The sequence below is a fragment of the Corvus moneduloides genome, chromosome 8 (assembly GCF_009650955.1).
Source record: "Corvus moneduloides isolate bCorMon1 chromosome 8, bCorMon1.pri, whole genome shotgun sequence".
NCBI lineage: Eukaryota > Metazoa > Chordata > Aves > Passeriformes > Corvidae > Corvus > Corvus moneduloides.
In genome coordinates, this window is record NC_045483.1 from 24,701,898 (window position 1) to 24,842,900 (window position 141,003).

Sequence of the window (141,003 nt, forward strand, 5' to 3'; positions counted from 1 at the left end):
CTAACCCTAACCCTAGCTTGAGCCAGAAATCTGGTTGTGGGACGTGGCGAGTTCCAAGCAGAAAGAAGAAGGGGGAGCAAGGTTTTGGCTTTTCCGTACTCAACTTGGTATGCCTTTCACATTGTCAGTGTCCCTGGAGCTGCTGGCTTTGTGGTTTTCTGAACCCTAAACCTGGGCTTAGGCCTAGGCGTAACCCTAACCCTAACCCTAGCTTGAGCCACAAATCAAGCATTGGGCTGTGGTGAGTTCCAAGCAGAAAGAAGAAGAGGGGGCAAAGTTTTGGGCTGTGCTGCGCTCACCTTGGCATGCCTTTTGCATGGCCAGTGTCCCTGGAGCTCCTGGCTTCGTGGTTTTCGCAGCCTTAATCCTCGGCGTAACACTAGTGCTAACCCTAACCCTAACCCTAGCTTGAGCCAGAAATCGGGTTGTGGGCGGTGGCGAGTTCCAAGCAGGAAGAAGAAGGGGGAGCAAGGTTTTGGCTTTTCCGTACTCAACTTGGTATGCCTTTCACATGGTCAGTGTCCCTGGAGCTCCTGGCTCTGTGGTTTTCTGAACCCTAAACCTGGGCTTAGGCCTAGGCGTAACCCTAACCCTAACCCTAGCTTGAGCCAGAAATCCTGAAGTGGGCTGTGGTGAGTTCCAAGCAGGAAAAAGACGAGGGAGCAAGGTTTTGGCTTTGCTGCGCTCACCTTGGAATGCCTTTTGCATGGTCAGTGTCCCTGGAGCTGCTGGCTTTTTGTTTTCTGAAGACTAAACCTAGTCCTAGGCGTAGGTGTAACCCTAACCCTAACCCTAGCTTGAGCCAGAAATCGAGCATTGGGCCGTGGTGAGTTCCAAGCAGAAAGAAGAAAAGGGAGCAAGGTTTTGGGCTGTGCTGCGCTCACCTTGGCATGCCTTTTGCATGATGAGTATCCCTGGAGCTCCAGGCTCGGTGGTTTTCTATACCCTAACCCTAGGCGTTACCCTAACCCTGACCCTAACCCTAACCCTAGCTTGAGCCAGAAATCCTGAAGTGGGCTGTGGTGAGTTCCAAGCAGGAAAAAGACGAGGGAGCAAGGTTTTGGCTTTGCTGCGCTCGCCTTGGAATGCCTTTGGCATGGTCAGTGTCCCTGGAGCTGCTGGCTTTTTGTTTTCTGAACACTAAACCTAGGCCTAGGCGTAGGCGTAACCCTAACCCTAACCCTAGCTTGAGCCAGAAATCCAGCAGTGAGCTGTGGTGAGTTCCGAGCAGGAAGAAGAAGATGAGGGAGCAAGGTTTTGGCTTTTCTGTGCTCAACTTGGTATGCCTTTCGCATGGCCAGTGTCCCTGGAGCTCCTGGCTTTGTGGTTTTCTGAACCCTAAACCTGGGCTTAGGCCTAGGCGTAACCCTAACCCTAACCCTAGCTTGAGCCAGAAATCCTGAAGTGGGCTGTGGTGAGTTCCAAGCAGGAAAAAGACGAGGGAGCAAGGTTTTAGCTTTGCTGCGCTCACCTTGGCATGCCTTTTGCATGGTGAGTATCCCTGGAGCTCCTGGCTTGGTGGTTTTCTATACCCTAACCCTAGGCGTTACCCTAACCCCAACCCTAACCCTAGCTTGAGCCAGGAATCCGGAAGTGGGCCGTGGCGAGTTCCAAGCAGGAAGATGAAGAGGGAGCAAAGTTTTGGCTGTGCCCTGCTCAACTTTGCATGCCTTTGGCATGGCCAGTGTCCCTGGAGCTCCTGGCTCTGTGGTTTTCTGAACCTGAAACCTAGGCCTAGGCGTAGGCGTAACCCTAACCCTAACCCTAGCTTGAGCCAGAAATCGAGCATTGGGCTGTGGTGAGTTGCGAGCAGAAAGAAGAAAAGGGAGCAAGGTTTTGGGCTGTGCTGCGCTCACCTTGGCATGCCTTTCGCATGGTCACTGTCCCTGGAGCTCCTGGCTCTGTGGTTTTCTGAACCCGAAACCTAGGCCTAGGCATAGGTGTAACCCTAACCCTAACCCTAGCTTGAGCCAGAAATCCTGAAGTGGGCTGTGGTGAGTTCCAAGCAGGAAAAAGAAGGGGGAGCAAGGTTTTGGGCTGTGCTGCGCTCACCTTGGAATGCCTTTTGCATGGTCAGTGTCCCTGGAGCTGCTGGCTTTTTGTTTTCTGAACACGAAACCTAGGCCTAGGCGTAGGCATAACCCTAACCCTAACCCTAGCTTGAGCCAGAAATCGGGTTGCTGGCCGTGGCGAGTTCCAAGCAGAAAGAAGAAGATGAGGGAGCAAGGTTTTGGGCTGTGCTGCGCTCACCTTGGCATGCCTTTTGCATGGTGTGTATCTCTGGAGCTCCGGGCTCGGTGGTTTTCTATACCCTAACCCTAGGCATTACCCTAAACCTGACCCTGACCCTAACCCTAGCTTGAGCCAGAAATCCAGCAGTGGGCTGTGGTGAGTTCCAAGCAGGAAGAAGAAGAGGGAGCAAGGTGTTGGCTTTTTCGTGCTCAACTTTGTATGCCTTTTGCATATCCAGTGTCCCTGGAGCTCCTGGCTCTGTGGTTTTCTCAACCCTAATCCTTGGCATAACCCTAACCCTAGCTTGAGCCAGAAATCGGCTCAAGTGGGCTTAGTGGCTCAATGTAGTACTGATGATCACTTATTTGCTTGGAATGTTATCAAAAGTATGTATTATTTGTCACAGGACACTAAACACCCATTAAGTCAGGATTTTATTAGTGGTGTGAGACAAGTTTCAGCCATCAAGGGAAAAAGAAAATGCCCCTATATAATTATTTTCAGGCTCTAAAATAATGTTTTTCTTCAGTGACTCTCATCTTAATGGTACTCTTGAATTGCTAAGTCCTTTATCAATATAAATAAGGGTTAGTTTATCCATTTGATAGGTGTCATTAAAACAAACTCTGTAGGTATATAAACTTGGACCAAGGAACTGATTTGATGTAGAAATGTGAACCCCTAGCAGGAAGAGACAGCCAAAGCTCTCACCTCTAATTTCTAACTCCAATCACTAATCTACATAGCAGGGACTTGATGAGTGTGCTTTAACAGTGGGTATTCTTGAAATACATCCCCTTCCTTGAAAAAATGGTCTGCATTTGGCATGCAAAGTATTATCCTGCCTTTACATCTGAAATGAGAAAAGTTTCCAGTTAAAAAAAAAAATCCTAATCAGCTAGTCTGCTTCCAGAATTTTTGTGCCACTGAATTCTAGTCTTCTTTAAAGGGCTGACTAAAATCTGGACACATGAAGAATATTTCTCTTTTATTTCATCATTCTGTTTACCTTTGAACTAGTTTCTGCCTTTTCTAATGAGCTGGCTTGGCTACTAAAGCTGTTGGCATCCCCCGGGACCTGAGAGCAAGGAGGTCGTCTGAACCCTTCCTTTTAGGCTGCTTTGCCACATGAATTCCAGGGCAACGGTTTCCACTGTTTGTTGGAACTGGGATTAAGAGTGGCTGTGTTTTGAGTGACAGAAGCTACTGGGGAACTCTAAAAGCCTTCATTTAACTTATTCCTTTCTTTTCACACCACTCAGACAGTGTTGTAAAGTTGCACCGCTGTTAAGGCAAACAACTGCACTGCAAAGCAGTGGCTTTAAAGCACCCGGCTGCCTTTTGGCACCTCGGCTGGGAAAGGCTTTAAACGTCAACCCCACCCACTGCCTGTGGAATACTTGTGGAAAACAAAAATAATGTTTTTCTTGTTCTTCCCATGATCAGTAATGTCTGTTACAGACACTCCACTGCACAATGTCAGCTAATGCTGGTATCCCCTCAAGCTAAACTGATCGCCAAGAGAAGGCAATGAAACCCCAAACCTTCAACAGAGGCTTTGGATCCCTGCAGCAGTCAGGGTTTGTTTGGCCACCTGTGTGTTTGTGGCTTTTAAGTGCCTGCCCAGGCCCTGAAGTTTCAAGCATAAGCTAAGAATTTATTATGAGCTTTGCACTTTAAATATTTTTTTCACTTAAAGTTCTACTGTTACTGTTCAACTTCTGCTCATGCAGCAATGTAGGTACAGGCTAAACTGGGATATTGGTGTTTCTGGAGGACATTGTTTAGAATTAATACAAATCAAAACCCAACAAAAACCCCTAACATGCAGTGAGTATTGTTGGGGTTTTAGTTTAGTCTGTTTTTTTCTCTGTTAAAGGAATTTTCTCCCATATGCATGTTGCTAGGGGACAAATAGCTGTACTTAAGAAAGACAAAAGGGGAGTGGGGCGGACCTGGCTACTCCTTTGTCTACACCTGGGTGTGGGGGGAGTTCGCTCTGAGCGTCCGGAGAGAGAAGCTGCAGAGAAAGGAGCTGCTGCTTCTTTCTTTTTGGCCGTTCTTTCTTCCTGCTGGAAACAACGCCGGGACCCCAAAAGCCGCTTTCCCTGCCCTGCTGGAGACCGAGCTGTGGCTGCCCTGCTCCGCTGCTGCTTCGAGCTTTCGCTACGCTGTAGCCCTGCTCGCCCTGCCTGCCTGGGCCTCCGTGGGTTTTTCCCATCTGGATACATCTCGTCTGCCACCCGGGATTTGCGTTCGTCCCTGCCGTTCCAGCCTGCTGTTCCTGAGAGCCCGGGATCAACTGCCCAGCGGTTTGTGAAGCCTTTGTCCCATCCCTTCCCGGGATCCCCGGAGTACCGGTGCCGCGTGTGTCCCGAGCTCGCTCCGGAGCGCCCCCTGCAGCCGCGGGGGAACCATCGCACCTGCCCTGCTCACCGGGAGCCGCCAGCGCCCCTGCCGGCTGCGAGCGGAACTGCACCCGAGGGGAAAGGGCCTGACAGCCGAGAAGGCTGGCACTGGGTTTGTGATTGCTGTTACTGCCAGAGTTGTTGTTGTTTTGTTTGACTGGTTATATACATATATATATATATAGTAAAGAACTGTTATTCCTATTTCCCACATCTTCGCCTAAAGGCTCTTGATTTCAAAATATAATAACTTGGAGGGAAAAGGGGTTATATCTGCCACTTCAAGGGGGGCCTCTGCCTTCCTTAGCAGACACCTGTCTTTCAAAACCGAGACAGTATTTTGTTTGAAAACCACTTTTGCTACCTCTTATCTGGAATATCTCCAGCTCCCTTTTTACCCACTGGCTGGTTGTGACAGATTCTGAGAACTAATAAGCACCCCTTTCCTAACAAGAGGAAGGCTTTGGATCTGCCATAATCACTCCTCTAGCATCCTGGCTCTATGTGGAATGCTTCTACCTCCTGGAAGGAGTCCAGCATCTGCTCTGCAAACCACAGTGCATAGTTTTGAATGTTATAAATACTTTCTCGAAGATTTACTTTCTCAAATATACCTGTATAAATGTTCATGACTTAAGAGTTCTTACTGGCATATAAAGCATAGTTACTTTGTCTTGACTTTACACTTGATGCCCATTAACATTTTTCTTGAAAAACCATATTTTAAAATAATTTATTTAATAGTACTAGGCTCTGTCTTTTTGCATAATGAAATTTTAAGTATGTATAGTGTATTTCAATATAAGACAACACAGAATGTACTTTTCCTCTTGATTCCCCTTATTCCTCTATTCCTCTTAAGAAATGACTTCCTTTGCCTATTTTTTCAGAGCACCTTCATTTCCTATCTCTCTTCTGCTTTCCAATCCTTAATAAATATATCAATAATACAATTAATAAATAGAGATTGGGCTATTCCAGTACTACTTTTATACAATTCCTTCCCTAGTAGGAAGAGACATGGATGTCTCTGGTTACACACATGTGTGCTCATGGCTATTTATTTTCCTTGTTAATATTTGTGAGACAGCTCTTCACAATGCCTTGTAAAAAAGCACATAAAACTGTATTATTGGTTATTCTGTTAACGTATTAGTGTAGTCAAATTGTTGAAGGAGGGAACAGATTTTCTTTAAAGAAACCACACTGCTTTGACTGAGCAGCTATTGCTTTTTATCTCAATGGTGGACTATGCTGTCTTCAATAACTTTTTAGTAGTTTCCCAGTAAAATTTTTATGATTATTAAAAAGGAATTATTTATTATAGACTGTGGTTAGCTAGAACTTTTTAAGTATTGTACACATTAAGTCTTTTGATTTGACTGAAGCTATGGCTCTGACAAACTTTCTCCAAGTAGACTTCCTACATCTATCTCGCTTTATTTTTTTTTTTTTTTTACAACAGACAGAACATGGGGAAAGGAGTTTGGTGTGGGGTAAATATTCAATCATCACTTGATAAAAGCCAGCTTTAGTTATTCTACATTTAGCAAAATGAAACGTATAGGATTCCACCATTTATCACATGATGCTTCATGAAAAAAGTTACAAATTAAAATTTTAAAGTAGCTACTAAATTTTTAACGTGCATTGTTAGCAGAGTTTTGGGGTTTTTTAAACTGTTATTTGCTTTCTTTAAAATCTTACAGAGAACCTTCTGCTTTGAAGAACTGTATTTTGAAATATCTGAATTTACTGACTCCTACTTTAGGCTGTATCTGGCTTAAGAATAAAGTGATAGTTGCTCAGACTTTTTCCAGCAGCAGTAATTATAATTATCAATTTCTTTTTTATTATAATTATCAATTGATTTGTTTTCAGGTTTTAAAAGTGGCTATTGGAGTGGTGCTTCCCAGTTGACTATTTTAACCACTGGTTAAACAAGACCCAGTGATTCTGTTGCTCGCTCTACATGGACAGTAAGTTCATTTCCTGGAAGGCTTTTGATGATCTGTCAGCAGATAACACAGCTATTCCTTTTCAGCTTTCACCCAAAAGATGATGTGGTATCAGTGTAAAGGGCTGTGGTTCTTTTTCATCTTTTCAGTAACTTCTGATGATGTCAGAATCTGTGGGAAAATGATGTACAAATATGACTCGAAAAAAAAGTTTCTAATTTTTAAGAGAAAAATATATCCTGCCAAGGACAAATTTCTTTCATATGGTTTTTCTTCTTTGACTATCTTGTCCAACATCTGACGCCTCTTATATTTTTGAGATTTAGTTTAAGCTAGATTGTCTTGCAGAATTTGTTCGAAACCCCTATGCATTGACTGTTAACCTGGGAATCTCTAGGGATAAATAAGGGAATTCATTATTCATGTGACTGTGCATGAGCTAAATTTTTTCTCTTTGCAGGCCTTGCTCTACTGTCTTGGAAATAATCACTGGTTAAAGCTCCTCAGTACTACACAAAAGTCTGAAATTTTAGCTATAGATCTGAGATGTTGCTAAATTGCATAGCTGTTGAGATGAAGGGTGTTAGTTCAGTTTAGCCTTTCAAGTGTACATGTCAGTGGAGGCTATGTCTTGGCAGAATAGGAAACCATGTATATTTATCCTTTGGCCAAGGGTTGGCCACAATGCAGCTTATATAGACAGTGACACAGCAGATCTTTCCAATCAGTAAACCACAAACCTTAGTCTTACTCTGTAGGACCACACTTTTCCAGTCTAAAGAGAAAATCATGTAATTCTAACAGTGTTTGTCACACAGCATCTCTACAGCCTACAGTATGACTGAACCAGATGAGTGCATGGGCACTTGTCTTTTGGAGTTCTGACCACTTTTCTTAAAATCCTGTTCTTAACCTTAGCTATAGTAGATGATAGTCAACAAATTTCTACATTTAATTAGTTTGGCTGCATCTTATTCTATACACCTATTAAGCACACACTGTAAAATGTTTCTTGATGCAGTGTAACCTTCTTGTAATTACCTGTTATGACTTGCTGATGTGTCCTTTATCAAAGAAAGAAGAAATTTCTCTTACTTTTTACTTTGCTGTAGAAATACAAATTACTTATGGTCGTAAGCAAAACCAGGGCAAGTATAAATCAGTAGTTACATGTTGAGAACTGAATTTTGGTCAGTACTACTACAATGGGCCTCTGATAAACGATTGCCAGTGTTTCTAAATGGCTGCAATTAAAAAAAACCTCACAAACCCTTTGCTCCTCTGCAGGGTGTTTAAAGCATTTTGTGTTAGTAAAGCCTGCTGTTTTGAATGAGTTTCATATTAAGACCAGAAAATATGTGACCTGGCTTTATTAGTTTTGCAGCAAGTCAGACTTTGGGAATGTTACTGCTATCTTCTTTGTGCTTTGGATAACTAATCTGCAGGGAAAAGGCTACCTTGACCTATTTCAGAAGATTTTTATAACTACAGATGTGTTACTGTCTGTAAATAAATACAAGATCTTGTAGGAACACTTTTAGCAGTCTGAGTTTTCACAACTGATGTTTTGACCATTTTTCCGCTTACTATTCAGTGCCGAAACTTCTCTTCCTTGGGGAATTTATTTTCACTGCTGAACCTACCAATCTTTTCTTCACCCCCAGCTCCCTTAAAGAGCTTGACAAACTAAGAAATCTTAAACCTTTTAGCTGCTGAAGTATCTTCTTGGAAATGAAACTTTGAAAAGTATGTTACTGCTTGGATTAAGAAGGGTTGCATTGTTGGTTAGAGGGCTCCCATAAATGCTGTGTGGAAGCATCTCATAGCAAACAATGGATACTGGGAAGGAAATTAACAGTGATCCATTGATTTCTTACTACACTTCTGAACTGTTTGTCTGTTTTCAGCTTCTAAATAGTGAATCAATACACAGTAAAGTCTTGATCTCATAGAATAATCACTGGTATGCAGCAGCACATCTTGTGGTTGGGGCAATAGAGGGGACTTGGGAAAAACTGTATTCCTACTACTTGTTCAGCCACTGAACTACTCTGTGGCATTAGAAAAACCACTTCTTTCACTTTTTTCTGTTCACTTCCTTTATCCTTTTTTTTTTTTTTTGGTTAGATTTTGTGGACATTTTTCTAGAGACATTTTATCCTCTGTTCTCTTTTGCCAAGCTCAGCACCAGGCCTGCCTGGAGAGAGTGGTCACATCTACATAGCTCCATCCACTGTGTCCATTACTGTACTCCTGGGGGGGGAGTTTCTAATGACAGAAGTGATCATATCATGCAGTTTGGAGTTGATAGGATATACACGGTTCACCACTCTCTATCTTACCTTGAACTTGCAGTTATTTCTTTCTCTTGCACTCTACTTTATGAGGAAGAGTAAAGTTATTAAGTGCCTTTAAAGTTTCCTCCCTACTTTGAGGCTGGACACAGAGTTCAAATAAGGTTAGATATTTGGGAAGACTGAGCATAAAACGTGTCACTGGGAACATTCCTGTTTTAAATCAACTTTATATTTACTGTGCCTAAAAGGCAAATGCTGTTGTGCATTATTGGGTACACTGGTGACAATCCAACTGGACAGGTTTGGGGTGAAATAGGGCAGCTTTGTGGTATTCCCCTTCAAGTCAGAGTTGTTGTCAGCGAGCTCTAGCTCTGCCATATGGATTGCAAATACTTCTTTTTTTTTTTTTAAAAAAGAGCCAACTTAGCTGTGGGGATTCTTTTCATCTGCAGTAGCTGCAGCAAATTATTTCCTACTGGGATCATGATTTGGGAAAATTGTGATATGAAAAGCAGGCTAATAGGTTCTCCTCACTGTAATATTGATTGTACTGCAGAGGAATAGGAGGCAAAAATTATATGCTCTTTTAAATAGTTTCAGTTTAATTCCTTGGCTTGACAGATGTTGCTGAGTAATTTCATGGTGTTTGAAAAACAAAATCTATGGTGAAGAGCACACAAAAGTCAAAAGTTCTCCTTGGGAAAAAAAACCAAAAACAAATAAAAACCAATCCTCCAGCCAACAAACAGAAGAATAGAGGTCAGAAATAGTAACTAGAAAAATATGGTGAGTAAAAGAAAAAGGGAAATGCTATGTATTGTACCCAGAAAACACAAATGTATGTATTTTGGTAGTTAAATGTAGGTGTTTGGGAGGTGGTCTTCAGCAATATATCTTTCTTGCCTCTTACTTCTCTCTTCAGTTTCTTGGAGAAGAGCTTTTAAACCTGTAAGGAGGTTTCATGATAGAATTCTGCCTAGTTCCAATCTCAAATACATATTCTTAATTTTTTCTTTTATTTTGCTCAGTGTCTGCAGTAGTACATAGCTTTGTGCAGGCACAGAAAACCTGCTGATCAAGGGTTCAGTAGTGAGTTTCCTCACGAGTGTTTTCTGGTATATCTTATCAATGGGTGATTTATTCCCATTCAATGTACTCAATTTTTCTTGGAATGGAAGAGGAAGAAAAATCCCTGTTATATCACTGCCAGCTGTCTACAAAAAGACTTAACTAATTAGTTGACTACTAAGCCCTACAGACATGGCTGGAACATGGCTCGGTTCCCGTGAGCTTGCATTTTAGCACTGGGTTTAACAGCTTTGTTGTGTGTGCTCATATTTCTTCTCTTCTACTGCTGTGAAGTAGCAACCTTGTTAAAAATACAGTTGATGTTACTAGATACCTTAGTGGATAGCAGGAGTTTGTGTAGAACACCACTTAAGAGCCTTCACCTCAAAATATATTGAAGAAGGTCTAACGCTTCACAGAACTGAAAGCTGGAAAAGACTGTGGAAATGTTTGTTCTGAACACCCCTATTAAGCAAGATAGTAAATTTTGCCAAGAAATGTATAATCTTTCTAGTATCTTCGGCTAAAAATATCTTCATCATCTTCTTGATCTGAAAAACACCCCTGCAACAGAAAGGGCATCAGTTCCAGTGCTTAATCACTCTCCAAATTAAAATTGTCCTCAGTTGCTAGTTATCAGATTTTTGGGTGGGTTTTAATTTTTTTTTCTGCTGACACCATGCCACACTCCAGGCAAATAGGTTTGGGGTTTTTTTAATTACATGGTGCTTTATTTCTCTGAAGGCTCTTTTGTTCCATAATCATATTGCCTTTTCATTTTGTTAGATTAAATTATTTGAGGCCCTTTATTACCAAATAAAAAATGAATTCTAGATATTTTTTATTTTAATTTTTGAAGTGTTTCCTTCCTGCTATCCTGCTCTCCAAACTACATCTGGTCTTATTAAAATGTGGATGTCATCTGTACACAGTATTCTAGTACTGATACCATATATAGAGATAAATCACTTTTCCACTAAAAATCAACACATCTGCTTTTGTTTGTATATCCAAGAAATTGGATTGCCTGGAGCACATGGAAGGATCATGCTGGTTCCAAACTCCTTTTAATATGAATTGCAACTGCATTACTTGCTTTTGGATATCGTATTTTGTGTACCTTTTTGGACTTGCAGGAATGTGGTTTTTTTCTACAGGTAATTAAGGGATTTTTATCATCTGCCTTCTCAAAAAGATTCAAAACAGAACTTGAAGTTCAAGTCTCTAGAATCGGAATCCTTTAATGACTTCCATAATTACTTCCTTCTCTTTCCTGTTTCCCTGTACCTCTACTCTCAAAGCTGAGGACAGACCTTCTCCATGTTACCAGTTTAAAGCCAGGTAATAATAATATGTGTTAAGTTCCACACCTGCAAGAAGTGACTGGAACTCTAGGAAGGTGAATGACATACTGCAGTACATGCAGTTGTTAACTTTAGACATTGCTTCGTTTATAACATTGTCATGTTTATAAAAGCTGAATCGAGGCAACTCTTAGAGTATAAATTGACCAGGACTGTACATACATGGGTAGCAGGACTTGAGGTTGAAGCCAGCAGTAGGAAAGCAGTAACGAAAGGCTCCCAGGGTAGAGGAGTGATATTCTACCCCTTAGGGGAAGATCCTATCAAACATATTCTCACTTTTCAAGATGCTTCCCCCTCACCCTACCTGCTCCATTCCTCTCTTTGCCTTTGGTGCATATTACTTTTCATGGCAATTTAACTCATGAGCAGTATCATTAGCTTGGTTCTTGCTCATATTTTGAGGTGGCCTCAGTTTCCCTGTTTCTTCAATAACACATTTTTACAAACTTCTAATGGGCTACACTTTTCCAAACCTGACTGTTGTTCTGTAGGTTTCCATTTGGAAACTTCATCTATGCAATAATTACGCTGCTAAAAAACATGAAAGCAAGTCTGCAGATATCTGTGACTAATTGGAATGTTTGAATATAGAATACTGAAGACTGATTTATTTTTATTCTATTTTTTTTTAATTCCGTTTACTTGTTCCAGAAATTCCATTTTATAAGTTGAAAAAAAGCAGGAATGTCTTTTCAAGCAATGAAGTAGAAAGTGCTGGCTCATAGAGCAGTGCAGAAATATAGGCCTACACTCTTCAGAATTTGATAGAAGCGATGTTTTAGTCAGAATTGTACCTAGATGCTGTATAGCTTCCTTAAAGTAGAACTTTGGATAAGTTTTAAAGCTGCACTTTTTCAAGGCTTTTAATTCTTTCGTTATAATCTTTGATACCTTTTACACACAGAATGTAATTATTTTATGTATATGAAGAGACTACAAAGCAAAATGTATCAGGAAGCCTTCCTGCTGCAACAGCATTTGCTGCTGCTAACTGCCATAGGGAAGCTGTGGAGGTCTCTCCGTGAGGTACCTGGGTTACCACTGTACATCCTAGCAGCCTTGATAGGTGGTTTTCAGGAAGAACCCTAGTGAGAGACTAGTTCACATTTCTCTAAGCTGAGTGGATATCCATAGAAACAGGGCTTTGCCTAGCTCTTGTAACTACTGGTTCTTAATGAATTATCAGAGGTAAATTGTTTGATATTTGTGGAGTATTTAACTGGTTGGGACAGGAATACTGGAAAATGTAATGCAACGGTAAAACATGACACCACAGCTGTGCAAACAATGCTAAGATGTTCTTCATACCCTCTCCTCACTGATTTGCCCCTCCTCCCCTCATGTGGTCAGAGAACACTGAGTTTGATATACTTGATGTGCAGAAAATAGATACACTCTCATGTGGTTTATTATGGGCATAAGTTATTAATGATTGTTTAAAGAGCACACTGAGACTCATTCTGTTACAACCCCTGGGGCATCAGCAGTAGTTTGAGAGTCCAAGAGGATTCTAAACTATGATAAGCACGACACATACCAGTAGGTGTATCTTCAACAGAGGAATTGCCATGGGGCTATTTTTAGTGTAGCTATCAGATATCTTAGGGTAGAAAATTGTAGAGCTCTCTTCCAAAAGATCCTACAAAGCCAGACAGGATGACCACAAAAATATAAGTAGATTTTTAAGACTGTAGCAACCACGAATATGTTCTTAGAAAGATGCAGGGGAATTTTTGCTAGTTGCGCAGGAGAGAGGGGGACATGCCCTTCCTTAAATTGAAGTAAATAATGAGTTCTTTAAATTTGTTTCACAGATTGTTTCTTTTTCTCATGCTTCACAGGGTCAAGTCCTAATATCTTCCTAATTTACGCCTGGGTCATGTAATCCCTACCTATTTTAAGCTTTGGCTGTACAGACTGAGCTGGTACATTACTGCCACGTAGAGTACAGTGCCAGCTACTGAATGCTTTTTATTGAACTTTACAGTTTGTGGTAATCAAGAAATCCTTACACAGGACTGCTGTCACTAATCATGCAAATAAATCAGTGCCACTTTTTCTTATTATTTTATATGCACCTTCCAAACAATAAAGCAGGATTCCATTAGTCATGTGCAGCTAATGCTAAAATAATAACTCATATAGCAGGTATATATGGTAACAGCCACATTTGTTTAGAACACAGAATGCATATGCATATACAAATGCATAGACACATACTCTGTGGAACTACACTGAATTGCATACTACTGAAGAAGTCTATGCTAAAGATTGTAATGAGAGAAGTAACTATGCTGCAAAGCATGACATGTGGCTCCACGTTCTTAATTTTAGTAATATCTAATCTCTCTGTGGCAGTAATGCAGCAGCTCAGTTTCCACAGTCAGGTGTAACTTCTTGTTAAAGTCAGGCCTGATTATATGAGAACAGAAAAAGCCCTGAAGATATTCCTTTGAAATTCCTTCCCAAACTCATGTAAAAGCACACGGGAGAATGCTTGCTGGAGTGAAGAAAAATTGCAGTTTATTTGAGGACAGAACTTAAACAGTCTCTTGCTTCACCAGTACTATGTCATTGGTGGTATTTTCTGGAAATGTGCTGGTGGAGGTTTTCTGAGGTTTTCTATTTATCTTGGATATGGAGGGAAAAAGTTGGGTTTACTTTTGAAGTCATAATTGTGACAACTGAGTGGCTGCAAGACCATAGTAGTCCTCCATAGGAGGTTCAATTGCTTAGCCTTATCATTTTTATGCAACAGTTGATACAAATTTTATTCTAATCCAGGAAATGATTGAACAAAGCTCAGATGTTGCTGAATGTCAGCAAAACGTTACCTGAAAATGTCTGTAGACTGATGTGCCTGCATCCCACTTTAGCGAATGAAGTGTGCAACTATTTCCTGCAGTTTGCAGACGGTGATCCATAAGGGTTCTTGCAGGTTAGATGTTACATTTTTTACTATTCATAGCATTAAAAGGAGTTCTAGGACTGTAACCGTTTGTTTTATTGTCTATCTGGGCCCTCTCTGAAAATCAACGTTTTGAATGTTGATGATAATGTGATCTCCCCATTTCCTGTGCAAAATCTTTTACTGTGCTCCACAGCTGGAATTTCTGCTCTTTCCTGTTTCAGGGTGTTCACATACGGTGACTGTTGGTACTCGTAAGCTTGCCTTTCCCTACCCTAAAGATTTTGCTGATAAAATGCTAGCACTTTTCTGTTGCTTTATTTTCTTCCTTGTCCTTTGGCAGCTTTCCACAGCTTTTGGCAGTCCCAGCTCTTTGTCCAAGCTGTCCAGCAGGAGATATTCTCATTCTGGGTACATTTCTCAGAAAGGACAACTTTTGTTGCCTCTCATAGAAGCCTCATAGAAATCCACACAATGTTTCCTTTTAACCAACAACCTACATAAACCTGTAGGTTCTAAAGGAATCTTCCTGCTATCAAACTGTAGCAGAGGTGAAAGTCATCTCTTTCACCTTACCCTCGATCTTTCATTACGCACCACGTTAAGCAGTGAATTATCAGTTTAGTGCAATTACACTGGGGACTGAAATTTTCTTTTTTTTTTTCCTGCCAGAAGTGCTGTGCCCTAGTCTAGAACTGCAGATATTAGATGGCCTGTTGAATGGAAATCTCAGTGCTTGTGGAATTATTACACATATAAAGTGGCTTTTGTACTTAAGCAGTAATAGGGTCAGTAGTTGTGTCAGTTTAAATGATAATTTACTAAGGACAGGATTAGTAAGAGTTCACTTGACTTTGGGAGTGGAGTTAGAACCTTGCTCATAATCCCATCTAAATCTTCTGTGGCTTCCCTTTAGCCTGTCCTTGTTTCATTGTGTTCAGCTGATCATTCAGCAGAACTTAAAATTAAACACACAAAATTAGGCACTGATTTAGAGGTTTTATTTTTATTTTTCTTAAGTTAGTAGTGCTTCCTAGTCCCTTGCAACTTTTAGGCTGTCCTGCAAGCACAAGTGCATTGCAGTAATAGTAGCAGCTGCTATTTTCTCTTTTCTGAGCAGGCATTCTCTGCCACTCTATTCCTATCCCTCTGCATATTCAGTTTCCAAGGGTGCAACACGTGTATCAGACAAAGGGTTATCTTGAGAGGAGAGCTCCTCTACTTCACTGGGCCTTTCCTGACTAGAAATCCAAGTGGCTTTTGAGTGTAAACTTTCTTCAAACATATCAAGCACTGTTTAATGGAATATTCTGAAGGAAGTTCTCTTACCCATGTAATTCAACTTAGGTTTCATGTGATTTGCTCATGTCAGTCTCTTAGATACTAGTAGCTAATATGAATACTAGATTATTTTAAAAATATATCATGTCTTACTCCTAATATATCTATAAGAAGGTAATTCATTCCTGTTAATAACTTGTATCTAGTAAAGTGGTTGCACTACTAAAGTTTTCCCCACACCTTTCCCCAAATCCTAGAAAAAGGATTTTAAAAATTAAGTTGCTTATTTCTTTTTTTTTTCTGATCATAGAAGTGAGAATCTAATTTGACACAGCTGGTAAGTAAACTGTTTCTTAAACTTCCACTACTAGGACTGTAGAGTTTCAACTGATAAGCTTCAAACAAATTTTAGAAGCCTAGAGTATAATAAAATTGGAGTTAAACTCAGGGTTAGAAGCAATAGATTGCAAATGCAAGGTATAGTGGGAGATAACATGGAACAAATGCTTATTCTTTTTTTTTACTCTCATGTACATGGATGAACTACTGATTTAAATACATTAATTGAAAGTACATCATGAGCCTATTGTAAAAGAAAATAAGAGCAGCATATTAGTAAAATATTCAGATAATACCAGATATAGAGGAACTGTAAATCTTAGAATGGGCTGAGACATAACAGTCAAAATAGGATCCTTGAATAAGAAATAAACAAAATTGCTTTGCCATAGATCATGCAGCTTAAATGCTGTCATTATTTTATGGAAGAATAGCTAGAAACTAAAAAATACAGGAGGGTGGCAATAATGTCATAACATACACAAGTTTATTCAATGTTCTGGCAAGGAAATACATATGATGCAAGGCTGGGGTTGTAGGTGCAGAAGCTAGTGATCAAAACTGGCCATTGAACTGATATTCAGTACCCAGTTATTATATTTAGAAAATATGGACAGACTAGAAAATATATGCAGAGCTAGCACATCATATAGTACATTAGCAGAGACATGAATAGGGACTGTAGTTTTTTTCAAACCCTCAAAGAACCAAAGTCCCCCTGCAGAGAATTGAAGGTAAATGCCAGCAAATACTTGGTGAACTCAAACATTGGTGAGTGAAGTGAGTAATTAAAAAGTGGCATAATAGAGACTATCAGGTTGTAGTCAGGAAAGGGAAACTCCTCTACTCTGTTGATGGTGAACACTATGGGACTGCAAAGATGAAGGCAGTGGAATATTTTTTCACATACAGAGTAGTTTGGCTGGGGCATGCATAAATGCAGAGTTGAGATCAGATTTGTTTAGGCATGGAATACAGCTAGGTGAATCAATGGTATGTCTTCCCCATTTCTATCATCTATAATCTCACTCCTGCAAAAATATTTCATTATAGGAAAATAGATAGAAATCTCTCCTTTGATATACTTTTTCAGGGTACTCCAGGGGTGGAAAGTCACCATGCTGAGCTGTTGGGAGTCCTGGATCAAGCCCTTCCTTTGCTATGCACTGTGTGCAATGGCAGGCCATGACATGGGCTGCAATGGAAATTAGGTTTAATAGCATGTGTATCTTTGCCTTTTTACAATCTATTGCCAGACTGTACTATTTTAAGAGGTGAGCATGTGCCTGTTGAGGCTTGATCTGAGCTCACTAGCTGGGGTCTTGCACGCTACCAACAGCTGACAGAACACAGAATTCAGCTCCAGTCCTGTACCAAATTTCTTACAAGCAGCCCCTGCACACTGTTTATGGATCTGCCTGCACAGAGCTCACTGAGGGGTCCAAGCAAGCATCGGATTGTTCTCTATACCTTTTTTCATTGTGTGAGAAGTGAGATGGCCCATCTCTGAAGCTGGAACAGGCTACTGGCTTACTGATGAAATACTATGTTGCCAGGATCCTTGGAAATACCAGAAAGGAATGATGATGTTTCTATGTATTTTTTTTTAATTCTTCCTTTGAATTGTTTTCCCAAATGTTAAGTTTAGATACCAATATCTTGCAGTACAATGCACTGTGTCGGGCTCATCTTTGTCAATGCTTTTCTTTCTCGACTGCAGGAGCAGGCAAGCTAGGCTCCTCCTGGGCAGAGCTTCCTTTGGGGTGATAATGCAGAAATCACCATGGGAGGGAGGGAGAAAGGGAGGGGAGGGCACAGCAGCCTCTATCCCAGTCCTGGTATGCCTGGGATTCCCTGCTGGCTGAAGCTCCCAAAAACGAAGGCTGCCTTGATCCTCTCCTGCTGTTCTGTCCCACATACTGCAAGCGTTTTCTCACAGGCAAGTTTTGTAAATTATGAATAACAGTCCCAATTTTGAGGACTATCAGGTTCTATTGATTAGTCAAAAGTCTTCCTTTATGCTTGTTTCCTGTATGGAGAATGGCATTATTTCAAGATCATGTCAGGACAAACCTGACCATTTCAGACAATTTTTTTCTTATCTTTGAGATGCTCCAAAGATGCTCTGTGGCCAGACAGCAATAGAAACGTGCATGAGGGATGCAGTGTTCTGGTTTGAACTGTGATTCCAGCAGTCTTGGAAAAAGTGAGATCTGTGTCAAGTTTTCAGGTATAATTTCAGTGATATTTGGCTAATATAAACCATCTTAAAATTATAGCACTCTCCTCAGTTTCATAGATCATCACCAGGACTTTGAGATATCAATATTGCATCTCCACTTGAACTGATAAGAAAACCCCAAAACTATGTTTCTTGGTAGTCATTTCCTTTACACCTCCCTATGTAATTTCTATGCTTTTACTGTTGCAATCTCTTTTAAAAGATCCTTTTACAATACTATATATTATCAGAAAACTCTTGCAGATGTTAGTTCCTTTGAGAACACTAAATGTATCTTCAATACAGCATAGTTACTGTAAGTCACTTGACATGGTTCAACCTCTAAATAACTTGGAACTTTCAGAAAATTGTTTGGGGTAAGGAGCTGTTTTAAGCATAGGTGAAGCAGTTTGTGAAAAAGGAATAGTGATGCCAGTTTTTATCAGCTGGTTCAGGAACTGCTGCCTGATTACCTCTGGGTTTATTAGAAAGGGTGCATCTGTTCTGAGTCTCAGGTAACTTCATGTTACCAAACTTGACAAGTGCTAATGCAACTACTCTGACACAGTGAAAATTGACTTGCCTAAGTAATGGGCAGAAGACAAAATTTAAATGCTATATTGGATTACTTTACACTTAGGGATTTGAAAACCCAGTTTAAATCCTGAGGTGGTCACTCTTTAAATTCAACTTGTTTGAGCAGTGGGCTTGAATTCAGGTTCTGAAGGACTCGGTAGAAAGATGGGAAAGGTTTGAGTCAAGAGTTCTTTCCTTTGTACTGGCTCTTGTAGTAGTACAGTAGTAACTCTGCCCAGAAGCCTTATACATACAGCCTGTGTCTTTGAAAAAGCTTACTGTGTTGTCATGTGCAAAACAGGAAATGTGTAATGGTATTGATGACATGATGATTTTTTGCCTTTTCTTTTATACCCCTGTTATACCTTTTTACAACTTCTGTATTCTTAGTGCTTTTTGCCTACATTCTTAGACATGTTTGTTCAGCTAGGAGACTAAACATTTTAGAAGCTTCGTAGGTAAGAGTTAGTGTGCCCCAGACCCCAAGGTTCTCTCCAGAATACATTTTGAAAACTAAGATAGAACCATCCAGGGGACGGTTCCCTGGGGAGGGGGGCTCATTCAAGCCTCTCATTGGGGAATCTTTGATAGATATGCTAATTAGTAAGACCAATAATTTTATACCAGATCTTTCGGGGGGGGCATTTTGGCAGGGTGCATTTCGGTGCATTCAACCTGGATGTGTGCACCTAAGGATCCTTAAAATAAATACCAAGGTAAAATCCCTTTTCCCCTTCTAACCGTGTTTGACTCTTGATTTTAACACCAGGAAAGGGCATCAGTACGATCCCCAGAGGAGCTGATCTCTGAGCAAACTCTTCTGACCTTGCGGAAAACACATCCAGCTGAAACTCACAGTGAAATGGAAACATACAAGTTAACCACAGAAGTTAAGAAATATCCTCATCTGCATTGCATTTCTTTAACGTGGAAAGTTTCTACATGAGAAGCTGAGCAATGAATAACACAGCCTGCAAGCTGATGCCACTGTGCAACTCTCTTCATGCTGTTTTTCTCCTTCTTAGAAGCAATATTGGACCCCAGCTTGTTTTCATTTTGCAAGCAAAGTGGTATTTTGGAGTGAATGACATACTTTCAGATTTACATGCTATTAGATATTGTTGCTGTCCCTAAAGAGTAAGAAAAATGTAAATACAAAGGAGAGAGAGACATGATTCAAATTAATCTTAGCAGGTGAAAGCTACATTGTTATTTAAAACTGAGAAGACGTTTGATTGAGAACAGGTATTTTGGTCCAGAAAAGAGAATTTCTGGACCAGACCAGTTCTCTGCTCTATGTAGTTTTGCATGTGTTATGGTAAACTCTTGCCCTGCACAAGTACAATAATAGGATCCAAGCCCAGTTCCTAGCAATATCGGAGGCCATGTTCCTTGAAATACATAGCCAAGGATTTGTTTCATATTAAACTAGAATTAGGGGAGGAACATACTATTTGAAACCCAAAAAGCTATATTCTAGTTTTCATAGAAGCTAAAAGCTATAATAATTCTTTTCAAAGTGTCTGGGAATACGTTTAAAATTAGAAACCCTGTAAAAATTGTGGCAGTTTTATATATTCCATCTATAAAGCCTAATGCATAGAGATGTATTAAACATTTATGGACAGACTAGTATTAATACTTTCCTTTAAAATTTTGGTTATTTCAGTAGCATGTGTCTTCACCTACTGATTGAAACAATATTACTTTAGCAGTCTTTCTGTTAAATACAAAGCTGAAGTTATTCAGTGCAACATAAACATTTAGCTCTACAGTTTAGTCTGTAAACACTTAAAAGGTTGGAATGTTTATCTAAAATGGCCAGACGTCCAAAACTTGCAAAGCTGATCTGTTTGCAGTGTTAACAAGAAGTAGAAAAGAAAGAACTTTGCTCATTTGAAAATGAAGAGGAAAAAAATCTCACTCTTACTGCCATCAGTAATTAGGCTCAATTTTGTTGCAGTTCTGAGTTTTCTTGGTACTGGTCTACCTACCCTGAACTCATTTCAGAAGATAATTGGTTGAGCTTAGGACTGCTGCTGGAATCTCAGTGTAAATACGGGTCCCAGTAAAAGGAGGAGAGGGGATGGAACAGACGCAGGTAATACTGGTTTTGTATTTTTATTTTTCTAAAAGACTCAATGGGATATATCAAACTGAAAAAACCCAGAGGTTGGGATTAAAATTACATGATACTTTAAGGAAATCACTTCTTGTAGAAGAAAGTTGGTTTTTTTTCTTTTTTTAAACATTATTTTGTTTTGTCCAAACCACAGCCTAAATAGTTGCTGTTTGACAAGCTATGAGTACACCAACAGGAAAGAACTCAAAGCAGTTTTACGGTTAAACACTGATTTGCAGACATAGGGGAACTATATGTTTATCTGGCATAATTCTTCTCAATGCATTTAAGAGTAATTACTCTCATAGATATTTCATAGCTCTGCCCATAGATATAATTGCTGTAATAACACAAATGGCCACTTGAATCCTCCAGTGCACTTCTAGTGATTGGATGTCTGATATTACCCCTTGTTTTGATTTGCTAAATACCCTGAGGTGACTCTATTTTGCAAACCTTTTTCATCCTTGCTGTTAGTGTGATGATAGCTGCACAGCAGGGACACTGTCACTTCGATAAAGCTTTGGTAGACAGGAAGAGGACTCCCTCTGTTGGCAAATCTGTGGGTAACTGGGAGATAAATAAGAATTACTGTGTGCATGTATCTTCCTGCTACAGTTGAATTTTGTGAAATCTCAGCAATTTGTTAATGATGTTGTGATTAAACAAACAAACAAAACTAACTAGTTACAATCTGCAGCTGAACTGTAAACTCAGACACTTGCATAATTCTGGTCTATTTACATCTGAGCATCATTGTTAAATCTTTTCTTCTAACACATTTTTGTGTTCCTTGCTGTATAAGCAAATGAAAATTGAAGGAAGCAGGAATGTCAGTGGCTCATCTTTATGGATGTTAAATATTTCTGAGGTGAAGTAGCACAGCTATTTAAAAAAAGAAAAAATGCCTTTCCATATTTCTAGGAGAGGGGTCTGACTCATCATGGAATGTATTAAAATAGTCTGAAGTTCTGAATCTTAAATGTTAGCACTGAGCTGTCATTCCTTTGTGCTTCAAGCCTCCTCAGATAATAGGCTTTGCTGATGGCAGCTGCTTTGTAGAAAACAAAAAATTTTTTTTTCTTATTGCTTCTAAATATGAAAATGAAAGTCTAGTTCAGGATGCAATGAAGCTTCCTCCCTTAAAACTTCAATCAAAGGAGGTTTGCAGGGTTCAAAATAAGGATAAGGCATACAAAGCAAAAAAACCAAAAGCAAACCAGAAACCATTTGAGGGCGGCTGTAATCACCTAGGACTGACTGAGCTGGCAAGAAAAGGAGAGAGGATTCCTTGGCAAGGGTGGATGACCATCGCAGCTGAGCCCGTGTTTTGCAGAGCTGCAGGGAATGGAGGCTGCTGGGTGCTGGGGAGACCTGTACCACGAGGCCACCCAAGGCTGCACCGCTGTGCACTCCCATACCACCAGGAGACTCTCGCTCCCTGCAATTGGAAGGCAAGCAAAGAAGTATGTGCTGATTCAAAGTCTCAGCTAAGTAGGCAATGCTTCTTGGAAATATGCTTACTGATCCGAATTTGCCTTCTTCCTTTTACACAAATGCTGCCCCATTGCTGTCAATACCAAGAACACAAACCCGACTTTATTCAGTTTCAGTTAAATACTGTGTTGTCCAGCTCAGGATCTGAACCCTAGCCTGTGGTTAGGGTGCTTACCTGCAAGGCTGGGCTGGGACACCTATGAAAGGCAATCTTTCAGTGCTTGCTTTTCTTAATAGTTGCGAAATATTTTGAGCAATCTTGCTTAAAAGGTCATCTGTGCTAAAGATGGCTTGAATGACATGGTTTTCCCTGAATGTGGGAAAGGCTCCTGGTGAATCAGGGCTGAGTCGTGGGAAGATTATGCTACTTCTCTATATGAGACTTAGTTTATTACTTTCCAAGAGTTACGTCTCAAAGAACTGTTTTGCCACAGCAGGACGCAGCTGGAGGCATGATCTGAGGAGCTAATGATATGCATCATTAGTGAGGTGAAAAAGCCCCTCAGAGTTTGCTGTGCACAGATGACCCCCACAGGCGTTAATGATCAGAACCTCTGAAAAGTTAACACTTTTAAATACAGTTTGAACTGTGATTTTTGTAGTCTTGAGAATTTTTTATTCAGCCTTTCAATTTTGACTAATAATTACAAAGAAGTGTTGTACATGTAGGAAATTTATCTTTCTGTAGTTCTCTTGATTTTTATCATCACACTGAGGCTAGATTAATGGTATTTATTTCCAGTGTTAGGGAAGCAAATTTGAAGAATGGACATACTAAAGTCACATACTAGGCCTATAGTGAGCTAAAATTACCCAGATCTTGATGTTTACTGAGTAGTCATATTTTCAGCTCCACGTTCTTTTTGACATACTTAATATATGTATAAGCTATAGGCACTCCTTTCTCCACAGAATTACCACACAAATATGAAACACGGGCATATAGCAGGTGATGGAAAAGAAGAATAGTTCAATATGGTGTATTCTGACATAAGATTTAAAGGTGAGGAGAGCAGAACAGAAGATACAGGAGAGGGTTCAGTTCTAGTAAATAGGAGAGTAAATGTGAAAAGCTGTGGATGCATGACCTGATGGGAGGAGCTAAAAGGTGTCAAAGCCAGAATCAGCACCACCAACAAATAGGCTTGGCTGAAACCAGCCCTGCTTTGCAAACCTTGAGAAATTATGCTAAGCTATGTCTTCTCAGGGACCCAAACAATTTGGGTCTTACTGGGAGTTAACAGGACCAGCCTGAACTGAGACCAGACAAATCTAAAACTTCTATGGCTGCCACTAGAGAGGAGTTTTACTACAAGCCAACCACTTTACACTACAAATATCTGCAGACCCAGAGCCTGTTAAGCACTCCAGCCTTGCAGTGGCTGCATGGTGGTGATCTCCCCTGGAGCAGGAGTGCCTCCTGAGGCCACTCCTCAAGGTCAAGAGATCCCTTACCATCTGGGCATCTGGTATCTACAGCAAGGTAAATGACATTTTATGTTAAATCTAAAGTATACTGTACACAAGCTAGCTTAATTATTAGAAGTGTGATAAGTAGTGTAGAGTGTTTGACCCCCTTGTTGTCATTGTTTAGTAACTGTTTAATCATCATCATTAAATCACTGTTTAATAAAACCTTTTGGTTAACCCTACAATAATGGCTTCTCTTAATAGCTTGAAAAATTTTTGATACTGCTGAATACCCGAGTTGGTTTGCTCTCTACTTCCTGGAGAAGAAGAAAAAAAAAAAAAAAAAAAAAGTAGGTAGGTAGTTACTTGTGTTTACATCATATTAAGTTCCACCCGGAAACTTTGTGGGACTGGAACGTCATTTACAATAATGAAGCAAACAGTTCAGAATGGTATTACAAATTGCCACAGCTGACACATAGGGATAAATGACTCATCCAGAACGCATTCAGATGGAGTTCCCAGTCAACCAACTGAATTGCATTCAGCAGTACTTAAAAATACTAGCAGATATTTATCTATTTCTCCATACTGGGAGCTTAAACTCTGCAGGTGTAGGTGAAGTGTGTGCGTGCCAGGGCCAGCTCAGTCTGCATCTGTGAGTTCCTTTTCCTGTTGGCTAACTCTGTTACTTAGAATTAAATGTTGATTGGGGTTCAGAATTCAATTTTACACAAGATACAACCCAAAGCAGAAAATCTAGACAAATGGTAGAAGATCTGATCTGTAAAGGGGTGAACTAGTGACTTCTGTGAGTGTGTGTGGCAAAGTGTCAGCCCACCAAAGTCAGCTGGCCTGACACAGATCTGTCCAATTGTAACGCTTCAAGAGTTTAATGAGAAGTTTCTGTCAATACAAAATAGCAACTAAAGCACTTCCATCTGTTACTCCTTGATGAAGATGTTTATTTCAAGGCTATATTCTGCTGCAAGTGAAGGGTAATGGTTTACATACAAATGCATGCTCAACACACCATTTAATTTGAATGCCTTTAGTAACAATGGAAGATGCTCAGATTGACAGCCTCACAGATTAAAGCTCACAGCATGGTGGTTTGGGGGGAAAATGCAAGATACACACAAGAAAATTATTTACAAAAATCTCTTAATGCTAAAGACCTACCCAGGTCTAAGGCAGATAGCCTTTGATAACATAGTTTTTACAGTCCATCACAAGTTCTGACCCAGTTATGAAATGGCTGTAGTGTCGCCTTCCTCAGCATACAGCAAGTCAAGCCATAGGCTGTATTACCTTTATTCCAGACTGGTGGTAGTGCAGACATTAAACACTGCAGTCTCCTATTGCAACACAAATGCACAGGGGAAATGGAGCTGGACTGCAGAAGTCAGTTTAGCTAAGCCTGCCTCTGAGCAATGGATTTTAAGCAGTAAAATTTTCTCAGGAGTGTAACACAGACTGAGGATAATGCTGTTACTATCAAATGCTTGTTATCTTCAAGTCTAATATGCTGGTGGGTAAAAAGAACCTGTGGAGGAACAAGTTGGGGAAATCCAAATACATGATATTGTCTTGCAGGGATCTGTTTTAACTGGTTTAACTTGTTGTTTTCTGGTTTAACTGAAGGCCCAGTTATGAAGAAGGGAAACAGGTGCATAGAAGAGTTGTAAGCTGATGGAGTTAGAAACCACATGCAAAAAAAAGTAAGTATAAAACCTACAAAATGCTCAGGAGCAGTAAAACACCAAGGAGGGAAGATAAATGTCTCTTGTGGCTAAAGCAGAGTGAAAGCATTCAGGCAAATGTCTTTCTAAAATCTCTATCAACCAAAAGAACGGTAAAAAAGTGAACTACAACCCAGCATGACTGTGAGAGAACTCCCTTTCTCACAAGAGAGTTTAACAAATTATCTATATCAGTTCCTTAGGGCTCAAAATGAATGTAATCTGTATGTATATGTATCTTCAGAGATCTGAACCTGATCAAGTTCATGCAGGAAACCTCTGGGGTAACCTGGACCATTTGGGTTCCAGGCTAGAACTCCCACAAATGTACCACACACTGACTGGTACTCGAGGTTCCTAGACTATCTGAAAGACTGCGTGACAATACTTGCAGATTTTATTTTATGTTTTCTTTAGTACTTTCTGCTTACTTTTACTGTGTTAATACTCAGGTTTTTTCTTTTTGAGTTTTCAACAATGGAATATTTTAGTGCTAGAAATGAAATGCTGTAAAATGAATATGGAAAAATGAAGAAGACAATACCTGTGAAATCAGGAGTGTGGATGTTTTGTTGTACTAGTTTTCCCCACACAGTACTGGTTGGTGTGTTATAATGGCACAAATCTACTTGGAAAACTACAAGGCTGGAGCTTGTAACCTTGGAAGGGTCACTAGGAAAATGCAGTGCTTGCAGGAAATGCTGCTGCGATTTTTGTGGGTTGTCCCACAAAGGCTTCTCTGTTTCAATTGGATCAGTATTGGGACAGTGTCAGAAAGCAGTATGACTATGCTTGAGATGACAGGCAAACTCTCACCTATGCCAACACCAAGGATTCTAGGCCTCATTTCTACTTCATTTCTGACTGTGGCATCACTGTCTGTATGCATTTGGTTTGAAATGCCAGTACAGTGACAGTTTTTTATATGAGTAAAAGTAAACCTCTGTTCAGTTGCATAGTACATGCTGCTTGGGCATTCTACCCTTAGAATTAAATATTAAAACCCAAGAGTCTGAGAAATAAAAAGACATTAAAACATGATGGTAGGCTTCTTGGAACTTTAAGTGGATGCTGACAAGTACATGTGCTGCCCGTAGCAGGTTTTGCAGGAAAACGGTTTTGCTCTAGCCAGAGGTCCCAAAAAGCATGGGCTCAGAGGTTATCATTCCTGTGGAAAAATTTCCAGAAACAAAATATGTTAAGCAAATGTCTCAGTCTCTGACTGTCTGAAAATGGCAGGCAGTGAGGTTTCCATACAATGATTTCTTTGTCAGAAGAATATTCCATATACTGCCATAGCTAGTCCAGTTTTCTGTTTATGAATGCAGTATCAAAGGTGTGAGACTTCCAGTCACTGAGCCTGGATAAATAGAGGGATTCATACAAGTGAGCCAAATCTAGACCTTGGTTAAACCCATGGAAGATTTCAATTGACTTCAAAGTGAGCACAACCTGGTCTGGAATGAATACCAGGCTGGTTGCAGCAGTATAAGCTTCCTCATACACCCCTTCCAGTCTAGGCATTGATACTCAAAGGACTTTTCTATATGAAAAAAATATCAGTACTGAATCTGTAGAAACATGAGTTCGTTATTTTTCAAATCCTGCTGGAAGAAGAAATAATGCTTTGTAGAAGTCCCTGTGTCCCCATCTGATGGGAGTAGCAGTTCCTCTGAATGGCTCCTACCTTTTTCAGTCAAAGTTACTCTGGTCAACAGAGCTCTTGTGTTAGAGCTAATGTGGCCCCTTTGGGCCAACACAGTTGAGAGGGGTTTAGCTCCCAAGAGAAGCAATACCAGCAGACTGAGAGGAGAAAGATCCCTGGCCTTCTTTCCTCATGAGCTACTCTGGGCACATCTTCATTTCTCCATCTGCCTGTGTAGTGAACGTCAGGCTACACTCTGCATCAGAACCTGTGTTGATGTTTAGCTTTGCCTATTAGTCAGAAACATCTTTATCAGTGAAGTTTAAGATAATCTGGGTATAAATTTATAATTTGTGCTAAACCACAATAAGCTAATGTGGTGGTTTTGACCGAGATGAGTTTATCTTCTTCACAGTGGCTAATGGGGGGCTATGTTTTGGATTTGTGCTGAACACAGCAGTGATAATACAGAGATGTTTTTGTTATTGCTGAGCAGGGCTTGCACAGAGCCGACGCCCTTCTGCTTCTCACCCAACCAGAGAGGAGACTGGCGGTGCACAAAAAGTTGGGCAGGGACACAGCCAGGACAGCAGACCCCAAGGGATATTCCAGACCATATGACATTGTCCTCAGTATATGAAAGCAGGGGGGATATTTGGAGTGAAGGCATTTAACTTTCCAAGTAATGTGTGATGGAGTCTTGTCCTCCTGGAGATGGCTGAACACCTGCCTACCCATGGGAAGTGGAGAATTAATTCCTTGTATTTCTTTGTGTGTGTGCATGGCTTTTGCTTTTTCCATTAGACTGTCTGTATCTCAGCCCCTGAGTTTTTTGGCTTTTATCCTCCTCATTGTCTCCTTGATCTTGCTGGCCAGGGAGTAAGAGAGGCTGTGTGGGGCTTGGCTGCTGGCTGGGGTTAAACCACCACAGCCATTCTTATATTCAAATATACCTATTCACTGCTTTGGACTACTTTAAATGTAGCTTTACCCATGAGTGCAGCCTTGGCCTCTGCAGTGCCAATTAAAATTTTGATGATGGAAGGGAAAAAATTGGTAATTTCTTTTCTTTAGTTCAATCACAGCTGTTGTATCTCAATGATTGGCCATTGTGGTATGTGAAAGTTGTATGGAGGAGAAAAACCCAGCTCCTCCACTGAAAGCTGTTGCTGGTTGAACAGGATGCTTTAAGAAGCGTGTACACATCTATCCAAATCAGTTTCATTCTAAATGAAATTGCCTGTTACAAAGCATACATATTAGGGAAGCAAGTGTTGGAAAGGAGGTTCTGGACTCTGTTCACAAACTTCCCAGCTGCAAAGTCAAGCTCATTCCCCATCCAAGTTGTATAATGCTGTGATTCAGTTAGATAATGCTGTGTTTGCTATTTTGATTAGTGTCTTGGCAAATGAAATTTAATTGGAAAATGCTAGCCCTTTTTATTTTTCTTCTATTTTTATTGTCTTGGTTTGTCTCTCTAAATGCTTCCATGTGAGCAACTTCACTCATCTTTAAAGAATGTGTGTAGGGAAAAAAAGATGTTTACTGAAGACTTTAGCTATTACTGCTTGTTACTAGAAAAGGTCAACATGAACAATCTCCTTCCTCTCGATTTTTTGTGGATTTTTACTTGAGGAGAAGTATGTTAGATACCGAATGCGGGTTTCTGTACCACCTTGTCTGGAAAACATGTTTTCTAAAATTTCGTGGTGAGACCTAACTCACCTGGTGGGAACAGTCAGGGGTTTCAGATTTAAATCCAATGTTGTGCTGAATGCTTACAACCTTGACTTGAACCGTAGCTTCCCGTATTTGGTTTTGCCGTGCCCACGTCACCCGGTCCCTCAGGCGACGCCGTGCCCTTGGGGGATGCCCAGGCTGCCCCCGTGACGGATGGAGTTACCTTTTTCCCCGTGTGTATTGTTTTTTATAAAATGGGCCTCTCGCTGAAGCCGCCTCTTGGCCAAGCCTGTTGTGCGGTTTCCATCCGCTGCCGGCCGGCCCCGCCCCGGGCCCGCCGCACCCGGCGGGTTTTGCACCGCTTGGCCCCGGCCCTCCCTCGCACTGAGGCCGCGGCAGGGCGGGCGGAGTGAGCCGGGACAGCAGCGGCTCCTCCTCCTGCCGCTCCCCGGCACCGCCCCGCAGCGCCGGCGAGCACCTGGGACAGGCGGCAGCCGCAGCGGCTCCACAGGACCCGTGGTAGGCGCAACCCCAGCGGCGGGACGGGCCGGGGACGAGAGGTCAGGGCCACCCGCTGCGGAGGGGCCGGGCCGGGCGGTCCCGCGGGGCTGGGTGCCGGGCCCGTGGCCCCGCGGGGACGGGGACCCTGGGGCGGCAGGAGCCGGGGCGCCCGCGGGGTGACAGGCAGCGGCTCAAGGGCTGGCGGAGGGGAGGTCGGGGCCTGCGGCAGCTCCGCGCTTGGGAGGAAGAAACGCCTGTTTCCTGGGGAAATGTGGTTTTAGGGGAGAGGGCATGTTTTGCTGTTGTAGTTGCAATTGGGTCCTTTGCCTGTGCCCGTAGTTTATAATTTTGATGTGTACAGTTATCAGGAGAAAGCAGCCTAAAATGGTAGGCTGGCCATTACGCAGTGCTTTTTTTTTTTTCCCCGCCCGAAGGCTCCTTTCTCTAAACTGCTGGTAGTATACTTTACTTTTTCTTATACCATATCTACTTCAAATGTCTTTAGACTTTAAGACACCTAAGTGTCTTTAAGTGTCTTCAAGTCACTTTAGTTGTCTTAAAACCAGAACTTATGAAACTCTTGCTGTGCTGTAGCTATATGTGTGACAGAAAACAGCACAAACATTTCCCTATTCAGAAAAGCAGTTCCTTCCTGCCCCCATCTTGTTTCTGGGCAGTAAAGGAGTACTTTTTTGGAATATATTTTTCTTTTTAATATATTTATATTAGTTCCTGGAAGCTTCTTCCTGTTAAGGAGGAATAGTCCAGAGATAACATTCTGAAGGGAGTGGCAGAAGCAAAGGAAGGCAGCTCAGCCTAGAACGGAGACAGATGCACTGGGGCAGAAAGTGTGGAGGTGAAGGTGTGGAGAGAAAACAGACTGCCGAGAGAGAAGAAAAGTGCTGGTGCAGTGTGTTTTGATGAAGGAGCTGATTACGAGAGTTATGCACCTGAAAGCCCAGCTGCTGTAGGAGCTGGGAGGTTCCTTCCCTGAAACCTCCCCCAGCACGCAGTTATTTTCTGTGGAGTGAGTCAGTGCTTTACTGGAACGTCCATGGTAACGTCAGAAACAATACAAAACCAGTGTGGAGTGTATGGCTGCTGTAAAGCTTGAGTGTATAAATGCTTTCCCAACAACTTGGCTATTTCTGTAATTTCCTGGTTTTTGAGTTGCTCTAAGAGTCATGTGGATCACTCTCCTCCCACTGATGCAGCAGATAACTTGCACTAAGCATTGCTTACATGTTTGCCTGTGGCCCTGTACCCGCTGCATTTCTACTGAGTGCCTAATGATTTTATGTCAACAATATTTACGATATTATGTTCCTTTGTCTTGCCTGACCTTAGTATAAGGTCAGAGGCCAAAATGTCTGTCTGTACTTAAAATTTCTGGAGTAGCCATCACATTCATTCACATACTTTGTCACTTCTTTAGCTTATTATTTGTAGTTCCCAGAAGTTTTGAGTTGCTAGACTGAAAACTCCGTGAAATGTCAAAAGTCACAAAAGATGTCACAACAGATATAACAAAACCAGCAGTGGGATGGAGATATTTCATGGGGGTATTTATATAGTGAAAATTGTAAAGGCATAATGTTAGATAACAACTTAAAATACATAACCTGATCTGCTATAAAAAGCTCAGCTAAGTAGTCTGTCTGATTTGGAGGTTATAGGAGATGCTGTTTCCTAGATCTCTAGCAAGTTTTGGAAAATGGAGCTTCCAGAGGGTCTCTTCAATAACACTGCATTAATCAGAGCCATGATAGAGCTGACCTAATTCTAGTTCTGTGATAGCGATGTAGGCAGAAAAAGAAAAGATGCTGTAGTTAAAGCAGAGATATAATTGAAAACACCAGATGGTTTAATTGTGACTACAGAATTAGCAGGGCTTTTGAACAAATTGAAATTTTCACTTATTTTTAGCCAAGGCTTCATGTAATAATTCATATAAACTTCTCTATCAGCTTCAAATTGTGGTTGGAGGCTTCCGTTACATTAAATATACAACTGAGTAATGGCAGTAATGGCATTTCTTTTGTTTATTTCATACATTTATGTTTACTCCCTTGAACCATGTTTCTTATTGCATATATTTTAAAAGTGTGTTATGTAAACTATTGGAAATAAGGACAGAGACTTGTCAGCTTTAGGTAATGCATTTCATTTTGAGTTTATCTTGAAGGTAGCAAAAGACTTTTTTAAAAAAAGGCAAGGTAAAGGCTGCATGTTTTACCCCTCAGTGAGAGCACTTAGATCTATTTGAAACTTGAGTTGTCACGCACTGATGTTAAGGTTGTCCCTTTGCTTTTGCCAGTTTATTTGAAAGCAGGTGTGTTTGATGCAAATGCTGAATTTCCTTCAGGCCGTTCCCCAAGCTAGGAAGAATGTAAAAAGTAGATAAGCAAACCAAAGGACAACAATTAGTATTTACTGTGTATTGCTTCTATTGTTGCTCTGTGTTTGTTTCAGGTTTTGTCAGTGCTCACTAGAAAATCTTGGTAAGAGGTTAGATCCTGGATGGGGTAAAACTGGAATCAGTTATGGTCAGAGTTGGGACTCAGTGGTGTCCTTCTAAGAGACAATTCTATCACGTGCTTGTGATGACCAGGCAGCCAATCCTGCCTGTGCTTGGCGTCTAGTTTTTTGTTCGTGTGTGTGAAATTGTATCCATACTATTCAGCTGTCACAGATGCTGAGTGTGGACCAGTGCCAGTTGTTAGATTGTGGCAACTGAATAAAACAAACACAACCCTGCACTGGCCCGGTACCTGGCTGTTCCCTGTACAGTGCCGAATGTCACTGTGCTGTCTGATCGATAGCAATGTTCTTGTCTAAGATCTCCAAAGAAAGGGAAACGAGTTCTTCCCAGATGTTGTCTCTTTTTTTTCCTTATGTGTTGTCTGAGAGAGAATATACTGTCTTACTCAGTAAGGGAGGGTTAAAAGTTTTTTGGAATTTTTGTTTTGGTAGGTTTGTTTTGGTTTTTTTTTTCTTTTACTGCAAAGTGTGGGTGGTGAGGGTTTTTTTGAGGGAACTGAGAAAGTGTTCACCAGAAGGAGAAGTGGGCTTTCAGTTTGGGCTTTTAGATCTGAACTTCTGGCAGGCTTAAAAACTGTCAAATACAACAGTCCTATATTAAAGATTCAGATGAGTTCTAATGCTTCTGAGGTCTCTTGCTTGTGCTAAACTTTACTATAGCCGTATAGTCAACGTGTATGTGAAGTGATACTCACTATAATTAATTCCTGCATCCCAAAGACCTCTGGTTTGGGTATAAAAGCATGTCTGATTTTGAACTTTGGCCTAGCGAGTTGCTCTAAATTAGGTGCTTAAGTTGCCTGAAGTAGACAGGGTGAATATCCCTTTTATTATTGCTAGAGATAACTTTAAGCTTGGGAATTCGTACTCCTTCCGTAAACAGCGTACTTATCTATAGTCCAAATAACTGGTTATTGGCTATGCTTGGCAGTGTTTTAAAAATACTTGGTTTTCTATTATTCATAGGAGAATAAATGTATTTTACAAATGTTAGGATTTAGGGGGAAAAATACTTACTTTTCAGTAGTGAGCTTTAAGGACTAAAGCTTGCTGATCTCAAGTGCAGACTAGATTTGAAGGCTCTAGTCTTGCTTTCTTTTCCCATTCCTTGTTTATGGTTGTTTTGAAATACCTGTTTTTCTACTAGACTACTCTAAATTGGTCCTTTAATAATTCTGTTCCTGGAAAGAGTTAATCAGCTGAAAGTCACTTACTCTTTATAGCCCGGACTGAATGAATTGAAGGTGTGTCCATTTGCTCACTGAGGGGTAGTAATCATCCCAGTGTTGCTGGACAGCTGAATGTGTAAGCCTTCCCTGTCCAGAAAATATGAAAGCCATCACCTTTAAGAAAAAGTTGATGTATTTGCACCTCTTGTTCATCTGGGGAGTCCCAAGGCTGTTTTGTTGCAGTGTAGGGTATGTCCCAAAGGAGTTTAGCTAAGGTCCCATGTAGCTCCTGCCAGTGTGCTTGACTTTGGGAGCTGTCACTTGAACAGCTTGGTGTCATTTGGCTTCCTCTGCAGCCCAAACAGCTGCAGACCTGATGGAAACTTTTTGTCGTGCTTTTGTTCCTGCTGCTTCTGCCTTTGCAGTGGGGCCACTCCCTGGCTCTGCGCTTCAGGCTCGGGCACAGCAACCAATTAAAAACTGCTGGTGTGAAATGAACACTCAGATTTTTTTTTTTAGTAACTATCTTAGTGTACTGAATATTATTATTACACTATTGCTTTAGTTCATGGAGTAATTGGTATTTTCCTAGTCTGACTTGCACTAATGATGTAAAAATTTATTCTTTCATGGCGGAATTTAAAATAGAGGAGTATAAATCCCTGGGGCATTAGTCAGTTAAGAACATAGTTCAGACTATTTATAGTATTATTTGTTTTGCAACAAATGATTTTCTATAACAAGTTATGAGTTTGAAATAGAACAACCTCATTCCATTACTTCTTCAAACATCTCATAAACTTGATTTGGTTTTTTTCTTGCTTGTTTTGTTGTTTGGAAGGTGTCCATCTGTATTGTCATAAATGTTTTGACACTATGTATTTTATATATTTGAAAGAGGATATTGAAGGAGTGTGCTACAAAAGGAAGCACTTGGATCAGGGCAGAGTGGGGATCCAAACTGAAACTGACCTCTTGGAATTAACTCAGGCTTTTTTGCTGCACATAGATCTTGAAAGCCTGTTCAGCCCAACTAAATTCTTTGGATCTTGTTGCCCCGAGTATATATGTAAGGCTTCTGTCACTGGAAAAGTTCCATGAATGTTCTTAGTAATATTTTTACAGCTTGGTTGTGGCTTATTTGGGTGTGTCCTCCAATTCAGGTTTTCTTTGTTGGACGTAGTGTCTCTCTTTAGTTCTATTTTATTTTGACTAAAGCTTGCAAGTGCTACCTTTCTTGCTCTTCCCCCTCTCAACCCCCCCTGCCCCTTGCCCCAGCAGGTCAAAAAGTGCTAGATTATTTTCTGTAATAAAAAAGATTATGATATTGAATTAGAAGGATCATCAAAACTGACAGAGCTCCTGAGTTGTAATACTAGCAAGCATTCAAATGGATAGTTTTTAAAAAAACTCCTATTTGAGTTTGTTTCTGTTCCACCATCTATTGACAGCTGGGAGTTGGTTTGGGTTTTTTGTTAAGGAAACTTTTTTTTGTAGGAAATGGATGACGTGTTAGTCTTTAAATACACATTGTTGGATGAAGTCCAGTAAAGGTTTGTAAGGGTGAACAATGAGCGATAAGATCTGTGTAAAAGAGGTTTCCTGAGTTGTGGGTAGCGTGAACTCAGCCCTGTTGGAAGAGGAACCCATTCTACTAAATTAGTTTTATTCATAGTGAAAGGCAGGCTAGACAGGAGTCACATACACAGAAGACTTAATGAAAAACCAAAATTGCAGGACTTTTAATCTGTCAGGATGAAAAATATTACAACTGGTACAGGAGAGAACAACCTGTATGCTGCAGTGCGTGAGTCAAATCTTGCTCAGGCTGGTAAAATAGCAGTTAGCTAGCTCAATGTTGACTGTGGTTTGTCCTTGTCTTGGAAAAACACAGTGGTGGATGCCTCAGCTCATATCTGATGAAAAACGACAGCATATTGTAAGGTGATAAATTCTGTTCTGCTGGTTTCACAATCAGGGATCAGTCTCAGAGCAGGTACTGTAATTTATAGCTTCAGGCTGCTTTGTCTACTATATCCTGGTAATTAACCTTGTCGAGGAGTCAAGTCAAGGGTTTAACTTTACTAGGTGTTCCCTGTGAAATGGGCATAGTTAAACAAATTATTTTGAACAAATAAAGGGTATAGTGTTTCATCCTTTTTTGTCCTCAAATTATTATACCATGGCATAGCTGGAGCCTGAAGAGCAGCCACTAAATAAATTCCAGAAATGGGTGTGAATGCAGTGACTGAGCTTAATTGCTACTGCACCTTAAAACAGAAGTTTTCTGGCAGCCTTGGAGTTTTCTTGTTTATTTCTGCTATCATTATGTAATTTGAATTTTTGTTATAAAATTCTCGAGTTGTAGTCCTGTTCTTTCGTGCTGTATCTTCCAGAAGCGTATTTTCAAGATTCCTGTTGAAAGTCTATCACCGATTCAATCTTTTATGAGCAGGTCTGTTCCCTCTTAGCTTTGCCAAGCAGCAGGAAAATGCTCAAGAGCCTGAATGGTTCATAGTGTGCAGTGTGAAGCACGATAGTGATGTTCACCGTGGGAGTAAAACCTAAGGTCTTTATTTAGAGTTCTGAGGTGGACCTCTAGGACTGAACACTGGGAATGGGGAGAGGACTTTGACAGTATTTGGTCTGTATTTTATTCAAGGCACTCCCTCTTTCCGTGTGTGGTTTGGTTGTTTGGATTTTTCCCTCATCTTATGTTCTACATTTTTTATGACTGAGCAAACAGAGACTTCGCTGTTCCTGTGTGCTCCCATGCAATATTTGAATAGCAGGGTGGGTTTCCATATCTTCTGTTCCCTCGCCTGTGTCACCTGTTTGTTGTCAGCAGGCAAGTGCTGCTCATCAGGAACAATTTTAGTAAAATATTGTGGATGTAGCAGGAGAAAGTGTGGAAGATAAGATTAGAAGATGAAATGCAGGCAGGGCTGAGGGAATGGTTGGGAAAGTTAACTTTTTCTGTTAATATTTTTGAAGTTAGAGAACTTGCCAACAGAGGCTCAAACGAGCTACAGAAAAGATAGTGATCAGGGAGGTTTCTGAACTGGAGAAGTTGGTGTATTTGCAGATCTAGTTTGCCTGGAATCAAACCAGTCTGGGAAAATTTCCCCTTGGAAAAGCCCTGGATAAATACAGTGTTCAAAAGAAGCAAGTGGAACATTTTTACAAAGAAAGTAACATTTTTTTAAGATTGCTGAAGTTAGCTGTTTTTTCTCAACCTCAGCTTTCATTGCCAAAACGCTCTTCTAATCTTGGGGTTTTTTCTAATTTGAAATGAATGTTCTATATGGGATTAAAAGCAAGAAAACAACCTTGCTAAGAAAAACAAGACATACCCCATTGTTTCTCACCTTCTATGACAAAAAAAAAAGTACAAGGCAAAAAGCCTAAAGTTTTATTGAAAAGGCATCTTATAATTTTTTTGAGTACCCTGTCTTTATTGTATTTACATGTGAAGCTAAAAAATAAATAAAAATATAATTATAGTTGTACCTGAAGAAATAATACTAATTTCGGTGTTGTAATAATTTGTATATAAAAATGTACACATTGACATTATGCATGCTGAGACTCTAGATTGTGGGGGTTCTTTGCTTGGTTTTTGAGTGACATGGTAACAATTGTTCTTTTTTATTTTTCCATTCTTTATTATGTAAAGCCCGTTTCTAAATTAGAGAGGCTCTGAAGTGTGCCAGGCTGCCTTCTGTTGAGTTTTTTTAATGTTCTTTTTTTGTTTGCTGGCCTCTCTGCACTTCCATGCTCTCGTACCTGCCCGGAGCTGACAGCGTAGGCAGGGGCTGTGCGTCCCGGCCTGGAGCCCGGCGCCTCCCTCTGGCAATTGTGTGGCCAAGCGCCAGCAGGGAGGAAGCTGCCTGCTCGTTTTTCCAGCAGCAGAGAGGGGATAAGTGTTTCGCTTTTTGTGCTTGCCTCGTGGATTTGGGGTCAGTCTTTGCATGGGTAACAGCAGTGATTGCTTTTCTGGTGCTGAGAAGCTGCATTCACTTTTTTATTGATTCTGTTAGACACTGCATACTGGAGCAGAAGTAAGGTAGGGTTATAACTTTTGGTGTGCTCTGTTCATTGCAGTTTGTGTTAGTTCATTTCTCTCTCTTTAAATTTAAATGAGTATGTGCAACATGAAGTCCAAACAGTTTTTAAGTAAATTGAAGATTTCCTAATTGTATTTCCTTCTAAAAAAAGATCCAAAACCACAAAAAAGGTGTTTCTCCATTTCACTGTTGCTGTTCAATAGAGCCATGCAAACCAGAAAGGGAAGTTAATGTGATCATGCAAAATGAAAACAATATCACAAGAACAGCACCCCTGCCAACTCAAACCAAATCCAAAACAAAATTCCACAGCTGAAACCCAAAACACAGCAATACATGCCAGATGCAAAAGGTGGTGCTGTAGGGGAAAGAGGGGGGGGAAAAAAAGGGATAATTTACACAGCAGTTCTAAAAATAGACTGGGACTTGTCATTAAAAATAACCTTCAAAAAGTGAACACTCATTATGGATATTTTCTTCATAGTTACTTTTACCATTCTTCCTGGTAGTTGTTCTGTTTAAAATAAGGCCTTTATATTCTGTAAGCCTGTTTTCATTTTGTCCTTCATTTAGCTGTTCTTCTGTTTTGACCTCTGCTTTTGCTTTGGACAGCTAATGACTTTGTGCACTTCTGTGCTGACAGAGGCACTATCCATTTTGAGAGATCCAATTTGTTCTAGTGATCTTATCCTACCAGTAAACCCCTTCATATTTTATGGCAATGCCGTAAGCATATATCCCTTCTGCATCTTACTCTGACCTTGCACTTCTGCAGATGTTTGCATTTCGGTGCCTTCTAACAACTTCTTGTGGTTACTCGCTTGAAGACATAGCTTCTTTGTCAGATGATTTTCTACTCTTGATTGATAAGGCAGTTCTGTATAGGCTGGAAACTTCTGGAGATTTTAATAGTGCAATAAAGGAAGCATGTTCAAGTCATACATCCCTAACAACATAATAGACAAAGTAAGCAGTAAGTAGCAACTGGAACAAATAAGAAAAATAGTGTGAGAGCTAAGCAGTAGCAGTGTCAGTCATCTGAACATATTTATTAGTCCAGCAAAAGGAAATGGGAAGAGGTTTCTAAGGGAAGAGCTGGGACAAAGTGTGCAGGTTATGTCTAAATTTTGGTAACTGACTACTGCATACATGTTGCCTCTTAGTGTTATGTGGTGTAATGAGTGAAGTATTACAGAAAATAACTGTATCACACACACTTTTCAGATCTTTGCAATGAGTTACCCGGGCTATCCCCCAGCGGGTGGATATCCACCAGCCCCAGGTAAGTTGTTCAGATGAAGTAAACATTAAATACAGTGGTGTATTTATCTGGAGTGGGGAGGTGGCATGGATGAAGAACAAGACTGCAGGGTGTTTCCTTGACCCACCAAAGCTTTCTGTACTCTCTTGTTAAGTCCTGTTTTATCTGGGCTGGGGATTCTCATTTGTCTAATATGTGTGCTCTGCCATGTGCTCATATAGTAAGATCCAGTTTCATTCATCTCAAAGCACAGAGCATTAGGAGATGGTCTTAATTTGACCAAATTAAGATGGTCTTAATATTGACAAAATCCAATAAATGACAAGGATCAGTGTCTGGTCGATACTGAGTCGTCAAGGTGAGTGGTGAGACAAATGAGCATGGGAAAAAATCATTCATACAGCTTAAAACTGTATTCCCTAAAGAAATAGGAAATTATCCTTAATTCACTATTCTTAGGCAGGTGCTTGCATACAGAAGGGAGAGAGCTGTTAAAAAAGGTAGCAATTATAATAATACAAAGCTGATGGCATCCTCAACCACTGCTTGGTTATCAAGCAGAATTTCGGTTGTTAGTACTGTTGAAAGGTAGAAAGAAAGGACTGGAGTCATGTGGGTATGGTGAACTGTGGAATTGGGCAAGCTAACTCAGGAAGGTGTACAGTAAGAAGCCCAGCTAGCTAGGAGGATAAAGCCTGTTTCTCAGCAAAGTATTCTGGGTTAAGTTAGACCATACTGCTGTGTGCAGACAAGTTTTATGACTTGGGTGTCTGTGAATGTACTGTCGTGCTCTGTGGACATCTCTCAGATTGGCAGAGTAAGTGGAATTAATAATATCTTCCTACTGGAATACCCAGACAACTTTGTACTTTACGTGCTCTCAAGTCAAGGTATGGTGTTAACAGTCTTGAGTGCTAACCTTCAAACAGGTTTAGAATTGTTTTAAGTGAGAACTTACAGATTCAGTGGTAACTAACATGATTAGAAATATCCTGTGAGATTTCTCAATAGTTGCACTGCTACCCTGCACCTCTTCAGTTGATTTTCCTGGTAGTGTTGAAAATTACATTAGAAATTTAAGCAGTAAGAACTAAAAAAGCATAGTTTCTCATTTCAGTGCATCTGTGTTTGATTTCAGGTAGCAATCCTTGGGGTGGGGCTGCCTATCCACCTTCAAATCCACCTCCAATTGGTCTGGAAAATGTGGCTGGCTATGCCAACCAGTTCAATCCCAACCACATGGCTGGAATGGTGAGTTTGCTTTCATTTAATGTGTTTCACTTTGGTGTCCTCAAGTACAAAACTGTGTTTCTGGCATTGTCACCAAGAGGTTCATCACTTGAATTCTGTGCCTTTATGTCTAATCTGTTTAGGTGTTGAGCATTCAATATTGCCTATTGAAGAAAATGGTTGCTGCAAGATATTTCTTATTTTAGGAAAACAGAGCACTAGTTAAATGTTGTTAACAGTCTAACTTCAAAAGTCGTGGACATAAAACTAATAGAACATGGCATTTGCTGTGTAGAGGAATAGGGAACTACTAACACACCGTATCCACTCTTAATATATTCACATGGGCAAACACAGTCTGGATTTTGCCTATTACCTGGATTTTGACCAATCAGAGTAAGGAAAACCGCTGTGTAATTAGAGGTATCAGTGATTCGTCCTTGAAAAGAATATGGGATCAACAGTCTCTTACAAACACTGATGTTTAACAGATGGAGGTAAAAACCTTTTACATTGACTGAAGAAAATGTAGACATTTCCAATGTGATTTTTTTTCGTAGAGCAGAAGCAAGTGACACTTCTGACAACTTTAGTCTTCAGAAATCTGTTATACTGCATAACGAATACAGTTTGTAGGAAGATATTTGCATTTTAGATGTCTTTCTGAGGCAGTGATTAAATGAAGTGATTTGGCAGCCAGCAGGCAAATTGAGCAACAAACTATCTAGGGTGCACATAGCAATATCCACAGCAACTAGTTTTTGATAATGCTGCAATCATCAAATGTCACTTCTGGTTTCTCTCTAGAAGAGCGTTTCAGTGGTAAGATTTTGATGTGAAGTATCTTCACTGCAGTTTCTGCAGAGGTCTTTCCAAATGTAGTTGTAAACTCCTAACACATCATAAAAGCCAAAGGTTGCTTAGAGTAAAGTCTTTGCACCCAGGTGCACCCTTGTGTTCACACAAGGCAGCCATGGACAAAGAAGGGGTTATTTGGTGTAAAGTTTTAGGCATATTTTTCCATCCTGCTTGCTATCTTTTGCAGATAAAGTGCTATCTATCTGTGTTGGTGGGGAGGGAGGTTGTATTGTATTAAACATGTTACTGAAACTCAGCTGTTTGTACCCCTTCCTGTCTCTTGCTTTATTGTTGTCATTGCAGGCATCCAACCTGGCAGGGACCTTTGGAGGAACAAATATACCACAAGGCATGTATCCTTCCACACCTGGGGGTTTTCCACCAGTTCCTCCAGGTGGCTTTGGGCAACCTCCGCCAGGACAACAGCCCTCGTACGGAGGGTATGCTCCACCTGGAGGAAATCCACCATCCGGAATGTCGCCTTACCCAGCATACATGGGTGGCCCTGTGCCAGGCCAGCAGCCTATGAACCATCCAGGACCTCCAGCAACTCACCCAGGGCAGCAGCCCATGCCAAATTTTCCACCAGGTCCAGCTGTGAACCCATCTATGCCCTCTTACTCAGGAACTACAGGGCCTGCAGTCACTCCTGTAAGAGTAAGAGCATTCACTGCTTTTCTTTTAAGATGTGACTGTATATACGTTCCTCTACGTTTTCTTTGTGTGTATAACTGTAAACCAATCATAAAATTGAAAAGAAAGTTATAAAAAGAAGTTTGAGTGAAGGAGAGAGATGGAACGTTTTCAAATGCAACCAGTATAGGCTCATATGTCTTGAAACAATTTACGTTTTATCATGGTATCCAAGAAAAAAGATTCGACATGAATTCAGATTGATGAATCTTGCCTTTCCTAACTTTATCAAGTATTGCCAGTTGTATATACAGTATCATCGAACCTTAATTAATTGGAAAGCAGATTTAATGTCAGCAAACCTTCTTGATCTTGCATTTTCTTGTAATTTGTGTCTAGAAGTTAACAAATTGCTTAAGGCAGGGTTGGTTTGAGTTTTCTCTCTTATTTTTCTAACAAAAAGAAAACTGGTAACAGTGATCATCTTTCCTAAGAGTAAACCACAGTATTTTACTGTTTAACACTAATGTGCTGTTAACACTAATGCTATTTAACACTATTGATCTCATTTTAGCATGGAAACCGAGGTACAATCACTGATGCACCAGGTTTTGACCCTCTGAAGGATGCCGAAGTCTTAAGGAAGGCCATGAAGGGATTAGGTGAGCAGTCTGAGGATTTACATTTCAGTTAAAAGTAGAATTGCGTCTCAATTCAGCATGGATCTTTTCCTATTGCTATGTGTGTAGTGAGTGGGATAATTCACATGCGATTGTCCTTGGTTATCAGAAGTATTACTGGGAGTTCATGTAGCCATAAACAACATCATGAGTTTGGTTTAGGTTTTCTTTGTGTTCTTACTGTGTTTGTGCTTGGGAGTAGAGCTCAAAGTTCTGTGGTTGTATGCAAGAATAGATACTGTAGATGAATTCAAGGCACACATGTCCTTCTGCTGGGGTTAAAACAGGATGAAATAGAGACAGAGAACTGAATCCTCACATGAGGTGATGCTCATTCTGTGGTGTCTGTGTGCGTGTACAGGAACTGATGAGCAGGCGATTATCGATTGTCTTGGAAGTCGTTCAAACAAGCAGCGGCAGCAGATAATCCTGTCCTTCAAAACAGCTTATGGAAAGGTAAATACCTTGTGAGAACAGAAGGAAGAAGAAATAAGAGCCTACATCCCTTCAGTGGAAGTCAGAAGACTTAGTGGTGGGAAGAAAAGATTGCAAGGTGCTTTAGGGGGAAGATGGTTGTTAAGTTACAGGCAGTTGAGAGTTGTTCTACTTTTTACCTACACTTGTCTTCTTCATGCAGTGTTGCAGATGAAGCATGTAAGCAGTTTCTCTGCTAAATGGTTACTTTGACTCTTTGATCTGTGCAGTCTATTTAATTGGACCTTAATGACCTCAATGTACACATTCCATTATACTGGTTTTAGTGTTAAGTGGAATAGCTTTACTTTGAAAATACATTACTGGTGTTTATGCATAAAGAATTCTAAGTAAAATGCATGTTTTTGGTGCTTGCTTTTGTCAGGTTTGGTCTTTATGCATTTTTTCCTTGTTTTTGCTTCTCATTAGGATTTGATCAAGGATCTCAAGTCTGAGCTGTCAGGTAACTTTGAGAGGACAATCTTGGCAATGATGAAGACACCTGTCATGTTTGATGCTTACGAAATCAAGGAAGCTATAAAGGTTTGTGTAGAAGATAGAAATTTATAAGATAGAGGAAATGGTTGAGCTGATAAAACATTTGGTTGCCGTTTAAAAGTTTGGGATTACTTGCCTTGACTTCATATACAAGGTTATATTCTGAATTTTTTCCTATATAATTTGATTATATTTCTTTTATACTAGGTTGTAGAAATAATAATCTGAAATCTGTTTTTCCTGTGTGTGTTTTAGGGTGTTGGCACAGATGAAAATTGTCTCATTGAAATCTTAGCTTCCCGCAGTAATGAGCATATTCAAGAACTCAACAGGGTCTATAAAGCAGGTTTGATTTGTTCCATCAAAATTTTCTTTCTTTTCTTACTTAATCACTGACTGATAGTATGAATTTAGGAAATGAGCGGGGTTGTATGATGATTCATGACTGTGTTTCTTTTCCAGAATTTAAGAAAACTCTGGAGGAAGCAATAAAAAGTGACACGTCTGGACACTTTCAGAGGCTTTTAATTTCACTTGCTCAGGTACTTGCCTGCTGGGATTTTAGAATTTGTTTGTTGTGTGTTTGTGGGTGGTGTGGATTTTCTGTTGCTGTTGTTTGTTTTGGTTGTTGGTTTTTTTTTTTTTTTACTTTTAGAAAAAGCAGCCCATCAAAGCTCATCAGTAACACTTCTGGATCTTCTAATTCTTTCAGGGAAACAGAGATGAAAGTACAAATGTTGACATGTCCGTTGTCCAAAGAGATGTGCAGGTCAGTAGAAATGCTTCATAATTTCTGAGTATAGTCAACTTAATACACGGAAATTTGACTGTGTGGATTCTTCTTACTGTTAGTTTTGGACACCTTGTGACTTCTGATGCAGTGCTTATGTTTCAGTGGATGGAAGTGATGTGAAAAGCTGTGGCAGCATTAGAGCCATGTAGGTGCAATACAGAGATGAAGCTCTTGGGAGTACAGTCCGCAGGATATTTTACCTCTCATTCTGTCAGGTCTTTGGCTTTTGCAAGTGTTGGATTGTGCTGCTTACTAAGGAAATTGTCCAAAGAGATATGAGGTGATACGTGTGTGGATTAAATTTTAATCTATTCAACACCTGCATTAGCCTTTGCGTGTTGTTTAAGGAAGTCTGGATTTTTGCAGCAAATAATGCACTTGGACTTTGTAATGCTTGCCCCATTTCTTTTTCTATATGTTCCATTTCACCACATAGCAAAGGGAAAAAAACCCTGCATTGTTTTAGCATACTAGTGTCATTTAAATAGTAATGTAATTTACTTTCTACATAGTGTGCCTTAGCCAAAACACAAGAACATCCCAGAAAACACTTAAAAGTGTAGGAAAAAAGCTAAGTGCAAGGACTGTTAGGAAGAACAATTTTCAGGTACTTTTTGAACAATATCCCTTCCTTTAGTAATCTGGAGCTCTTGTGTTTGAGCACTTAAGCATATGCAAGCAATCCATGCTATAGGAAGGTTAGAACTCGTTGCTATTTATTGCTTGTTCCTGTTTTGCAGTAGTACATAGGCTAAGAAATAAGTATAGAAGGAGGAGAGGCTGTAAGGATGGAAATCTGTAGCAGTTGTTCAGCCTGACTAGTTTTCTGAGTAATGAAGTGTGAATTCCCTTCTGTGTTCAGGAGTTGTATGCAGCTGGAGAGAACCGTCTAGGAACTGATGAATCCAAATTCAATGCCATTCTGTGTGCAAGAAGCAGGGCCCACCTTAGAGCAGGTAAGGTGTCCTACATAAACAGTAACTTGATTCTGTGTATGAAATACACAGCACTGCTCAGTGCCTGAATTTCCTCCATCTGTAAAATGAACCCAATGAGATATGAAAAGCAGGATGAATTCTGCTGAGGAAAAGTCACCTTTCTTAAATATCAGAGCAGGTGGAGGTCATACTTGTTCAAATGATCCTCTCATTAAAGAATTGAAAAACTAGAATTGTTTCAGTCTTGCATACTTGTGTGTGTAAGACACTTTGCAGTCCTTCCCTTTTTACTTGCTAGTGTAAGGCTACATCAGTCTGTCATGGTGGAAATGTTTCAGTAAATACATAGAACTTTTACAATGTGCTATTGGGATGTGAAGTACTTATGTGGAGGAAAGGGGTGTGTATGAGAACCTGAATATTTTCTTCCTAATTTTTTAGAGACCCAAAGCTTTCCTAAAAAAGTTGCCACTCTTTCTCTTACAGTGCTTTCTTGGTCTAGCCCTTTAACGAAAAGGACAGATCTAGCTAGAAGGAGCATGATAACATGCAAATGGTTGATAACACAGTATTAGTACTTGAGGTGTTAAAACTTGTGTGAGTACACTGTAGTATCCAGCTGAGAAGTGCCATTGAAACGAAGCCATCCAGCATGTTCTAGTGCCACCTCTTTTTACTGAGCTGACTCCTGAAATGTTTCTTTTCCATTAACAGTCTTCAGTGAGTACCAGAGGATGTGTAACCGGGACATTGAGAAAAGCATATGTCGTGAAATGTCTGGAGACCTGGAAAGGGGCATGCTGGCAGTAGGTATGTGCCACCTTAGCAAGTTCCTGCTATTCTGCTACAGCTGCCTCAGATGGCATCTGTGACTTCAGCTAAGGACGTTCTTATTAGTACTAATTCCAGTTTTCTGCTTTTTATGTTGACGCTTTCTGTGAAGTCATTTGTGAATAGTAAAGTGGGGCACTTAATTAATCTCAAAATGACAGATAAAGTTTTTTTATTTCAGGCTTCTGCAGAATTTAAATTTCACATGTTAAAATGAGGGGAGAATTATTGACTATAATTGGCACTGTTTTAAGAAGTGAAGAGAACTTGTACCAACTGCGCTGAGTCAGTGAGAATGGAATGTTTGGGACAATTTTGGAAATCCAGCAAAATACAGGCATTAACCCTCTAATTAGTTACCTCTAACTTTATTTACTAAAAAGACAACTTAAATTTGACTGCAAAGGGGTTATTTTTTCCACATTTCCTGTGGGTACAATTTTGTTAAATCTTTGTTTCTAATTGCCCCCAGTACTTCTGAGCAGTGAAAACTCTTACCTCCAGTCACTTCAGAAGCAGTCATTCGTTTCCATGAGGTTGGGTCGAGGCGTCAAGTTGCTGTGCAGTAGTTCTATTTAAAGTGCTTTATTATACATGTAATTGTGAACCACTTTCCTGTCTTTTGTCTTTACATCTTCATTTCTTTTTCTGTTTATTACTGTAAATATACTGCAGTATCTAGAGCTCCTGCTTTAAAAGTGATGTTGTTTGGTTTTGAATATGGTAGTGATGTAACCAAAAAACCCTTCAACCACCCACACACACAAAACCCAAAAAACTCCTACCAAAATAGGAAAAATGAACTTTGCATCACTTGGAAATGAGATAGGAGAGGCTATTTGGTTCAACAGATTTTTTTCATTGAAGTTTGTAACAAAATCTTGCTAAATGAAAATCAATTTTAAAAGCTTCATTTTTTCATGCCTGTCTTGTGCATATGGGAGCTACGTAACTACTGTTCTTTTTCTACTTTGCCACATTGTCACTATACTGATCTTTTAATGACCAAAACTGGATCTAGCTCATTTTATGTGATTCATTTGCAGACCTTTTCCAGGATTCAAACTTTGTCCCCTCAGAAAGTATTGTTAGAAAACCTAGCTTAGGGAAAAGATATATTTCCCAGTGTTTGTAGAAAAAGATTGCCTTGGTAAAGAAACTGCTCAGAGTTTAGAACCCTCTTGACTTCATGGAGCTTTGTGGTGACTAGACAGGTCTCCATGTAGATCCAGATTCACAACTGAGACTATAGCTTGCAAACAAGTCAGTAGCCTTTTGAGCAGGGCTTGTCATTAATATTCACTGAATAACTCCCTTTATGAAATGGATTCTGTGGGGTTTTTTATTTATATGTATATACACATATCTGTATCAGTCAGTGATGTTAACATCATTTGTTCTGTGAACCTTATTTGCGGGAAAAAGGGTTTTCTAATTGAAAATATTTAATTTTGCTTTCTTTAAAGCTTTCTGGATTGTACAACTGGTAACTTACAACATCTTTAAACATCGTACAATGCTAGTGTGTTGTGTTAGCTAAATACAGTGATACAGAAACATGCATTTCATTTTGTCATTTGTTTTTGAATAGTACTGTACATACCATTGACAGTTGTGTGGTGAACTGCTCTCTCTCATCTACATTTTCCTACTCAGAAAAGTACTTCTTCCTATACAGAATGTGTGTTGCTATGAAAAATGTATCTAGGTTTACACCTTTGGTTCTGTGTGATTGATTTTGATACCCTACTGTGCTATTAAATGTCAAGTGTGGTCTGTTTTCTCTGTAGTTTGCCACAGTTTGCATGATTGTTTACTTGTAAACAACATTGCATCAATATATAGATTTTAATTCTGATCAGTGATGGAGGATTCTCTCATTATCCTGATTAACATGACAGTAATTTGATTTAGAGTTTGCTCTTTCAGATTTCTGATGAACTGTGCTAATTAAATATTACATCCAGTCATTACTAAATGAGCATGTTAAAAATTTTTCAGGAGTCTTGATGAATTCTGTGGCTAAAATAAGACTTTAAAGTAAGGGTTGTGATGACTCGGCCTTAAGAAGAAACACCTAAGATTCTCTGCTATCATAGGTGGTTTCTCAATTTGTACTAGCTCAGGATTTGAATTTGTCACACCTTGTAGATGCATGGCCTAAAACTTTAGAATTAAGAAGCTAGGAGCACCACTACCTGTGTGTTCCTTCGAGTCTTCTGCCCCCTCCCCATCCCCTCTTTTCCCTTCATAAACAAGAGTGTGGTCATTAGAATTCAAAGGTTCATTATGGCTGCTTCACACTAGATGGTTTCTAGTGACAGAAATGTTTGCTGTGAGCCATGCAGTGTAGGTTCTTTAACTGTATTGCAGCTACTGTTTGGATTAAAAATAATTTCAGTGGCTAATGGAAGGAGTGGAAGCTGCATTGTATCAAGTGTATGTTTATGTAAAATTAAAGCATGTGACTATGTAGGATAAACTCAAAAAATTGCTGAGTTCTGGCTGAGGAGGAATGCCTGATTTCTGTAATACTGTTTCTTTTTGCAGTTAAGTGTCTCAAGAACACACCAGCTTTTTTTGCAGAGAGATTACAGAAAGCAATGAAGGTAGGTGTCTGTGACAAGTTACATAAACTTAGAGTGTGGGGTTTTTTCAAATGCCTGTACAGCTCTTGGGAAGGAACTGTTCAGCTGAAGGGATTACATTTTTCAGTGGTCAGATGACTAACAGGATGCAGTTATTATTATGAAAGGCTGGAAAAATCCAGCTAATTTGATCCAACTTAACAGGAGAATGAGTACAACCATACATAAACCAAACATCTTCACTTGGTGAAACACAAATACACTTAAAACTCACTGAAATTGATACTTTTAAAGTAGGCAATTCTGGCAGAAATGAATAAGTAGGCCATTAAATTCACCAGACTGTCCTGACCCCCCGTACCTCTGTCAATCCCCCTCTTTTTTTTTTTTTTTTTGAGCTGTTCTTGTGCAGAGATTAGTGTCCTACCACTAAATTCAATTTATTAAAGCATGATAGGCCAAATTCTGTTCAAGCTTATTGAAGTCAGGGGGGGTTATGCTAGTAAACAGGCATTTTATTTTTTTACTAGTGCTGTATCATACACTTTTCAATACATTATACTGCTGTTTTGTTTGTTCCAGGGAGCAGGAACAAAGGACAGGACTCTGATCCGGATCATGGTATCGCGCAGCGAGGTTGACCTGCTGGACATACGTGCAGAGTACAAGCGGATGTATGGCAGATCTCTCTACCAGGATATCACTGTAAGCCTTGGAGACCTTACCTTCCCTGCCATGACACCCTTTATGCTGGCAGAACACTGATCCTTGTGCTGAACAGCTGTTACCTGCACTGAGTGTGGCTGGCTGTGTTGGGTTGCTGCATTTGCCAGGAGCGTGGAGGGCCAGAGGATTGACAGCACTTGGGTGTGTGTGGGGGCTAGATGAGCTAGAGATGGGGAGGAAGCTAACAGGCAAGGAAGGAAAGGGAAATTGGTCTAGAGGAGTTTCAGAGACCCCTCTATTGCAAACTCCTTATGTGATCTTGTGGGAACCACTCAGTCCTCCAGTTGAGTAACAGTGGTGCTCTACTTCATCTCTGTATTGGAAGAATACAAAGCTTCTAAAAATCTTCTGAAGGATTGCCTCCTCTTTCTCTTGAAAGTACAAGATTTTGTAAATACTCTAAACTTCAGATTCTTTAGCAGTTGATCCACCCTCCTACTGCTATAGAGCTGTAGCAACAGTCAAGAGGATGCCTGGCTGATGGTAGGGTAATAAGAGGAGGAGGAGAGTGAGTGGTGCCATTTTTATTTACCTTATAATGAGGGTGTCAAACCTGTTAAGCCCCTGTTTATTCCTTCTGCTGATGCTGAGGGGCTGTAACTTGGTGGTGTTTGGAAAGAATCCTGTAGAGGTTCTGAAGGATTGCATGTGGCAAATGTTTCTTCTACAGTAGTTGCATGCCCTGTAACCATCAGTGTATGAGTAGAAGGCAGTGAGATGTTGGTGGAAAAGCTCTGTATCGCTTCCTCCCCCACGTTCCTCTTTTGATCTGGCATTCACATTTACCATTCAGAAGCAGAACAGGCCTACCTATTCAATGGACTAAACCTGGTCAAAACTTGACTTCAGTAAATATGGGGTGTGCATGTGCACAGTTAGGCGTATATAAACTCTGCTGCTTATTTCTGTAAAAGTAGAGGCAAAAATGTCTCTGGAAAGAAAGTTCTTAGTTCTTCAGCTGTGGTTTCATCTCTTGTGGTTGTTCTTCAACTTTTCTTTTTCTGGGTTGCTTTTCAGGGTGATACTTCAGGAGACTACCGGAAAATCCTGCTCAAGTTGTGTGGTGGAAATGACTAAATGGAGCACTGAGCTTTTCTTAAAAAAGCTGCTATTTTCATGTACTTGCTGCAAAGTACCTTTTTTTCTCCATAAGTAAATATGTAATGACCTGTTTCTTCTAAAGCAATTGCATTTAAAAAGATAATATTGCATATATCTTCAGTTCAAAAGTAGTACGTAATAAATGCCAACCCTCTCCCCCCAAAATACCAAGCTTATGTGCCATCTGCTCAGGATTCTGTATAGCACCCTCAGCAATCCATGAATGACAGGTCATTATTTCTTTTCTGCTTCTATCATGCTGAAATAATGTTTGTTTTATGAAACAGAAATCACAGTTGTATGATTTAAGGTGTTATTTTGTATAAACACTGAGTGCCATTTTAATGCAAGTTTTATATATATATTGTATACAGAGTTGGTTTCAGGCTAGCCCACTTCATGATGTGTGGAGATAGCAGCTTCGAGGTTTTGTGTCTAGTTAAGACTGTTTTAAAGAAGTTTTGTCAAGTTCTGTTTTCTTTCCTTGATTCTTTTCAAGGAAGATGTGTTCCACATTTCATTCTTGCTAAGGCAAACTGTCACAAGGCAGTAGTGATGTTGACAGTAGTAAAGAGTCTGTCATTAATGTTTAAAGGTTTTGGATTGTGCCTTAAATGTATGTATGTAAGAAGAGATTATGAAATTAAAGCTAAGTCTTTGCAGACTGCTTTTTGGTGTTCATTTTGATGTATGTGAGTGGTGACTCAGTTTCTGTAACTCAGTTTTTCCACAGAAGTTTTCTTCCACAGGATTATTCAGAAATTGTTGTATTGTTAAGAGTTGGGGAGTCATGTGCTGTTGATGAGCAATTGTCTGTACATTGTCAGCAATTGTGCTGACAATGAGCAATTGTCTGGCATGGATGACATCTCTTCAGCTTGTTGTTCTCAAAATAAAAACACGTAAAGGTAAAAACTACAAAGCAGGGGAAAGGTTTTCTAACTATGTCAGTGAAAATAGGCTGCTTGTTAATCAAGTACGTGCAAACTCCCCTAACTTGACACACATGTAAGCGTGCTCCCTCTGTTGTGTAAGGGTCAGGCAGTCCTTTTTCCTAGAAGTTGTATTGCTGTTTGTCTTGAAAGAAAAAGGCAGTGTCCTGGATTTAATTCTGAATTGCGTTGTCAGCATGGCAAGGGAGAGGAATATAAAGATTATAGAATATGGTAGCCGTGTGTCCAAATGATGGATTCTGACTGGCACTTGAGACAGGACTCCCATTTTGGTCACTGGCAGCAGCGTGTCCTGTGTCCAAAGATAGACCATACACTCACTTCTGTTGGACAATCTGAGCATGAGAGGAATTTGCAGCTGGAAGTGTATCTTCATTGGCTGAAACCAATAGCAGCAAGAGTTCACTTCTTTGCAAGGGAAGGAGGAAGGTTCTAAGTTAAGGGAAGTTTGTTACTGTGCTTTAATCCTGCAGACCACCTGATCTTTTTTTCTTACAATACTTTATTTGAAAGGCAGTTTTGATACAGTAGGGCTGCTGAAAGATTTAGAATACAAAGTTTGACACAGTGTCTAAAAGCAAATACCTTTTTATTATAAAGCACAGCAACACAGAAGACAAACTACAGCTGAGGATTGTTCACCCTGCACAAATTCTGGAAACACAAGCTTATTAAATGATCAGAAGTGCAACTGTTTATGACAACCACACTGTTACATTCAGCTGTCTTCTGTCTTCACAGTGCTCAGCTGGCATCTGTATAGAGAAGAGCTGATGTAATTATTTTTGGTTATGAGATCAGGATCAGTCTTTGTGGATAAATCTCATTTAAAACATTAATCTTGCTACTCTAAAGTGGGGAATTGTCACTTTGGTTCATTAAATCATCGAAGGTCTAATGTGTAATTCTTGAGCACTTTGGTAGTTGTTACAAGATCCATCTGAGTAGTACTTGGCTGTAGATGTGCTGTGTGCTGATTTCTATTTTAAATGCACTGCAACACTTCACTGGAATACTTTTCACTTTTACTGGAATACCCCCTTCCATTGCAGGGGAGTAACTTAATTGTTAACCTGTTAACTGCTCCTCACAGAAAACTGGAAACTTCAATGGATAACAAAGTTGGTGAGGAAATTATCAATCATGGTGACCAGATCCATACAGCCTACTACAAGAACCAAAAACCAGCATAAACTCTACTGCTGTCTACTTCGAGCCCGCTTCCGTCACTGTAAGTGCGTGCACTGTAGTGTGCCCAGGTACAGCTACCTTAAATGAACAAACAGCCCAGCACTGACAAAGCTGATTTCATAAACATGTCTGTGGATGCTTGTATCTGTCCACAAGTGGTTTGTTTTCCACCGGGAGTGTCTCACCTTGTTAAATGCACGACTGGTACTTGGGCAGAGAATGAAGAGCATAGAGCATTATAAGAAAGTGAGTAGAATAGGTGGTCTCATCCAAATAATTTCTCTTATGGTTTAATTTATTCCAAAAACGTTTATCCAGGAGCACATTTTGTGTAAGGGGCTTACAAATGTCAAAGTTGGATTTAAGATACCAAAATGGTAATACCTCCAATTTTTTTTGTGGTTGTTGTTGCCCTCCCTTACTTTGTCATACGTGAAGCTAAAGAATCACAGAATCTTAAAACTGAAAGGGACCTTGAGATAACTTCGTCTGTCCTGCCGTTCTAAGGTGGGTTGCTTCCTATTCTCCCATCCCTCTCTTTAGTGGTTGTTGAAACCTGATTTTCCAAACTGGACCCAGAGCTGGGGTCCTGAGGCCCTCAGTTATGAGGCCTTAGCTACCCTGAGCTGAATGAAGGAATTAGTTCACATCTTGGAGGAGAAAAGAAGGCATATTTGGTGGTAATATATGTAATGCTTTTTTCAGCTTAGGTTATACCTGACCAGATACTGACCATCAAAAATGTCTATAAGTGGAGTTCCTGGAGCGGTGGGGATATTCGATGTTGTCTCACTGATGATGTTGAGCAGTGATTTGACTTCTGATTCTAGGTGCTCCACTGTTTTTATTACCTTCTAATGGAAACAAGGGAGAAAAATGGAGAAAGGAAGCAGTCAAAGAGTCAAGTGGAAGGAATTGCAGCAGTCGTGTTTGCAGAAATGCAAACCTAATGTCCTGTAATGCTAACAGCTAATTTAGTCTGTATTGCGCATTGCAGGTTTAAACATTTCTGGTGTTCTGCTGGCCTCTAGTGGCACCAAGTATTAGCACTTCGTTTTGCAAGAGTTAATTACAGCACCCCTATTTAAAGAATAATTTGACTTCTTGGAGGGAGCTTTGCGTTAATTTGTTTGTAATTCTTTCTCGTTTCTGAGACACCATTATATGCAATAAAAGAATGTGCATGGACAATGAGAGGAGTTGATAGGGTGGAAAGAAGAGGGCTGGGAGGAGAGCAGAAGGGAGGTAATGTTGCCATTTGAGAACCACAGCATGGAGGTTGGGAACTATCCAGCTGAGAATAGTTAGCAGGTACTTTTGGGTGCTTAAGACACCAGAGAAAAAAATTCAAACACTGCACCTTTCCTAGAATCCCAGTCATAGAGCCCATGTAGCTCTTAATTGTCAACAGGGGTGAGCAGAAACTCCTCAGTCGGAGTCACCTGCAGAACTCACATCTACCCAAAAGCCAATGTGAAACTTTAAAAATACTGATTCTGAGATTTTTAGATTAAAGGCACAGTTATAAACATTTTAGAAAAGGCTGATATATAATAAGTTATTAATCAGTTTTTTTGGAATTCATCAAGATTACGTATTTCTGGTGATAATGGCTTTATGGACAGTTAGAAACTATGACATCTGAAAAAAGTCCAACGTTGACTAGATAAAGTCAAGAAGGGACATTTTTTCTTTGGTCAACAGGATAGGGCAGAGGTCTGGTGAGATTCAGGAGCCAGCACAATCCCTCTTACCTCTTCAATAATATCTAAGCGTTCGTGGATCGTATGTTCATTACACCAGCTTCCTCTTTCCAAACTTCCAGGTACCATACTGACAGGATCTGCAGCAGCTGCAAAAACAGACACAGGTAATTAGCAGGAGGTTTTTAATAGCAGGCCTTGCCTTTCTGATTGCTGAAGTGGTATTTTGCATGCTACACGGCACTGTTTATGAACCAAATGTAGGAAGTGAACCTCTTTTCCAATAACTACAGCTATGCCCCAGTGCTGTGAATGTCTCCTTGCCTGCATGCGTCGTGTTGGTTGGAACAAGGTGTTTTCTCTTGCCAGGGGTGGTTTTGTTTTGTTTATGTGTGTGTTTGTTTTACACAATCTATTTTTTTCCTACCTGTGTAAGGTAAGTTTATAGGCTGTAACTCTGTCTCTCTTAAGTGTAAAACCTGACTGTTGGGAAGATCTGCTTTACACAATCATTCCTCTAAGACTTCTTTCAGAAGCAGCTGGTGCGGTAAAGCTTTGAAGAGCAGCTAGCTTGTCCAAATGGATGCGGAATGATGGCTGATGATTCCCCTGTGCCAGAAAGTTGTTCCTTACAGTCTGACTTTGCAATGGGAAGGGAAACAATAAAAATGTGTACAGCTGGTATCATTTGCTGACTCGTATATGGTGCTATGTACAAAGTCACATATCTCTGTTGGTTATCTGTGTTTATCTCTCAGTGCTCATGAGCTCTTGCTCTTTGAACTTTTCAGTCTGCTGGCTGTGCTCCATGAAAGGTCAGTAGCTGCTGACATCCATGCTTTAGTGGAGCCAATTTCCTTTTCATAATTTCTGTGTAGCATTCAGGAACATTTAATTTTAACATGTGTGCAGAGAACTGTAGCGGAATATTTTAAACTGTGCTAAAGTGATAAGTGTATCTTGCTGCATGTAAAGTTAGGTTTTGCTCGTTTGATGCTTGAAGCAGCTATGATAATGAGGAAGCAGCAGCAACTCATTCTGTCGTTGATTGTAACAAAGACAAAACTGAGCTTGTGTTGTAATGAACAGTAAGACACATGAGAGCAGTAACTAGTTCTGTCTTCAGTACTGCTGTGCCAGAGCAGTGATTTGGAACTGCTGCAGTGCTTCATCTCAAGCCTGTGTCAAGATTTCTGAAACAGAGGTGTCAGGTGATGGCAAACGTATCAGTGAGGGTCATTGCAGTTTGAGGGGGATGAGAGATGTACTCTGAGTTGGAATGGCATTCTTAGAATTGGAGGGTGGAGGATGGAGAGGAGGGATTACAATGTAACCTGACTTACTGGGCATTATTTGGAAATTGGTTTGGCAAAGATTTGGTTGGGGTTTTCTTTAGTGCATTCACCAGAAGGTGGTGCTGCTAGGACAGAAACCCAAAGACTTCACCTACCTGTTTACTAGAGTGCTGAAATACAGCAGGTGCTCCAACACCAGCTGCTTTGCAGTTGCCATTTTTTTCCTCTTTGCTGCTTGTGGTAGTGGTTTATGAGTGTTGTTACCGTCTTAGTGGTCAAGTGAACCATGCTACCTCTCAAAATTTTTGTTGCTTTACATGGTTTTTCCATCATGACTGGAACAGTGTGGAGATACTGAAATTGTGCTGGCTGATTTTCTAGGCAGGTGTTTGTAGGTGGGGAGGTTAGATATGATGGATGAATGGCATTTGTTCAAAGCAGGTGTGCCATGAGAGGTATGTATAGCCAATGTAAGGTTGTCACATCTTACTGTGAGCTTAGCCAAGCACTGCACAGCTTTGTGTACATCTAGAGAATGAGGTAAAGGGGTTGCTATGAGACACAGGACTCAGTAGCTCTTGGTTCCTTGGGGTGGTGGGTTCCTCTCCTGACGCGGAGGAAGACAGCTTTCCACCACTCAAAGCACGTTGCTGCATTATTAGCTGTAATGGGCATACTGAGGAGGACAAAGTGTCTTGTCCTAGTTTGACAGAGCTGTAAGATGTCACTCAGAACAACAGAATTAGTGCAGTGCCTAAAAAATTTGACAAACAGGCCAAGCCTAAGTGTCTCAGGAAGCACCTGATAGCTGATGTTAGCAAGGCTAAGGGTTAGTATAAGCCAAAGCATGTCTAGTTGTAGGCCTCACAGTATGGAGTGGCTGAGGGCTGAGCTAGCAGAAACCCTCTCAGGACCTGTGTGTCCATGTCTCATTAGTGACTTTCACACCAGAACAGAGCTGCTCAGGCTCTTGCAATTGCCCCTTCTCCACCATGCCAGAACAGGGTCTTTCAGGTGGGTGGCTGCTGCTGCTGGCAGGGAAACCAGTGCTTTGTCAGTGCAGATTCTTCTTTTTTCTGAGTCCTGGCTTGAGGCTTTTGCTGCCCAAAACACTTATGGTTATTTTGTTGTCTGGCTTTAGCTCTTAACCCACAGCTTTATCTCTGGGACGGGCTGTTCGCAGGACACATCCGGTCCCTTGTAAATATGGCACATGTCTGGGTCACTATGGTCAGGCAATTCAGCCAAAGCAGTAATTTCCATGTGCTCAAAGAGAGCACATGGAATGTTGCTTATGAGCACTGCCCTTCTCTGTTTTGCAACCAGTGAAAGAAAGGGTCACAATCTGCCTTTGGCACTGACTGTACTCCAGCAGCATCTCTACTTCATGTAATAGTAACAGTCAGCTTGTAAAGGAAGTGAAGAATGGAAGGCTGCAAACCATGTAAGCAGAAGACTAATGGCCTTTTAGGATACTTCCAGGTACTTTCTTTGTGAAGTTACTGAAGAAGTATTTTCTAAATGTAAATTGGAATTTTTACTTATCTATGTTTCAAAGAACATGCGCAAGTACAGAAAACTTTGGTAGTAAGTTTTGAAGCTAAACACTTTCAAAAGGGAAGTGTTCTTTGTATGCCGTATAAATTACATATTTAAAATGTGTGGGTGTTTGCAACTTGTGACAGCTTAGTCAAGTGTGTAGGAGGCATATTTGAATGTCTTAAATCTCTCATTTGAAACTTAATAGATTATTTCACCCAGACACTTGTAACATTTCAGTATGGCAGAGAGAACATTACCTTTCAGTTAATGTCCCATCTGCAAATTTCTACCTGATGTTTCTTGCAAGTGAGATGCTTAGTTAAATTCTTGAAATCCCTTCTATTTGATATATAGGGTGATTATTTCCCATCAAGAACCAGAACTCTCGTGTTCAAGATCAGAAAATGACTCATGCTTTTTTCCCTCTGATTAAGTCCTCTGTGCTACAGTGATGGTGCCCATAAATCTGGGTAGTTCCAACCACCCTATGCTGTCATGCAGTCAGACACTAGCAGGAAAATGGAGCATCTCTGAACTGTTCGCTAATAAGGATCTGTTTAATAGAAGAACATGCTTAAAGTTTGAAAGAAGTAGCATGATGAAGAGCAAGATCTATGTATCATGGTCAGCCTGACCGTACAAAACTTGATCTTAAAACAAGGGAGAGAAAGAGCAATGAAGTAAGAATCAAAACAGCCTTGCTAAACAGGTTAAGAGCAGGGGCCTTAGATTAAGAATATCTCTCAGTTAAGATCTTCTGCCTCCTGTACATTTGATATATTCCCCCAGCCCTGCAAGGTGTTGCTTCTCTGTGCTCCCTGAAGAAGTTCCCTTCTAGGAATGTCAGGGTTCTTTGTACCCAGATGGCTGTTAAATGGTTCATTTTGATCATCCAAGTAGTTGCTAATGGTAAGCATCAGAATAAACCTGAGCAACTGCCTCTTTGCTGTCATCTCCTGCTGTTACTAGGACTGACAGAACTGAAGTACGTGATGACACAGATCTGGTAGGTCTTTTTAAGTATCCTTCCTAATGATACGTTGCTGGTCCAAATGAAGTTACAGGCTTGATCTAGAAATTCCTGGGTTGGGTTCTTTGGTCTGCATTACAGAGAAGGTCAAGGTGAGTGACCGCAATGTTCCCCACTGATCTTAAAACCTGTAAAATTCCTTTTGCCTCATTCTGTGATCAGTGTGGTTTTGAAAGTTGACTGCAGGTTCTTGTTTGTGCTCAGTAGGGCGGGAGGGGAAAAACAAAGCAAGCCACAGGCCAAGTGAAAGATGTGAGGTTGAAACAGGAACCAGATAGCAAAAAAGGAAGCCTAAAAACATGCGATAGAGCAAGGGGCATAAAGGTGAACATGTCTAACTCTTCAAGAAAACGCACTGTGTGTTTTTGTTTGCACTGCCTTAGGTTTAGCAATACAATTTTATTTCAAGAGCATATAGCATAAGGTGGCTGGATAGCTTTTGATGAGAAAAGGAATAGGGATAGTAAAGATTTATGTTCCAACAGGAAAAAGGTCATGAACTGGAGGTTCAAGTTCAAATGGTGAATCCACTAACCAGTTTGGGAGGAATGCAACAGACCTCTGAATGGATTTGCTGATCTTTGCTTAAATTATTTTTTTCTCTAAATACAAGTGCTGGATTCCACTTTAAAATTTGCATGCAACTTTGAAATGCTAGCTCAAGAAATCGCACAGTTTTCAAAAGTGGTTGGTGAAGATAACCTGCAGCTGAATTCAGGAATGATTCAATTGCTTTGAACCTGAACTGATACTAATAACTGTCGGTGCTAGTGCTTTCAGACCAAAGACTATGTTAAGCTAAGACTGTTAGTCATATTTAATTTTGGAGGCTGTTCTTCAAAGCATCAAAGTTAGTTTCCAGTTATGTCAGCCCTTAATTAACTACGTTGGCATCCTGGTATATGGAAGTACTACCAGTTCCATTATCACCAGTGTGCCCAAATTCATTTTCAGCTGTGATATATAACTCAAGACATATTCAATTTTAATGTTAGGACATCAAAACTAAATGATTTGGATAGCAAGTGTTGTATTGAAAATGCTTTTTAATGCACTGATTCCCTTCAAGTTCTTAGCCACTCAGAAGCATATCTTTAACTGGACATAGAGCATCTTTCTGGCTGTAATCCATAAAACACTAATGCTTATATGTGATTTAGACACCTCTGAACCTCTTTTTAGGGTTTAGTCTCCATTTCCTTAAAGATAAGGGAATTCTTATCTTTAGTGATTGCAATAAAGACTGCAGGAATTGTAAGGAATGTATAAAACTTCTTAGCAACTTACACATTGCTATAGGTTACTGTGCTTCACACTGGAGGCAACTGCATGGGTTTGCTTATATTTACATGCAAATATATACATATACATGTAAATATTTAAATGTACACACACCTTTACTAGGCTCTAGCTTTTATGGCAGAACGACAAGGCAAATTTCATTCAGGGTAAATATGATCTATCCAAAGTGGGAGATGGTAAGTAGGCATTGTATATTAGACAGTAAACTGATAATATAGGAAGATCTGAAATTTAGGGGTTGTGGGAAGATTGGTTTGTATCGGGGTTTGTTTTGTTTTGTTTCGTTTTGTTTTTATTTCAAGAAGATACATAGGAAGTTTTTAATGCCTGATTAGGGATTAATCTGTAATTTATACATTCACTGAATACTTCAATTGCTGCCTAAATGCCATGTCTTGGAAGATTTCAAATATGGGAAAAAATCCAAGGGATTTCTCCGGTATCCAAGATTTATGAGCCTCTGATAAGGGAAACATCCTGAAGTAAGCTTCTTCCATGAAATTAGTTTTAATATTAATTTTAGAAGCTAAATAACCATATCAGAAATTCAAGTTGCAAAATTGCAGACCTGGTTCATACTTTCTTTATCAAGATGTACAATATGCTACTATGAATATTATTTCAGATCCTACATCAGTTAAGATTATACTTATATTCTTTTTTACCTGAAAGACAAGGAGCAAAGGGGTAATCTCATAGGTTATGGAATGTATTAATGAAGGTGGGTCAGGTATCAGCCTATGAGTTTTCACATCTCTGCCTAGTCTGTCCCATGCACCTCTGTGTGAGATGTCACGGTGTGTTCTGGTCCGACCGTGCATCACTCGTGCTTGTGAGATGTGCAAAACCAGAAATGGGACCTCATAGAAATTGTTCCTCAGTAGATAGTTAGCATATATTATTGTGTAGAACCACTTCATTTACAGGGAGCTTTTGCTACTGTGATCCATGTAATCCTCATTTCATAAGGGGATCCATCTCTCACTTACCCAGCAGTGGACAGAGAGTGCACAAGGCCAGGGATAGTTTGTGCTTCCAGTGGGTGGGGTTTTTTTTTAAGGCACAGAAAATTCTGAGCCCTTGCCCTGGCTGTGTGCCAGAAGCAAAATCGCTACTTGGAAATCTACTTTCCTTTTTCTGCTATTTGACCATATCTATGATTGTAAAAAGCACTTAAGTTTTATGTGTTTTCATTCAAAGGAAGAAGGGTAGCAATTAATTGTTCCTGTGAGGGAACTGTTGGCTTGGACCGTGTTTTCAGCATGCTGGTCTACTGAACAAGCAGCCAGAGACCATCCTCTTGCACTTGCTGCTGCGATGGAAAATGGCTACAGGGACTGTATCTCCCCTTCTCTCACTGAGACTGATAAGAGACACGAGCTGCATAATTTGCAGGTACGTTACTCTAATTCATGCTGTATCTTACAGTGATGCTTTGGGCTGCAGAAAAGTTTGCCTTTATTATGTGTTTATTTTTGTGTGAATATATATTTGTTATGGGAACTGAGCCTAAGTGTTAGGAGGATTATAGCTAGAAATAGGAAATACTTGTGCATAGAGAAGGGGAAGCTGTTTAGGAAGGAGCTGAGTTTTAGTATACATAAAGAATCCAGCTTGTGCAGGATAAAGACTTTTTCAGTTTTCTGAGGACATGGCTTTTAGTCTGTGTTTATTAATAGAAGCTATGGTCATGGGTAGTGGGTGAGGTGAGTCTGTGACTTACTAGTTAGCTCTGTGATTGTGTAGTTTTCATATGTCTAAGTCATGGTAGTAGAAAGAAATAAGTACAATGAAATAACATAATTTTAGGTTTTTTTCTAATACCTAAACAAATCTAAGAACTTGTTTGAAGATGTATTTTCTCTTGGCAGACAGTTCTTTTGTTCTGAAACAACTCAGGAAGTAGAACAGTGAGAGAAGGGGAGATACATACACACATACACACTAGATCCTGACATTCAGGCCCAGGAATCACAACTGCTTCAAGCAGAGCAGATCAGCTGTGTTTATAAATAGAGCCACACCCTGCAGATAAACAACAGGAGTCCTGTATTTCTAAACTTCTGATTTTTTGGAGGAGTTTGATATTAACTTTTGCTTTGCACTTGGGGGTTAGAAAGTCCACAGAACTTAAATTCCTTTTAACTAAACATAAGAAAACATAGGGCTTTATGGATGTGTAAAATCCCTTTATAAAAGGCTCACTTGTGTGCTGAACCCTATCTCCAGATGCCTCCCAATTTTAACAAATGCAGTTATTTTTGGGTACACTTTGTTGTCACAAACTTTATTTCTCCTTCCTTGTTGGAGCTCAGAGGTGTGTTCTGCAAAGACTGTAAACCTTGTGCTGGAGACCACAATGCTGATAGATTTCCATAAGGACAGAAAATACCTATAATATGGAGTATAGATTAAACCATTACTAATTTGTTAGTAGAGAAATATGAGTCCAAGTCTGGTCTAAGATAGGATACCTATCATAAAATTTTACTGTGGCTTTAATTCTACAATGGAGTGGTTTAATTTCCTAGAGAAAAACTGTTCCTCTGTGAGAATGCAAATGGTCAGTTTGGGGCAGAATCTAGCTGTTCTGAAAGGATTCTTTTTTTCCAGTTTCTAGATAATGGTCTAGCTTATAGATCTTCCCAGCTTCGATATTGCATGTGAATATCAGAGGATTCAAGAGATTTTGAGAATTCAAAAAATGTTAGGTGAATGAAGAAAAACATTCATACACTTGGTTTACTTTAACTTGTAGATAAAACCGACTGAACCTTCTGCTGTTTAAAAGCAAGTCACACCACAGTGTGGAGCAGCAGTGCCTGCACTGGAAGCTCTCCCTGGCAGAATGCTCAGCGTTTGGTGCGCTCCCCTAATGGCCCATGCCAGGGGGCCAGCCTGCTTGCCAGGTACTTGTTTACCGGAGAACTCCAGGTCACCTCTCTGCCACGCATAAACATGGAGCAAACTCTTTGCTGTTGGGCTGCCACACCCCTCAGAACGATTTGCCTGGATGTTTTTGTAAGAATGGAAATATGTTTAGATGGGGCAGGTAATGTGCTCCAGACTACATTGTGTGGTGCATTTGAGCAGCATCCCACAAATTAACCCAGCACCAGCAGGAAAGCACTGTGAACTGTGGCAGGAGCATATGGTTGCATCCAGAAGGGCCCCTGTGCCATCCTCTCCTCCTGAATGATTTGGAGGCTGAGCTCTTCGAATATGAGATTGGCTATTGAATATTAATAGCTGAATTAAAACATAAATTCTAGTTTGGCTGAATAATTTTTAAGAGGAACCCAGAGGAGTTAGGATGGAGGGATCTGCAAGAGATCAAAAGTTAGATTCTCCAGGTCAAAGATAGCAAAGGGAAAGTGGGGATGGTCTTTCAGTCAGTCAGGGTGCTCCCCGGATCACGACAGACACAAAAATTGCTCATCTTGCATGATGTACACCATGAAGACAGTAAACATGATTTGCTGACAGAGTAGCTGCCACCTGGCATGATACTGGGTGCTAGTCTCCACTGCAGTTGTTATTCAAATGCTATTCTAATTAACTGGATTTTATCTGAGTTTGTGAATGACTTGAGGTTAAAACCACATTTTTTGGGGAATAGACAAAGCCTTTTTAAATTTTCCTTTAATTTCACGTTTATTTTGGTGAAGCTCACAAAACTCACAAGAGGATAGTGAATTCTTGTGGAGTGGAAACAAATTAGAGTGCTCTTGCTTTTGCATTGATATTTCAGTTCATCACTGAGATAAACATCAGAAAGCCAGTTAAGTAAGAGGATGTCAGGGCAAAGAAGAGTGACTAGGACTTGGGGGCAGAAGGGACTAACAGTTTTTCAGGAAATGTTTTGAATGTAATAGGATTTAGTACCCTGCCATGAAATACAACCATTGTGTTGTCAAGAAAGTAGGACCAGAGAGAAAATAAAGCTGAGTCTCAGCTAGCAGAAAAGATGTAGTACAAACAGGCTGGGAAGCCAGGTTTGTGGTTACACAGGGACTGTAAAGCCTTGAACTAGCCAAACTGAGTAGCTTTCAGTCACACTACAATGTGATTACAGGTTATTCAGCACTAATCTCTTGTTAACGAAAGTAGAATTCAGATGCAGGCTTATCAGATGTTCTCTGTTTGTACTTCCAAGGCAGAAGAAATAAAAATGTGATGCTGTTACCAAGAAATTTAAAAAGAAGCCTTTGAATACAGGAGAATCTTTCTCTAATCACCTTGAACTTCAATCTCATTTCTGAATGGATTAGTGTGATGTTAATACAGCTGCCAGTACAGTAGTTATGGAAATTCAGGGCACTGTCTGCAGCACCTCAATGTGGTTCTGAATTTCTGAAGGTAGAGTGATAGTATCTCCTGTAAGAAGTAAAAAAATCTCTACTAAAACAATATGCCTACAGGACAGACTTTAATGTCACAAAAATGGAGTTTTTCCTCTTAAAAACAATATGCCCACAGAATTTTGACATGTACCTGTGTCACCTTCACATAAAATCCATAGAGTATGCAATTATTTGCCTCCCCCTCCCACCCCATGCAAAGGCTTTGACCTTACTAAGATTAAGCTATAGTTTCTGCTTTGCAAGTTCAGAATCACTTACCTAAAATGTCTTGCTCCTGCAGGACTAGAATAAATGCCAGTGCCCAAAGGAGAAGCATGGTTTCAGCCTGTCCGGACTCTGCCGTAGTTGTGCTGGAGAGCCCCAGAGCCTCCCTCCCTCCCCGGCTTCCTATCGACTCCTCGTCCAGCCCTTCGTGCTGAGGTTTAGCCAGAGTTAGGCGGAAATATGCCCAGGCTGAGCCAAGATTCTTAAGCTGTTCTCTTCTGCTTCCCTCCTTTTAAAAAACACCCTTCCAGCTCCACGCACAGCCCAGCTATCTGGGCAAGCTGGAAGTGGCCCAGGCTCCCCAAAGTTATTTTTTTTACGCTTGTATTTATTTACACAGACTACAATGGAATGTGATGAAAAGCTTTGGGTCCTGTAAATACAGCAAGTAGGCAAGGAAAGGAAGGGAGAAAGGAGGAAGGGGTGCTGGATGTTTCTTTCCCTGTGGAATTTCATCTGGTGCAGGCAAGGCAGGAGTGTTGGAAAACATGGTATCTTTACTTCTTGTGAGCTTATAGGGCTTTTACTATTATATGCTCTTTTTGAAGAGCGCAGAAACATCTTTCTTGGGCAGTTCAATGTGTGGCAGTGTTGTGGGAGGTGACAACTGTCTGTGGTGCTTTATGTTTGGACAGTATAATAGGATCACCTGAGGAGCCATCTGAGCTCTTCTCAGTTTGGCAGGCTTTTAAAATTGGTTGGGCTTGGTAACATCACATGCAAAAATAGTGCTACTCATGGTAGCCTGGCAACGTGTGGGATTTTTAGCAGGATCTTGGTTGAACATTGTTTGTCTAACAGGTTTCTGGGTGCTGACTGGATAAGCATCAGTCTTTGACCTCTCTAGGCTGGTGTTCAAAGACTTAAGGTATCTCCTTCCTGGTATTGTTCCTCACGTTCGTTTGAGTTATCTTTTTTCAAACTACTGCAAGAAAAATGTGAGAGGCCACGAAGGCATCCTGCTTAATCCTAAAGGCTGTTGTCAAGGATAGACAGTGTTTTAACCACTGAAAATAAACCCCTGCAAACTAGAACAGATTTCCTTGGTCTTTACCACCTCCCTAGCAGTCAAAAAATCAAGTTATTTGAATATCTGAAAATGATCCTGTAGGGATGCTATCTCAGAGTTCAAAGTAGAATCATCCTCAGTGACTTCCATAGCAGGTTAGGTTGTAAGCTCAGTTGAAAGGCAAAATAGCCTCAGTAACAGAGATTCTGTGACTGGAATTTAGCTGGTAGTTTTGATGAGGCATAGAACAACCTCAGTGTTTATTAAGTCCTCAGGGCTGGTTTGAATAAGTTAACATTTTTATGAAATAAAAATTAAATGAACTATGAAAATTGGAGTGGCAGTGTTTTTCTGGGTGTTTTGGCTTGAATCACTATGTAGCATACTATAATTCTTACAAATTCTTGTTTTGACAATAAATTTGATTATGCCTGCTGAAAACGTACATAAATCTTAATTTTTTTATAAATGGGTCTTGAGAGAGGAACTGCAAAAGGTAACAGTGAGTTTACCTTCAGTTTTACCCTGTGTTTCAATATGAGATGCTGATGTGGTAGGCTGTGTTTTTTGAAGTGAGACATTATCTATGTGCTGTCTGTGCTTTGAAGAGAGGGAACTGGGGAGCAGAAGAAGAATATTTATGAATAGTTGGCTGCTGCTTTCTGAAAGTGTTTATCCTTTGCCTCTGTCCTTTTTTAAGCAGAATCACCCAATGCATTCTCTGTATTGCAAAGGGAGCCTGCATGGATGCCTTCTGCAAGCTCTCTCTTCCATCCTCTATGTCACACACTAAAAAGCAATGAACATCCATTGAAACAGTTTTCCCTTCAACACACTGGAAAAAAGATGGCAATTTCCATTCCAGACCACCTTTGCTGAGGCCATTCACCCCATTTACAGCACATTTCCTTGAGCTTCCTTCTGAATTGCTCTCAGGCTCCTGGAACAATTCTGTCCCTCTAAGGCACTTGCTGCATATTTTTGCATACTGTGTTATGTTTGACTATAGTGAGGTGCTGGTCTGATAGCCATGGAGAACTAAACAAAATAGTGTGGGTTTTCTCTACTATTATCCTCCAGGGGTTGTTTCTGTAATCAGAGAGAAGTTTTTTCCACTGCAGGGAAATGCAGCCAGAAGGAATATTTCTGTCCAGTGGGATTCTGCTTTTCAGTAGGACTACCTGTCCTGAGATTTTTGGTCATCCTGGTTAATTACCTCAGATTACATTTGTTATTTATAAATACTCAGAGGGAAGTTGCAAGAGAAGACAACTTAACTAGCAACAAAAGTACAAAAAATCTGGGGGTGTGATAATACCCATTAAATTGTAAAGTAGATTTTTCTGAAGATGGATGATTTGAGAGCAGAAGAAAGAATATGATGCAAACATATTTGTGTTCTGAAAAGTTAGTCAGTATCTGATTACCATCAGAGAAAGCATTCTTTAGCACATTCATCTTGGAAATGGCCATATATGAGAACACAATGAGATCATATGAATATAGGTTTGCACAAAATCCAGCTGTTGAGATGTTCCCAAGATACCGGTGGCCAAAAAAAGCATACCGGTGAACTGGGATGTGAATTTATGCCAGCAGGCAGTTTGGTGGAAGGGAGAGCAAACATAAGGATTAAGTCTATTTTGGGAGGTGATTTTTTTTTGTTTGTTTTTGGTATGGTCTTTCTGTATCTCTTTCTTGGACTAGCTAAATGCTTGGCAAAAGCAATAAATAACTGCAGAGTGCATAGGGAGAAGGAGCAGACTAAATAAAGGGTATGTGTCAGCAGAGGACATATGTGCCATGTGAAAAAAATCACATTGTTATTGGGCATGACATCCTGCAGCATGGGCTGACAAAGGATATAGCTGAGCAGACACTTGGAGAAAATAGGACTTTATGTGAGACACACAGAAAATTAAGTGGAGATTACTTCAGGAGACAAAAATATGGTAGAAAACCAATCCTTGTAGGGAGAGGATTACCCTGAAGAGAAGGAAATGAAAGAGTATAATATCCACCCTGGCTTTAACACTGGTGGATGACGAAATCTGTGCAAGGTTTGTGTGGTCTGCCTACCTGCCCCTGGGAAAAGATTGGTGTCCGTTAGAGATTGTGGAGGTACCTTAGGCTCTCATCACAGGCCTAACTTCTGTCAGCTGCTCATGACCAGAAGTTCTTGCTACTTGAAGGTTATTGAATACTTAATGTAAATTGAGACTTGTTTCGTGATCCATTTGGAAGAGGTCAATTATTTTCACTCTCGGAATTCATTCAGTTTCTGACTGCTGGCTTGGAACAGTTGTTGAACAGATACAGAAGCAGAATTTTATTACCTGGAGAGGCTGATTTGAGCAGAGCAAGTATGCAGCTTTTGGGCTGCTTCTCAGGGAAGGAGAATTTTGCTCTGCAACAGTACTTCTGTTTGGTGAACAGATGAAGGGCCTCTTGCAGTGATGATTTCATTAGAATGAAGTAGACATTGCCACTTAAAGCTTCTGATAGTAGTGATTTTTAGCACCACGTCCCTGGGAGTCTCCATGGAGCCTCCATGCCTCTGTTGGTCATGGGGCAGCTTCTGTCGGAGTTACAGGTCGTATGGCTGCAGCCTTCCATGAGTGAATACCTTCATGTTCTGTGCCAGTGCAGGCCCCTCTCTGGTCTGTTGTATATCAACTTGTAGTCGTGTTTATTATCTCGATTTGCAGGGGACATCAAAAAGCATCAAGTTCTCCTGCTATTGTCATAAAAGCATAGTCTTTGATGCAGTTAAGAACCCACGTCGCATGGTTCATAGTGTGAAGCACTGTGAGGATCAGCTCTGTCTCTGCCCTCCCTGGAGAAGTTAACAAGTGTATGTGTCATGGAGCAGACAGCTCTGATCCAGCCTTCTTCAAAACAATACATTTTGTGCTACGCCTAAAGCCAGCAGTGAGTCAGCTACAGGAATTGACTCTCTGGTGTCATCTTGGTGCCAGCACACTAGGCTGGATTCTGTTTGCCAGCATTAGGTAAGCATCTGATGGCTTCAGGCTGTTTTCAGTCTGTGGCTTCAGCTTCCTGAGCAATGATCTGCAAGGAAACTGAATCAGAAAGCTGAAGGAAAAGGTGGGTCATGTGGAATATTAGTGAATTATGTTGTTTGTTTTGTATTTTTAACTAGTTGTTACATCCTTTCATTTGACAGATTTCAGGCGTTCTATGAAGCCTGGCCTTGCCTCAGGAACCCTATGAAATATGATATGCAGTGTGCCCACCCATTTTAGTGAAAAGAAATCTTTGTCCTTAGAAAGAAGGATTAACTATATTCCCAGCTAAATTAGTAATTCAGGAATAGACTCTTGACTCCCAGTCTTGTGTTGCACAAAGGGTGATCTGATATTTGCTATGTTTTCTATTGCAGAAGGTTGTGGCCCTTTGCTGTTGTAACTTTACGTCCACCCATTTGCGTCACATAAAAATGTGAAATAGATCTGTGAGTCTGTGGTGGATAATATTCAGGGAAAATAATACTCACGGGGGAAGCACTTGATTATTCCCAAATTAGAATTACTCAGCTAGTGTCTTTAGCAGATCGGTATTGCAAACCACACCAATTAAATGAGATAATTACTTGAAACTGAAGCCACAATTTAATTCCATGAAGGAGCTGCTAATATCTGAGAAGCTATTAATGTGTTGAGCAGCACCTTGCTGAACACGAGTCATGACAAACAGCAGTACAGCAGAGGTCTGTTACTTAACACACAGCTGTGTACCTTTCTCCATTAGGGAATGCATCAGCCATGTATGTGAAGCCTGTGAATATAGGTAATATTTGCCATGTGCGTGGAGATACCTAACAAAACAGAGAAACAGCTGGAATTAAATCCCTTTTTTGTTTGCTAGTCAGCCTAGTCTCCTTTTCTCTTAATTACCACAAGGTCATGGAGACTTGCAAGGGGAAGAATGACTTGCCAAGAAGAGAGAGAAGCCAAGCTAATCACTCCACTGCCATTTCTCTGAAAATTTATAGTATGTGTATAATTTTAAAGCCAATGCAGTAAAAATCCCTGGTAAAATTCCTTTTAAAATACGTGTGTGAGTGAATATACAATACTGTAGCAGGATGATAGTAGTTCCTTTGTTATTACAGATCCCTTACATCTTTAGCTGCAATTTTTCTTCAAACATGCTTCCAATACATGTTTCCAGGCAGAGAGTGAACAAGAATGTGTATGAATTTTTTTCATCCTGCTGCCTTTGTAGTTAATCACATGATGGATCCTGTCCAACAAGATTCCCCAACAGTACAGCTAGTTATTACTGTATAGTACTGGCTTCTCACATCTTTAATTCCATCTGCAAAACTGCATTAAAAGACAACTTAAATACTTTCATAATGCCACTACTTAATAGGAGAATTTGCGGTAGTTGCCATAGGGAAATAGTGTAACCATAAGAAGGAAGAGAAGTGCCTAAGAAAAAATTTCTATTAAAAGTTGATCCAAGGCATGAAAACCTTGTGAGCATATGCACAAATGAACAGATTAGCACACTCTACAGACTCTGGAGGCAGGACATTAACTCCAATTGTTAGAAAACAGATGTGAACTCAACTATTGTCCTCCACCCCTTTTAAATTTTTTTTTTTTTAATGAGTTCATTAAAGTGCAATCGGTTCCATATGTGTTTAGGAGGGAGGCTGATGGTGGCTACACTTGCTATTAGTTTGCTGTATCTGCATGCATAGTTTAGTTGGTGGTAAGGAGGAAAGAAGTAGGAGTGAGAATTATCACCTGAGGCAGCAATCATGTAGGAAATCACAATAGTATGGATGCTGTTTCCAATGTCAGATTTTAGGACATCCTTCCTTGCCTTAAGAGACCAATTGGCTCAGAGCAAGTTAAAAAATCTGTTATAATAGTTTGTCCAGATGCAGTAAAATGCTTTAGATTATCTGTCCCAACTGTTCTTTAATTCAGACCCACCACTGGAACTCTTTGTAAGAATAACAGAAATATTATGTCTTAATGCAGATATTAATCTATGTCATTCTGTATTTTTAGTTCTGTAAGTGCTATCTGTTTTTATCCTCTTGAGTACTACTTTTTGCCACCTACACAATAATGAAGGGATGACTTTCACATTGATGACTATCTAACATCTCTTTAACACTCAGAAAAGAGGAAATAGAATATTAGACGATAAAAAAGTCAAAGGGAAATGGAGAGCTCATTGCATGTGTTCGAGGAATAAGAAGCAGCAGAGGTGAGGACAGGAGTCAATTGAATCATCAGGATGCCACAAATATTTCTGAAGTAATCTCTTTGTCATTAAGAAAGTGAATTAGGAGAAGCTGATGGAGCAAAAGCCTATGGTTTGAATTTAGAAGAAATTGTAGCAGTCCAGGGTGCACAGTATTCTGCTGGGATCACTGGGAGGGACTTAATTGCGCAGCTTTGATGGAATTTTTGGAAGAAGAGCGTGGGAGCAGGCGGAGACGAAGTGAGATGCGGGGAGCAGCCCAGCAGAAGGTCAGGGGAAGAGCTGTGGGGTGCGGGCAGCAAATACGTGTGAATGGCCCTGGCAGCTGGGGAGCTGCCTCACGGGTGTCACTGAGGTGACCTGTTTCTGGCCACCAGCTTACCCCAGGGGCCGCTTTGTCTCCTGCCCCATCTTTGGCTCAGGCGGCTTCTTCGTTTTCCTTCTCCTGCGATAGCGCTGGGCACAGCCCAGGTGAGCTGATCTCCAGCACAGCGTGAACTGCAACTGAGAGTTCAGTGTTTTAATTAGACACAGCGGGAGGGGAGGGAAGAGGATTTGGATCAGTGAGTGTCTCCAACGCAGTAACAGCCCCCGACTCTTACGTACTTGACCTTGAGCGTGCTTGGGCTGGTGGGGAAGCAGAGTTCAGTCCGTGCCGAGCCGATGCTGAGGGGGCTGGCACCCCGGCAAAGCGTTGGTCTGCGTTCAGCAGACACCACCATCTGTTCTTCACTGCTGCTGGGTGTCTAAGCAGGGCCATGTCAAACATCTTCGAAGGCTATTAAAGTCTCTGAAGGCATCGTGAGTAGTTACCTATAGGCTGCGGCAAATCAGAATCCCTTTGAGAGTTAAGTCTGTTAAAAAATCCCAAAACTAATTGTGTTTCAGCTCACGTTCACGTGCAGTTTGAATGCCTGGTGTTCTCTGTTAGTGAGAAAAAATTATTGCAGTAGCACTTTGAAATTATATGGTGACACTGTGATATTCTAATGTGTCTGGAAGAACAGAAGTGAAGCTGCTGATCACAGTTGCTGTTCTCTGCATAGACAGTCAAATGTGGCTTTTCAGTGATTCCCTGCACGGGCTTCAGCCGGTGCACTTCCACTCTGTGTGAACACACCCGCGTGACCAGTGCTTTAGACCCAGATGGACAAAAACCCTGGAGTCAGGGGTGACATAAGGGATCTCATGTTATTCAGAGATAACTGGATACAATTTTTGTTCATTAATATAATTTTGTGAGGTGGCTTAGAATAGACTGCTGGGAAAGCACTGGGTACTTTCATGCATCTGCAATGCTAATCCGCTGCCTCTGCATGTATTAGAAATATTATCCTACCACTTGCAACTGAGACAAGCAGAATGTTACAGCTAATATCCCAAATAGCAGCACAAAATATTTTGCTGGTTCTTATCAGTTATTTAGTGTCAGCAGAAGAGAATGTACTTTTTTTTTTTTTTGTAACAGCAATGTACAAGCTTTGTGCTGGAGTTCCCAGTTTTTCCTCATCTGATGCTATTGGTTCAGCATCTTAGTATTAGACCTCTTATAGATACTATTTTGAGGAGATGATTTTTGGGCTCTAATGTAAACTTTTGCTCTTTGTCTTGAGAAATATCACATCCTTTCTGCAAAATGTTTACATTAAACATACAGTCTGTCCCACGTAAACAGATATAGTCTGTCCCACGTAAACAGATATAGTCTGTCCCATAACTTTAGACAAAGCACATCCAGGCTTCCCTGTTGCCTCTTGCTCCAGCAAACATGTTCTTTGAATTTATGCCTGCCCTTTCTTTCAGTCTCTGAAGTACAGCTTGAGGAAGCTAAATCTGTTTCCACTGATTTCAATCTACCTTCTCAGCCTTTTCTGAGCTCCCTAAAGATAACAAGTGGGAATGTAACATTTTACTGCCATGGGTCAGCTGCTCTCTGACAAATAGAAACAAAAATATAAACACATGTGAGCTGGAACTCTGATCTGCTCTATGAATATTGATTTATGAAGAATCTGAGATGGGAGTTAAATTAGTATCTTTAATAAGAAGGAAACGGGAAGCTTTTTGGTGCTTATTCTTTTTTCTTTCTTTCTTTCTTTCTTTTTTTTTTTTTTAGTTGCCAATTCCTTATGAGTTGTCTGTATTTCTTTATCCATACTGATTATCACAGTGGTTTACCACCATATTTGCATCAATATGTTGCATAATCCTCAATTATCATTTTGGTTTTCGGAGTTCCTATTCTCTGAGAAACTTATTGTTTTTCTTGGCTTAACTGCAGACTGTCTCCTCCCTCTTCTGCAAGTGATCAAATTCTGTAAAGAATTCTCTGCTTTGGACAGACTATCACTTCCCACCCATGCTGTTCTCACTGGGGTTGGAAATGATATTCATTTTATTTAGTGTAGGGAAAAGCTTGGCTAACCCTTCAAAACAATCTTTCAAGTCCTGTAATTCAATAAAGTCCTTATTTACAATGGCCATAGCTATTTTTCTCAGTGCTGTCCAAACTGAGTTCTCTCTGGTTACAAGAGAATGAAGCATTGTTTTCCATTCTGACAGCAAAATGGTTCTATTTTATTTTTCAGTTCAGGAAAAGTGCAGCTTAACCTTGTTTAAAAGGTTTTCTAGAAAAAGGAGCAGTTGGTCCTCTCCACATTATGCTATTTTTAATGGGTTTTGCGCCAGGGACTGAGAGAGGAAGGCTGGCAGTTGTATATGACCTGATGAGTATAAAACTGTTTTACGGAGACTTGGATTTTCCAATTCTTTCCAGTCCTAATCACTGCTTTTTTTTTTACACAAGTGAGTATTTAATTTCAGTTCTGCCTGTTGATTAAAGTGTGTGGTATATTTCTTTCTTTGGACTCAAAATTATCTAAGTACAAGATAATATTTTATTATGGTGTAGATAAAACCACTTCCCAAAAACTGCCATTTCAGATGTATATAGTGCCTCTGACCAAGGCTGGTTTTACTGAGGTCTCAGTTAGCCTAAAGCTGTGCAGATATGAACGATGGTTTCCTTGCAGAAACACACAAAGAGTGAGTGGTGGCAGTATGGAAGTTGTAAATGAAACCTTTGGAAAGCTATGCAGCACTGAGGCATTGGCTTCCTTCCCTTAGGACCCACCAAAGAGCAGGAAGGAAGTCAGAAACTCTAGATTTGAAAAGAAATGTCATCTGGGGTGATCTGTAACTTACTGTCATCCTTGACAGTTTCATGGCAATTGTGTTAGATACTACTTGACACTACCAGCAATGCAATTTTATCTTACTTATCCCTTCCTTCCACCCATGTAAAAGAAAAAAATCAAAGCTGAAAGGTAGTTTTTCCTTCCTGTGGTAATTGTGGTGTTTCTTAAAGCACTGTGAACAGGTTTGGAAGTGGCAAGGGCTTTGAAAGAATGTTTGACAGGAGCCAAAATCTGCAGCAGAAATTTCCAAAGATCCTTCTTCTATTGTGGGCTGCTTGCTTGGGAGTGCTTTACAGGGATAGCAATTCAGTGCTTCATGTACTTTTGTCCTGCAACAGCTCAGCAAATTTTTTTCCAGCTTCTTGACCAAATGGTCCCAGAAGTCCTTTTATTCATTCAGCATGGTCTGCAAGTGTCAATCACAGGTCAGAGCCTCGTTTGTGAGGAACCAAATTCATGTCAAGACTTGAGCACATTGGTGTGGACTCTCAGACACCTGAAAGATTGATAAACTGCTGTTTTCATTGCTTCAAAGTTCCATTTCCTGCCCACCCTTGCAGTTCAGATGTGTTGTGACCAAAGCAGTAACTCCACTTGCCTTCTCTCTGCGCTTCAAGCCACCAGTGAAGTTGGCCTGAACGTAACTTGGCAGCCGGTGCTGGCAGCAGCCAAGTGCATTTTGTCTCATCGCTCCTGGCAGCAGTGTGCTGCTGGGCTGTGGCCACTTGTAGCACATGGCACCACCACAGCCTGCACATCCACCACCTGGAAAGGGAAGAATAAAAGGGGTTTGTGCGTGAGAAACTGAAAAAATGGCAAATCTGGAGCTTCATCAGTACTGATGAAGTCAAGAGAACATGGGCCTGCCTGCCACACCTGTGTAGGGAAGGCTCCACCAGCACAGCTCAGACTTTCCCAGAGGTCCCAGAAGACTATTTGATCATTTATTCTGACTCTCCCATATAAATCAGAATATAGTATTTCTCATTATATCCTTTGGGGAGAGTTAGGTCACAGCTTGGGTTAGATTTTATGATGTGTCTGTTCTCTATCTTGGAGATTAGGATTTTGTATGCTTTCAGCAGAAAGCAGAGGGTACTGAGGGACCACTCATATGTGGAAATGGACACCTGGTCCATCTCAAAGCAGCCTGGAGACTGCACTCCATCAAGAATATATTATTTATATATATATATACCTACACACTTATATATTTATATATAGATATATAAACCCTTATATATAGAAAGATAAAACAGATATCTATCTATAAAGATATAGCTCTCTGTTGTTACTGTCTTTCCTCTAGATGGTCTTTCTTTTTCTTTGTGATCTAGATACCTGTATTCTTCTGCTACAGGGACTTGTGCCAAGAGAAGATCTGAACGAATTGAGCTATCTCCTCTGTGCCTCAGTCATGAGGACCCATGTCCCTTGGTGCTGCCTTAAAGGACCCCTGCAGAGACTCAGCCACCCCAAACCTGGCGTCCCTTTCCTGCTGCTCTTCCTACCAGCGTCCTGCTGCTCAGTCATGGGCCCTGCAGCAGGTCGGGATCATGGTCCACAGCTAAGCAGTAAGTAACTAAAGCTTTCAGTGTCCTGCTAACAGGCGTCACCCAAGCATAATCCAGGCCCTGACTCAAATTGACAAGGACAGGTTGGGCTCTGAAATAATCTCTTTAAATAGCGGCAGCCATCTCTTTCAAAGGCACTTCCCCCCCAGCCAGTGCTGAGAGCTGCTTACAGCACACTGCCTGCTATTTCCCACCCAGGCAGTGCAGGGCTGACACTTCTCACAGGCAAGTGTGTCCCCTGCCAGCTGTCTCCCAGCTTTGCTTTGCACAAGGAATTACAATGAATTTTGCAGCACAGTTTATCTACTTCAAGGTGCTAAAAAACAGAAGTCCCCGGGACTGCTACAGGGAAGATGAAGACTACGACCCTTTCTGGCAAAGGTTGGAGAACATTGCTGTCTGACTTAGAGCTAGAGTGCTCCTTTGTCCCCCTCAGGGGTCATGGTCAGCCCTCGGGCTTCACCCAGGGCCAGGCCCACGGACATGACAATCCCTGGACCCCTTCTGCCTCCTTATGGTGTCGTAGTTGGAGTTTTGCTTCGCCTCGTTGTTTATTTAGTCGCTGTGCTGTATAGGTAATGCTTTCTTTTTCCTTTCCTTACTTTCTTAAAAAAATCAAACCAAACTAAGAAACCCCAGGAAATGGTTTGTAATTTTCCATAATCTCACGGGGTTCTGTGGATATGAGTTGCTCTTGGAGTTATCCACTAGAAGAAGTAGAGATTTGAATATTTTTAGCCTGTGGAGTTCAGCTTTTTTTATTTCTTCATGAATACAGTATCAGAAATAGCCCTAGACAGGCCAATGGACTGCTGAAAATTTATCTTGGGATAGTCCATGTCAGATCCTGTTATTACAGTTCTGTGGTTGTCTTTGTTATGGTGCTTATGGTGATCTTAAATTCCTGTTTTCAGGCTTGGATGGTGCAGATGGAATTTAAGAGTCATCTAGTGCCCTTGTGTAGCATGAGCTGAGGCTGTGCACACACATGGAATGGTGGTGTTGTGCAACCCCATTCTTAACCTTTTCCATAGTTTGTTTCTCCCTCAGTTTTATTATCTGGACACCACTAACAAGATCATGCTCTGGTTTTGCCAGATGTGGTACAAACAAGGGCCAATTCTCATTTTCTGCTTCTTCTTGTTGCATATGTTGCTAACATTTAAAACATAAATTTTTTCAGTAGGCCTGATGCTGTTAATAAAGGGGAAGACAAGGTCCCAGCTCTGCACTGCAAAAAAGGGCTTGCCCAAAGTCACCCGTGATGTGACCTGTTATGCAGTGCACTGTGAATCTCCTTTCAGCACAGGACCACTCTTTCCTCTAGTTTGAATTGTGCTATTTGTTCCTAATTACGAGTTAATCATGGAGATGTGTTAGTCAGCAGAAAACCTTTAGACTCAGAATACATTCAACTTAGGAAAAAGTTTAATTGCTTGAAGAGTTTTAGCTGCCAAACTGTGTGCAGTGTTGGATAGTGATCATTTGACATTCACAGCTGTGAATGTCTTGTAAGAACTTTTGAGAGGGATGTGTTTGTTTGAGGCACAGTTGGTTACCTCTTCTTCAACAGCTCCATGATGGGTGGCCTTGTGAATTCTTCTTGCTTTCAGATTGCTTTTTCCAGTGTTATCTATTTAGCAGTTGCCACGCAGCTGCCACTGCCAGCAGTAAGCAATGACATGTGCATAGTGTGTAGAGAAGAATGGCAATAGATTATGACCACAGATGAAGGCAGATACAGTGCTAGGCTCAGGCACTGATAAATCTGACTTACTAAAAGTAAGGAGAGATTTTATCAGAGGTGATAAAACAGCTTGGTTGTTTCCTACATGAGCTTGAGCTTTCTTTGTGTGTGTTGCTGGTGCAGCATCACACAGGTTTGTCAGACCTGTATATGGTGAGCAGAGTTATAAAAGCCTGCTCAGTCTCAAGGCTTGGTTATTACGTACCTATCTGTGCTGGGTGGTCACAGTGCTTACACTTTTGTCATGCAGGCTGGTTACTAAGCCCTGATCTGTTTGTCCTTAAGACACTCTGATAAACAGTCCTGCGGAAGTCTTAGGCAAGTCACTGGATCTGTCTGTGTCCCAGTTTCTATCAGTAAAGTTGAGCTAATATTTGCTGAACACGTCTTTCTGTTTAGGGGAAGGTGGTGGTGATTCCTATGTGATTTAGGAACAATTACTTTGCATAGGGTTTAGGCATATAAATGCCAGACACGCATTTCATATTTCCATCCTGTGTGTGCCACTAGTTGGAGTGATACAGTCTTGAATGGGTGTTTCTAAGTACTAGTATTACACAAAATACTCATGATTCAAGACAGTCATATTTGAATGCAGTGTTGTCTTTGATGTGTTTTAAATGTATTGTCGAAGAGATCTAGTGTGTTCCTTCCCCGTGCCTGCAGGGGTTTACTTGTCACCCTGTAGTGGTGTGCAGGGCACTCAGACACTATACAGGGGAATTCCTGGCAGTGAAGATGACATCTGTTATGATGCTTCTTGACACTTTTATCTCAGCAAGCCTCTATTTTTCTACCATTTGTCTTTCATAAAGTCCCACTTGCACAAGTTGCTTAGATGCTTTAAAAAATTGCTACTATTGCAGTATTTGGGGATGGGTAAAAAGGTAGAAGAGGAGCTGAGATGGAACAGGAATGTTTAGGAGCTATTGGGAAAGGGGATTGCAACAAACGAGGAAAGTATCAGAGGGGTCTGGGAGGCTCAGGCATCGAGAAGGGTCAGAGGAGACAGCGCTGGGACATGGAATTAGAAGGATTAATGGAGCTGGAGAGGTTCTGGGTAAAAGGGATTTGGATGAGGGAAAGGGCCCTCTCTGTCATATCCTGAGACTGCCTCTTTCTCACTCCTGTAAGAGGAAATCCCAGCCTCAGTCACATTGCAGTCATAAGCCGAACACACTGCTACCTGCAGCAGGCTGCTCCCGCTGCTTTGCCCCCTGTGCGTGATCCATCTCTGCTCAACACTTTGAGGAAAGAGGCAGAAGTGACTTTAAAGGGGTCACCTTTTGCTTTAATAAATATTCTGAACTTGCAGGCATCAGATCTGAACCCAGTTACCTGAAAGCAGATGACAAATGTGTCTAAAACTGTGTCTTAACAATGTCTCTTGGTCAGTGTATTCCAGGAAGGTCTTCAGGGAGCCTGAAGATCATGGCAGCATATAAGGCAGGGTATAAGCTTAAGAAACATGAAAAAATGACAAAATTAAAAATCCACATGTAGAGAACATGTGCATATGAGTTTGAAGTGAAATTCAAGTTTAACATTTTGAGACTGCTTAGCCCAAGCTGGGCATTGGAGTTGGAATTTCTTGTCATGGCACAGTCTATAAGGATGCTAAAGTATTCTACAGAACTTGTACCATGCTACTGTTGTCCATAAAAATCAGATTCCTTACCTGGTATGCAACAAGCCAATAATTACACAGTGAGAGAGCCATTCATTATACTTGAGACATGCACAAGTGTTCTGTGGATTCCACAAATCGAGCACACCAACTATCAATGCTTTTTACTATCTATATGTTTCAACAAACAAAGGAATCAGCTTTCATTTGCTATAAGTTCTCTTATTAATTAGTATTCTACCTTCTATTGGTTAATGATTCTCTTGTTTCTCATGCTAATTAGTCCTCAATGTTCAGTCTTTCTCTTCTTTTGGGTCGGTGGTTTCTTGTGTTGGTGGTCGGGATCTGCCCCTGCCAGAATCACCTTTTGCCCAGTCGGAGCTGATTTCAGCACAGCTGCTGAGTTGGCTTTGTTAGTTTCTTCTTTATCTTGGGAATTCTGCAAAATATCCTTGGGGCCCATAAATTCTGCATTTTTTGTGTCCACTATCAGTGGAACATCCTTCTCCCCAGGCTTTGTTAACCACCTCCTCTGAGGTCTGAGTTCACTGAAGCATGTCAAGCCCTAAACATTACCAAGGTAATTCTACTAACGAGTAATTTCCTTTTCTAGCACATGGACATCACTTAGAACTTGTTAGCTGCTATCTGTTCCATGGATTAAATCTCTGTTCTTGTTGATTGGTCTTGAAATATACAAAGATCAAGCATCAAAGAGCATCCTTTCTTAAGAAAATTTTTACATTTCCGCATTTTGCAACACTGTCAGTCCCTCTTAATAGTGAATGTGTATCACTGTGAATGCAGATAATAAAAGCTGCTGTAGAAATGACAAAGAAAGGCTGAGTTTTCAGTCTTATATTAAGATTAGTTTCCTTTTGTGATAATTGAATTTCCATCTGTGAAGCAGTACAGAGGAATGTATGTCCATAATTCCAACTTCATGTCTGCCTCAAAACATGTTGTTGTGACCCATTTTGAAAGCGTAAAAGCTGCCAAATGGGCCAACTGCTGACATTGGGTACATCTGAAATCAAAATGACAACACTGGCTCAGGCCAAAGAGCAATCCTCCACTGTTGTCCTCTCTCTAGTGGTGGCCAGTAACAGAGCTGAGAGAAAAATAAAAGCCACCTAAGATGCTTTCTCTCATATGCATTCATGGAGTTTGCCAAGTGCTCAGGGGCTTCCTGAACCACAGATTAATTCTTGAATGATATGGAAGTAGTGATCAACACACATTTAGTTGCACAATTTTTTTAGGAGCCCATTTACATAGTTGTTCTTCATAGAGTCCTCTGGCAATGAGTTCTGCAAGATAATTATTTTCTCTAAGAAGGGAAATTTAAAATTTTCTACCTGTTACTTTCATGTGATCTCCCCCTAACATTTATACTGGGCAGAGTGGTGACTAGTCTTTCACAATTTGCTATTCCCTGGACATCCGTGATTTTGCAGATTTTGCTCCTTCAGTTTTAGAAGCTGAGGCGATCCAGTGCTTCAGTTTAATCTGTTTAGTCTGTTTCATGGGTCCTGAGGGAGGCAGTCTGCACGTGCTTCACCTGATGGGGACGTGTAACTGTCCATCCTTGCAGGATAACTGCTTGGACACTCCTTTCTCTGTCTAACGAAGGCAGCAATTGTGGTCTTTAGGTATAGTTGCATTACTGCTTTTTATCTTCCCAAAATTATTTTTGCTGGTTTTATTATTTTCTTAGTTTGTTACTATTACTATTTTTGAAAATTTGTTTTACCTAGTGCTGTTTAACTTGATGAATATTATCAGTATGTTCAAAAAACCAAACTGGAAATAAAAAAAATTATTAATTCCAAGCTGGTGCTTTTTATTATTTTAGGAGTACATTTTGGTACACACTGTCTTTGCATTGACTTTGAGATTTTAAAGTATGTAAAGCTATCTACTTAAACAAATTATATTTTTTCCTGTGCCTTAATTATTTATGGAATGCCTGCATATGGATCTTCTCTCTTTTTTTCCAGTTATGCTGAGCAGCTGTTCTTGAAAAAGTAGGTTTATAAACTGTATTTTCATGTTTGCTTTTACTAATCACTTTAAAGGTAAAATGTTGTAATTTATAACCATGTAACAAAGCTTGCCAGCTGGGTATTTGTTTTATGTCTGGAAATAAACAGACCTTTCAATGAAAACTTTTGACAAACTCCAAAAAAGGAAAAGCTCCATTAGAAAGGAACAGTGTTTTATAATGCTGGGGTTTGTATTTATATTGGCTCAGATCTTCATCTGGTGGACATGATTGCTGGAGTAGGGGCTATATTTTGTTACTGTGCTTGAGAAGTCACATGCTGTGTTTTTGTGAGTACTTGCATGCTTTGCTGCCTGTTTTGGCTGTTCCTGTAAAAGAAATCCATACAGATCTCTGCCAAGCATGTGAAATGTTTCTGAGGCAAGAAGTACTTTTGACCCAACAGGGTCATTAGTTGCCCATTTGTGATATGTGATCAAACCTCAGCCCACTGTTTACCTTGGGAGTTTGAGAGCTCTGGGAGGGTCTGTGGCACACCCAGATAGGCTCAATATGGGAAAATGTCATTTTCTCTCATGTAAATGAAACACGTGGGTGTAGAAGGAGAATCAAAGTTATTCTGAAATAAATACATGAAATACATGTATACAGTAGAATGATGATATCCCCTTGTTAAAGAGGCTGATGAGCTTTCAGATGCAAATGTATGATAGTGTTCATATTAAATATTGAGACAGTAATATTTCAGATGTACTCTAAACCTAGCTCAAACCTGAGAAGCCTATACATATTTTACAGGTTTTGTTCCTCTCTTCCAATGGTCACAAGGTGTTGTCTCCATTGGAGTCTTGATCAGATACTCACTGTTCATGGGAGTGGTGCTGCACATCAAGGACTGAGAATCTGATTTACTTCCCTCCTTTTTTTTCCTGCCAAGAAAGAGAAACCTAAGACTAGGGCAAAAAATCAATATACCATTTTGGTCTCTCTATTTGCAGATGCAAATATTTGATGACACTAGTGTGGTGAGGCATTACCATGCACTTCTACTTTCTCACAGAATCCTGCTTCATCAATAAACTTCTTGTGGTCATCTTTGGCTGGGTTTTTTAATGGACTTTTTGATTGCAACAGATGCAATGAAAAATGACAATTGTTCTTCCATCTCAAATGCCACTTGGATAAAAAATTTGACCCATAAAATCACGAACTTTTGATCTGCCTCTTTTCACTGCATATGCCCCTTTAACCCATTTCCAGTGTAAGAAACATAATTCATTGCTAATGCTTGCTAAATATTTTAGATAGTGTGTTCAGAAATAAGATGTATCTGTTTTTCCTTTTGGAGTGGTTATGGGAGTCTGTGATATGGAAAATATTTTTTCAGAAGGAGGGAGGTATGGAATGAATTCTAACAGCGCTGTGGCCTCTTGGATGCTGCTGCTGTTGTTTCTGCTGGGGGCTGTGCTGTAACAAGTTCCTGGGGAGGCAGTCTGATCTGGGTCTCAGCTTTGCATTAAGCAGACTAATGTGCACCCAAATTAACACTGGAAACTTAATATCTTTATAAGTGTTCCAGCTATCTAACCCAAATGGAGCAGAAGTGCAGAAAAGTATAGAATAGAGCTACTTGATAAGTTATTTGATTTGAAAGCAGAATGCCTGCTGTTAGGCTGTATCAGCTTTAAGATACAGTATTGGGAGAATACTTTAAAACAACAAGTTTCAACATAAACAGGTTACAAATATGTATATACTTTATTTATTTATCTTAGAAAATTAGCATTCTCATTAATTTTGGAGAGAGAAGATCTTGCTACAAAAATTGTCTTCTGTGAAGATATACAGAATGATTGATGCTATTGGTATAATACTTGATTCGAATAATAAAACATTTTGTATTGCCCCTATTGTTATGTGAATTCCTCAGTGGAAAAATTGGAAGTGTAATAGGAAGCAGAGGTACAGGCACAGATTATTAATACCATTAAGGAAATGGATGATACTGCCCAAAGCGGGGCAGTTGCTCAAAAAACAGATATTTCTAAATATTTAAAAATTCTTTTTGGAAGTTGTTGCAAAGCGTATTACAGTGCTGATCACTGCTGTATAACATGTGCTTTAGCCAGCCCTGCTGATGGATAACTGCAAAACTTAGACCCAAATTATTTTAGGAAAAAGGTAAATAATTTTTGTTGGAGATAATACTGGATTCTCTGACATAATTTAACATGTTTGTTTTAGAAAACCATTTCTACCAAATAGATTAATAGTAAGTCACGTAGAGGAGCTTATACCATATGTGTAATCATAGCCACAGACCAGGGGTGGTATCAGCTCCTTTCCAAATCACTGGTCTTCTGCTTAATGCTCCTTTCTCCCATAATAATCTCCAAATTCCAAGAATTCCTAGAAGTTTTGCATTTATCTGTTAACAGGACTGCAAAATCCTGCACTACCATACATTGTTCCTTGTGAACTGAATGCTATGGACCAGAGAGTCAGGCAGCTGAAGGTAGCAAAACTGGCAAATTTTTGTAGCAATGTTGTCTCTCCTAAGTTTCTTGGGGAAGGAGATTTTTGTGCCACCACATTTCTGCCATATCTACATGTGTATTTACCTATGAAATGTTAACCCACAGATCAGGAGACCTAATTCTTTAGCTCTGTAGGAGGATATAATTGTTATCCCTTATCAAAGTAATTTCCTTCCTGTCACGAGGCAGCTGATGGCTGTCAAGAGTTCTCTCTCCAAGTATGCAAGGGCAGAGAGCAGACCTCTCGTGTACAATGTAGTGGCATTTGTTACTGCTATTAATAGTTTATGGGAATGGTCTGCAGCAGCTACTTGCCTTTTTTGAGAAAGATAGAATTGCATATAGAAAATAGAATTCCAGTTATTCTAAAATTTTTGGAAGCACTGAACCAGGATCATTGCCCCTTGTGTACTGAGTACTAAGGAAGGTCTGGCTGTCCAGACAACACAGATGATGTATTTCTTATTTTCTTGGGTAGGACAGTTTCACAGTTTGCCCACAGGCTGGGTTATTTGTGGCTTTTCTAACAGCTGGAAGGTTAGAGTATCTGTCAGTGCAGCTACGTCTAGGTAATATGACAGTAGTAACTCAGTCTGCCTGCTTGATGCTTGCAAGGAGTAACTGAGACGTGCATCCTTCTTAAATGCTTAAATCCTTTGATGATCTAAGCTTTTCTAACAAGTTTCTTTTGTTTGTTTTCAGGGATGACAATAAAATAAAGAAACAACATATCCCAGCACTTTGTGATCTTCGCTGCTGTAAGAATGTGCCCGTAAGAAATGGCCTTATTGGGCAAAAGCCACCCTCTATCAACCCCGAGAGACTGAAGGATTTTGGTGAGGAGGATTACCTGAACGGGGATGTGAAGACCTGGGAAATGAAGATAGTGAGCCGAAATGAGGAGTTACTTAGGGATGCCCTTTCCTCCATCCCTCAGGCGAGCAGTAGGACCAGCCTGGCAAGCTGTAACAAGCTGATTCGATTTGAAGACATTAGTGCAGCAGCCTTCAAAATCCAGTGTGGTGTTCAGAAAACCCCCTGCATGGTAGGGAATCTTTATGGTTTTGCATTCTCTCAAAGTTTTTCTTTTTCCTTATGAAAGCTGATCAGAAATGAAGGAAGACTATGAATTGCAGCAGACAGATCTGTGTAAGAAGACTCATGTTCGTATTAGTTGTATTTAACTGTCAATAATAATTTTCTTCTTACCTGTTTACACTAACTTAAATCCTCAAAGATTTCAGTGACCTGTAAACAAAGGCTAAAACACATTAGGCATAGACTTAATGCACTGTGGTATCATGCTCCCAGTGAAAAACTCCTGCCACAAGGAACCTGAGTTGGAGGTGGCAGACTACCAGCATTTGGGTAAGCACTCTTGTGGGAGGGTCTGGTTTGGAACCAGCCCTTCTGTTTGGAGAGTTTGAAGGTACAGATTTCCCTTTTCAGTCAGGCCAACCAGGAAGGGCTGGATATGTTCTGTAACCAGGTGTTTCTGCCACAGGTGTCTTCAGCAAAATAAGGATGGTAAGACAGACACACACAAACATGTGCACCTGTCGATCAGCCTAAGTATAGAAATGACTGAGATACTCCCATCAATGTACAAGATCTGCTAAAGCATAAGAGAAGTACAGTGGCAAGCTGTACTGTATTTCTACACTTTTTCATAGTGTATTTCTACTGCTGGGAGCTCTTCAAGAAGGCTTCTCTGGGCACTCTGTGGCTAATCTCTTTTCTTTTTGGTGTGTCAAGCTAAACAGTCTCACTTTCTTTAGTCTTTTTTAATGAATTATGCTTTTAAAATTATCAGAATAGTGGAAAACCTATGTCCATATAAAAACCTGTATATTTTAATGTGAAAATAGCTTATGACTGCTGTTGTTCAAAGCAATGTTCCTGCAGAAGTCATTAGTGCATTTCATGCATTGACTCAAAACAGAGTGGTGTCAAGAAAAACACAGAAAACCTTTAACTTGTCATTGAGAGCCCGTTTCAAGGACATTTATTTAGATTAAAAGGAGAATGTGACTATACTTCAGTCAGTTAATTGAAGGGAGAAACACTTTGCAGGGTGATTCCTAATCTGCAAGTAAGACCATGGATGGAGTATCCTGTTTCCTTAGACAGGAGTTTGCCTTGGAGCTGAGATATGGCATCATGAGTGAATTGTAACATGTCAAAGAGGTAGTGAGCATAAGAGAGCAAGGAGCTGACCTTAAATTGCACACCTGGTTGGGCTACTGATGGAGGAGATGTAAGGGCTGTTGTGCTAGCTTTGTGGAGGCCAGAGGGAGGCTGGGCTGTTTGTTGTATGTTAGACGTGGTATCTGTAGTCCTTAGATAAGATCACGGTGACTAAAGGGAAATCTTACAGGTTCAATGGGTCTTATGAGGTCACACATCAGGTCAGTTCAGCTGAAAATAGCACTGATGCCTGCTTTGTTAGAAGTAATTGCTATATTTAGGCTATATGAAAAAAGCCTCAGTTAAAGGGAGATGAAAAGGATAACTTAAAATACTGAATATCAAAATTAAAGAAAAATATCAATCTAAAGTACACCACCTTGGGGGGTAAAGAGTGACTTAATGACATAGTTTTAAGTGTAGTAGACTTAGCAACTTTATTATTCACAGCATTCATCTCCTTAAATCCTTTTTCTGATTGTTCACTCCAGAATCCAAGATTCTCTACAAAAACAAGTATGGTATGTGAAGAACTAGTAGTGTTTCTTTTATAGTGTTCTTATTCTGTTTTGCATAGACATTCTCCATAGATTAGGATGTTTAGGATATAAACTATTATCCTATTAGTGTACTAAGCACTTTCCATTGTTTCAATTCTGCAGCCAGATTTGCAAAGGAGCAGCAAGTGGTAGATCTTATGTCATGATTTTCAGAAGCAAAATAGAGAATCTGGCCCCACCTATGGGTGAGAAACTTAACATATGCTTGTAAATCCACTAAAAAGCCTTGAAACATTCACCTGAAACATGCAGTTCAACTGAATACTTCAAAGCAAGTATCTGTTTCAGATCTATTTAGTTTACATAAATTCACTTGGAAATCCCACAGTCTGAAAAACATGTCAGTACATATTAGTGTATACACTATACATTTTATGTATGACACCGCCAGATATTGCTTGAGATAAATATTTTGTCATGCTGTTTTTGAATCTGTCTCACTTTGTGACTTATCTTAAATGAGGACTTGATCCCCTAAATCACCAGGGCCTCATTTGCTTTGGCAGCCAATAGAGGAGATGGAGCCAATTCTGAAATAGAGCTGCAGTAAGCCTGGGGAGCTGGCACCCACAGGCTTTCTGCAGCTCTATTTCAGGAGTTGTCTAGTGTAAAACTCTTGGCTTAGTGAATATGGTAATAGGAAATTAATATGTTGATACATGCTGGGAGTGTCTTATTGTAAAACTTAACAAATATTTTCCATTAAAAATTTTTAAAAATCATGCACTTGGGCACTGCATCACATGTAATGTGCTTGCTAATTCCCCTCAGCTCAGGCATCCTTTCTGTTCCAAACACTAAGCTTTTCCAAACAGCTGCTGCTTACACTTTCAGTCCTGGGAAATAGTTTTTTTATTATTTCCATCTTTCTTTGAGTAAGTGATGTCTTCACTCATAGTCTACTGGCCTTAGGATGCAAAATAGATGACATTCAGTAGTGAATCTGTGGCAGAAACCACAGCAGAGCCATAATGGGGCTCAAGGAGGAATTTTCTGATGGCTTTTGTATCTATTAGATGATGACCTTATTTTTTGGATATTCAATATCCAGTTCTGGCTAGTGCTGGAAACATGGGTTTTGAAATAATTGAAAATATTTCTTTTAATGCCTGTATTTGAACAGTAAGGCCCAAACAAGTGCTATTTTCAGAGCTCTTAATGGCATGTGGTGCTGTGAGTTTGAAAATCACTTCTATAGACCAGAAGGACCTGATAGGTAACAACACACTGTCATGTATTTCTAAAGAAACAGATGACAGGTTTTACTTCTTAGAGCTCATACACAGTAGAATTCACACCTCAACAGGCAGCTGATGGAGTGTGGGAGATTTTTCTTAATAGTAGATACATTGCCATAATATTATTTATCTACTCCAGTATTCTAGGCTATCCAAGCAGTATGGGATGGACATCTACCTGAAGAAGGAGTTCCTCCAGTACACGGGATCTGTGAAGGAACGGGGTGTACTTTACCTTCTGATGTCATTGCCTCAGGTATAGCAAAATGTCAGCATTCAAAAAGAACTAGATTAGTTCTGCTTCACAAAAATGGAGCAGAGTTGGAGATAAACTTACCTCTAATCTCCATGGAATCACAGTGCTTCTTGTCTTTAGAATCATTCTACTGAACACAGCATGTGAACACAGGTCTGAATGTAAAATACTACTTCATTTACAATTGGCTGATCTGCTGGTGAAATTCTTAATGTTTGAAACAAAAGCTTGCAGAATGGAAACACGAGCATTTTCCTGTGCCATTTAGGTGCAAGTGTTTTCATGTGTACTGTGGTTCTGATATGTTGAAACCACCAAACTAATGGGTGATGATGAAATTGAATTACAATGAGTGATGACAAGGATCTAGATCACCAATTGATTTTGTAATGAATTTCAGTATTCTTACATGAATAGCTTGTTTATCATTTGTCATAGGAGGTTATTGAGTCTCTGCAGCAATAATTGTTGTAATAGGCATGAGACAACAGCCCAGAGCAGTGGTTATTCCTGCCTTTCGTAACAATATAAATTAAATCTTCTATTAAAAGGAAGCTTGAAATGAAATAATTTCATACAGGCAGAGCAGAGATATTGGCTCTGAGGGACCAGATATCAGCTCTTCTGTGATCAGAGTTTTTCAGCTCTTTCCAATGGAACAAGAATTGAACCCAGAGGAGTGCAGGCACAGGGGTTGATCTTGTGCTGTTTTAGCTTTGTGTGTAAATCCTGAGATCATACCAGACGTGCATACACTGTACCCTAATATCCTGATTCAATCAGCTAGTAAAGGGCAAAAAGGAAAGCAGATCATCAGAATGATCCAGGATCATATGGGACAACTATGTGACACTATATCATGTGCAATAAGCAACCCTGTTTTTTAGGATCAGCAAAGAAAAGGGGTGATCGTGGCTTCGGACAGTAACTTTTCCATGGCTGTCGCTTACCATGCCTCAGAGCTCCGTATTCCCGTGTTTGTCATCGTGTCAACCAGCACAGCTCCGGCCAGGGTGAAAATGTGCCGCGACTACGGTGCCATGGTTATATCCTACGGCACTACAGCTAAGGATTCCCAGGTGCACGCAAGGAGGCTGGCGCAGGAGAATGGTTACCTCTACCTTGAAGAGTAAGTGAAAGCCAGGCTCAGTGGAAAGATCTGATTAGATGCTCGCACAGCTCTGCAAAAACAATTAGTTTCATTAAAATGTTATCACAGCTCATCAAAATGCTCCTCTTAACCTGGAATATGGACACTTACATGCTCCCAGGCACAAATCATGTCTCTTTGTAACAGCTGGGCATGGAGACCAAAATTAAACAGTCTTCTCTTCCCCTAAATTAGGCAAACTTTGTGATTAGCGATCTCTATGGGCTAATATGATAGTGGCTGTAGGTTAATTCTTCAGAACTCTGTCAGAAAGCATTAAGGCTAGTGTTAATTTCTGGTCTCTCTCTTTGAAGTTAGGTGCATAGAAATTAATCTTTAATGCAAAGAATTCAGTGAGAAAATGTGGAGCAAGAAAAGGTTAATGCTCTAAGGTTTGCACATATCTGGTGTGAGGAACAAAACTGATACTGCCTTTAAAAAAAGATTATTAAGAGGCTACTTCACACATATATTTAAAGTAGCTAAGGATGGGCATAAATCTAAATTTGAACTATTTGAGGTCACTGGACAAGGCAGATGTAACGAAAATATGAATGAGATAAGACGGGCAAAAATACTTAGAAGAGATACATTTTCACTTTTCTCTTTAATCTCTGTAGACTCTCATGCATTTCTGCCCTCCCCCGCCCCCCTTTTTTTTTTCCCACCTCTCTTCAAGAAGGATTTCCAAAAGCACAGAGGGGTGAATCATTAACAGTGGTCCATCCCTCTGATGCACTGAGGTGGAATGTTATTTTCACCCTACCATTGCTGCTTCTGTGTGGGCTTCATCCCGCTCTTGGTGTTTGTATGGCATCCCCTGCAGTGAGTGCCCATTCCCCTCCAGCTCCCAGGCACTGCTGCCTTAAATACAGTAATAACGAGTGGTGTTGCTTGGGAAGAAGATCCCAGAATGAGCAGAACAGAGGAGTCCTCACTTCTTTTCCAGCTGGTGTACTGGGAAGGCAATACTGCAAACTGTACTGTTGAACTCCTCTGCCATCTCTGCCAGCAGCCAGTGACACACAGGGCTGGTTCGTGTGCCTGGTCTGTCACCATGGGCACAGTCTTGTCCCAGACTGGGATTTCTGGTGGGGAATGAGGTGCCCTAAATCCCAAAGAATTTTATACGCTTTTAGGCTCCTTTGAAAACCACAGTTTTCCATAATTTTGTGATTTCCAAGTTTCTGTCAGCCATTTTTCTATTGATGTGTTAATTTCCAGCTAGCTTGCATCAGCTATCACATTCGCACACAAGAACTAAATTATTTTATTGTAATTTGATGTTTAATCTTCCCTTCTCCCCAGATAATGATTTAAGATACCTAAGGTAGATATTCTCATGTCTTGAAGCTCCAGGGACAATGCATGTGTAGGACTTCAGCATCCAACACTGAGGAACTCTAAATGTACACATTACCATTAATAATATTAAAGCACTCTGATTTGTTTCAGGTTACAAGAAGCAGAGTTATTCAATCTGTGACTATGTTTAATTAAAACCTCACAGATGCAATTTTTCACTGAAAAAAAAAAAGGAATAAACCCCCACTGCAATTGTGAGCCTTTTCATAGTAGGATATCTGAAAAATATTTTGTTAGGTGTAGACTGGTATTTCCCAGTGTAATATGGGCCTTTATGGATAGCCAGTCTTCTCCAGTGTGGGTCTGACACACATTCTTTGTCACATGCCAAAGCTGCTCGTAAAATACCAGCTGATCTCTCAAGCGTTAGACTGGAACTTCCGAAATGTCGTTTTATTTCAGTTTGATTCTAGCTTCTATAAAATCCCCAGCAATTTGGTCTCTGGGTCTCCTCACCCAGTCATTCATTCTGCCCTTCCTGAAGCAGATGTTACGTGACTGTCTTTGGCTGTCCCTGCATGGGCGATGCCCTGCAGCTGGGTGTGTCATTGTCAGCTCTTCCCATTTCCTCACTACAATTAAAATACTGTGTCATGAAAATGACCGTACAAGAATTCAAGTAGGTGAAGGACACTTTTTACCCAGCTGCAACTTCCTGGGAAATCCCAGGAAGGAAATGTGATTTTTCAAATTGGAAGTCAATCATTTAGTCTGCCTAATTGCTGCCTAGGTGCCATGAAAATTTTACTAACTATAGGGGCTCAGGACCTCATTATAAATGCAATGTGACTATTGCCAATAACTAACTCAGTACTTCTGTGAGGATGTGAGAAAGATTCCTTTGTGAATCAGAGAGGAAAGAGTGCTGCAGGTTGAATTACACACCTTCCTTCCTTGAGAGCCCATTTTTCTCGTGTAACTCCCTATCTAAATGCTGATCAAACCTGGTCGTTTGTGATCTGGTTAGTCTGTTACTCTATCCACAAGACTCTGAGCTGCTTACTTGGGACAGATGGGAACGGGGCCTTCTAGCTGCTACACCAAAACTTCATTGGAAAACTGAAGCCTGACAGCCAATCTTTGATTACTGATGTATCATACATTTCAGAAGACAAATATCCAAGTTTCTAGGTCTGGCTCAGAAATGCTTGTTTCAGTCTAAAGTCTTTAGATTTATCTGCCCTGTTCCCTCATGTTACCTCAAAGGCATATGATAGTCAGAGATGTGTTTGCTTTCATAAAGCAAAAGTTATCAGTCACAATGCAAAGAAAATCACACATTTTATTATAAAAGCTGAAGTCTGTTCAGTGAACTGATGTTTCAACTGGATGTTAGCAAGGAAAAAGTGATGATCTGAATTATTGATTCAAATTGCTAACAGTTCTCCATGCCCAGAGAAGTCTTGTTGGGACAGTTTTCAGTTGTTAGAGAAGCTTTATTCCTACATTGAATATCCCAAGCCTTCATTCATTTTTGCAGCTTCCTGTGTAGCCCATGTAACCACGGCAGGGGTAGCTCCACAAACTTGGATCTGAATCTCCTTTGGAAATAAGGCTCCAGAATTGTTCAGGAGGATAGTGATATATTTTGTCACATATAAGAGGAATGTGAGAGCTCCTTCGGTATCTTGATAAAGACAATAAATACAAGGATTCAGTTACCCATCCCACTATGGTTTCTTGCTTTTGCCTTTGGATGTGCTACAGGAGTTGATGTTCATTAATCCCATCCTTTCTTATGTAGTTATACATAAGTTATAGTAGTATACATATAGTAGTAGTAGCATGCATATAGTTATGTAGTTCCTTGCCCTGAGGAATTTTCTGTGTCTTGATATATATGCGAGGTAACTTCTCAAGGGCCTTGGTCTCCTTCTTGCAGGAATTTTGTGCTCTTATGCTGAGCCTCTCTGTGCATGTCTAACAGTAATAAAAACAGTTTCCTAGTACCCAAACATCCTTGGGTCAAGTAAATTGAGTAAAGTCATTGGATCTATAATTCTGTTTGCCAGAAAAAGCAGAATGTACAGAGAGCTCATATTTCTTTTCTTATATGTAGTTCTACATTTACATCATTGCTAGCTTGTAAATAAAATGCAAACCAGCTTTTAGAAATAGATACAAGTCAGTCATGAGACTGTATAGCAGAGTTATCTTCCATTTTTTTGGTACTGTTTGTCCCTATTCTTTATATTACATTTGCCTGAAAGTATTTTACCAGTGCATATTTTGGCATGACTAAATGCTTCGCTTACCCTTCCAGGGTAAGGCAAAGGTATCAGATATTGGCCCTGGACTATGGAAAGACAGCTCTAGCAATCTCTTTGGTATTTGTGAGGTTGAACACACTGCTTAAATCTCCTGAAAATTTCCATTCATCACAAACACTAAATCCACTGATAAGTAAAGAGGAGATTTCTTTTTGAGGCTTTGCTTGTAGTTTGGACTGCAACATTTAAATTTTAGGGAACTGAAGGAAGTGATGGCAATGGAAATATGACTTCTCTCTGTAAACACCTGATAACAATGGGAATTAAGTGCTCTTCAGTGTGAAGACTCTTTGAGGGGCTTGTCTACAGTGTGAGTTTTCTCCCAGCAGGTAGCAGCATGCGATGGTCCATCTGATGGCACTGTCCTGTTGCATCACCTCCTCCCCTCATATGCTGCAGATTTACCCTCATATTTATCTTTTTCTGCTGAACAATGTCTTGAAAGTAGTAGATTGAATTATTACTGCACTGACATATGTGACCCCTGCTGAACTGTGCCCTTCCTTCCCACAGGGAGGATAGTGCTGTCTACCTGTCAGGCCTGGGAACCGTGGGGCTGGAGATGTACGAGCAGGTGCCAAAGCTGGACGCAGTGATTTTCCCTGCAGGAGGCCACTGTGGCTTGCTGGCAGGGTCAGCTGCTGCACTCAAACACCTCAACCCACATATTTCTATAATTGTAAGTTGCCTTTCACCTGTTAAGTGTTGCATTTGGGCAGCTTTCACCACAGCTGTTTACAAAAGAAACTGGTATCTACTGACACTTCCAGAGACTGCATATGCTGGAGACAGGAGCTATCTGATCCTGTGGACTTTTGCCTGTGAGAGGACCCTGTAAGAACCAGGAAAGCTCCTGTCCCTTGGCTGTTTGGGTGGATTTAAGAGAAAAGTGTGGGAAGACTTTTCCAAAGCAAATAAAATCCAGTTCTGTTTAGAAATAAGTTCTTACTGGAAAAATTTGGTCCTAAGTAAGCCACAGAATAAGTTTAGTGATAGCATGATTGTTTTGCAACTTGAAATTAATTGTTAATTTGAAGAAGAAACTTTCTGTAGGTTTTGCTGTCTGATTTGGTGGTAACTTCTGTTACAACTGGTTCTGTAAAATGTGACAACATCTCTCTTCCTCAGGGAGTTGAATCTGAAAGTTTCCCAGTATTGCAACAGTCCTTAAAAGCTGGCCACCCAACTGAAGATCAGGCCTGCAACAATCATCACTTCTATGGAGGTGAGAAAATGCAGTATTCTTTTGGAGGTAAAATAAAGGTTGTAACAGATTTCTCCAGCTATATTACTTTCTTATTTCAGTTCAAAGATATTTTAAGGGAATTCTCTGAAGACTCAGAATTTAGTTCAAGTTGTAAGAGCAACTTCTGCCACATTTCCCCCCACCACCCTGATGGGGTACAATACTATTTCCAGTGTGCATGGAAATATGAGAGTATTTATCTGAACATTGTGCTCACACGCAGCACCTAAACCTGTGAAGTCAATGGGAAAGCTCTTGTGTAAAAGACTAATTTGTGAAAAGGCAGGAAAATGATGCAGCGCTTGAATATTTAGTCACAAAGCTGTTCTCAGAACAACAGTGTTTATAAATGGTTGTTTCCATATCATTTGCTCAAAAAACCTCAACTGTTAAGCAATTTAAGAACATCCTGTTTGCCTGATGTTCAAATCTCTGGAAGTTTTGGATTAAATTGGAGTTTTGTAAGAAACTTCTAATTTCTCTTGATAAGCTCTGCCTGTGTCTGCACTCTTAGCCAACTGTCCTGCTGGAGCTAACAAGCCCAGTGTCATTCTGGGGTCTCCTCTCCTTCAAGCCTCAGTGAAAAGCACTGGGCTGCAGGGTCATTCTCACACTGCAAGAATGCCAGTGAAGTATCAGAATTTTCTTGAAGGTGTCCAAAATGGCAAAATCTTCTTGTGAGATTTTTTCTTTTATTACCAAACACATTTCTGTTATATGAAAAAAATCAAGCAACTTAAGGTCATGTAACAGCAGTGTGCTGCACTCATTAAGGGTACAGACCAGCCAGGACTCTAAAAAATGTTGAATATGTCTAAAACAGCCGACTTCATATTTTTGTCTTTTGAAATCTGCAGATGTGAGCGGAGTTTGCTTTGGCAGCAATTCTTTGCAGCTGACTGGGAAGCTTGTGGATAAAGTTGTTGCTGTGAGGTAGGTGAAGAAAAACAGTGAAATCAATAATACTGGATGAACATTATTGTATATGAAAAATGTGCTGTACCACCAGGGTATGGTGGTTCTGCGTGTGCAGTGGAGAGCAGGTTGGCAGGAGTTGCCATCATGCAGAGACTGGGAGCATGGCAATGGGGTACCTTTCCTTTCAAGAGGGGCACTGGAGACATTGAACTCAGACCCCCATAGCATAGAATCGCAGCATAGCTCAAATTGGAAGAGACCCATGAAGGATCATCAAGTCTGACTCCCTGCTCCTCACAGGACTACCTAAGACTAAGTGATATGACTAAAAGTGTCATCCAGACTGACCCCTTGGCCAAAACTTCACCTGCCACCACTACCCAGTCATGCTCTGGGTGTAAAACTTGTCCTTGTGTTCTACAACACTTGTCCTTGACAAACCTCTTCTGAATCTTCATAAAAAGACCAAATTTGTGGAATATACTTAGTACTAGGACTTAGGTAATATTTCTAAAAAAAAAAAGCCATCCTGTCTTTGGGTTAATAATGAGTCTGAGGTGTACATTCACCCCCAGTAGCACACTGTTCTGTAACCCTGTGGTCTTATGTGTCTGGGAAGATGGCAAGAACCCAGTTACACATAAATGTATTATCTTCTGCTTTTGGGAGCCCATTTGATTTGTTTTGACCCAAGTCTCTCGCTTTCAGGGAGGAGGACATCCTCATTTCAATGCTGAGACTGCTGGAGTATGAACGAGCCACGGTTGATGCTGAAGGGGCCATAGGACTTGCAGCATTGGTGGCAGGGAAGCTGCCTGAGTTGAAGGGTAAAAGGTACAGCAGCTATTGCAAATAGGGAACTGTGGAAAAGCATGGGATTGAGCACCTTGGTCCCAGGTAAACGGTGAAAAGCTACTTCTTCTATGGGTGACAAAGCAGCTCCTGCCCCTGAACTGGCAAGGGCCTCATTGGTGGCAGAAACTTCAGACTGACTAGACCAGTCACAGGTGGTAAGATTGTGTTGAACCAGACAAATGCCAGCCTGCAGACCTGACAAATTTTGTCCCTTTCCTCGATTCTCAGATGTTTGGGGGAAAGGCAGTTACAACTCCAAGAGGCATTGTCACACCTGCCAGGACAGTATCCTGCTCTTGTCATCCTGTTGTCTCCTCTCATTCCACTTGTGGAATCCAGCCCTGTCTGTGGTGGGACAGGAGCTAGGCTGTCTGCTGCAGTCACCCCGTGGCACCTCCCGGTCCTGAGAAGTGTCCACATAGTCAGAGGGATTATCCTTGTGCTTAGTGTTGAATGTGTGGGTAAGTGCTGCCTTGCCTCTCAGCTTGAGGACTCAGCACTTAAGTGGATTGAGCCTTGGCTCAGATCATAGTCCAGAATGTATTTAAACTTACATGCCCTCAAGACAAAATAAAATTTCCAGTGCATAGCATTGTACACTAAAATACTGCTGAGGCAATTCTTCAGAAGAGGCTGACAGAGTACACACAGAACAGCAGCAATTTTCAGTATAAAATAAAAGGGAAAATGCAAGGGTTTGGTCTCAGGTTAGATTTGGCTCTGCAGAGAGAGATTTTCATAGACTAATCATATGGCTCTTCACTTGCCCTTCAAAAATTTCTGCACTCATTTTTTAGGGCTGTGATGAATTTAATCAATGGTTACAGAAAGCCTTGAACATACATATTGATGTCTGATCAATAAGAGCCTGAAACTTAGAACTTCCAGGGGAGAATTATGTCAAATTTTTAAAACTTGAAACCTAGACCTTCAATTCTCCAGCTAACTATCTCTAACAAAACTCAAATGTCCAGGAAATTCAAAATGAAAACAACACTTCAGGCCAACAAATGCAGCCAGCTTCTAGGCCTTGCCTACCCGCTCAAAATGGCTACTGAGAGCCAGGAGCCCTCTGACATGTAATACTTAGTGAGGGGAGGTTCTAGCAGACCTTAGGCTGATTTGGATGCAGTGTTTATGATTTATGGTCCCTTTACATGGGCAAGTGCAAGTCAAAACTGCTATTTTTCTGTCTGTTTTCAGAGTGGCAGTTGTTATATGCAGTGGAAACCTGGAATTACATTTGCTGCAACAGTGCATAGCTCATGCCCTGACCCTTGATAACAGAGTGTGCAGATTTTCCCTTGTGATTTCCGACTGCCCAGGAGACATGTCAAAGCTACTGGAAATTTTGGCTCGGGAAGAAGCAAGGTAAATCAGATTAATAGTTGGAAAATATAATCACAGAGTAGCAGAAAGATTATTTAAAGATTGGCAAATGTTTCCGAATGTCTCTGAAGCCAAGTCTTTGAGTAGCTAATTAATCAAAAGTTTTTTCTTGTTATATAGCAAAAAAGTTTTTATTTCCTTCATTTTTGTTCTAATCTGAAAACACCTTTGTAGCATAGAATTGTGTGTAATTCAGAAAGAAGGAAAGATATTTACTCTCCAAACACTTGTGGAAACTGTTTTGCAGTGACAGGGGATTGTTCTGATCTCTAATTTGTCCCTTATTTGATCTAGAGTTTTGGATATCAAACAAGAACGCACATTTGTGACATCTGAGCTCTTCACTGTTGAGGTAAGATGAGATGCCGTTTCAATTTCTCTAATAGTACTGGCCTCCCCTGGTTTATTCTGTTTTCCTCTTTATTCCATTGTTGAAGAAGTCCAACAGTGTGCAGTGTCAGAGATTGTTTCCTCTGTGTTGTACAGCTTCTTGCCAAGCACTTAGCAGGCATATAAATAACACAGGACCAGTTTTACCTGCTGTTGCAACATCCTGGTGAAATACTCCAGGTGTTGTATTGCACTATTGCTGTTCTGAACCCTCCTGATATGTGTGGCAGGGTGCTGGAGGAGGTGAGCAAGCTGCAGCATCCGTCCAGAACTTGAAGAGCCAGCTGTGTAGGCTGGCTGTAATTGTCTGACATTTGCCTTAAAGTGATGTAGAGAACACCCTTACTCTCAAGGAATGCTAGCTTTTAACTAGGGCTTCAGGTTTTTTTCTTATCCACCAGAGCACAAAGGCAAATCATTATTGCTTTGTTGAGTACTGGATGCTGTAACAGTGAAGAGGTGTTACCAGCTATTGGTGTCTCTTAAAAGGACCATTTGTCTCATGGCGTATCTCTTATTTCAACTGCTTTGCAAAGGTGTGGTCCTACCGATTTCATGCTATCACTGTCCAGGTCCAACCTGGCTTAGTTTGTGAAACCTCAGGTGCAAGTCAAATTAGAGATCTTTGCTGAACAGGCTTGTAACTGGGGTGCAGAAATGTTACTGGGTAAGCAAATTCTTTGGTTTTGGCCTTTACATTTAATTTCCCACCTGGATGCAAAAGCCCGCTCAATATTTTCACTTGCAGATATAAAGAAGAGGTAAAGATCACTATAGTACATGATATCATCAGTTCTGTCAAGCATCAAGGACTTACCCCACATTGTTCTGCAGTGTGCCATAATGATAGGCCAGCTCACTGTTTTGGGTGACTTGGAGATAGCGTGACACCCGCTGCACGAGGTGGATAAATCCCACTGAGTGACTAACTTAGCTCTGGAAACCCTTTTCACTGAAGGCTAGATTCAACAAACCCTATAACTCGTATAAAGTTTTCAACACTATTTATATGGAGTGAGGCTTGTAGTTTTTATTAATGCTATTAAGCAAATTAAACAAAATCTACAGTCTTAGGTGGTTTTTTGTTTGTTTTGTTTTGGCTTTTTTTTGTTGTTGTTTTTTTGGTTTTTTTTTTTTTTTAGTTTTTAGTAAATACAGGCCCTGAGTGAAAACAGTGCCATGTGCTATTCTCTGCACTTTAAACACAATGTATTTTCACTGACTGTCCACTTGAAGAATCTGACAGTGTTGTACTACAAAAAGGTTGAGGGGAGGAATTTGCATCCCTGAATAATTTAATTGGATATTGGATTTGCATGATGGCTTTTAATCAGTCTGGGAGAGGCTATTGGATAATTAGATGTGAAGTACAAAGTAGTGACCCAGACGTAGAGACATCTGCAGGCAGCTCTGTCTGGTGACACCTAGTGAATTGTGAAGCTTTCTTTGAAAATTAAAACACATGTAATCAAAAAGGGAAAAATATAGAGTTTATATGTAAGCATCAAAATTAATTTGCTCTATCCAGATACAGGAAAAAGTACATATTTTCATAGTAAAGCTAATACATGTGAGGGATGTTTTGTTTTTGTTGTTTCTAAGAGCCAAAGACCTGTGTCATCAAAATACCTTAAGCATTTGCTATGTAAATCACAGCACTTAAAATTAAGCATGAATTTAAACCTGGATCAAGAACCAAAATTACCACCTTGTGTTGTACTGGTGGCAATAACAAGAAAGGTGTTGCAGCTGTACCCATTTCATTCTGACTTTAATGTGTGCTTTTGACTGTGGATATAGACTGGGTGTTTGGCAGAACAGACCAGCGAGCATAGAGGCTTATTTGAAACACTAAATCTGTCCTGTCAAGATTATTGCCTCAGTATTTAATCATCCTTTTAGATTTAGTCTTTTATTTCCAAAGAAGAGAAACTTGGCTTCTAGTCACTTATCAGGATGATAGAGCTGCTTTGGTTGGGTTTTTTTTTCATTCTAGTGAAATACCTTTCTGGGTTAGTGTTTGTTCTTCTAGTTCACATGTGGAATGCCCTGTGGGAAGATCCTTTCTGATAGTCTGATTTTATAAAATAGTAAGGACTTTCTAAAATGAATCTTATGTTCAAATTACGCTTCTGGAAAAAAAAAACTTTTGGGACATTTTAATGACAAAAATAAGAGGGTTTTTTTTACAATAAAAAATAAGGAATGTGTCTATATTAGATGAAGAAGTGCCTTGTGCAGAGGGATCAGCTGCTTGTGTTCCTTGGAGAACAATATGGGAGTTTCTTTAGGATTCTGCCTGCTTATCCCTCCAGTTTAGATTCTCTTCCCTTGTGACTCATTCTGGATTTCTTTCACGCAGAGGACTACACCCTAACTCATTCTTACCTGACTGGTTAGGAAGCTACTTCCAAAGTCCCTATATTGAAATAGATAACTCTTAGCAAATCAGACAAATAACTGGTTTGGTAAGCTTCACATTTTAAAGCTGTTGAAGGAGGTTAGATGGCTGGGAATATCTAGACAGAAAAAAAATATCAAGGCTAATGAAAAAAATCATCTGATATCACAAATTAAATGGATACAGAGATCTAAAGGACAGCCCAGTTCATGGGGGGAAGCTACAACTTGCTTCTGTGAACTTCTCTGTTCTCCATCAGTAATATTCCTGAGATTCAATTGGGACAATTTATCACTTAAATTGCTTCCATCTGTAAACCTCTTTAAAACCTTTTAAGTCCCTTTAATTTCATATTACTATTGACTCAGAAGTCAATGAGCAAAATCAACAACTCAATAAGGTAAGGATGTTCTTTGCTATGAAGTAGATCAGCAGCTTGCCTGCTTAATGAGGTCTAATTTTTGGACTTGTGCAACGTAGTTGAAAAAAAAAATCTTTCAGCTCATGAATTTTCTAGAAAAGTCTTCTCACCACTGAAATTACAGCATAATCAAACTGGCAGGTCCAGGAGGATTCTGCAAGGTCCTGAATTGCCCCAGCAGCTTTTCAGTGGGTGGCTTTTGCACTGCAGTGGTGGCAGTGCTCCCTCTGACCTCACTCCTGTCTGACATTATGGGTTATCTGGTCTGTTCACTTCATACCTCTCAGGACCTTCACTATGCTGTGGTTTTGAAGAACTTGGAAGAGACCAGGTGTAAAAAGAACATCCACCACATTACTTGTCCCTCTTGCCTGTGCAAGAAAATGCTAAGTCATAAATCAAATATTTCCTTTTCCTTTCAGTAACATTACACATTCTCCCAGTGGTGCTGGAATTCCTGGCTTTGTGTGGTGTAATACCTTTTTTCTCATACAGTTCATTCGCCTCAGGCCAGAACTCAATAAATTATTTTAGTCTGCTCTGGTCAATTTAAATAAATTTGTTTGGGCCAACTTGCATTTTGTAAAGGCTGGAAAGGAATCTTTTGGATTGGAGTCCCCAGTTGCCAACATATTCCCTGTTACTGCCCTGTGGAGCAAATACAGAGGAGCAGGCAGTTGTACAGCTACAGTGTGCAGAAGGATGCTATCATTCCTAAAGCATTTCCTGCATGACCCTGGGCAAGGCTCTGCTTCCATGCTCTGTTCCCCAACTACAGAATGGAGACACTGGGAGTGGGAAGTTCAGCACTCCGTTTCTTCTGAGGCCCTCCAGAAGAATTCGGTCATGTTCTCCAATGGCGTTCCACAGCAGACTGTGGTACAGAGCAGGCTGCCCCAGCTGGGGAATTGGAGCCTGGCTCTGGGGAGGGCCCAAGCGTTCCTGGTGGATCGTTCCCTGCCTTACCTAGCATGGCTTGCTCGTGCTCCTGCTCGCCGACCTGAATGCACCAATTGCCAAAAGATAAGGGCTCAGGTTGCACAAGCAGCTGACAGCTGCTGCACTCTTTCTCAAGCATTCCATTGCTCTGACCTTGGGGGTGATCTGACAGCTGATCCCCAAACCATCAACCGAGCTGCTGTTACCAAATAATCTGTAATGTGAAGTAACTTATGCTGGGTGTTTACTGAATAATTCAGAAAATTGCCCAGTTGTTGATTTTTAAAAAAGAAACCCCTTTTTCTAAATATAGAACTGAAACCAGTGTATATATAAATAAAGTTTTCACTCCTAACTCCAGTGGCTTTCATGCAAACAAACCTATAATGTTGCTAAATGTGGTGTATCATGATTACTAAGTTATGCAAATCCTACAACAGCAGCTTAAGAAAATATAATGAATATGATTTCTAGAATTAAAGAAGGAGGATACAAATGTTCAATGGATGATTCCCAGACGTAAAGAACTGCACTAGTTACTTAGTATTAGCTTTACATTGAGCCTGGAAAAGCACAAAAGACTGAACTCTCTTGATTCAGCAGGACTACTCACATTTCCTCTGCTCTCTGACATTGGCTCAGCATGTCCACCCACTGTTTTTATTTGCACACACAACCTACAGATAGTAGGCATCAGGGAGCTGAGAGGCATGCCAAATTCATTTTTAAAATCTAGGAAAATATGATCTAAAAGGCAAAGTGCCTCCATTATGAGAACTTGCATTTAAGAGGGAGTAGAGGTGCCCTCCCTATTCAGCATAGAACTTTGCAAATTTCTTTCTTTTGGGAAGTTAAGAAATTTCCTCTCTTTGAAATCAGTGTAATTTCTATGAGTATTTGAATTTATGCATCTGGATTTTGGTGTTGCACAGTAATAACTTGTAATCAATTTTTTCCTTTATTTTTTTTTTTAGCCTTTGTCCTGCTGCCTCAATTACTTCCAGTCATTAAATAAAACCCACAAGCCATCCATATTCAGTGAAATCTCTTCTGTCTTTAATTACTTGTAGGCCTTCTCTGACAAAAACTTACAGGCTGACTAAACCCTTTGGCTGGAACGTATCTTTAGATTACCTGCCACAGGGAATGGAACTTTAAATGCAGTAAAAGATCCATCTGGCTGGTTATTTTAATGGTCTTACTGGACCAGACATTTATTTATTTATTTATTTAATCCAGCAAAGACGTGCTATGTAGGAGAGAAACTCATAAAATGCACTCTTGTTGTTGGTGGGTTTGTGGGGTTTCTTGATACACAGAAAAGAAAGGTGTGCTGTGCATAGGCGGCCCGGCAGCCAATAAGGGCTCTGCAGGTTCAAAAATCCCATGCATAGTTCTGAGGGCTCATCAGTATGAAATAAATTTAAAGTAAATTTTTCTCTAGTTGTCATAGGTTATCTTGTCTGGTGTACAAGAAAGATCAGGCAATAGGTTCTGCCATTTGTTCTTAAAAAAGACCATTTTGGGCCACTTACTCTTAGGTCATTGATAGCTATGCAGCCTCCTATAGTGAGTAGTACTGGGGTGCTTCTTCATCCCACATAAATATAACCTCATTAACCTCCCCCTGAATGTGAGGGGTGCCTTGTTGGACACTCATGTAAATGATGCTTCCCAGGTGAAGCAAACAAGAGAGTGCAGTTTGTGAAAGTAAAACTGCAGTGTAAATTGTCTTAGTCTAAGCAAGAAAGTAAAATCTTGCCTTCCTTGCTGCTGAGATCTGTAGCTGCCCTGAGGTGTTGTGTGATTCTCTCTTCACTCCTGCTGGGAGCAAAAGTTCTCTATTCCTCTCTTTGACAACTGTGAGAAGTCAGATGAATTTCTGGAGTTGTTACCACTGCTCTTGCTGTTACTACTCTTATGATACACTACAGCATGGTATCTTCCATATCAGCTGCTGGATGTGGTGCATGCTCGGAACAAAAAGACAGTGTTTATCTAACCTGTTCACAAGCTCTCTGGCTCCAGTCTAGTGAGGTCTGCCTGGTTTCCATCATGAGCAGAAAGGAAAGGGCAGAGACGATAATTAACCATAAATCAAAATGCTTCCCCATGCTTGCTCCCAGGGCACAGCAACTGCTTGCTGCCAGACATTCAGGGCTGAATCTGTCAAGTCCAGACTGGTTCCAAGAGCAGTAATTGATCTACTCAGGACAAAACAGGCGTGATTGCTGTGGAAGGGGGAAAATGTTGCTTTTTTAAAATTCCAGACTCTGTGAGAGATGAGTGTGTCCTCTTGAAGATATGATTGCAAAGCTTCAGGGATTTAATATGAACCAGGGAATGGAAAATGGGTGTTTGGTACACTGGTGTTCTCAGATACTTTTCCCAATCATTGTGTTCTCTCCTCTTTCCGCATTATTACTTTTCCTCTATGACTGCCCTTCTCTTGAGACTAAATCCCACTTTTTTGAAGAAGAAAGAAATTAGCATCTAATTTGCATTCCAAAGAACCAATCAAATAGAACTATGTTCAGCACAAGAGGTGAAGAATTACAAGACCAGATCAGAAATGTGGCTTATTTCATGATGGATATTCGAAAAGGTGTAGCCAGTTTCCTAATTAAGTGAGCTATGGCTATTTAGAATAACTTGGGGTGTTTTATATTTTCATCAACAGTTTTGCTAAAGGTTTGTTGTTATTTTTAAGAAGTTCCAGAAAATGTGAATTTGAGGTTCTTATTTAGAATTGTCCTTGTAAACATATTTGAGTATTTTTTGCCTTGTTGCTTTCTAAAAAGGATGCAGCTCTGATAGGAACATTTCAACAGGGCATGTCTGGAGCAGCCCACCATCAGGTTACCATGCTCGTTCTTTCTCTGCTCTCTGGAGATTTGTCTGTTACAATGAATTCTCTGTAGTTGCACCGTGACTTATCTTGGCTCCTTTCCTTGCTAGATTTCCATGTTTCTGTGAGGTCTTTTTTCCATGTGGCACTTTTGACACCCGTGATAATTCCAGCAGGGCCAGCAGTGATAGGAGTCTAAAATTGTGAAGTATAATTTTCCTTCTGCACCTTCACATTGGTGCCTCATCTTTGCTAGTGCCCAGGCTTTCAAGTGATGGGGCAAAGATGTGAGTATGCAAAAAGGAGAGATTATAGAAAAATTGGAAAAATGCCACTGAAGTTATTATCTTCAGTGGCTACATGACAGGATTTCAACAGTACCTGTGGAGGAAAGTGAAGAATTAAAAAAAATGATCAAGATTAGTTTTGCCTGAGTTTAGTTTTATTTAGCAGCAGAACAACCATAAAAGAAAACTAGGAGTGATGCAATAAGCAAACAAAAACCAGAATGAAGCAAGAAGGTGTGTGAGAAGTGAAACCAGCCAGAATATTGCAGAGATGGTAAAGAACTGGGGGATAACTGCATGAGAGAGAAGAGAAGGAGAATATAAAATGCTTGAAGGATGGAGGTATTAGAACAAACACTTGCTAGGAATACAGAAATGTGGTGAGGTAAGAGTCAGAGGTGGGTGAGGTGGCAGCAATGCCACGTACATACCCCAGGGAACGGAAGAGAGAAGCTACCAACAGATGTCTTCAGGGAGGCCAAGAGCAGACAAGTACCTTGCCCAGGAGCCAGCAGAGGATCAGCCTGTCTTATTTAAACTTTGAAGGCAATGAAGTAGGGCTTTTGGAAGGTTTTATGGTCATGCAGACAGGCTGGAAGAGCCCCAGATGTCTCCAGTGTCAGTTTTCTTACCTGCATAGACAGTGAAAGTGAGGTCCAGAGTTTTTATGTTGAACTGATTTTACTGAACTGTTTTTTATGAGTGTGTTTTAGCATTAAGTTGGAAATTTGCCTGAGATTGCTGCCATGCCATCAGGAATGGTCCTAATTCTTTTTCCAGGTCATCTGCACTGTGGAGACCAGAGACAAGATCCACACAGCCCAGCTGAGGAATGTGCTCTTGGAACGCTACCCCAGAACTGTCTGGACTGAGCGGTGACGGGCACAGCGCGGGGGGGGCATGAGGGCCTCTGGCAAGGATTCTACAGAGCCCCAATCTTGAGGCTTTCAGAACAAATATTGTCTTTCAAAGCTGGACAGTTAGCAAATAGTTTCAGGATATTTATTTCCTGCTCAAAATGTAGTAAAGTTAAACTCAAAACTTTAGTTTAGCTAAGGGAAACTCTTAGTCTCTGCTGGTGTTGGAATTCCATGATTCATTATCAGCTGGCTGCCTGGATTTTAGCTAGTTTGTAGAATCCAATGATATTCCATAAACAAGCAAGGAGAAGGCATTTCTTTTTACATCTGAATATGGACCTCCAAAAGGTCTTTTGATTTTAATGCCCCTTGTTAAAGTAATGCAGCTCCTTCTGCTGGACTTAGCCACACTACAAGTACAGAAATTTTCTGTTTCCAAGCCAGAAGCAGTTTTCTGTTTGCTAAATCTGCTTCAGGAATATATATGTATACATGTGTGTAGGGTTGAACACACTTATGTTCTGATCTTTGCTACCATGTGAGGAAAAATTATGCTAAAAGAAGGTGATTTAAACAGACAGAAAAACCCTTGGAAGATAAAAGCCAATATAATATTAACTTTTTTCCCAAGGGAAAATGATCCTATTTGCAAAATAAAATTCTAAAATATTTTGCAGAAATTGAAAAAAAAAGTATTGAGTATGATTATACCTCATGAACAGAACACAAATGTATTTCTTCCCTCTGCTTTTGGAGACTCAGTATAAAAAGTAATGTATAAACTGGCTTGTTTTTCTATATAAAAAGGGTCTCTGTACCCATGTGAATTTTGTAGTTAGCATTCCACTGATCATCTTAGTCTGTCTAAAACAGACTGTATCCCTCTCACCTGACAGATTAAGTACACTGTTAATAGTGACATATATTTAAATGTTAAAAGCCATGTTAATAGCCAAAGGCAGTGCTGGGAGAAGAGGAAGCCTAAGTCTTAGGCACATGGCTAATGCAATTAACAAAGAACACATTGGCCTACATACCATTTTTATCACTACAGGCAGAGACCAACTAAGTGATATAACAGAGTGGGATGGCAAGAAATGTAAGAGCAGTTCAGGCCCTCTTCTGAATGTGCACACAACACAGCTGTGCCTTTGCATTTGGGCAGAATTTAACTTAAGCTGTGGGAAGACCTTATAGCACCTTCCAGTACCTAAAGGGGGCCCACAGGAAAGCTGGATGGGGCATGGGACAAGGGGCAATGACTTTAAAGTGAAAGAGAGCAGATTTAGATTAGATATTAGGAAGAAATGCTTTACTGTGAGGATGGTGAGGCACTGACTCAGGTTGCCCAGAAAAGTTACGGATGGCCCATCCCTGCAAGGATTCAAGGCCATGTTGGTTGGGGCTTTGAGCAACCTGGTCTAGTGAACAGAACTTCATGGCAGGGAGGTTGGAACTAAATGATCTTTGAGGTCCCTCCCAACCCAAAGCATTCTGTGATTCTATGATCCATCTCTCTCTGTAGCTTAACTTACACAGGCAAGATGGGATGAGGGCAGCACTATGGCTGTCTCTGCAGTATTATTTTTCTGGAAATACTCTGTTTGCTCCGTCTTGTTGTGGTTCACAAAGGAGCAGGAGTAGAGAGTCTCACAAATGGTGGACAAAAAGATAGAAGTTTACAGATTTAGTCTGGTTTTGGAAGGACCATATTGGTTTGCACATGGAACTAAAAATTATTGATGCCCCAATGGTTTGTTTTGTTCCCTTCTTGCCATCCAGAATGATGGGTATAGGCCTTGGTCCTGTAAATCACAGCCTGTCAGACACAACTCCTTTCTCCACTGTCAGAAGAGTTTAAGAAATCTGTATAGAAATAGATGACAGACTCTATATTACATACTTGCTATTTCCATTGGAACAAGAAATGAACCACATCATCAAAGAGCAGACTTGGGGATGTAAACCCACTATAGATAAGGGTCTAATTACCCTCTCATGTCTTTTGGCAAAAGTCTCAGGAAATTTTGAGGGTGTCTCAGGTACCTACATGAGAAGAAAACGGAACTTTACAACCAAAGTTCTCAGTAGTGGCCAACAGGTTCTGCTGTCTGGATACTTGGTTTCTAGTTTCGTATTATCCTGGACTTTATTGTTTTAGAAGATCAGAGCATTAACAACTTATTTCCTAAACAATGGGAACTGCATTTAGCAAGTCTTCACAAACCTGGGGTGAAAAGATGTAGCACACAGAGTAACCAAAAATCAATGCACTTGAAATCACTATATGATTTTGGAAATGTGTTTGGGGTGGGGGGAAGGAATGTGATGTCCAGAAGGTACTTAAAATGTCAAACATGATATTTGCAGTTTGGTTTTATTTTTATTGTTTTAAGAATAAACATACTTTAAAGTGTAAATCACTCTTCAGTGATAAACACTGTATGTGAATATAATAATACCAGAGGTTTTTTTCACTCTCTATTGCCTTTATTCAAGTCTCATTGGCTTAAAAGATAAAATGAAGATCTTCCAAGGGAAAAAACCCCTCAAAACGAAACATTTAAATGAAGGTATGCAATTGGAAAGAATAATGAAATACCTGTGCTGCTAACCTTTTCCTTTTTGAATTATGAAACATAATAAGATCTATGGCACTTCAAAGATCTAATAATGTGGTTTTATTTCAAGAAGTATTTTTATATAGAGTGTTCTTATGTACCTTGAAAAATAACTTTAATGATTATGTAAAAATTTCACTAATGGTTAAATCAGCAAAATATAAATCTAAGCATTGTATGTACTTAAAAAATAATTAAAATTATGCTATGCCACCTCAGCAATGAAAGCTTTGTCATTCTCTTGTGTGATACTGATAGCAGCCTCACTTTAAAAAATCAGAGTTAATATTTTTCTTCTATCTGTCACTGATATTGACTCAAAATCCACATCACTCCTGCAAGGGGGGAGCTCTGAGCTGCCAGGGAGGAGAGCCCAGCTGGGCGGGATGGCTGCTCTGGCCCTGTGGAGTGGCAGGGGAGACTCCCGGCCTGCTCCCCAGCAGGGTGGAAGTCCAGCATGGACTCTCCTTACTGGCATAGAACAAGGTGCTGTTTCTTGCGCTGGGCCTTGGCTGTGCCTAGCTGTGTTCCTGGGCAGGGTGCAGGGTGTCCTGGGCTGGGCTCAGGTGGGTGAGGGAAGTCCACGAGATCAGCTCTCAGAGATTCTCATTACAATCATCACGAACTTTGGGGAACCGGTCCTTCAGTTCCAGGGTGCAGCAAAGCACTGGCAAAAGTGCACGGTCTTGTCTGCAGTGGCAGAGGATGCCTTGACCCAGGTAGTTCCACTGGGGCTAAGCCACTTAGCCTTGGGAGCTGTCCTAGGCACACACTGCTTGTCAGGGGCACAGCACAACTTCTTCCCAGGACTGATGCAAACAAGGTATATCTTTAATTGAAACAAAATCTCTTCCCACACTGATTCCTTCATTTCTTCAGCCAGGTCCTGTTAGCTGGGGATTAACATCTAAATCTCTGCCAGTACATGTTTTTGCAGCATCAGGAGCAGTTCATCTCCCCATGCAGGTGGTGTGTCCTCCCAGGCAGCACCTTGCCTTCCAGCCTACTGCTCTTGGGAGATCCACAAACTCCCCATCCCACAATGCAGTAAGTGCATTTGACCTGTTACTGTTAAACTTTTGCTAGACCCAAACACAGGCATGTGGTTTATTGAAGGGAAAAGGAAACTGCAACACTCTGGGGTTGGGCTGTAATTCCTGCCAGTCATTTATTTGATGGCCTTGGTTCTCCTGTCACTTTCTCTGCTGTTTAACTGTAAGCAGTCTGCCATGCATAGGGTATTGGCTTTGTAGAGTTTCCTTCTATCACAAACCTTTGCTTTCACGTGCTCCCAACCTTTTGCTACATCTCAAAGGAGGGGAGGAATCCTTCTGTATGTTGTTCCCTCCTGAGCTGATGAATTTCCCATTGTTCAAAAGCATTTATTTATTTATTCATTTTTTTAAAAACTGCAGCAAAAACTAGTGGCAGTATTCGGAAAATATTCTAATAAAATATGAATGTTTTGAAGTATGTCAATAATGATCAACATCCCATACAGCTGAGCCCATACAGCCTGTCAGTCTGAAGAAAGGAAGAGTCCTTAAGGGGCAGAGCCAGATCAGTCACACCTGAGTGCACCCACACAAAGGATACGAGGGGCTTGTCCTGTGCAGTTGATGTCTGAAAGCTCCTCTAAAGGTACTCTGATTTACTTGCCTGGTGTGGGTGGGTGCAGGGGCAGATTGCAACTATGAAAATACCCTATCCTTCACACTTTTGAAATTTTGGAGAAGGATGTGGTTTTCCTTTTCATAAGAGGTCTAGAGTGTCTTTAGAAGGACACTTTAAATTGTGTGATTTCTGAACTTGGTAAATTGGTCACCCTGTGTATTCCCTCAAGGGGCACCTGTGTGGTTTTCCCTTGTGAAAATGATCTCAAAGAATGCTGATAAGTGATACAATAATGTTCCTTATGCCTCTCTTTCCTCCTCTCCCCTCCTTCTTCCCCTCATGCATGTGCTGTAGGTGTGTTTGGAGTTGCAGGGACCGTGTAAGGTCTAGTACAGTACGTGGATTGTGCCATATTATTACTGCTCTTCTGAGGAGCAGGAGTGAAGGAAATACTGAGGGATTTTGTTTCTTTTGCTTTCCGCAAGCTGGGGTAATTTCTTGAGCTGTTCATGTGACTCTTGCATACAGAGACTGTACCAGAATGCCCACAACCATCACACTGTGGGACCTCAAAGAGCTTGCTTATAGTGGTCAAAGTCACTGCAGACTCCACGGCAGTGACCAAATTTCCCCAGCTTCACCGGGGCCCTATTGCTCTTCAGGGGACCAGCTGCCCAGCCTCAAAGCAAATGAAATGCCCTTAATTAACCAACACTATTTCCAAAGGCTGGCTTAGTTGACTCCTGTTGTGTTTAGAAAAATCTAGGTCAGCATGAAAAAGAGGCAAAACAAGACAACATACTGAGATTCTGGGAGGAGTTTTTCATCGCTCCCTCACAAAAATTGGCTACAGCTCTGAAGGCTCTAGAAGTAGTTCTTGAAAATGGGTGGGAGACCTCTCACTGCCTCTGTTCAGGCTCAGCAGTGTTTCTGAGCTGATGCTGTATATCCTGATCTACATATCCAGATCTCCTTAACAGAGCTTGATTTGAGCAGTGATTTGCCAAACATGCTGATCTGGATTAATTACCTTTAAGGAGTAAATTACACTCATTTCCATGTATCATGATTTAGTGGTGAAAATAGGTTTGGGTAGTTTCTTTGTTTTCTTCTGCAACAAAGCTACCAAGCAATCACAGCATAAAAGTACTGTTTTAAGTGATGGGGTTATTTTGACTTGTATGAAATGATTTTTTTTGATCTCCAGTGCAGGTTAAATAATGAATGGGGATTTTTTTTTAATATGTCTAGAAAAAACAGGCATGGTTGCTTTAAATTTTCTTGGCATCTACTTTACATTGTTAATATAATGCATACCCAGTCTTGCACATAAGCTTTCATAGTAAGGGTTGGTTTTTTTCTTGTTTTCACTTTGAAATGGATGTCTAAACAACATTTATTTTTCAGTGCTTTCACCAGCCTAGTTGGCAGAAAAATCCATCCTGGAAAACCTTTATCAGTATCAGCTTAGCTTTCTTGGTGATTTACCTTCTTATTTAGTGGTGTTTTTCAAAAGTTAAAGCTCTTCTGTGTGTTTCATTGAGGTTTCCTTTCAATGGGAAGCAGTATTTTGAAATATTTTGTTACATTGAATTACTTCAACTTGCAAGTGTTTTCCTTTGGCAGGCAGGGTGGGTTGGGTGTTGATGGGGATGGTTTGACACCTGGCCCAGCCTGTGGGAACACAGGGTACACTTCTGTTGCTCTGCCCTTCTGCTGAGGAAAGGGCATTTTGATTGCATGGGAAGGAGGTGCTCTAAGTGATTAAGAGTAATCCTTTATTGTTGCTATTGGAATAGCCTGAAGAAATTGCTTATGCCTGGGGTAACCAGAAGCGTTTCCAAAGAGCCTGTAGCCGTTAACTTGTGTCTTTGTGAGCTGAGTGGATTCATGCTCCTGCTAGCTTTCCAAAATAATTTTGTAACGTAGTAAGGGTATGTTTCTCTTACGTGATGTTAAGGATGCTATAAACACTGATTCAGAAATGGTATTCAATATTATTTTCAGTCTTGTCATGCTATGGGTTTCTTCCTTTTCCTCAAGGTCAGTCAGCATTGCTTATCCCATGCTGCTCAGGTTTGCAGTTGGGATGGCGTTGTGAAACTTTAGCAAACAGGCATCTGTGCTGGTTACAGCTCTGGGACAGAGCTGACAGCAAACACTGGCTGGTTTTTGTTTGGGTTTTTCTCTTTGGTTTGTTTGGAGTTTTTTTTTTAACAAGTGTTAAAACTGAACTGCTGCTGGGGAGAGAAAGTGTCTGAAGGTAGATGAATACCTGGCAGTTGCATTTCTAAAATCTTTGGTAAGTGATGCCCAACAAAAGCTCTATGCAGAAAGCTACTGAAATCTGTCACGCTAAACAAAAAATGCTTCAAAAAATGCTGCTGATACCAGTGCCTGGCTAGAATTTGTTCTAGCTTGGTCATATTTTTAACTAAGGCAGTACATATTTTTTTCTACTATAGCTTCCTACTGTAGCTTCCTTGGGCTGCACGGAGGAAGCTTTGCCATTGCCTGTCTAAAAGGAAGCCTGCCTAATTAGGTGGAGTCTAACAGGATGTGGGTAACTTCAGAGAGCTGTGATTACCTGTAGCCTCTCCAGAACCCAGGGGAAGGGCTGAGGGTAAGCCTGACAAGTGCTTGGAGTGCAGACTGGCCATGGGAGAGGAAGGCAGAGTAGTATGAGTGATGGGACTTACTCTGGAAAGCTGATCCTGCATGTTCCAAGTGGGAACACTGATACTGATACCAAGAAGGGGTCTATGTACTTTGCATGGGCATTTTATTTCTATGATAAATTAAAAAAAAAAACAAACAACTTCTTCACTTTTTAGAAATCTTTATTCCAGGGTCACAGACTAAGACAAAGGTTACACAGTAAAATGTAGCTCAGGCTCTTGACATTCTAGTTGGATTTCTAGCCACTAAATGAGTTTCTACTTCTCTATAAAATGTTAAAGTTACCAGTTTACCATTCAACAACAACAGAATAAACAAACCACCATTTCAAACCCTTCAGTTCTCCATGCTTTTAGTACCCACTGAAAGCAAAAACTTTATGTACCTGTGCTCGAATAAGGCTTCTCACATGGAAGTGTTACAGTCCGTAGGTACTGCACAAGGTTATTTGTTACTGCCTTGTGGAGCTCTTAGAGGTTAGAGAAAGAACAACCTTTTCTTGCCTTTCTTCCAGAACAGTAGCATGGCAAAACTACTCCCCACACCAGAGTTAGTATTTTAAATAGTTATTCCTTTTAAAAGTGCTAAAACTACACACGCTAAATTCTTGTTCAGATATTCAAAACTAAAAGACAATCTGATGGAAGACTCACTACACATACAGGAAATACTCTTGAGGGGTGCTTATGATGGTGTCTCAACCTTAGGTTTCAGAAGACCAGCATCTGGGAAACAGTGGTATATGTTTATTCACTACATCTAATTTCATTTCCAAATATCAACTTTTCAGCTAGATTCTTGAATGATAATTTTTTTTTCTTTGGATAATAAATTACTTCTCGAAAAAGCTGCCCTCAAAGCTACTCTATACTATAATAACTCATAACTTTAAATCTTCATTCAGAAGACGAGGTCATGCTGCATGAATTTTAAGGCACGTGTATTAAACCAAGTTAAAGTGCTTTATGTATCCAAGCTCACTGCACCTCAGCGTGAGCTGAGACGTGGTCTTTTCAACGTGCCTGCAGCAATACAGTGGTCTGTCCTTTGTGGAACAAAATAAGCAGACAAAACAAAGTACAAAGACCAGGCTTTAACAACAACACCAACAACAGTCCTGTAGAGAAAATATAGGTAAATCTAAATCCTATTGCAAAACAGGTGCAAGCTGCCTTGTGGCTCTCAATAACGTCCCTGTTGTAGAAGAACAATTCTCCTCATTAAAAGGTAATTTATCAATCACTACTAGTAGCTGTCAGTGACAGCGAACACATGCCAAAATCTGCAGAGGAGCAACTTTTGGCTTCTTGCATAACAAATAGGATTGAAATTTGGCAGTGCCAAGACTGAAGGGCTGGTTTTCTACTGAACTACCCACAGGGCCCTGAGAATTATAATTGTGTTGCTTAGTAAGAGGAGAGTTGCTTGAGTAGAAGGCCACTGCATCATGCAGCAGGAATGTAATTTTGCTAATTACAGCACCTAGACATGTATGTGGGGGTCTTTTAAGAAAAATGAGGATGAAGTACGTGAGAAGTGACTTCTTTCATTATCTTCTAGTATTGCTTCTTGGCTGAAGGCTTGTAAGACACCAGGAGACCAAAGGAAGCGTATCCAAATAAAAGGGTCTGAACGAACCATTGAAACTGAACAGCCGGGTCAGTGATTCCTTTAGATCTGTAACGTTAACAAAAGCATAAAATGTGTCACAAAACTTATAGTCCTGCAGGCTATACTGGTACTTATAAAGTAAGGTTAGATATTCAGAATGGATTAAAACATTTCAGCTTAGCACATTAATTTCCATCTACTGAGACATTTCCTGTGCTACCTAAACAGACCGGTTCTTGTGGGTTTAGGATTTTAAGCTATCTACTGAACAACAGCTCTTTCAGAAATTCTATGCATACAAGTTCCTCAACAATATACAAATTGCAATCTCAGTTTATGCTATTTGAAATTACTTATCCCAGAAGTTTGTGTACAAAGAACAAAGAAACTGGTTAATCAGGTTAATACCGATCTTAACACACAAGTCTGAATACAATTTCTTGTTGACTGTGGTAGTTAAGGCAGACTGTAGGCTGGCAGGGCAGAGACCTGACAATGACTGTGTGATGAGGGATGGAGAAGCACTGGTACCTGAATTTGTGGCTAGACAAAAGACACATAATGGGGCTGAAGGCACTTCACTTTATTTATGAAGAAGAGACCTTCCTATATTAGTTAGTTTTAACTTAACATATGTGACTTTTTCTGTATGTTACAGACATTGTCATTTTTTCCTCCACTTCGTTGTTCTTGAGAAGTATTCCTACTGAAAGGAACAACTATAAACATGACAGCAAACCCAAGAGATTTCGCATTTCCATCAGGCATAGCTGTGTTAAAACCCCTCAGTGTACAAGGAGGCCCCTCTATTGACCATGGCTAGGACACTTCAGCTTTCATTGCTCCACAGCCTAACACATACAAAATGATCATCCCCCAAGGGTTGATTAACACAACATTGCTAAATGTTCATTCTTAAACTGTCTTACCAGATATGAAAACCTTTTTTGTTTATAATCTCAGCTGCAGCATTTTCAAATTAGTGCAGAAACTAGAGAACAAGGGCTTAAGAAATTTACCTGTTGCTACAAAGCAAGCTTAATGAATAGACCATAGGCAGCAATACAGGCCAAGAGCCAATGACAATACTACTGCTGATTAGCGAATTTGTATCTGAGTCCTCACAGTTTTTCTTTGTGCCTCCTTTGTGATGCTGCCAAGTAGACATCACTTTCACATAAGTAAAAATAAATGGTGTTTGGTGCTCATAGAAGTATAGCTGTTAGGTAATCTAAAGCAGCACTCCTGAAGAGATGATGGGCAGGCTATCTGTGCGGATTTTTTGTGGGTTTTAACACTACTCTGTAAAACTTCATTGGTTAAACTAATTACAGTACACTCATTTGGTATGTTCATTGGTAGTCAAGCTTCCTCATACTTAAAAGAATCACCTTAAGCCTAAATACCCATCTATCTGCACAGTCAGACTTAAAGTTTTCACTTCAAAGCTACATAACTTAAAATGAGAGTCTGATAAACACAAATTATTACTAACTCTCATTCTGAAGGCAGAAATTATTCATCCATATTCTACTATCTTAAAAAAAACCCCAACCTTTATACAGCATTCCATGAAATAAAATCCCATTGCTTCCAAGAGCTGTCACCTGAGAAGCCTGGGACAGACAGCAGTGAATGACCCAAATGATGTGGAATCCCATCATTTTTATCATGGCAAACAGACTGGCCACCTACCCTGCAGAGCATGAGAATCAGTATCTACATTCTTCCGAATTACTGCAAGCACAAGTCAAATGAGCAGGACGATGGGTTTGGACAGCACTCCTTTCCAGGTAAATGTTATCCTAACGTAAGACTTAGTTGGCCTTGCTTGTATAGTCTGATTAGTTTGAGCATTTTATCCCACTAACCTGCAGATACAAGTAGATCTTAAACAGTCCCCAAATGAAAGTGTCCAATTGTATCCTCACAATACAGACACAATGGTTTAAGCGTGTAATTAGCAGTATTGCAATCCTGATGAGGTAAGATCTGATAAAATTGTAACACCTGAAGTTATCTCACTATTTCTACACTATCTATCATTCCCCCTGCCTCCTGAGCAGCAGTGTTACCCAGTGAACAGGGAGGTCAGAGGCTGCCAGACAAGCTCTGGCAAACCTTGCTGCTGCCGGTTCTGCAAGTTGCCAGCCCCTGGTTTTGCTGCCCTGCAAGACAGTAACCACTGGAAGAATTGGCAGCAACCAATTGTGGAGGACAGCAAACTGTCACTGCAACAAGAATTTTACCAGTATCCTCTGAATTCATACTGCTGCTGAGAGCCACCAAAACCAGTCTGTAGGTTATGTCATTTGATTCAGAAATCCTTTGCAGAGAACCTATGCTGGAGTGAGAGGAGGGAACAACTTACTGGCATAACTTAATACCGTAGAGGGCTTCCACTATGTGAATCAACCAGGATACCCAGAACCTGGTGGAAAGAAAACATGGTTTATTTTGTGGAAAATTAGGGAGAAGACTGTTATATCCAAGATGCATTACGCAGAGAATATAAAACTGAAAGCACTGAAGCGACAAATTATTTTAACCTAGAAAGGTTGGGGTGTTTTTCATCTTAAAAAACCTCCATATGTGTACACTTAAAAGAAACTGAAGTCCACTGAGAAAATCAGAACAACTGTAACTTGTGCAATAAGCCTTGACCCACTATGCTTCCAAAACGTTCAGCACAGATTAAGCCAAAAAGCCAAATGCTTAGAGAAAGCAGTACAAGTTAATCTTAGTTAAGCATGCAAAATCTATCCTTTTACTTACACAAGTATTTTTAGTGGTCCTAAGGAGCTCCTTAAGTTTTTACAGATTTAGTTCTATGAAAATAACTCTATGTATAGATTCAGAATATATAATGTGACTTGATAAGCCACACTTGGCCCACAAATTTTCATATAGAAGCTTCTGAAGAAAAAAAAGTTACACAGGATATTCAGTTAGGATCAATTCAATACCTTGCTAAAGCAAAGATGCTCTGAGAAAAGATGACGGTTCTACATGGCACAATAAACAAGAAAGCCCTACTGATTTGTGTCTTTACAGGAAGTCAGTGAGCTCAAGGAAATATTTTCCAGCCCTTTTGTTAATTAAAGTAGCAAAAACTCAGCTTTGTAACTCAGCAAAACTTAGCACTATGCAGTTTGTTCGGCAGGTTATTTCTCATGTGGATCAGGATAAATGAGTATCAGGGTAGAAAATGTTCTTTAATTGAAACTGGAAAAAGAAGATTCCTAAAGAAAGAACTGGACTGCTCAAGCAACAGCTTGAGAAAAAACCACTTTCAGTAGGTGGTACAAGGATAACTTTGGACTAATAACTGTCATCAAAAGTAGTATCTTAACATTTTTCCCTTTCTTGCTAAAACAGCATTGATGGCAAATTCCAAGTTCAATTTTTAAACTATCAAACTGGTCTTAGCCTGTCTAGTCTCCTACATACTTATTACCCCACACCCTTAATTATAATGAGCATGAAAGGAGATCTCTTTAAATCTAATTAACAACTGGGTTACAGGAAAGCTTGCTAACACAGACTAAGCACAAGAGAGAGGCAAAATAATTACACAGTCAAATAGAACTTACCCGTAGCATACCCATTTGTGGTGGTGTTCCACTAAATAATTAAGGAAGGTACCAAATATTCCCAAATAGCTATAAGGTATAGTTGAAGGCCAAAGTGTTACCCACTAAAAAAAAACCAAAACAAACCAACAATGTAGTTAGCTTACTTTAAGGTAGAAGTACTACCAATTTAACCTTCAAAATAGCTTTATTTTTGCTCCCTCATCCCCCATGTCCATGGTGTAGGGCTCATTTATTCATAGTACTTAAATTCTTTCATTCCATTAACCTTCTCCAAGACCCATATTCTTTCAGTAGCCTTTGAAAGATTCCAACTATGAAATTTCTATTCCTTGACACACCGGATGCTGAGGGGATAAGTTTAAGGTTGCAGTCTGGGTACCAAGAGTGCATCTGCACATTAAGTGGCATTTAAGTAAGCTCATTATCTATTAGACATGGAAGCTGCAAAAAAGACTTTGTCCTGAAGAAGTTAATCTGAGGTAAGTGACCTGAAGAAGCCAAACAATGAATACACTGTTTAGGAGGAATAACTATTTATCTAAAACTAGAAGATTAGTCATTCTTCTTTTGTCCCTTGAAAAAGAAAATGTCAGATTTTTGTTTCTTTTTAACAGGGCACAGAAGATAACTAAGCACAATCCCAAAACCAGAGATGTAGTGTGTCTTTCCAGGTTTCTTTCCTGTCACGGAGCTGTCCGCAGTGTTTGCCACTGTGCACCCTGACTTCCACAAGCCGGGGAGGATGAGCTGTGCACTTCAGAGTCCACTGGGGACATAAAGTGAGCGCTAGGCCAGGCCAAAGTTCACACTGCCTTATCTCGCTTCTGGTATCAATGCTGCAGTTTCTCACTACACACAAATTTAGCTATGCCAAGGATGTGGCAAGATGATGGGTTTAAACAGGGAATCTGCTTAAAGCTCATTCTGTTTCTTTAAACAGTCCAAACACTGTTTTGTGAGTGGCTTGACCTGCCCTGACCATCATTTTTACAGTGGTAGTTCTTAAGTTTAGAAAATCCATACAGAAACAGAAGGAAAATCGCAACATGTGAAAGTCAATGGATGACTTTCATAAACTTTTTAAGATACATCAAAACTGCCATTAACATCCCTACTCCAGTAATCCAACCTAACTTAGCTGAAGTCTGTTTTTAGAAATTAAGACAACGTGGTGACAGAACTCGTGTGTTTTTCCAACACCAGTTCGTATAACCTGTGCCTAAAGCCCTCACCTGTAAATGCACCTTATGGATTGATGTCCCACAGCTGTCCCGGAGTGAGCTGTGCTGACGCTCGGTGCCTCAATTCCCAGTTCTGGGAATGCTGCAGCCCCTTTCCCAGGGCACCTGCCCCGCAAACCCTCGCTTGGTGCCGCGCCCAGGATGCTCTGACCGCGCCCGGGACGCGCCTCCAGCGCCACGGCCTCGCTTCCCTTCGCAGGCCAAGCGGTTTCTCACTCACTCTGGCCCTCCTGCACGGCTCTGTCCAGCCTCCCCCTGCCTGGCCAAAGCAGCACCTCTAGTTTCCTTTCCCCCGCAGTTTATCTTAGGGAGCGGCGTTTCCGCGCACACCGGGACGGTACAGGGAGCCTGTTCCATGCACCTCGCGGCTTCTGAACGACCTCCCTCCCTCCCTCCCCTCGCCGCGCCTTACACCGAGGACGACCATGCCGAAGATGATGGCGACCATCCAGAGGAGCCGGGAGCGCTGGAAGTGGCAGCTGCCATCACGGCCGCGCTCCGCTGCCGCCGCCATCCCGCCGGGCCGCGCTGTGCGGCCGGGCCGCGCCGCCGCCGCTAAGGCCGGGCTGAGGGAGGCGGGGCCGGGCTGGGGCCGGGCTGCGCCGCCGCCGCTGGGGCCGGGCTGGGGCCGGGCCGCGCCGCCGCCGCTAAGGCCGGGCTGGGGGAGGCGGGGCCGGGGCGGGACCGGGCTGGGGCCGGGCTGCGCCGTCACGGACCAGGGGAGGCGACCTCGCCCAGCCCTGGGCGGGCACTGCCATCGGGCCCCTGGCGAGGGGTGGGGGCGCGGCCCGGCACCGCCTGCCCGGGGCTGGCCGCGGCGTTAGCTGGTGCTGGCTCTTGCACTTTGGCCTCTACAAGCCTAGGCCGGGGCAGAGTGCCTGGGAAGTGGCCCAGAGGAGAAAGACCGGTGGTGCTGGTCGACACTGGCTGAACATGAGCCAGCAGTGTGCCCAGGTGGCCAAGAAGGCAAATGGCATCCTGGCCTGGATCGGCAATAGTGTGGCCAGCAGGACCAGGCAAGGGGTCATGCACCTGTACTTGGCACTGGTGAGGCCCACTGAAATGTGTCCAGTTCGGGGCCCCTGTGTTTAGGAAGGATGTTGAGCTGCTGGAATGTGTCCAGAGAAGGGCAGCAGAGCTGGGGAAGGATCTAGACCACAAGTCCTGTGAGGAGCAGCTGAGGGAGCTGGGGTTGTTTAGCCTGCAGAAAAGGAGGCTCAGGAGTGACCTTATCGCTCTGTAAAACTACCTGAAAGGAGGCTGTAGCCAGCTGGGAATTGGTCTCTTGTCCCAGGCAGCCAGTGGCAGGACAAGAGGACATAGTCCAGAACAGCACTAGGGGAGGTTTTGGGTGATCAGACATTGGAACGGGCTGCCCAGGGAGGTGGTGGGGTCACTGTCCCTGGAGGTGTTTCAGGAAAGACTGGATGTGGCACTCAGTGCCATAGTCTGGTTGACAAGGTGGTGTTCGGTCATAGAGTGGACTTGATGATCTCAGAGGTCTATTCCAACTTAATCGTTTCTGTGATTCTGTACCGAACGCAGTGTGGGACAGCACAGAAATTGGAGTGACTTTTTCAGCTTGACTCCTTGCCCCTTTACTGCAGCGGTCTGCTTAGGGGTGGAGAAAATGTAGGAAATGTAGGAAATGGGACAATCGCAGCAGGTGTGGCCCGAGATGCAGCCCCGGCGCCAGGGCAGCCCCGGCTCCAGGGCAGCCCCTGCTCCCGGGCAGCCCCGGCTCCAGGGCAGCCCCTGCTCCCGGGCAGCCCCGGCTCCCGGGCAGCCCATGCTCCCGGGCAGCCCCGGCTCCAGGGCAGCCCCGGCTCCAGGGCAACTCCTGCTCCCGGGCAGCCCCGGCTCCAGGGCAGCCCCTGCTCCCGGGCAGCCCCGGCTCCAGGGCAGCCCCGGCTCCAGGGCAGCTCCCTTTCCGGCCCCAGCCCGTGCCGGAGGTGCCGGAGCGCCCTCTCGTGGCAGCGGGCGGGGTCGCGGGCCGTGGCGGCTCCCGGGGCGCTCCCCGGTGCCGGCGGGGCGGGGGACTGTCCCTGCCGCAGCACACCCGGGGTCGCAGCAGTAGCGCTCGCTGCTGGGGTAAAATAAACAGCTATTGACCTTCCTACCACTGAGCAGTTCAGCTGTTATCTAGAATAGTACAGAGTACCTTCCCTTTTGAAAACTAGCGATTCAAAGCGTATTAAATCCAGCATTTCCTATTCTGTGCCTTTTTGGGACTGTGGTCTCGGTGATGAGTCACCAGTGCCTTGGGAAGGATGCTCAGGGGTAGAAATGTTGGGAGGGGGTTGGGTGGGTTCATGCTTTCCTTTGAGCTTTGCTATCTGTTTCTTGACATGACTTTGACGGTGTAGACACAGTGAGAAATGTTGACCGTACTGTTCTCTCTCCTTGCCTGAAGCCTTAACACGCTGCTCTGTTAATTACGTGTTAATGACGTGCCTGTAGAGCTGTTGTTCTCTGCAACAACTAATGCAGCAAGTCGTGACATTTCCCCAGCATGAGCCCTGTGTTGCAGAAAATGGTCACTATAGAGGGGACAGACTTTGCGTGTCTTTGGGTTACCTTTGTTCTGTCCTGGGACTGGTTTGTTTCCCAGTCTCTATTTCATTCCCGTCTAATCCTGCCCAAAGCACTGTGCTTGCTTGCGCTTTTTTCCCCCCTTTCCCTCATTTTTCTGGGGTGTTCTTTGGAGATTACAGAAGACTTTGGTAAAAAGTTCCTTCAGTGGTAAAACTGTTGCTGCGATCCCATCTGCAAAACCCAGTGAGGTTGGCTATGTGGAATTACACCCGATTAATAAATTTCCCTGGGTTGTTTTGCTGATGCTGGAGAGAAGAATGTGTGACCCCACTTACGTCTTAGTGTCTGAGAGAAATTTCTAAAATTAAACTTTTTGTGGTTTTTGTCTCCGGGTTTTTTGTAGCCCATCAGTTAATTTCTTCCTCTTTAGAACGTTCTACACAATTGCTTCTGCCTGTAATGCCACGTCCAGAGGTGGTGCTGAGATCCTGAGACGGGCCGAGCTTTGTGGTAGAAGTGCCTGGGACTGCCCCGCCCAAGGAGAGCCCACCTTGCCCACGCACCAGGAGCATCACCGAAGGTCGCAGCAAGGCCAGTGTTTAGGACGTAGTCAGAGGGCAGCCCGCGGGCTGAAGGGATGGCCGTGCTGCTGCGCCGCGGTGGCTGCAGAGGGCAGTGGATGCACAGCAAAGGCGCGGCTGTCAGCGCCGGGCGCTGCTGCAGCGCTTGCCTTGTTACACCGGCTTTGGTGGCCAGGTGGGGTCAGAGACGGTGTCGTGTCACCCGTACTGCCACGCTCCAGTGAGGACCGCCCGCACTGTGACATCGTGGGCAGAGGACAGCGAGCTGGCTTACTTTTCTTTCTCTGTTGCAAAAAATAATTGATTTATCTTTTTATTGTGATATTCTTCTAGCTTCATGTGAGGCAGCAGCCCCCACTCCCTGCCAGCCCTGTTGACTGACATGAGTAGCTCTACCAGCCCTGGACATCTCAACAGCCTTGCCACCTGAACGTGAACTAGTTCATGAAGACAACTCCCTGCTCTGACCTGTTGTGGGGCCTGGACTTTCAGAGGTTCCATTTCTAATCCAGGACAGTGTCTTTGACCTGACTTTTTAAAACAGGATATTTCTCTTGACAATGAGAGGAGTCTTTAGAGTATTTAAGAAGCTGAATAGAGTTCCATTTCTAATAATTTAAAGCCAGGAGACCTGTAGCATCATCTAGTTTGGCCAGCACAGGCCATTAAATATTATCTTGTTTCTCTGAATAGAGGTCAGTGATTTGCACTTACTTAAAGGATACTTTTCAAGGGGCATTTTGTCTTACTTTGAAGGTGTCATAAAACAGAACATCCACTGCTTTCAGTGGTTAATCTTTCTTGTGTTTGTTAGGTGTTGTTAGGTACACCTAACGACTAATTTTGAGGGAGTCATTTTCCAGAGTAGCTGAAAAGCTTGCTCTATCATATTTTGCAAAGGTTTGCAATTTTGCCCTCATATATTTGACATATTAGCTATCTTTGTGGCTTCAGCATTGGAAATGTTATGTGTCAGTAGATGGCATTTATTGACAAGTATAATCTAAACTGGAAACTACAAATCCCCAAACACTGTTATATGAATTATTGAAAAAAAATGCAGAACAAATTCACTTTGCCAAGTTTACAGGAAATAAAACTATTTCACCATAACTTCTGAGATTTCTACTTTGATTTCCTTTCCTTTTGTCCTAATCAGTGCCAAAAAGTGAGTGAATGGCATGCTGTTATGAGCTGGCAGCTCTCAACAGCACACCACCAAGGCTGAGTGCAGACAGTGGGCAGCTCTGGCCATGCTTACCAAAGCCAGATTTAGGTTTGCAGTTTGGAACACGTCAGTTGTGACAGGATTGCCACAGCTCCCTGTCCTTTCTCAGGCATTTCCTGTGCTAGAGAACATGCAGATATTGATAGGGAGCAATCAACACAACTGCCAGCCCCATGACAGGGCTCTGTAAGCCCTGGAGAAGATGAGCTAACCTAGCTTTACCCTGCTGCAGGCTGCACACATTGCTAAATTCAGTGTGTAGTAGTCGAGGCCATAGAAAAGAGGGAAAGCATAATCTTAAAAAAAAGTTGGAAAGGAAAAAAAAGCATTAAAAAAGCATATTCCCTCATAATTGCATACAAACTTTTTTTCTTGTATTTGCACTATTTGGTTTAGATTTCAAATTAGGTTGGTATTAAACACTCAAGTACTTATTAAGAATCTAAAACTGAAAGAGGTTCTTTATGAGATCAACAGGTAGGGTAACCACATAGTACCATGAGGATGGGACATACAATGCTCTTTGAGGTTTCAAAGACAGCTAAATTCATTTTTAAAAATTGCTTTTTTCACTGAAGCTGTGTCCAGGGGGTCTCAAGGTCTCCATTGTGACTGGGTGTGCACACTGAGGTGGGTTAGTTCTACTGAAACAACCAGATGGACCTGTGCATTCTTTCTACTTAATCTTTCTACTTAATTTCACATGCTATTCATATCAATAGATCACTCTCTTCAGTTTTCAAATACTAAAGTTTCTGTTGCACCTACTAGTGGAGAAAATTGTTCCCTCTTCTGTTTAGAAACATTTGCTATCTCTAACTTAGAGATATTGACTATCTCACTTCCATCGGGAAGTACAAAGGGTATTTGCCAGGTAGTCGGCCTCTTTTGTTTGGTGTTCTCCGTGGATGCCAGAGAATAGATAGAGACACGTTAGCTCTTCTCTGTCTTTCAAAATTCCTTTAAAAAAAGGAGGAGGGGGAGGGAGGATTAGTCAAATTCAGAACAAATTTTATGGCATGAGTCATCATGCTAGAGTTGGTGATGTGACTTGTTTAAACAGCAACTTTCTGTATAAGTAAGGATTTAGGAACTGGGCTTTTCTTAGGAAGTTACTTGGAAATAAACTGGAGCCAATTTTAAACTGGATTTGAAGCTGGTATAAAAGAGATGGGATGCATTCAGGGAAAGTTACCTAAGGAAATAGAATTATCAACAGGACTTTTATTTTAATCAGAGCTAAATGGCACAATGCTATCATGAAACCACTGCAAGCAATGTCTGGTTCCTAATGTAGCTAGTTAACTTGACTATTCTGTCACTTTTAATTTTTAATGGGGACTGAGACTTGTATCACCTTAATCTTTTAGTTCTAAGACTAGAGAAGCTAAGGAAAAGTATGGTCTTTTAAAATATTTCATGTTGCAGTTTGACAAGCATTACATTGTTGAGGTTAATGGTCAAGATTTTCGGCAGATTCCCAGACTTACAGGAAATGTTAAGTGTAATGAGACGTGCATAAGAAGAAACAATTTGGTATAGTAATTCTCTTTGTTGCTGTAGTGAATAGCCTTTGCAACTTGAAGTGAGTAAACCTTTGCATATATCTGCTGTATCCTTCTCATTAGTCATTGGATTCCCTGGATGTTTGATTAAACTACTTCTGTCACATTTTAAACACAATTATGAGCATAATTCAAGTCTTGGAAATTGTCAGCTATAAGGGTCCCCAGCCATACACTTTATTCTCTGTAGAGATTAAGAACTGGGTAACATCTGTAAGTTATAAACATATTAAATTCTCATTGATTTTACTACAAATTCAGTTTGTGCATTTTAGAGGTGAATTTATGTCAGAATCCCATATGCTCACCCTAACAATATCACTGTGGGGTTTTTTTCTCTTATTAAAAAGGAAAAGGAAGGTGAAACAGCTGCCTTTATCATGATGTGTTTCAGCCAACATTGCCTTAATAAGCCTTTGTAAAGAGACAGCCAAGGCTCACCAGTTTGAAGTCCAGGTTGCACAGGGAACTTCAGTTTTGATCGCAGTTGTGCACTTTACAGTTCTATATTTGTTTTTACCCATATCTTCTGGAAATCAGTAACTTGAGTCCTACTAAAAATATTTTGTGGATATCTCTGATGTCTTTTATTATGTGAGGTAGCTTTAAAAAATGAAGTATTAACAATTATATCCATTTGAAACCTTAGTTTATAGATGTTGGATTTCTGCTACAATGATTTGGTGGAATTTTAAAATTTGGATACAAACTATAAGTATTTGACAAGATTTTTTTTGAAGGTATGGGAGCAAAAAAAGATTTTATGTCATTTGGGGAAGCTATTTAATTAAACTGAATGTACTTTGCAAGGATCAGTTGTGACCAGACAGCCTCATACATATTGGTCATGTTGGAAAAACCTGAGTAGCTCAGACTATTCAAAAGTGTATTTCATACAGATACAGGGCCATGGCTCTGCACACCAGTGTCCTACTGCACATACAGTGGTTATAACAGGATGAAGGAGTAAATCTCCAGAAACCCTCAGCATTCTGACACCTTGTTCTGTCCTTTAACCACTTCAAGACAGTGCATGTGTATTTTAATACATAGTGTTTGGTATCTGACACTATTTCTTCTTTCTCTCTGAAGGAATTCCTAACTATTACTGCTTCCTATTTTGAAAGACCTTATGTTGCCAAGTGGTATGGTAGTAAACACAGAGTACAGTGTTGAGAAAAAGGAATCTGTTCTTGAGGGTCCATTGGGACCAACGAATAGATCCTTTTTGTTCCTCTCAGTTAATGAACAAGTCATGCCAATTGACACAGTTTTCTAGTCCTGAGTATTTTTTTCCTATGTGTCTGGAATAGGAATATTGTGATGGAAAAACTAAGTGCCATAGAAAAAAGTCAGCACAGATCTAGCAAAGAAGTGGGGTCACTCACTAGCAGATGGGTGAGATGGGTGGGAAGCATGTGTCACTACAGCCACATGGGTGGGGATGTTATTTGGGAGATGAGAAGGAATAGGATTGACAAGGGAGGTTAGAGCAATAGCTCTTTAAACAGGGAGGAGAAGACTCCAGACAACTTGTCTCCAGTCCCAGCAGACTAGCCTTAAGGCCAAATTCACTCGTCTTTAGGTGACTGGTTATCATAATCAAGTTCAGCAGACTGTGAAGTTGAGATCTGTTGTAGTTCTATAGTATCATGTGAGTGTGCTTGTATTCTGTCAGCACAAGAAGAAGATAGTCGTTTTCCTAAAACATCTGCAGTTCAGAGGTCTGATCCTCTCAGGTGCTAAGAGTCCAGTAGTGCTTCTGGAGCTGATCTGTCACAGGATATATCTGCAAACAGCATGGGTGAGGATGATGATAAACACTTTCTTACAAAGGAAAGGAGACAGGGAAGGAGATGGCATGGAGTACAAGGAAAAGGTTTACCATAAAGTAATGTAGCCTGTGAACCTGACTGTACTGGGCATGAAATACCATTACATTTAAAGGAAATCATATTTATCTCAGTGCTCTGCTGATTTGTCCTCCTGTGTGGTCATCCTAACCCTTTACAGGCTCACCCTGTCCAAACTGCAGATCACTGTCCACACTGTTCTGTGTGGCTGTGGGCGGCAGGTCTGTGCCACAGAACACAGATTCTCCTCCACCAGAGCAGGCGACATTGTACTGCATGACATTGGGGGCACTAATCACCACTTTCCCAGCTATCCTACATCCGTCTTTTAAGATTTTCTTTCTACTGGCCAGGAAAAAAAATGAACAGTGTTGGGCATTGTTGGGCTACTGCTTAATAAAAGACACAATTTTTACAAATACTTTGGCTTCAGATTCACCTGGGGTCTTACTTCCTTTAAAATTTAAGGCAGCCTTCTCTTTAACAGGGATGACAATTTCTTTCAAGATTGCCACAGGACTCAAAAACTCACCAGTAGGCAGCATAGTGGCAGTACAAGTAAGGAATTGTTTTCAGGTTTCACAGCAGATTACCACTACAACTCAGAAATGAGATCTCGGAGTTTGATAGATAATTCTATGAGAATGCAAGCTCAGTGAGGGTCAAGAAGACAAAGCAAATGTTAGCTGCTAGGAAAGCACTGGAAAAAAACCTACACGTTACCTTCATAATAGCTAAAATACCATGACTCCTCTACATCTTAAATTTTGAGAGTCACTCTATCTTCTTTTTTCAGGAAGGATACAGCATAACTGGAAAAAGCCCTGGAAGGGACAACGTGAATGATGAAGGCATGGAGCAGTTACCATAGGGGACATAATCATGGACCAGCTAGCATGAATAAGATTCTTCAGTCTGGAAATGAGGTGGCTGAAGGTAGAAAGTGATGGGGTTTGATGAAAAAATGGTCAGTGTGAACTGCTGGAATCAGTGACAGTCACCCCACATTCTTGTGTGGGAGGCAGCAAGCACCAAATGATTTTAGCAAGTTACATGCTCAGAACACAGAAAACTAAGTGTTTCATGCAACATGTCCTAGTCAGAGGATGCTCTGGAAGCTAAAATTTTGCATACATTCAGAGAAAGACTGAATAAATTCACAAAACAGAAACTCTCACCCATGTCAGGAAGTGTCTGGGCTGAAAATGACTGAGGTCTTCATCATAAATTCTAAGTAAAAGTACCAATATGTCATTTACTGAGCTGGTTATAGACTCCTACCTTCCCGTGGCAGGGATCCATTTTTGGTCATTGGTGAAGAGTTAAATATCAGGTGAGACAGAAATTCAGTCTTGCAGGTAGGACCTTTTTTATCATTATCCTGGATTTCAGAGCATTACAACCAGTTCCATATATTAAAGAGTTAAATATAAGAAATACCGAAGTGTGAGATTATTCCCAGTTACCTAAAACTGACCTAATGCCTTTTTCACCTTGAAACAAATCTATAGATTTTAGTGGGAACTAAGAGCAAGACTGGTATGTCCCAAAAGTGCATGGTGTTTTCAACCATATTGTTTGCCTCCAGCTTCAAGACTTAGAAGCAACATTTATTTCTGGTAGGAGAAAAGGCTAGAGCAATGCTTTGGCATAACAAAAGTGTTAACTGTAAGGGAAAGCTCAGTGCAGATGAGAGCTCTTTCAGGAGCCAGTTCTGGACTGGGGAATAAATGCTCTTGAAAAGCAAGAATTATCATAAATTTTGGCTTCTTTTTGCTCAAGGTGCAAAATGTGCCTCCATCCTGCTTGGTCTGACGACACACCATGGAATTGGACATGTCTGGACACTGAACTAAGAGGGGCTGCTGTAAATGCTCCTTTCCATGAGGAGCAGGTGAGAGCACAACCATCACTTGCCTGCTCATGTTCTCTGGAGGGTTCCTGGGTGCCCCTGGCCATGAAAGTACTGCTCATGGGATGAAATCTTTGTGGATGAGAATCCGTATTGCTTTCCTGAATTCCACCGTTTTCCATTTGAACATGAAATCTCTTTGCAATTCTCCAGGGTTGCTTTGTAGCATTTTTATTTCAATGATGTAAGACCTGCCTGTTACTGCCAAGCCCATAATTAAAGCAGTGTTGACTGGTAAGTAATGGGCTGCAAAAGGTGTACCAAAAGATAATTAAAGACACATTCCAGATAAGCAGGGCATGAGCAGCCTTTTTATGAGGTGTTAATGTCTGAAGACCAACTAGTGAAATTGATCTTGCCTCCTTCAGGATGAAAGTTCTGCTCAAACATCAATAGCACTGTACTGCCCTAGAAAATGTTTGATGTAGGGATTTCTGATGGATGTTTGTCCTAAGACTCCCCAGGCAGGCGCCTGGTGACAGAGCCCTGCTGCACTGGGTAGTTCAGCATACCATTCATGCTAGCATGATTTCGGAGTCACCTTTGCAACTCCTGACATGAGGACTGCTCTGGAGGGAGAGAGCAGAGATGCTTCCAATGCCCTGAATAGGATAGGTACAAACCTTTTTTCAAGAGTTATTTTAAAGAACACTGTGGCTAGTCCTTGTCTAATAATTATGTTGTCGCTCCTAAATGCACTTTACTTATGTATCCTTCATTTCTGTTCTATTTTCAGCATATCCCACCTGTGATTTGGATTCCTCTGTAGATGTACCAGAACTGGCATAAAGGAACCTTGGCAGAATGGGTTTCTACATTTGGACTCTACTCAAATCTCTAGCAAAATTCCATGGATTTTTGGGGAAGTCTGAAGATAATCTATGAACTAAAGAGATGGTTTTGTTAAGCATCCTGATTTGGCTATTCCTGCTTCGGCTATTCCTGCTTCTTTTCCCACACTCTTCCCATTTCCCTATTTGTGAAATGAATCAAAAGGAAGGGTCAGAATACTATTTTCCTGATAGGATTTAGAGAGGAGATGCGGGAGCTCACAAACAATTGTTTCGATTATCACTGACATGCAACAGCATGACGATGCCAAGGGAACATGGGCAGTAAGGGCTGGTAAGTGTTCTTGATGGATTAGTGTATGGTCAAACTGCAGCGGTGGCAGAAATTAGCTCTTATGTTAGGCCAAGTCCATATGTCTCAGCAGAAAAGGAGAAAAAGTAGGGGGAGGCAATGATTGTCATCTTCTTTCCTGGAATCTGACTTAAAAACAAAACTCGCAATCTCTATCAATTAGCATTGCAAAGAAAATCTCTGGAAATGAAGGGTGTAAAGAGGCTGCCTGGCAGAGTGCCTCAAACAATAACTCCGGGAAGTGTGAACTGCTCTCTCTATAGCTAGGGGACGTTAACAAAAGCCTGTTCTATTTGACCCGAGCTAGCAATGATGGACAGTCACTATTTGCAAGCAGTGCAAGTCTGTACAAGCGTCTGCTGACTCCTTCTTATCTCTTCTGCACTGGCTGTGTCTATAAGGTGTGTATGTGTGTGTTGGAGGAGGTGGTTTCCCTGTTCTTTTGAGCTCGGTATTGCAGACTGCCTACAGGGGCAGCTTTGTGTTGTAGTTAGTCCCATGAGATGATGTTTTCTGCCATGAAAGCTGGAAATCCAGAGAGAAAAATTTAAGCATTTGTTCTAGCCTTCCCTCTGTCCAGACTGAACGAGTAATCTCTCATTGTATCTTGCAAACACCCTTGGTATCCTTGATCCAGAGTAGCATGTACCCTGTGAACAGTTGTATTGGAATTGCAGAGAGATGGAAAGGTCAATTCCATACTTTATAGTGCCACTTCAAATTGAGGCTCCCCAATTCTCTCTTACCCTTTGCCCCTGTGCATCCCTATCCCATGCTGCTGCCTGAATTAAGCTTGCCAAAAACTAAACTGGCCAAAAAAAAGTGATCAGCTTTTTTTGAAGGGGCAGCTGTATGAGCTTTGCTAGCCAAGTGTGCACTGGAGATGGCTTGTGCACAACTGTGTGCAAAGCCCTGTGGGGACTTCAAGGCAGCTAGAGGTGAACCCTGCATGCTTAGAACAAGAATCAATAGCTGAAACTGAATTTGCTGTTGTGGACACTGTCAATAAACTATGCCCCTGAGCTTTATAAGTCTGCTTATTGTATCTGAGCCTTAGTCCACCCCTACCTTCATATATATCTGAATAATAGAAGTTAAATAAGCCCGAAGGACTAGAAACACCTCTTGACTCTACATAGAACTGCTGAACCACTTGCCACCTGACACCTTTTTTCCTTTCTCCCACATAATGATTCTTGCTTAAATAAAAATTTTACGGTTTATATGGACAGGAAAAACTCCAAACTGTCCCGGAGCTGTGGAGGAGAAAAGAAATTGTGTGGGATGGTTTTGTGCTATGACAATTCAGGCTTATGGGGATGCTAAGGCAGAAGAAAGGAGGGAAGTACTGAGAAATTGCTTCAAGCTGTTGTTTCCAGATGTTTTGGACTACTTCCTGCTGTCATCCCTGTGAAATTCTGTCTTCATATGTGCTCCTGCTCGAAAATATTATTTTGGTGAGGTGGTTTTTGAGGGCATTTACCTTGCCTTATGGACCAAGCTGCTAAAGGAATCCAGTCTCTGGAGTACTAGACTCACAGGAGCTGACTGTCATCCCTGTGTGGAAGGACATTAATTTTTTGCTGTGAAGCACTGTGATGGTGTGTGTAATGTTAAAACCCTTGTGAAGCTCAACCCAAAAGTGGCTGCATGGATGATGGGTGCATTGGTCCCTACAGAGTGCAAACAGAGTGTAACAGCTCACACACACTTTGTCCCTGTACCCTTCAGCTTCACAGCAAGCTGGAGTGGGTCCCAAATTTGAAAAATGAATGGGGACATTTTGAGATGAAAAACACATGATGTCATGATGTTGCTGTTCTTGAACACCTTCAGCGATAGCTATTAATGGCCTCATTTGACAAATTATTACACTGACTAATTAATTTGCTTCTCTTCTAACATCTAGTCCTTTTCAGTGCTGCAACTGTTGCTCCCTGTAAGTCCCTTATGTCACTCTTGGCTCTCTTAAATGATATTTCTGGCCTCTCTTTTGGATTAATATGTTGTTCATTATTTCACCTTGGGCTGATAGCACAGACCTTGCTTGTTCGGTACCTGACTTGGATGGGCAGAACTGTCTGGAGGGAAAAAAAAGCTGCCCTAGGAAAGGAAGACTTTGTGCTGAGCTCTTCAGCATGCACTTGGGAAGGAGACTGCTCCGACTCACCTGGGTGACCTCAGAGTGTGCTCGGGGAGGCTTTGTCCTTTACTGTGAACAGTGGGTGTTGATGCAATGTCTAGTGAAGCCACCAGCATTTTATTTACTGCAGCAAAGCTGATGAGAAATGTCCCACGGATGGGAATAGGAGCAGGGTAACCAAATGGGGAAGACAAGGACTTGTCACCTGGGTGCAGTAAGAGCTGGGATAGCTTGCCTTCGGAGAAGGGTGGTATAGAAGCCTCCTTGCATTGGGGGAGCACCGGGTTTCCCGCAGAGGTCCAGGCCTGCAGTGGAGAGAGAAGGGGAGCCCCCTCAGAGGGCTGAACCAAAGGTGGAACATTTCTTCATTAAATTATTCTCTCTCCATTTGAATTAAAGAAAGGTGGATGGGTTGGTGGCAGCAGCGGGGCTTCGCTGGGAGACACTTTGGCTCTTTGGATGGGCCGAGCCCTCATTATGTGTATTTTGGTGATGGGATGACAATGGAGGTGTGGGAGACGGCTCTGAGTCACCCTCGGAGCTCCGGCGGGGCCGGGCCAGGTGGGTGGGGGTCGCTAAGGGCCGGGGTGGAGGGCTCTTAAGGCACGGAGCGGCCAGTGCCACTCCACCGCCCGCAGACCTCGGCCCGCATGGAGCTCGCCAGTCTGCCCCCCGCCAGCCTCCCCTCCGCCAGCCTGGCCCCCAGCCCCGGGCCCGCCGGTGAGCCGCGCCGGGCGGGCTGGCGGCGGGGGTCTTGGTGGTGGTGACGGCTGCGTTGGCGGCTGTGTTGGTGGTGTTGGTGGCGGTGTTGGCGTTGGCGGCGTTGGGGCAGGAGGAGCCGCCCGGCCTCGCTGACCGCCGCTCCCCATTCTCTCCCCGCAGGCGAGCCCTGGGCGCGCCCCGCCGGCCCCGGCTCGGGACGGGAGGGCGGCCGGCGCAAGCGAACCACCTTCAGCAAGGCGCAGCTGGAGCTGCTGGTCCGCGCCTTCGAGAGGGAGCCGTACCCCGGCATCGCCCTGCGGGAGCAGCTCTCCGGCCTCACCGACATCCCCGAGTCCCGGATCCAGGTGAGAGGGGCGGTCCGGGAGGGAGGACAGGCGGGTGGCGGAGCGACTTTCCCGGCGGCCCGGGTTCTCAGTCTCTGCCGGTCCCGCAGGTGTGGTTCCAGAACAGGAGAGCCCGGCAGCTGAACCACAAGAAGAGCGAAGCCGCCGCCTACGCCAGGCCAGGCAAGCCGAAGCCACGCCGGTGCGTTGGCCAGGAGCGGCCCCGGGCGCAGCAGTGCCCGGGGACAGAGCGGAGCCTCCTCTGCCCGCAGCCAGGCCTGCCAGGAGGGACCCAGAGTTTCTGTGGTCAGCCGCCCTCCTACTCGGGGCAGCTGTACCCAAGGCTCGACATGCATTTCAGGAGCTTGGATAACACATTTGGAGCCCTGGGACAGACCCCAGCTGACTTTGGTTTGGACTGTTCGGGGAGAGGGGTCCCCCTGGGTGCGGGAAGCATGGGGAGTGCCCCTCAGTTCTCGCTCCCTGCGCAGCAGGCACAGGAGTATCCGCACCTGAAGAAATCTTTCCCTGAAAGCTTCTACTCAGATGCAGATGTTTTCCAGCCTTGTACAGATCACCAGTACCCAGCAGCTAAAGAGAACATGTACCGGAAGCCTGTCTTCAACTACTTCAATGCTAACCAGGGCCTGGGTGTTGAGAACTGTTTGTATGGCAAGTCAAACACTTCTCCCTTTGGGAAGGGCTCCACTTTCAGTTATGATGGGGGGGAACCTGAGCTTGAGCCCGAGCAGATGAGGCACAGTTCACCTCTGCTTGCAGCTAGTAATGCTAGTCCTCCTTTGGTACTTCTAAAGCATGAAGGGGGGTATCAAGGCACACTTGCCACTCCAGTCCCATCTTATGAGCAGCAGTTGCTGGAGACAGTAAATGACTATGACCCTTATTGGCTGGGCATGAAAAATGAAATTTTGGGAACAGGGTTAGATTTGCTGTTTGAGAATCAGCAAAATGCAGAGCAAGGTCAGACAAAAAATTACCTTTCTGCTTTTGGTGGCCAGAATTCAGTCTGTCATTTGGGTCACACATGAAACTGGCAGTGGGTGTACTTGCCTGATGAAAAATGAATGTGATTTTTTTGCTCAATTGGCATTGTTGTCTGAAGTAGCTAGAGGTTTTACAGGCCTAAGTGCAGAGTCCTTGCTCCGAATTTTGTGCTCTGTCTGGAAGGGAAAGAAAGATAAGCCATGTTAGCAAGGGCTACCTGCTGAATCTGAGCTGCCTCCCCACCCCAAGGGACCCTTCACCAGCTGCTTGCAGTATTCCTGCACTTTGGTTAGGGGCAGCCTCACGTTAACCTGCACACACAGACTGATCTTCACAAGTATGTCAGTACTGAAGAGCTTTCTGTGTTCAGACTCTGCTGGATTAATTCTGCCAGGAGGCTTAGGACTATGGTGTTGCTTTTGTGGCCTTACTGCACTGAGTTTTGTTTCTATCCTGGTCATAATTCACTAATTTTAACTTAAAAAATCCTAGATAACAGACTTATTTATAGGTTTTAGTTGAGAAAGCACTAACACAAGAGGGGTACAAGCATGGGAAAAGCAGCCTTGGTGGTGGCAGGGGACATCTCACTGGGTGTGTTTGCATTTTAGGTGTGTTCCTGGTAAAGAACACTAATGGTTTTTTCCTGGGTACTTAATTTATAGTGTTTTCATTTAAAAATGACCACAGCCTTTTAAAAGGCAATATTTTTGTTCCGTATAATTTCAGATTTTCTTTTGTATAATTTTTTTGCAAATTGTCTTTTCAAAAAAAATATGTAATTTTCTATTTGCCAGATTAAGGTTTTCTACCTTCATGAAGTTGTAGAATTGCACTCAGAGGAGAGAAAAATGTGTTTCATCTTTGCATTTGCACATTGAGCCTATTTTTAGAATTCTCAAGATCCATGGCTGTCCAGAAGACCACAGTAATCATGGAAGGGTTCTTCATGTGTATCTCTGGAGAACTGCCATGGTTGTGTGTTAAAGCAGTATTAGGCCTAGGATGCTGAAAACTCTACATGCAAATCCTTTTTTGTGTTTAAAATGTGGCTCTGGAATATTTTAAAGTATGCTTAGATTGTAAAACATTTGTTATTAACTTAATTATTTTGTTTATAGGAGAAACAATGAGAATAAAAATCACACACCATTTTTTTTATTAATAAAGTTGATATCCCTGAAGAAACTGTCTATGGAAATGTGTACACAAGAAATCCAGAAAATTAGTCCTGACTTTTGTCAGTAATTTTTAGCTGTGGCTGTAATTTTTCTGCCTTGACCTAAAGGATTGGAACAAGCTCATGTATGACAGAAGAGCTACATGGTGTCAGACAATAGCTGCAAGGCACTTTGACCACAAGAAGTTGTATTTGAGACTGAAGGACGAGGAGATGATTGTATTTATGATTGTAAATATGACTCCTTCAGTAAATTTTTGAAAAAAAAATGCATTAAGACGTAGTTCATTATTTACATATACCTTCTCCCTCATAATACCTGCTTAATGAGAAGTGAGACTTGTTACTAGGCACAGAGAGAACAAGTATCATTTTATCCATGAAAAAGACAAAGAAATGGTGCTCAAGTGTGTAGCAAAACAGCCTTGCTTCATAGTGAGTTACAGAGGAAGAGAAAAAAAAAAATGCACATGAAAGAATAGCACACACCCCTAACCAAAATACTGGGCTTTGGTTCCTCCCTGGAGTCCGTAGGCACCTGGCAGTAGCAGGGGGCCTTCCTGTGCCATCCTCCCTGCTGCTCTCACTCTGGTAACCAGCACCTCTTGTCTCGGAGTGGTCTGAGGCAAACAAGGGGAAGGTCTCTGTTACAGGTCTCAAGGGAGGCCGGTCCCTGCTGTGCATCCAGCCATTTCCCCCATCACCCTGTAGGCATCCTATTCTGTCAGAGCTGCACCGAGGCAGCTGTTTTTGGTGTTTGGCATTGAGCTGTCAGTCCTGGCTGCTCTGTTAATACTGGGTGTTCCATTACAACCCCTTCATTCGGTCTTGAGAACACAGTTCCCTTCTTGGCAAACCAACTGTATGCTGTTTTCAACACTGAAGTCAAATACATGCTGAATATTTCTTGTGAGCAACTACAAGAAAAAAATCATTTTCCCATTACTGAGCTACCTACTGCTCAGAGCAGAGCTCTTCTGTAAGTGACTGCTTTTCTCTGTTACAAGGTGCTTTTAACACACATACCCGGCTTATATTTCACGAAGAAGAAAAATCTGTGCAGAACACTCAGATGCAACACTCCTGTGACATTCCTGTATACTTTCTGTCCTTGCTATGAGGTGAATGACAGAACACAAACTGAATGCTTATTCAGCATGTAGGAGGTACTTCCACAACGATGATATTGTAGCCTTCCCTGGACTTGCATGCTAGCAGCATCTCTGCTGCCATATGAGTAGGTGATGCTGAGGAAGAACTGGGGCAGGAACCAAATGTGTTCGGTACTTGGACTACTCTTCTACTGCTTGTAAAATGCTTCTGTTTATAGAAGAAGGGAGGATTTTGCATGCTAAATATTGAAAAATGTATTTTCTTCTACATAACTTGTCAAAGAGATAGTGAGGACCCAAATCCACCAATGCCACTTATGGTCAGCCTGGGCCTACTCCGATGCGGGGTGTCCGGAGCTCCTCATTCTGTTGGAACCTGCAAATCACATTCTTTTCTTCACGGCCACCTCCTCTAGCAGCAGAACAGTGTGAAAGCCACGGCCCCTGCAGCTACAAGTCCAGCTGGAAGCCACCTGCCTGAGGGCAGGATGGAGCCAGCATCACAGAGGGAGCGGTTCACGACCTGGACACCTCTTTAGCAGCCTTGCCCCTCGCTGGCTCATGCCATAAGGCAAATCACCCCAGACAAGAGGGCTCCTCGCTTCATTAAGCAGGGCCTGCACCTATAATGCGCTTCAGGGTGACTGACCTTCAGGCGTGGGCACAGACCTGAGATAAAACAATGACTCACTTCTCACCTAGGGTACCGTGCCCTCTGCATGCCTGGTCATGTCCCTGTGGGTGCGGGGCTTGGTACCTGCAAAATGCCCCCGCCTAAGTTGTATTAACCACAGAAGGCGAGGACATGGTGTTAAGCTGCACCAGGGGAGGTTTAGGGTGGAAATTAGGAGGAATTTCTTCACAGAAAAGGTGTTTAGACACTGGAGTGGGCTGCCCGGGGAGGTGGTGGAGTCACCGGCCCCGGAGGCTTAAGGGGCCGTGGCACTCAGCGCCAAGGCCTGGCCGTCACGGTGGTCTGCGGTCACAGGCTGGACTCGATGGCCCCGGGGGGCTCAGGGGGCTGAAATTCCAATTGTTTCTGTGGTTCTGTGATTCCGCCCGAGTTCACTGCACTGAAAAGCCCTTCATAGGCTTTTACCCTATGACTTGTTCGTCCTCCCATAGTCCTTGGCAAGGATTCGTGTTTTTATCTTTTCACATTGATTGCTGGGGCCACATCTGACAGCTCGTACGGGAACTGCCCCGAACTGGGGTAGCTGGAGGTCCCCACGCCCCCTCCGCCCCGGTGCCGTGGGGCCGGCCCCGCCGGGCAGCTACCGCGGGCTTTCACAGAGCTTGCGGGAAAGTAATTTATTCCTAAACACGCTGATAGGGGCCGACTCCCGGTTCCTGTTCCCGGTTCCCGGTACAGGCGGCGCAGGGCCGCCACCACTCTCCCCCTGTGGGACACCATGTACGCCGGCAATAGCGCTCCGCCGCGCCCGCCGCGCCCGGAACTCCGCGCGCAGCCGGTGTTTCCGAGGGGGTGGCTCCGCAACGGAGCGGTCGGTGCGAGCCCACGTGGACCGGGCGGCTGGGCCGGGCCGGGGGGACAGCTCAGGGCTGGGCCGGGGGGACAGCGCCGGGCCGGGCCGAGGGGACAGCGCAGGGCCGGGGAGACAGCGCAGGGCCGGGCCAGGGGGACAGCGCCGGGCCGGGGGGACAGCGCAGGGCCGGGCAGGACCGGGGCCCACGGCACGGCACAGGTATGTGGTGGTTGCTCGTGGAGAGCGGTCCCTCGGGAGGACCCCTTCCCGAGCTGAGGGCCCGCGGTGTGCCCGGCAGCTCCCGCGGTTGCCCGCGGTAGAGTATCGGCCGTGCCCCAGCGCCCGCCGCCCCGCCGGGGCACTGCCGGCCTGCCCGGAGCTCGCGGCCCTGGGCCGGGAGCGCAGGGCCCGGGGGTGCCGTGAGCCCGTGTGCGGCCGGGAAGGGCGTGAATGAGCTCCGTGAGTTGGTCTGGTAGTGCTTGCACGGTGTTCTCCAGCTGGTGTGCTGTGTACATGTGCCCTGTGCTAACTGTGCTCTCGTCCTGTGCCAGCTGCACCCGCTGTCCCGCGGAGGAACTCTGAATCTTACTGATTGTGAGCAACTGTTGAAAGAGTAAGATGGAGGAAAAAGAGAAGAAGAAGCATCGTGCAAAGCATAGCGGACCAAAGGCAGAGAAGAAAAGGAAACGTTATCTCAATGACCTGGGAATAGGAGATGAGGAGAATGCACGGAAGAGAAACCCCAAAGCCTTTACAGTCCAGTCTGCTGTGCGGATGGCCAGGACTTTCCATCGGTGAGAAGTGGGAACTGGCTGTAGAGTGTGCAGAGGCGGCTGGAGGGATGGGTGTTGCCTGGGCTTTCTTTGTTACTTTGTGCAGAAATACACAGAGTGTAATTTTCACTGGTGTGTCTGCATGGCTTTCATCATTCACCCAGTCCCGGTGTAGTTTCTGTGTGTGTCGGAAGTGGGATGCTTTGTTCGTCTCTGTTACATTGTACTCTGTGTTAATCACTGGAAAGAAACTGTAGCTCCTTCGACTCTGTGCGGTTTCCACATACCTGCTGGTGTCGGTGCTTGTGCTCAGCCTTGGTGTTGAAGCTTTTGCAAATACCGAAGACTTTCAAATAGTAAATGTCCATGTAAGAATCCATGACATTCCTGTATTTATTTATTACAAATTTCTTTTTAGAACTCAGGATCTGAAGACTAAAAAGCATCATATTCCTGTGGTTGACCGGACTCCTTTGGAGCCACCTCCCGTGGTGGTGGTTGTGGTTGGCCCTCCCAAGGTTGGGAAGAGCACTGTGATAAAGTGTCTCATTAAGAACTTCACAAGGCAAAAGCTGGTTGAAATCCGGGGTCCTGTTACAATTGTTTCAGGTGAGAACAAAGATAGGACAAATGGAAATTCTTATTTTGAGCTCCTTACTTGTCTTGCTTTGAGAGCTGGGATGTGTTCATGTTCTCATAATTTTTGGTCATTTTGAAGAAATCATTTGGATGTGTGATCTGGCATACTTACGGTGAAAGAAGATCTGATAATTTTAAATTAAAAAATTTTATTTTAGCAGAATTATAAACGGGTAAAAACAGACACTTCTCCTGTGGTGCATGTTGGATGATCTACATGCAGAATTTGAGTGCCAGACATCCTGGAGGAACTTCAGGAATGTGACCTGGAAAGAAAACTGTCCTAATTGGTTTGCTCCCTCTGTTTCAGTTTTTGATGCTTAATTCTGTTTTCAGGTAAAAAACGCCGGCTGACCATTATTGAATGTGGATGTGACATTAACACAATGATCGACCTGGCTAAAGTTGCTGATTTGGTAAGTTAACAATGGAACGTGATTTTTACTATAATTTATATTGAAAATACTACTTTTGATTGGACTGCATCAGTGTCTGATTTCTCTACACAGTTTTTGATATCAAAGACAAAACTGTCTTTGGTTTCAAAGAGAACAGGACCTAAGATCTTTGATACATCTAATTTTCTGGAGCAACCCAGGGACTTTCCTCATCATGGGGGGTGGGGGAAAGTAAAATGTGTGTGGGTGGTGGTGGGGAGGATGTGAAAGAGGGGAAATGCTACTAAACTTCGTTGCTAATGCAACTGGTAAACTTTTAGTGGAAGATGTTATAAGAAGCCAAGGTGACACAGTGACTTCTCATTAAGGGATTTGGTTAAACCATATAAAATCTGAAAATGATTTCTAGTCAAGAATTTTTCAACTAATGCTCAAAGTAGAAATATGTATTAGTTTGTTAGCTGGATTTTTTTATGCACTCTGAGGTCTCCATCTGTGAAGAATGTTGTGTAGTAAAATAATTGATTACAGTGGAATGTGGTGACTGTTGTAATTTACTTGCAGCTTTTGGATCAGGGGATTACATCAACTGATCCTGGGGTCCAATGCACGATCCATTTGTTTAGAATTGTACTTTACATGTGGATTTGGAATATGTTATTTACAGCTGATTAGGGTTTGGGATCCATGTCTAAGTATTAACTATATAAATATCTAAAAAATGTGTACACTGATCTAGGTGTTCTACTTGCATGTTTTCTACTGAGTAAGGGAGATGTACCAAATGATACATACACTTCTCTGGTAGTAGATGTGGTGGATGTTGCTGATTCTGTGTGCCCATGGTGGTGCTGAGAATCTGTTTGGGTTTATTGTTAGGGGGCTGAGATTACATCAGCTCTTGAAGATCTGTCATCAGTTCCTGTGTGCTTGAAGTTCTTTATTGTTAAGACCCTAAACCAACTTTGCTTCCATTTTCATGTGACTGTTGGCTGCTGTTTTCCTATGTCAGGGCATTTTAAGTGATGTGTAACAGCAATTGCAACAAGTGAAGTAAGTTTGTTTCATTTTACCTGAAGACTTGACCTTAGCGCTATTAGCGCATTCAAGACACAGATACAAGAGTTTTCTTAATTTTCTAAGATGTTCCTGAAAATATTGGAAGAAAATAAATTTTGCATATTTTAAATTCAGCAGGTAAACACTTGTTCAGATCTTAAACCGAATGTTATGCATTCCTAGAGCATCTAGAACATCTTTAGCAGCCAACTTCCATACTTCAAATAAAAAGCCAAAGTTGGCTTTCAGGGTATATGCAAATAAAGTACAGAACCTTTTGCAAAATTTTGATTCCTGAGAAGCTTAAGAGTTTAAAGATGTGGTCTTTGAAATTGGCTCCTGTGGGCACTGTGGTATTGCTGTAGTGAAATGTGGATATTGTGTTTTCAGGTTCTAATGCTCATTGATGCCAGCTTTGGATTTGAGATGGAGACATTTGAATTCCTGAACATTTGCCAGGTACATGGCTTTCCCAAAATTATGGGCGTTCTTACCCACTTGGACACATTCAAGAACAACAAACAATTAAAGAAGACTAAAAAGAAGCTAAAGCACAGATTCTGGACTGAAGTGTATCCGGTATGACATTTAACATTACTTTTTTCATATATTTTGCTTTATGGAAACTAAATTAAAAGTGGGTCAATACTGAAGTATTTACAACATTCTTACATCTTTTAAATAGATAAGTGAACAATGTTTATACTATATCAGATTGTTTCATCTTTCTTCTATTTGCTAAAATACTTGTGTGGTTATTCTCTATCCCAGTGTGATAACCTGCTGAAACGTGCTACTAGGACTGTTATGCAGGTTCTGTGCAAGGAGGATCTGCTTGTAGGTCTGTATGAGGTCTTCAGGATGTGAATGGTCTTCCATTAAGATTTAGGGGGCAATTTTCATGTTGAAGTAAAGTGATTAATTTGATCTTTCAGAACCAATTGTAATGTGCAGTTTTCAATTAAGATTTACAAACTAGAATTGCATTACTATATTTTTTTTTTTTTTTTAGTTTTACAGGTATTAAATTGATGTTTTATGTTTTTATGTCTTTTTAATGTGTTTAGGGTGCTAAGTTGTTTTATTTGTCTGGGATGGTTCACGGAGAATATCAAAAGCAGGAAATTCACAATTTGGGGCGTTTTATCTCGGTTATGAAATTCCGGCCTCTTACTTGGCAAACGTCTCACCCCTATATTCTTGCAGACAGGTGTGTTGTTTTTCTCTCTGTTCTTCAATCTCAGCCTAGATAGCACCTTGTTTGTTGAAAAAGCTATAATAATAGCCTCAACTCTGTGTGTGAATGGGTGCTTGGTGTTCCCTGGGTGGCTTTGGGAAGGGAAAGTGCCTCTGCAGGTTTGTGCTGTTCAGCCATGAGGTTTTCACCTGTGCCAGATCATGTGCATACCTCTGGTATATTGTAAACACTATGGAAACACAGAATAATTAAAATAATTCTGCTTGTTGATGATTGTACTGATTTTCTGTGGGAAAGAAACAGCATTCCAGTGATTAAACAACAGCTGGTGAATTAGTCCTCTCGAGTTCCCTGGAATATCCCTTCTGCTCCGTCTGCCTGTTTGATTCACAGTCTCTTTGGAACACAAAAGTAATCTTGGTGGCAGCTGTGCCTCCTTGAGAAATTACCTCACCTTGCATATTTTATTGCCAGAATGCTTACAGTTATGACTAAACTCCCACAATAATCCAAGGTGACTTGAATGAGCCTCTTCTTAAGCTCTAGTTCTTCAGGAAAAATTGTCAGAAAAGTAGGTAAGCATCGTGCAAAGCCCTGCAAAATACACAAAGCAAAGAGAGGGAAAACGCAAAACCCACATTCTGTAGTTTTTCAGTACCATTGTTTTAGGTTGCTGTAACTGTTGAAGTTTCATGATTGTTGGGCCAGCTTTGTGCTGATCTGCAGCCAGGGTGTGTGTCCTGTTCTCTTCCTTGGCTCTGTGTTTGTGCTGCCTCCCATGTGCAGTGTAGAAAGGAATTTCCCCCTCCTCTGCTCCCAAACAGCCAGTCTTTTTTCTGTGGTAGCTTTTGTGTTGCTCACCACCGTTCTTAGGGAAGAGAAGGTATTGTGTGGCTTCGGGTAATGTGACATTCAGCTGTTTGCCCTCTAATGGTAAAATTGATTTGAGGAGGGCTGTGTGTGCCAAGCCTATAAAC

General features: G+C 41.5%; 6 protein-coding genes and 2 long non-coding RNA genes across 15 annotated transcripts in view; 6 read left to right on the forward strand and 2 right to left on the reverse strand.

Moving 5' to 3' along the window:
• The first annotated feature begins 4,980 nt into the window (after positions 1 to 4,980).
• Positions 4,981 to 24,029, forward strand: LOC116447195. The gene is made up of 5 exons (XR_004241512.1): positions 4,981 to 6,619; positions 19,425 to 19,722; positions 20,619 to 20,756; positions 23,621 to 23,757; positions 23,949 to 24,029. It is a non-coding gene; the product is annotated as an uncharacterized LOC116447195 (long non-coding RNA).
• A 5,100-nt stretch (positions 24,030 to 29,129) lies between these two features.
• ANXA11 (annexin A11) lies at positions 29,130 to 50,309 on the forward strand. Of its 4 annotated transcripts, none has more exons than XM_032116086.1 (15): positions 29,130 to 29,270; positions 38,254 to 38,311; positions 39,429 to 39,541; positions 40,682 to 41,035; positions 41,586 to 41,673; positions 42,053 to 42,147; positions 42,595 to 42,708; positions 42,919 to 43,009; positions 43,126 to 43,205; positions 43,376 to 43,432; positions 44,319 to 44,412; positions 45,109 to 45,204; positions 47,776 to 47,834; positions 48,396 to 48,518; positions 49,557 to 50,309. In XM_032116086.1, exons 2-15 carry the CDS (start codon positions 38,263 to 38,265, stop codon positions 49,614 to 49,616), a joined length of 1,473 nt encoding a protein of 490 aa, XP_031971977.1. In that variant the 5' UTR covers positions 29,130 to 29,270; positions 38,254 to 38,262; the 3' UTR covers positions 49,617 to 50,309. The 4 variants fall into 4 exon arrangements, 3 of the variants coding, with proteins under 3 accessions (XP_031971977.1, XP_031971978.1, XP_031971976.1); XM_032116087.1 differs by lacking the exon at positions 29,130 to 29,270 and adding an exon at positions 29,287 to 29,311; XR_004241511.1 differs by lacking the exon at positions 29,130 to 29,270 and adding an exon at positions 46,692 to 46,711.
• Positions 50,310 to 51,163: 854 nt separating this feature from the next.
• PLAC9 (placenta associated 9) lies at positions 51,164 to 63,465 on the reverse strand. The gene is made up of 4 exons (XM_032116089.1): positions 63,279 to 63,465; positions 53,539 to 53,636; positions 52,518 to 52,638; positions 51,164 to 51,348 (listed from the first exon to the last, which is right to left on the reverse strand). Exons 1-4 carry the CDS (start codon positions 63,334 to 63,336, stop codon positions 51,338 to 51,340), a joined length of 288 nt encoding a protein of 95 aa, XP_031971980.1. The 5' UTR covers positions 63,337 to 63,465; the 3' UTR covers positions 51,164 to 51,337.
• Positions 63,466 to 74,439: 10,974 nt separating this feature from the next.
• LOC116447192 (putative threonine dehydratase) lies at positions 74,440 to 106,650 on the forward strand. Of its 4 annotated transcripts, none has more exons than XM_032116083.1 (12): positions 74,440 to 74,692; positions 79,686 to 79,712; positions 82,930 to 83,272; positions 86,352 to 86,468; positions 87,356 to 87,597; positions 91,767 to 91,932; positions 92,382 to 92,478; positions 93,357 to 93,432; positions 94,126 to 94,251; positions 95,476 to 95,643; positions 95,956 to 96,013; positions 103,728 to 106,650. In XM_032116083.1, exons 1-12 carry the CDS (start codon positions 74,592 to 74,594, stop codon positions 103,824 to 103,826), a joined length of 1,620 nt encoding a protein of 539 aa, XP_031971974.1. In that variant the 5' UTR covers positions 74,440 to 74,591; the 3' UTR covers positions 103,827 to 106,650. The 4 variants fall into 4 exon arrangements, with proteins under 4 accessions (XP_031971974.1, XP_031971975.1, XP_031971971.1 ...); XM_032116080.1 differs by lacking the exon at positions 74,440 to 74,692 and adding an exon at positions 74,699 to 74,886; XM_032116084.1 differs by lacking the exon at positions 79,686 to 79,712.
• Positions 106,651 to 110,864: 4,214 nt separating this feature from the next.
• TMEM254 (transmembrane protein 254) lies at positions 110,865 to 117,717 on the reverse strand. Its single transcript, XM_032116540.1, has 4 exons — positions 117,582 to 117,717; positions 115,926 to 116,029; positions 114,704 to 114,763; positions 110,865 to 112,398 (listed from the first exon to the last, which is right to left on the reverse strand). The coding sequence occupies exons 1-4, from the start codon at positions 117,681 to 117,683 to the stop codon at positions 112,278 to 112,280; spliced, it is 387 nt and encodes a 128-aa protein (XP_031972431.1). The 5' UTR covers positions 117,684 to 117,717; the 3' UTR covers positions 110,865 to 112,277.
• Positions 117,718 to 119,173: 1,456 nt separating this feature from the next.
• Positions 119,174 to 129,014, forward strand: LOC116447638. The gene is made up of 3 exons (XR_004241621.1): positions 119,174 to 125,867; positions 126,714 to 126,825; positions 127,580 to 129,014. It is a non-coding gene; the product is annotated as an uncharacterized LOC116447638 (long non-coding RNA).
• A 1,765-nt stretch (positions 129,015 to 130,779) lies between these two features.
• Positions 130,780 to 133,564, forward strand: LOC116447427 (homeobox protein orthopedia-like). The gene is made up of 3 exons (XM_032116576.1): positions 130,780 to 130,849; positions 131,012 to 131,196; positions 131,286 to 133,564. Exons 1-3 carry the CDS (start codon positions 130,780 to 130,782, stop codon positions 132,222 to 132,224), a joined length of 1,194 nt encoding a protein of 397 aa, XP_031972467.1. The 3' UTR covers positions 132,225 to 133,564.
• Positions 133,565 to 135,962: 2,398 nt separating this feature from the next.
• BMS1 (BMS1 ribosome biogenesis factor) overlaps positions 135,963 to 141,003 on the forward strand; it is a 23,392-nt gene continuing 18,351 nt past the window's right edge. The window contains exons 1-6 of one of the 2 annotated variants that reach the window (XM_032116442.1): positions 135,963 to 135,981; positions 136,511 to 136,753; positions 137,151 to 137,341; positions 137,708 to 137,787; positions 139,219 to 139,407; positions 139,896 to 140,038. In XM_032116442.1, coding sequence (XP_031972333.1) covers positions 136,578 to 136,753; positions 137,151 to 137,341; positions 137,708 to 137,787; positions 139,219 to 139,407; positions 139,896 to 140,038 — 779 coding nt within the window. In that variant the 5' untranslated portion in view covers positions 135,963 to 135,981; positions 136,511 to 136,577. Of the gene's footprint in view, positions 135,982 to 136,064; positions 136,179 to 136,510; positions 136,754 to 137,150; positions 137,342 to 137,707; positions 137,788 to 139,218; positions 139,408 to 139,895; positions 140,039 to 141,003 lie in introns of those variants that run through there. The other variant, XM_032116441.1, reaches the window with a different exon arrangement.

What these genes read in the sequence shown, in the direction of transcription:
- ANXA11 (XM_032116086.1), top strand. Translation starts at nt 38,263, where the DNA reads ATGAGTTACCCGGGCTATCCCCCAGCGGGTGGATATCCACCAGCCCCA. An exon ending in TTTTAATTTCACTTGCTCAG is followed by an intron (nt 43,206 to 43,375) that starts GTACTTGCCTGC and finishes TAATTCTTTCAG; the next exon opens with GGAAACAGAGATGAAAGTAC. An exon ending in TTGTCCAAAGAGATGTGCAG is followed by an intron (nt 43,433 to 44,318) that starts GTCAGTAGAAAT and finishes TTCTGTGTTCAG; the next exon opens with GAGTTGTATGCAGCTGGAGA.
- PLAC9 (XM_032116089.1), bottom strand. Translation starts at nt 63,336, where the DNA reads ATGCTTCTCCTTTGGGCACTGGCATTTATTCTAGTCCTGCAGGAGCAA. An exon ending in GCAGGAGCAAGACATTTTAG is followed by an intron (nt 53,637 to 63,278) that starts GTAAGTGATTCT and finishes CTGTTTTTGCAG; the next exon opens with CTGCTGCAGATCCTGTCAGT. An exon ending in GCTTAGATATTATTGAAGAG is followed by an intron (nt 52,639 to 53,538) that starts GTAAGAGGGATT and finishes TGTTTCCATTAG; the next exon opens with AAGGTAATAAAAACAGTGGA.
- LOC116447192 (XM_032116080.1), top strand. Translation starts at nt 74,753, where the DNA reads ATGGTCAGCCCTCGGGCTTCACCCAGGGCCAGGCCCACGGACATGACA. An exon ending in CCTGAGTTGAAGGGTAAAAG is followed by an intron (nt 94,252 to 95,475) that starts GTACAGCAGCTA and finishes GTCTGTTTTCAG; the next exon opens with AGTGGCAGTTGTTATATGCA. An exon ending in CTGAGCTCTTCACTGTTGAG is followed by an intron (nt 96,014 to 103,727) that starts GTAAGATGAGAT and finishes TTCTTTTTCCAG; the next exon opens with GTCATCTGCACTGTGGAGAC.
- TMEM254 (XM_032116540.1), bottom strand. Translation starts at nt 117,683, where the DNA reads ATGGCGGCGGCAGCGGAGCGCGGCCGTGATGGCAGCTGCCACTTCCAG. An exon ending in TCGGCATGGTCGTCCTCGGT is followed by an intron (nt 116,030 to 117,581) that starts GTAAGGCGCGGC and finishes GTTTTTTTTTAG; the next exon opens with TGGGTAACACTTTGGCCTTC. An exon ending in CACAAATGGGTATGCTACGG is followed by an intron (nt 114,764 to 115,925) that starts GTAAGTTCTATT and finishes TCTTTCCACCAG; the next exon opens with GTTCTGGGTATCCTGGTTGA.
- LOC116447427 (XM_032116576.1), top strand. Translation starts at nt 130,780, where the DNA reads ATGGAGCTCGCCAGTCTGCCCCCCGCCAGCCTCCCCTCCGCCAGCCTG. An exon ending in CCCCAGCCCCGGGCCCGCCG is followed by an intron (nt 130,850 to 131,011) that starts GTGAGCCGCGCC and finishes CTCTCCCCGCAG; the next exon opens with GCGAGCCCTGGGCGCGCCCC. An exon ending in TCCCCGAGTCCCGGATCCAG is followed by an intron (nt 131,197 to 131,285) that starts GTGAGAGGGGCG and finishes CCGGTCCCGCAG; the next exon opens with GTGTGGTTCCAGAACAGGAG.